The sequence below is a fragment of the Vulpes vulpes genome, chromosome 15 (genome assembly GCF_048418805.1).
Source record: "Vulpes vulpes isolate BD-2025 chromosome 15, VulVul3, whole genome shotgun sequence".
NCBI classification, from domain to species: domain Eukaryota; kingdom Metazoa; phylum Chordata; class Mammalia; order Carnivora; family Canidae; genus Vulpes; species Vulpes vulpes.
The window spans coordinates 89,962,794-90,067,470 of NC_132794.1; the positions used below are offsets into that span (position 1 = coordinate 89,962,794).

At 38.6% G+C, this 104,677-nt stretch overlaps 3 protein-coding genes, 1 long non-coding RNA gene and 1 pseudogene across 10 annotated transcripts; 3 read left to right on the top strand and 2 right to left on the bottom strand.

The window, feature by feature from the left end:
• Nucleotides 1-906: 906 nt before the first annotated feature.
• Nucleotides 907-1,786, bottom strand: LOC140595713 (uncharacterized). The gene is made up of 2 exons (XR_011997533.1): nucleotides 1,648-1,786; nucleotides 907-1,352 (listed from the first exon to the last, which is right to left on the bottom strand). It is a non-coding gene; the product is annotated as an uncharacterized lncRNA (long non-coding RNA).
• ENTPD7 (ectonucleoside triphosphate diphosphohydrolase 7) lies at nucleotides 1,726-42,795 on the top strand. Of its 2 annotated transcripts, XM_025991851.2 has the most exons (13): nucleotides 1,726-2,164; nucleotides 2,413-2,515; nucleotides 3,560-3,742; nucleotides 16,960-17,165; nucleotides 17,417-17,567; nucleotides 21,722-21,825; nucleotides 23,908-23,964; nucleotides 26,531-26,664; nucleotides 29,063-29,229; nucleotides 31,305-31,629; nucleotides 34,291-34,376; nucleotides 35,945-36,106; nucleotides 37,684-42,795. In XM_025991851.2, the coding sequence occupies exons 2-13, from the start codon at nucleotides 2,508-2,510 to the stop codon at nucleotides 37,913-37,915; spliced, it is 1,815 nt and encodes a 604-aa protein (XP_025847636.1). In that variant the 5' UTR covers nucleotides 1,726-2,164; nucleotides 2,413-2,507; the 3' UTR covers nucleotides 37,916-42,795. The 2 variants fall into 2 exon arrangements, with proteins under 2 accessions (XP_025847636.1, XP_072595853.1); XM_072739752.1 differs by lacking the exon at nucleotides 2,413-2,515 and having other exon boundaries at nucleotides 1,984-2,164.
• Nucleotides 42,796-45,186: 2,391 nt separating this feature from the next.
• COX15 (cytochrome c oxidase assembly homolog COX15) lies at nucleotides 45,187-62,233 on the bottom strand. Of its 4 annotated transcripts, none has more exons than XM_025991863.2 (9): nucleotides 62,049-62,233; nucleotides 60,674-60,864; nucleotides 58,901-59,023; nucleotides 58,202-58,388; nucleotides 55,831-55,998; nucleotides 53,377-53,458; nucleotides 51,422-51,576; nucleotides 49,679-49,792; nucleotides 47,348-48,456 (listed from the first exon to the last, which is right to left on the bottom strand). In XM_025991863.2, the coding sequence occupies exons 1-9, from the start codon at nucleotides 62,136-62,138 to the stop codon at nucleotides 48,325-48,327; spliced, it is 1,242 nt and encodes a 413-aa protein (XP_025847648.1). In that variant the 5' UTR covers nucleotides 62,139-62,233; the 3' UTR covers nucleotides 47,348-48,324. The 4 variants fall into 4 exon arrangements, with proteins under 4 accessions (XP_025847666.1, XP_025847648.1, XP_025847655.1 ...); XM_025991870.2 differs by having other exon boundaries at nucleotides 61,909-62,218; XM_025991881.2 differs by lacking the exon at nucleotides 60,674-60,864 and having other exon boundaries at nucleotides 45,187-48,456; nucleotides 61,909-62,231.
• Nucleotides 62,234-62,262: 29 nt separating this feature from the next.
• CUTC (cutC copper transporter) lies at nucleotides 62,263-87,083 on the top strand. 3 transcript variants are annotated; one of them, XM_025991893.2, is made up of 9 exons: nucleotides 62,263-62,501; nucleotides 65,814-65,885; nucleotides 68,610-68,669; nucleotides 72,735-72,944; nucleotides 73,656-73,691; nucleotides 76,250-76,383; nucleotides 84,053-84,080; nucleotides 85,679-85,784; nucleotides 86,580-87,083. In XM_025991893.2, the coding sequence occupies exons 1-9, from the start codon at nucleotides 62,441-62,443 to the stop codon at nucleotides 86,692-86,694; spliced, it is 822 nt and encodes a 273-aa protein (XP_025847678.1). In that variant the 5' UTR covers nucleotides 62,263-62,440; the 3' UTR covers nucleotides 86,695-87,083. The 3 variants fall into 3 exon arrangements, with proteins under 3 accessions (XP_025847678.1, XP_025847692.1, XP_025847687.1); XM_025991902.2 differs by lacking the exon at nucleotides 65,814-65,885 and having other exon boundaries at nucleotides 62,299-62,501; XM_025991907.2 differs by lacking the exons at nucleotides 76,250-76,383; nucleotides 84,053-84,080 and having other exon boundaries at nucleotides 62,298-62,501.
• Nucleotides 86,728-99,668, top strand: LOC112912509 (transmembrane protein 88 pseudogene; annotated as a pseudogene).
• The last annotated feature ends 5,009 nt before the right edge of the window (nucleotides 99,669-104,677 follow it).

Here is a 104,677-nt window from a genome sequence, read left to right on the forward strand (position 1 = left end):
TGGACCACAGGAGTTTGAAATATACATAGGTTAGACAGAACTGCAGAGTTGGCAGGCAACCTCAAGAATTCAAAAATATATGTATTCCAAAACATCTGTTGAGTTTTTCCCATGACTACCTGAACTGGGCTCTGGAATAAAAATACCTGTTATTTGTATAATTTTGTAGTTAATCCTAACTTTATGGAATTATCCTACCCAGTGTGATTTTGGAGGGCCCAAATAAAATATAACACCTGAAGCAGAGTAGGGATTGAAGGACAAAGAACAAAAGAGCACGGAGAATCAAAGAAGAAAGGCAAGTTAGGAAGCCCATCAGGTTGGGAGGAGAATGGAGGGGAAAAAAAAACAATAGTCGGGAGAGCCTGAACATGTAAACTGGATAATGTCATGATGATTAGCACATTAGGTTATGTGGCCCCTAACCTCTACAGCAATCAGCCCAGAGCTCTCACTACTGGTCACTATCAGCTTCCCCAGGACCAACCAGAGAAAGCCAAATATGCTCCCAACAAACAATCACATAAGATGCCCTGCTCCTAGTAAGCCCGCTGCCAGCTTCCCTATGGTAATACTCTCAAATCAGAGCACGAAGCCTCACCCCCTTTGTTTCCCCCACCAAAGTTAAGCTTTCCCACTCCCCTGACAGTCTTTAGGTCTCTGCCAGATGTAAGTGGTTGACTACAGTGGTTGACTGTAGCAGGTGTAACAGAGAGCCTCTTTTGATCTCATTTGGGTGTTCTTCATTTATTTCCACATTCATTCACTTATTTACCATATAGTAGCTGCACTGTATGTGCCAGACAGTGGAGGCAGATAGTCCCTGCCCTCCTGTCGACTGGGACAGACAAACACATAAATTGTAATTCAATATGGTAAGTGAAAGAATAGGCACACATGACGGGGTTGTAGGTCAAATAAGGTTTTTGTTTTTTTAAGATTTATTTATTTATTTATTCATGATAGAGAGACAGAGACACAAGCAGAGGGAGAAGCAGGCTCCATGCCGGGAGCCCGACGCGGGACTCCAGGATCGCGCCCGCCGCCGAGCCACCCAGGGATCCCATCATGTAAGGTTTTTAGGGGAGCTGACCTTTAAGCTAAGTGGTAAGGAATGAGTATGAATGAGTTGGCCTGGTTAAGAGGCCAGGAAGGATATTCAAGGCAGATGGAAGGGTAGAGGAGGCGGGATGAACAAAGCCTAAGAGTACAGAAAACACAGACGTGCGCTGTTGAAGCCTAGCGAGGGAGATCAGGAGCAGCAGAAGATGCTGCAAGGGCGGGTCCTGGACCGCCACGAATACGCCACGTTCGTAAGGATCTGGACTTTATCCTGTCCAAATGGCTCCCTCCTGGCAATGAGAGAAACGGCTGGTGTAAGCAACGAAGAAAATCATTACGGAAACATTACCTTTGTATGTATTACTGTAAGGTCCGGGAGGGCAGGGACACAGCGGCTCAGGGCGGCACACCGTAGGCAAGTCAATCAACGAATGCTGAACGAATAGATAGATACAAGCGCTTCGGCATAAACATACCGTCCCCCATTTATGTTTCTCTAACAGGACAAGGAAGCCGGGGCGTAATAAGTCTGGGAGGCTCCAGGGAAGGTTTGACTCTGGCAATCAGGGCTGCTGGACACAGTACCTCCTCCGACAGGTCGTGGGCAAGAGACGCACTTCTCCGCGGCCACTCCAAGACCCACCCACCGGGGCTTAGTCCTGGAAGCGGCAGAGTAGCTCAGCAGCCGGCGGAGACACCCGCGGAGAGGCCGCGCCGCCATCCGGGCAGCGGGCGCAGGCTCTCTGGCTCCGCTCACCTGAGCGCCCCTGCCGGCCCGTGAGGGCGGAGCTACGGCACGACGCCCTTCCGGATTGGACGCGTTCGCGGTCCCGGGGCGGGCATTAGAGGCCGAGCGCTGTTGGGGATTGGTCGCTCTGGAGAACGGACGTGAGGCCGACGGCGCTAGTTCGCCGGCGGCCCGGGCGGGGCGGAGGGCGGGCCCCTCTCTGCGGGCCTCCTGTCAGTCATTGGCTCCCTGTGGTTTCCTTGGGGACGTGGCGCCGCCGCCCGCCCGGGCCTTTTTCCGGCTAGGCTAGAGGCGGCGGGGAACCGCTCTGGACGCCCAGAACGTTGCGGAGGGAGCCTGCGGGCCGCTGGACCTGTGAGTGCGAGCGCAGGAGGGCCGCGGGACTGGGAAAGGCGGGGAGGGGAAGCGGGAACCCCCACCCCGCCACCTGGGAGCGCCAGTGCCTCGAGGACGCCCGGCTCCCGCCGAGCTGGCTCAGCGTCAGCCGGGCCCTGGGAGCGAGAGCGCTCACTTCTGGAGTGGGTGGGCGCCCTGGCCTTCCCTCGCAGGTCTCCTGGGGGCACTGCTGGAGGGAAGCCTGAAACCCCACGAACTCTTAACAGGCTGCAGACTTAGGAGATGCCTGAGACCAGGAGACCAGTTTCTCAGGGCAAAAAGAAAAGGAGGTGACAGGCACTGAGACCACTGAAGGGATCCCATGGCTAGGTAAGGCTGCACATTTTCTCCTCAGCTAGGGGCTCAGTTGGGGGTGAGGTAGGTGGAGGAGCCCCGGGAGGTTTTGACAAGTGAGGTTTGCCCTGGTGCTGCTTCTGGACTTTGCAGCTTTGTCGAATGGATGCAAAGACAATCTAAGTGACATCCCCCCCCCCGCCCGGAAGGCAGACAGAACTATAGTTTCTGGCTCATAACCCCAGGGTGGTGGAGTGAGTGCCTGCTCAGATTGGAAAAGTGCTAAAATGTAATGTTCTTTTCAGATTTCCATTTGAGTGAAGCTACCTGCTTTTCGAGGAGGTTGAACAAAGATTTTTTTTTTTTAAATGAATTTTGAAAATAGGCTGAGGTGCTTTTGAATTAATATGGAAAGTGAACTTCATAGTTGAATATGTGTATCTATACATTGTGATGGTCTGAAACTTTCAGAAAAGATTAATGTGACTCTACAGGTACCAAATGAACAGTTGTCAAATAGAGTAAGTGGGGAGAGATGCAAAACAGTAGGTACTGTATAAAACCAGAGGAATGGACATAAGCACATGTATGTTGTCATATATGGTATACATTTATGTTTGTGTCAACAGAATATCCCTGGGTAAATATGTAGAAACTGGGTACCAGTGGTTGCCTTTGAATGGGAAATGGTGGGTTAAGGCAAAAGACTCATTGTCTACTATATGTCCTTTTAAACTTTTTTTTTTCTTACCAGGTGCATATAGTACCTACTAAAATATATTTTTTTAATTAGTTGAATAAATACTCTCAATATCCAGTTTTTTGACATCATTCCTGGTGGGAATGTTGTAGTTGCTCTGATTCTTCAATGATATGAGGTTGACTAGGGAGACTGGTGATCTTTTCGTAAACTGAGATTAATTCTTTGAGTTACACCCCAAAGGGCAGACATTGGGAAAAGAGCAGATAAGGCTTTTCTGATTTATTTTCATGAACCATATAGGTTCTTTTCTAAAATTTGGGACTAAAATAACTAATCTGTAGAGATTTTTCTTACTAATAATGTTTGTCTCATTTCAGGATCAGTTTTTCCTACCTCTGCCCAGCCTCCTGGTACTTCACTGTGCCAACAGTAAGCCCATTTCCCCGTCAGCGGGTGGCATTCCTAGGACTCTTCTTCGTATCCTGTCTCCTATTACTTATGTTAATAATGGACTTTCGACATTGGGGTGCTTCATTACCACGAGATAGGCAATATGAAAGGTGAGTAAGCTTTAGATCACTTTGATCAGACTTGGCATTTAAGTCATAAATATTTTGACATTTAACACACTACTACCTTTGACCCTTTTAAGGAATACTGCACTTTTATTAGTAAAATTGCAAGCCACTTATTACATAAAGATCTTAAGCCCTATTTTGGCAATGTTCACTTTTGATTTAGGAATGCTGTTGGTGCATTTTAACCATGAAAGCCATCTTTTTATATTCTTGTTTGGTAGGCTGATTTATTGGATGCATAAATGTTTAGCATTGTTATGTATTCTTGATGAATTAACCATTTTATCATTATTAAATGACACTTTTTATCCTTCATTCTTTGCTCTGAAATCTAGTCTGATATTAATATATTTTCTTCAGCTTTCTTTTGATTAGTGTTATCATTATAGATGTTTTCTTATCCTTATAATTTTAGCCTTTATGTCTTTATTTTTTATATCTATCCAGTCCTTTTATAATTAACTGCTTTTTATCCAGTCTGATGATGTCTGCCTTTAATTTGAAGTGTTCAGGCCATTTACATTTCATGTGATTATTGATTATGCTTGGTTTTAAATCTGTCTTGCTATTTGTTTTTTGCTTGTCACATCTGTTCATTGTTTGCTTTTCCTCTTTCTCTCCCCTCCTTTGAATTGAGTACATTTTTTTTTTTAAACTTTTATTTATTTATGATAGTCACACAGAGAGAGAGAGAGAGAGAGAGAGGCAGAGACAGAAGCAGGCTCCATGCACCGGGAGTCTGACATGGGATTCGATCCCGGGTCTCCAGGATCGTGCCCTGGGCCAAAGGCAGGCGCCAAACTGCTGCGCCACCCAGGGATCCTGAGTTGAGTACATTTTTAATATTCCATTTCATCTCTTTTGTTGGCTTAGTAGATATAACTCTGGGTTTTAAAATTTTTTCTCTTTCTTTTTTTAGTGGTTGCTTTAGGGTTTAAGGTTTATAGTATACATCTTTAACTGATCATAGTCTACCTTTAAGTAATATAATTCCTCTTCCTGTGTGCCTTTTTACCTCTTTCCCTGGGCCTTTGGACTATTGTTATTATATGTTTTCCTTCTACTTATATATAAACTCCACCATATATAGTTGTTATTTTTGCTTTAAACATTTAATTGTCTTTCAAAGAGATTTAAAAAATAAGAAAGTTTGGTATATTTACCATTTCTGGGCCTTTTCATTCCTTTGTACTATAGTTCAGATTTCCAATTGGTATAATGTTCATTTTGCCTAAAGGACTTCCTTTAACATTTCTGGTAGTGTGAGTTTGTGGTTGGTGAATTCTTTCAACTTTAATGACCAAAAACGTCATTTTGCTTTCCTTTGAAAATAATTCATTGCGTATGGAGCTCTAGGTTGATTTTTTTTTTCTTCTAGTACTCTAGAAATGATGCTTCACTGTCTTCTGAATTGCATTTTTGCTGAGGCGAAGTCTGCTGTAATTTTTAAATCTTCTCTATATAGCATGTGTCTTTCCTCTGGCTGCCTTTCACTTTACACTGGTTTTAAGCAATTTGATTATAATGTGCCTTGGTATGGTTTCTTCATGAGTCTTTTGCTTGTGATTTGTTGATTCTTGAATCTATGGATTTATACTTTTTAATCAAATTCAGAAAATTTTTTACCATTATTTCTTCAAATATTTTTATCTTCTTTTACTTCTCCTTCAGTGTCTCCAGTCACATATATATTAAACTCACGTAAAGTTTTCTCACAACTTATTCATTTTTTTCCAGTCTTTTTTTTTCTTTCTGTGTTTCTTTCTGGATATTTTATATTGCTGTGCCTTCCAGTGCATTAGTAATTTCTTCTATAAAGTCTAATCTATTAATTCCATCCAGTGAGAGTTGAATACCTTTTTTTTTTTTTTACAGAAAATATATCTGATTTATTTAATGTAGTTTTAATGCCTTACTAGTTGCATAGACGATCTGTATTCTTTTATTAGAGTGATTCATTTTGCTATTGTTTTTTGAGGTTAATTTCTGATTAGGCTACAGAATAAAATGATGTCATATAGTGACTTTCTCCTTGTTGCTTCTTCAGACAGTATCAGGAGGCTTTGGGCTGCAAGCGATGGTCAAAGTGACTTAAATAATAAAGTTACTGGCTCACATAACCAGAAGTCCAGGTGTAAAGGGACCATTAAGTTCAACATTGGCTATCAGGATGAGAATCTCTGTCTCTGTTTTGTACAGTGTCACCTTACTGAGAGGTTGCAATATAGCAGCCAGTAGCAACTAGGGCTACCTGCATCCACATTAATCTCCTGCAGGAGAGAAAGAGGCCTTTTATGCTCTTGTGTAAGAATGAAGAGGGTCCTTCCTGGAAATCTCCAGTAGCCCTTTTCTTCAGTCTTTTCTGGTCACAATTGGGACACATGACCACTTCCCTTATATTTCTGGGTTGTTCTGCCCCAGATTTTCTCATTTCCACTTCACTTTGATTATTCGTTCATTCATTCAGCAAGCATTTATTGAGCAACCACTATGTGCTGCATATTATTGAGCACCAGGACATGGAAAATTTGATACCTTTTCTCAAGAAGTTTGTATTTCCAACCTTTCCTCTCCTGCAGCACCACTATTCATTTGTATCTATCTATCTATCTATCTTTCTTTCTTTCTTTCTTTCTTTCTTTCTTTCTTTCTTTCTTTCTTTCTTTCTTTCTTTCTTTCTTTTCTTAGGAAGGAACATTTGTTTAGATGAATATAGTTGTCAACAATTGGCCATAAATAAGCAGCCTGTTAGCTTCAGGGAATTAAGTCCATAATTTGAAGGTTTTTGAATGCTTATTGAGATTTTCTTGACACACCTGAGCACAATTTTCCACTGGAAGACAGCATGATCTAATTATGAAATTCTATGTAGGTTAATATGGCTAGAGTAAAGACTGTTAGGGAGTAAGTGGTGAGCTGTGTGGCTGGAAAGGTAAGTCAGGCTGAGCCCATTAAGTCATTTGAGGGGGTGGGGGTAGGTATTATCTTAAGGGCAGAGGAAAGGCTTTGAAGAATGATTATGATTGGAATTGCTTTTTAAAGAAAGCTCACTTTGTTGGCATTGTAGAGAATGAATTGGAGGGGAATAAACATGAAAGGAGGGAGATGGATTGGAATACTCCAATAGAGATATGATGGTCGCCTGAATTTGGGTGGAAGCAATGACAATGGAGAGGACAATGGAGAGAAGTAAATGCATTTGAAGGATATGTGAGAGGTAGAGTGATCTGATAGTTCTTGTCTACTGCTATACCCCAAGTGGTCAGATCAGATAAATACTTAAGTTAGATTAATTGCAACAAGTTGGCTGCAGAGCTAAGTGGCACACTGTGGCTGTGTGGTTACCTTACCAAAGTCTTGACAACTTGTGATGCTCTGGTCCAGCCATCAGCAGCTATATAGCCTAGAGCTCCTATTCTTTAATGAAAGGTTGTGTGCATATTGCCACAAATTACTATATCATTACATTTCACTAATGGCAGCCCCTGTGAGTCATTTCAGAAGCAAACTTTCATTGAGAACTTGCTGTGTGCTTGACACTGTTGTAGATTCTAAAGTACAAAGATGAATAAAACGTGGCTCCTGAACTCATGGAGTTTATAATCTGGTTAGTAAGGCAGATATGAAGGAAGAATTCTTTCCCAATGAGATAAAAACTTATATATAACTATGTAGAATCCAGAACTGTACATAGTCAACAATCAGGAACAAAGTTAAGAGTCAGAAATTAATCAGAAGAGGTCCATGAGTAACTAAGGTTGACATCACTAAGTTCATGAACTAAAAGCTCATGTACTTTACTGATAAGATAGGCTTTTGCATAGAACCTATTTGCTTTTATGTTATACACTATTAATTAGCTTGGTTTTCTCTTAGAACACAGCAGATAAACAGCAAATTAGATGATGGTAGTAAGAAGCCTATGCTGGTCATTAATGTGGGCACACCGATGATAATAGTCAATAAATAATATGCTGGCATCTTGACAGTGAGGCGGGAGAGAGGAAATTTGTTAAAAGTGAACTTAATCACTCAAAATTTCCACAGGCCATTTCTGTAGTATTAAATAGCTCTACACATTTTGTTAAAACTTTTATTGCAAGTCTAATAAGTTTATTAATGATGACCTTAAAATACTGGTTTTCAACTTTTGTGTATCTGAATCATTTGGAGGCCTTTAAAAAAAATGCAAATAATTGAACCTCTTCTAAAGATGATTCTAATATGCAGCCTAAGTTGAGAACATTGCTCTAAGGTTCAGTTATACTTATTTGGGGAGGAGGTATTATGGTATAGGGGTAAAATGATTGATTTTAGAGCTAGACAGCCCATCATTTAATAGTTGGGTGATCTTGGGCAGGTCTTTTATTCTGGAATCTCATTTTCTTTATGTATAAAGTAGAGGTACAAATGCCCGCCTTGTAGTTTTGTCATTTGAATTAAAAGAGAAAAGTATCTAGAACTGCCTAGAGTGACATGGAGGTTATTAGTCTTATTATTTGAAATAATCTTGATTTTTCTGTTCTCTAATTCCATTTTCTGCTCTGTAGCTAACCACTGAAGATAATGGTCAGTATTATCTGCATTTGAATTTTTCCTTCCAGAATTTTTTTTTCCTGGCTGCTGCTATTGCTTAAACACTGGTGAGCACTAGTTGATGATAAGATGATTAAGCAAATAATTAGGAATTGATGGAAACACTTTAGTTAAATAGCTTATAAAAAGGACAAATGCTAATGGTTGTGATTTTTTGTATTATATACATATAATATAGTCATATTATTCCAACTTAAATTGTTCTAGTTTGCATGATGAAATTATATCATATAAATACCATATATTGGAAAAAATATTTGAATTTTTTCAGCCATTAGTGGAACTTAGCATATCTCTTCTGAGGTGACATGATGCAGGATTTTAGAAGCCTGCATGGTGGTAGTAGTTTCAAAACTGAAGAGTTGTTGTATTTGTTTGTTTGTTATGAACATGTACTTACCTTACTTTAGGAAGGAGAAAGCAGGAGGTTTGCATCAGAAATAGAATTTAAGAAATAGATTTAGAGAGTGATGGGGTATCAGTAAGGATAGAATCCAAAGCTGTTTTTAATAGACTTAATTTTTTTCTTTAAGAATGTATTTATTTATTCATGAGAGACACAGAGAGAGAGGCAGAGACACAGGAAGAGGGAGAAGCAGGCTCCCTGCGAGGATCTGGATGCGAGACCCGCAGGACCCCGGGATCAGGACCTGAGCCAAAGGCAGACGCTCAACCACTGAGCCACCCAGGTGTCCCTTTTTTTTTTAGACTTAATTTTTTAGAGTAGCTAAATTGAGCAGAAGTACAGAGGTTTCCCAGATACACTCTACCCCTACATGCATAGCAAAGCTATTTTTAAGAATTTTTCTTAGATGTGTGTTTTAACCAACTATTTTTCTGGCATGTGCCACATAAGTAATGCTCCAATAATTTAATCAGACTTAATACATATTTTACATGTATTTATTCATCATCTATTCACTTATTTCAACAAATACTATTGTCTACATTGTGGTATCTAACAGGGTAGCCACTTGTCACAATGGCTATTTAAATTTAAATTAATTAAAAGAAAATAAATTCAGTTCCTTACTTGTACTGGTCACATTTCAGCAGCCCACTGGCCACATGCCATTGGATAGATGGGAAATATTTCAATTATAACAGAAAGTTCTGTTGGAAAGTTTTAGCCCTGGATGCTAGGTAAATTGTTAAAATTTATTAATTTTTTTTAAAGATTTTATTTATTTATTTATTCATGAGAGACACAGAGAGAGGCAGAGACATAGGCAGAGGGAGGAGAAGCAGACTCCATGCAAGGAGCCCAATGCAAGACTCGATCCCAGGACCTGGGATCATGCCCTGAACTGAAGGCAGATTGCTCAACCACTAAGCCACCCAGGCGTCCCTATAATTTTTAATATAGGGGCACTTTGAGCACACATATATAGTGTAAGACAAATGGTAGACGGTTCTTATTTAAATGCTCTATATATTCAGTCCATTTCTTCTTAACCTTAATGTTTAGGATTACCTTTTTGTAGCCTCACTATGGTCTTCATTAAAGAGGAAATTTTTTTCTGGTTGACAATCGTTCTGAAGAATTTTTTTGGTAGCTATTGAAAGGTAGTGCCGGGGCACCGGGGTGGCTCAGTCATTTAAGCATCTGATTCTTGATTTTGGCTCAGGTCATGATCTCAGGGTTGTGAGATTGAGCCCTGTATCAGGCTCTGCAATGGGTGTGGAGCCTGCTTAAGATTCTCTCTTGGGGTGCCTTGGATTGGCTTGGTTGGTTAAGCAGCTACCTTCAGCTCAGGTCATGATCCCAGGATCCTGGAATTGAGCCCACGTGGGGTTACCTGCTCAGTGGGGAGTCTACTTCTCCCTCTCTCTGTCTCCCCCTCTCCCCTGCTAATGCTCGCTTTCTCACACACTCTCTGTCTCAAATAAATAAATAAATAAATAAATAAAATCTTTAAAAAAAATCCCTCTCCTTCCCTCTGCCAAAAGAAAGGTGGTGCCTTCATGTTTGTTTACCATCTGGGTACAAGTGTGAATGAAAAGTTTTGCATCAGCAGTGGGCTCAGTACTGGGCTTCCTTAGGAGTTTCAGTTCTGTTTAAAGCAAGTGGAAAAGAGACAGTACTTTTGGTTAGGATAAAATGATAAACTTTAAGATATGCAGATGAAATTACAGCTTTTTGTGTATAATAGAACAATTCAGAGATTTTTTTTCCTGGTGAAATTGAAAGCATTTTCTTGCATTTATTGACATTTATTCATTTATTCAGTTACTTATCCTTTAGTGCTATTTATAGTATTTATAAGCAGACCTTTAAATTATAAATGTTCCTGACTGCTTTGATTAATCTTGTTAGGAGTTAAGCAATAACCTTCAAGATGCTTTCCTGGGCATGTATTACCATCATCAGTCATACACAGCTACCTTTCCTATAATGTCATTATATTTGGTTCTGAGCCTTGAATGGAGTTGAGAGTATGATGACATTCAGCAAAAAGCTAGTCGTTCCATACTGTTGGGAGCCACTTTAATGGACTTTTGACATGTGGCTGAGTTCTGTTTGAACTGTAGAAGTGGTATAATTAGTGTTGATTTTGTAAGCTCGGTAATGGTTTGGTCAGTTACTGCCCTAATGCTGTTAATATTTTCAGAATAATGGCAGTGAAAGCTGCTGTCTTCCACTTTTACCTTGGGTGATGTATATGTGAGTAACTTTCTTTTCATTGACCCAGCAGTGATTAGAGGGAAATCAGGTTTCTCAATTAGAAACTGTGTATGTATGTAGGAGGTTAAATATGTGTGATAGTGAATCAGATCTCTCCTGGGAAAATGGATGTAAGGGATACCAAAGCCTTTGGAACTTTTCTCTTGGATTTTAGGTTCTCTTTAGGGATTAATGTAGCATAATGTCAGCAAAGCAGAAGAGTCCAGCAATGCAAGTAATTGATCATGATAGCTAAGGCCAGGACTGCAGATCACAAATGAAAACATCCAAGAGAGGACCATTGATCCACTCATGTCAGAAATTTAGACAGAGGAAGACCTTCAGATGTTTGCAAAGTGTAAGAAGCTTGATTAGATCATAAGAGGTCAAAGTTTCAGAAAGAGGTGATACTGTTATTTCCCAAAGGGAAAAATTGTTCTTCATTTACTCATTTGTATGCATGATGAGAAAAACAGAGACTTCTGCAACCATTGAGCAAAGGCTCAAGTGGGAAGTGTAACATAAATGCTGTCTGGTGCTAGTTTTCTCCCTTGTGTTCAAAGGTCAGTTGACATTTTTTTGTCAATGCACACATGGAGGCCTCTAAGAGAAGAGAAAGCAAAGTTGAGTTGCACCCAAATTAGAGTTGCTTATCTTGACAGGAGCCTGGGAGGATGACAGGATACTTTTTGAAAAGCTCCATTGGAGCTTTCTGAGAAGGAGATCAATTAGTTTTGAGTATGTATAGCTAGATAGCTAACAAACACATAGAGGAGTTAACAAATGCACAGCTCTATATTATGAGCTTTAGGACCAAACCAGTCATTATTGGTTGATACATATCAGAGAAATATGAGGAACACTGTGACGTTAGAAGATAGCAGATAAGGTGTTTGTGCTTGAGAAACGATAGTCTTAAGTGCAGAAGTGGAACAAACAAATATGCAGGAAATCTTAGGGGCTTATACTGGAATATAAACAAACTGCTTAAAGGGAATAATGGCACTCCACATTTTAAAACATAAGGAAGAGGCCTTTCTAAAATCATTGTGAATATAGGGACACCTGAATGACTCAGCAGTTGAGCATCTGTCTTTGGCTCAGGGCATGATCTCGGGGTCCAGGATCAAGTCCCACATTGGGCTCCCTGGTAGGAGTCTGCTTCTCCCTCTGCCTTTGTCTCTGCCTCTCTCTTTGTGTCTGTCTCTCTTGAATGAATAAGTAAAATCTTAAAAAAATCATTGTGAATATCACAAGAGTCAGTATTGTTGAGTGGAGGGTTCTTAAGGACTGGAAGCCATGTCAAAGAAGGGAAGGGGGAGGAATAGGTAGAGAAGCAGACGGATGTTCCAGAAAAAAAGAAGGTCACATTAGAGCAGCAGTTGTCCAAGTGTTTACTGACACTTAGGAGTTCCTGAGGCCCTTTCATGGGGTCTATAGAGTCAAGATGAGGCCAAAACTGTTTTCATAATACTACTAAGATGTTAATCACTCCTTTTTTAATTGCTAAGAATATATATATATATATATATATATATATATATATATATATGTATGTATAAATACATAAAATTTGCCATCTCAACCACTTTTAAGTATACAATTCAGTAGCGTTAACTATATTCACATTGTTATTCGACCAACCTCCAGAACGTTTTCATCTTCCAAATCTGAACTCTATAACCATTGCACAACACTCCCCCCTTTTTTCTCTCCAAGCCAACCCCTGTAACCACTGTCCTATTTTCTGTTTTGATGAATATGGCAGCTTTATATCTCTCATATAAGTGGAACCAGGTAGTACTTGTCTTTTTGTGACTGGCTTATTTAGCATGATATCAAGGTTCACCCATGCTGTAGCAAATAACAAAGTTTTCTTCTCTTTTAAGACTGAATGATATTCCATTTTATGTATACACTACATTTTGTTTATTCATCTTCCTGTGGATATTTAAGTTGCTTCTACTTCTTGGCTATTGTGATGTTTCTTTGCCCTTTACACTGAATTGGCATTTATACTAGTGATGCAAAGCAATGGGTAGGTAAAACTGTAGGTACCTTAGCACAAGTCAAGATGGAGGCACCAAATTATACTATTAGTAGTTGTAGTCATCACTGTCACATAGTTGTAATGTGAAAAAGAATTCCAGTTCCATTTAAGAATATTGTTTTCATTTTCTGTGTGACAAAATTGGAAATATGCACTTCTGTTGCACCCTGAAGTTGTCTTGAGCAAAAGCCCTTAGGCAGTTGTTTGGGTTATGAGCTGCTTTTATCATGGAATATTGTTTTTACTTGAAAGAATGACTGCCAGATGGGATTCCTGGGTGGCTCAGCGGTTTAGCGCCTGCGCCCAGGGCATGATCCTGGAGACCTGGGATCAAGTCCCACCTTGGGCTCTCTGCATGGAGCCTGCTTCTCCCTCTGCTTGTGTCTCTGCCTCTCTTTCTCTCTCTCTCTTTCTCTGTGTGTGTGTGTATCTCTCATGAATAAAAAAATAAAATCTTTAAAAAAAAAAAAAGAATGCCAGAAAAACTATAGTTTTCAGACTTGGGTATTTTGTAGATATATTCTTGAATATGAATGAAGTAAAAGCCTGTTACTCTAAGGAAGACAACTGTCAGTGTTTATTGTCAATGATAAAATGTGAAGTTTCAACTGAAAATAGCAGCTTGGAAAATTTGTATCTTCCACTATGAGTTTGCTAGCTTCTCAATACTTAAAAGACTTTTTTGATAATATTGGTAGTGATACTATGAATGTGTGGGTGGGTCTTTTTTTTAAATATTGTAGAATGAAATGAAATGTGTTCCTGTTAGGAAGATTTGCAAATCTCAGTAAACCAGTATTTTCCAGTATGGGATGTTACAAAATTATGCAGGGATAAAAGCCATTCAAAGTGCAAAATAGACTGATGGTTAACGATACAGAGTATGAAAGGATACTCTTTTAGATAGGATTTTTTTTTAAAGATTTTATTTATTTGTTTGAAAAAACATGAGAGAAAACACAAACACAGGGCAGAGGGAGAGGGAGAAGCAGGCTCCCTGCTCAGCAGTGGAACTTTATCCCAGGAACCTGACTGAGATCATGACCCCAGCCAAAGGCAGACATTTAACCCACTGAGCCACCAAGGTGCCTGGATTTTAGATTTCACATTGCAACTAACCTTTAAAAAAGTTCACTTGTTGAGTTTTAGGGTAGTATGAAAGAAGAATATGCACAGTGATCTAAATGGGCTGTTAAAATATTCCTTTCTTTCTTTTTTTTTAAAATTTTATTTATTCATGAGAGACATAGAGAAGCAGAGACATAGGCAGTGTGTAATGGGTTTATTGTTATATCTAAATTAATAAATAACAATTTTTGTTTTCTAACATTGTAAATATAAATAGATGTAACCCTCATATACAAAAGCTCTTTTGGAATCAATAATTTTTAAGAATGTAAAGGGATACTGAAACCCAAAAGTTTGAGAACTAATGTACTGGAGAAAAGTTATTCATTAAGCAGGAGGGAATGGGATCTGGAATCTAGTGAGAAAAGTAGAGGGGAAGGTCTTTAGAGAGGGAAAGCAGAGAAAGATATGTGAAGTAGAAAGATTGCTATGATGAGAAATGAAGTCATTTTGGGCAAGAGATGGTTTTTCTTGCCTACTTTTTATGTATGGCATCCTATGAGGTCAGTATTTGCAGGAGTTCTGTAACTTGAACCCAGATGTCTTCCTACCTTTCATGTGGTAGCAGTGAGCTTTTATATGAGTTGACTTGTGGATTATAAGACAGTTCAGCCCAGTCATTTGATTAGAATGGGTTAGTATGTGGTGGAACAGTCTTCGGGACTGTGAACTTACTAGAGTGTAACAGATTTTTACCACCTGCTTCATTTCCCATAACTCACTCTCATGTTGGATCCAGAAAAAAGTTCTACGTGACTCTATTCTATGTAATAATTTACAGCATTCGATTGGAGTTCAAATATATGTTCTTCTCTCACTTAGCATTGTGGAATAGGAAAGGTACTTAGCTCTTCTTTTTTATATTTCCAAACTGTTTTTACAGCTCCTCTATTCATCAAGTTTGCTTTTTTCTGTCTAAAGTAGGGAACTTTATGGTCACATACCACTGTGAAATCACCAGTAAACATGGGCTAGATTGTCCTGAGGGGTAGGACATGTGGCTTATTGTCTGATCAGAGGTAGATTTCCTGCAGAGCTAATGATACCTGCACTTCAAGGCCCCAAACATTTGTGGGCCCCTTTCATATTTGTAACATTGAATCTTTCTTCAAAAAAGAAAGATTCAATGGTTAAAGAAATCCACCACCCCCTCTTTCCCTAATGGCATTAGCTTCAGGCTTCACAAAACCTGTTACTGAAGAGTTCTGTGTAATGGTCTAGGGGATCTAGGGATTAGCTCTAAATACAGTGTTGGGTGACTAGGGCTGATATAAGGAAGGGAGTTTAGCTGTGATACTTGAAAAAATTCACAGCATTCCTTTCAGAACATTTATTCAAGTATTAGTTCAACTTACAGTAATACTTAAATTTAAAACAGTTTACAGGACAACATTTTAATCTGTCTGTCATGCAGACATTTTATTAATGTATTCTTAGCACTGAGAAAGAGCTCTTTTTCTAAGTAATAAGCTAAAAGCTTGAGCTCCTCTTCAAGTGAATGAAGCCTTTGAAGAGGAGTCAGCATGTGCTCACTTCAGCATATACTGAAGAGGAGTCAGCAATGTTTATACTTTTCACACCCTCAGGTTCTGAGTGAACTTCAATGTTTATAAAGCCTCATGGCTCAGGAGCATTTTAACAACTCTTAGCTTTCTTTTCTAATCCATAGAGTCTCCTACTATTTGCTCTCCCAGTAATGATCACATAACAGTAAGAGCAGTGGCAGCACAGCACTGTGCTAATTACCTAGCTTCTGTTGTCTCTCTGAGGGTAGAGACTCAAGATTCTTATTTTACAGATGAGGAACAGTCATGGGGGGGGGATGGAATAATTGCCTGGTGGGCATTAAGGAGGGCAGGAGATGTAACAGAGCACTGGGTATTAAAAGCAACTGATAAACTATTGAACACTACATCTATGTATTATAGGTTGGCTAATTGAATTTATTTTTTAAAATAAATTATTTTTATTTTATTTATTTATTCATAAGAGACACAGAGAGAGAGGCAGAGACACAAGCAGAGAGGGAACAGGCTCCCCCTTGGGGAGCCCAATATGGGACTCAGGATTAGGCCCTGAGCCTAAGGCAGGCGCTTAACTGCTGAGCCACCCAGGCGTCCCTTACTGTTATTATTTATACATATTTTATAAACATTCTTTTTATGACCACAAAATAGTTTAAAAGATTATAGAGAAGCATAATTATTGCATTTATGAAATACATTTTTTATTAATGCAAGTCTAGCAATAAAAAGTACAAAGCAAAAAGCCCCATAAATTTTTACCATCTAGAAATACATATAACTGATAATCATTCTAGAGTATTCGTTGTTTATATACAGAAAGGATAGATAGAAGAGAAATCATTAGGATTCATTTAGTTGACTCTTGTGCATAACAAACTGCCTTGTATCTTAGCAGCTTATAACAACAAAAACCAGTTATTTACTCAGGCCTAGAAGCTCTTTAAAGTTGGTAAGAGATTTGGTACTCCAGCCAGTTTCAGAACTGCACCCAAACCTGGAGTAATCTTTTAGTTTTCTGATTTCAGTGGCCTCCAGGCAAGCAAATCAGTTGTTGCTTCATATGTATATACATCAGTAACTATGGTCAGTGTTGTTTCATTCCTTAAAATGTGTGGTTCCATGTGGCTGGCACATGTAGCCAATTAATGAAGACTCATGAACAAATGAACTAAAGCAGTAGTATCTTTTGTGGACCCAGATACTTGATACCAGTTTCTCTTTCTGTCTGACTTAGGTATTTGGCTCGAGTAGGGGAGCTTGAAGCAACTGACACTGAAGACCCAACTCTGAATTATGGACTTGTTGTGGACTGTGGCAGCAGTGGCTCCCGGATTTTTGTTTATTTCTGGCCAAGACATAATGGCAACCCCCATGATTTGCTGGACATCAAACAGATGAGAGACCGCAACAGCCAACCAGTGGTTAAAAAAATCAAGCCAGGTACTAATCAGAATATATTTTGTTGGCAGTCTCTTTTTATCTGATTACAGGCATGAGAGAGGAGAGAAGAAAAGAGGGAGAAAGAAAGCTACTCTTTTTTCCTTGGGATTCTGGATCACAGGAAGGATATCTCATTCATTGCTGCTCCCATTCTCATAAATAACTGTTTAGGACCTTAAGCAGAACTTTATGGAGTATCAGACTTCTGAGTCAGTGTGATCTGTTTTTTAAAGTACTTTTCCTTACTTAAGGAATCTCTGCAATGTCAGACACCCCAGAACATGCCAGTGATTACCTTCGTCCTCTGCTGAGCTTTGCTGCTGCTCATGTGCCTGTGAAGAAGCACAAGGAGACACCCCTTTACATCCTATGCACAGCAGGCATGAGGCTTCTCCCTGAGAGGTGAGATGCAGGGTCTAAAAACACAGGAAAATGGGTGGCACAAGAGTTGCAAGCCTGATTCTATGCATTGTTCTCTGTAGCTCCCTGGTCTGAAGATGGGATGTGGGTATACCACACAGAGTAGGCAGATACACTAAAAGACTTCTTGCTCAAAATAGAGCAGAGCCACCCCTGCATGTAATTACTTCATAATCCTTTGTTCAAAGCTTCATGTCAGTTGCTTCTCTAGGATTGATATCTGTATGAGTGGCTGTAATGATCCTCAGTTTTGATGGAGAAGCAATGGCAATGTTGATAATTTTGGATCACTAGATGGGGAGCATAGTTACAGAAGGGTCGTAGGAGGTTCACCTGACTAGGTACCTGGATGCTAATAGGAAGGGCTCTGACTGCCTGGCTCCCTGGTGATAGTTGGTGCTGCTTGCAAAGCTCAGTCTCCATTGCTCTAGACCAGTTTTTTCAACCCCAGCCAGTCAAATCTTTTCCACCAGACCTTGGTAGTGTAATCCAGTATGTTGCCACCTGATCCCTCTTGCTTCTCTGGAAGAAGAGGAGGAGGAGAAAGGGGTAGTGGCTATACTTAGGTCAGACCCCTTCAATACCTCCCTGACCCTTCCACATTTATTATGGTCATGGGGTGGGAGTAAACTCCCTTAACCTTAGAAATCATCCATCTGCAATGTTCAAATCCCATAAGCATCAGGTATTTTTTATTAGCTTAAATATTTTTTCTTGGTGAATAACAGTTCCCTTTTCCAGAAAGTTTTATTTTGTATTCTTGGCCAGCAACAATAAAAACCTCAGTCATGCATGTAGGGGTTCATGCTGCTTATGCTAGATGTGCCAGATAACATAACATTGGCCCACAGTTCTTTCAGTGGACTTCTTTCCTGCTGTTTAGATATGAGGTTGCTGGTTTACTATCTGGTTTACTGTTGAGAAGGAGATTATTTTGTATAGCCATTTGTGAAAATGAGAGACCTTTTAGCTCCTTATTTTTCCATAAATCTTGGCCTTTAAAAATTTTTGTTTCGTTTTTATTTTTAAAAACAAATTTTAAAATATTATAGCTGCATTAAAGGAAATATTAAAAGTAAAAAACAAAAACAGAAACTTGTATTCCTACTACCCCATCAAAATGTTTCATTTCATCACATTCCCTTCTCTCTGTACATCTATATGTAGTTCTACAAAGTTGTAACCATACTATGCATGCAATTTAGGATTTTTGGTTTTGACATAAGTATTATTCACATAGTTCAAAATTTAGAAATCCTGGCAAGATATGGGTGACACTCAGGTCTGTGAGTGATCTGCAGTGAACACCAAGGAAGGAGGAGGATGGCCAGAGAAAAAGCTGATTCAGAAGTCAAAAAGGCAGAGCTAACAAGGAAGGTGATGGTTTGGCCACATTTTGTGGGTCTGGAGCAAAAGAGGATTGTCTCATCTCCTGATGCCACTCAGCACTGACTCTGTCAAAAAAGTTTCCATCCAGACAAAACCCACTATGTAGCTCTATTCCATTTGTCTAAGATGTTCACTGTCTGCATGGAAGCTCTGAATATTAATATTTATTTATCTTAAGGATTGGTGAAGATCTTGCTTTTTTTTTTTAAAGTTTCTTTTTTTAAATTTTTATTTATTTATGATAGTCACACACAGAGAGAGAGAGAGAGAGGCAGAGACACAGGCAGAGGGAGAAGCAGACTCCATGCACCAGGAGCCCGACGTGGGATTCAATCCCGGGTCTCCAGGATCGCGCCCTGGGCCAAAGGCAGGCGCTAAACCGCTGTGCCACCCAGGGATCCCCCCCCCCCTTTTTTTTTTTTTAAGATTTTATTTATTTATTCATGAGAGACAGAGAGAGAAAGGCAGAAACACAGGCAGAGGGAGAAGCAGGCTCCATGCAGGGAGCCCGACGTGGGCCTTGATCCCAGGTCTCCAGGATCACACCCCGGGCTGCAGGCGGCGCTAAACCGCTGTGCCACCGGGGCTGCCCAAGAGCTTGCCTTTTAACTTGTCTTCTGATAATCTCCTCTAATAATGCCTGGATCTATGAAATCATTGCTACCTCTTGAGGCAGCCGTAGTTGTTGACATAAATGTAACCACCACTGTAAGAACCTGTTTTGTAAAATTAATGCTTTACTAATTTATTAGCATTTGTGAGCAATATTCAGAATGGGTTCAAATCACCTGGACTATATTTTGAAATATGTTAGCACTAGGTTTTCTTTCTTTGCCAAAGCCTGAACTAGCAATTTGTTTTACCCCATTTTCATTTTATAATGGAACTATCCTTAAAAATTACAAAGATAGTAAAGCTGATATTTAAGAGAAAAGAAAAACTTTCGGGATGCCTGGGTGGCTTAGTGGTTGAGTGTCTGCCTTTGGCTCAGGGTGTGATCCCAGAGTTCTGGGATCAAGTTCCACATTGGGCTCCCTGCCAGGGGCCTGCTTTTCCCTCTGCCTATGTCTCTGCCTCTCTCTGTATCTCTCATGAATGAATAAATAAAATCTTTAAAAGAAAAAAAAGAAAAGAAAAGAAAAACTTTTGTTATGGGGAAATTTCAAACCTCAAAAAAAAAAAAATAGAACAGCATAATGAAACCTTATTTTCTTACCACTCAGCTTCAACAATTACCAACATTTTGCCACTGAAGTTTTTTTTTTAAGTTTTTTTTAAATAAACAATAATTGAATTTTAGAGAACAAAAGTTCTATTCTGCGCATACATGAAGAATTTTTTTTATTATTTAATATGAATTGGGATCATATGTGTGTTGTTTAGAACCTTTTAGAACTCAAAATATATCAGACATCTTTTCACGTCAATATGTATGGATATAAATCGACCTCATGTCTTTTAACATCTGTCTAGTATCCCATGGTATGGGTACACCACAGATTATTTAACCAATACCTAATGATATGCATTTAGGTTATTTTCACTTTTTCATTGTTATAAATAATGCTGCAGTGTTCTCTTCTTTTTGTATTCTTATCTGACAATTTCCTTGAAATAAATTTCTAAAAGTGTAATAGCTGGTCAAAGGTTAAAGACATTAAAAATTTGGATACATAGTCCTGGGTTGATCTTAGAAAGTCATACGAGTAATTTATATTCCAAGCAGCAGTGTATGTTGACACCTATTCTCCTGTATCATCACCAATACCAGCAAGCCCTCTTCTTGAAACATACCCATAGGGAGGGCAAAACAGTCCCTCTCATTCCACATGTAAAATTCTTACTGTAAGAATTTAAAACATATAACAGTGATCTTTTTTGGAAACCATATTTGATAGTATATTGGGAAACTATTACTTTAAATATATTCTTCACGTTTAAGTGTTAACATTCTCTACTAAGTTGTGCCAACAACTATGTGAGCCAATGTAATATTTTTGTAATGAATAATTTTAAAAATCCAAGATAATTGCTCTTATTTTTAACCATTTTCTCTAAATTCATATTATTACTTCTAGCTTTGTGACTTTGCTTTTCTTTAACAGCACTGTAACACAAAACTTTAGAGGAGAAAACAACCCTGGATACTAAGACTCAAACTTTGTCCCAAATTGTTACAACCTTTAGATTTTGATCCTGATCTGGGTTTTTCAAAAAATATTTTTATAAAGAAAAAAACCCCAGCCCTCAAAATGTTCATTGTTGACTTGTGTAAAGGATTATTAAAAACTTGTGTACCTAACAGTGCTCGTCATGTGGTAACGTGAGGCCTTGTTTCTGTGTTGAGTAAGAGCTGAGGATGAGATTGTGTTCCTCAGTCGAACAGCTTCTGTTCACAGCAGCTAGGGATCATGTAATTATGAAACCATGCTTCCTGCCACTTAAACATATTCAGCCTGTGAGAGGCACAGAACCATAGTCTCATCCTTTAGCACTATTTGAATGGTAAAATTATATAAAGGAAAATTATTACTAGTACCATATTACCTTTTATGTAGGAGGATGTACCTTGAATGCAATTTAAACCTTTGAAATCAAAAGAGCTACCAAAAGAAGCAGGACTCAACTTGGTGGATGGGCTATGTGAGCAGTGAGTGGTAACAAGTCTGAGTAGAAGGTCAAGTTGAAGCTAATTGTGAGAAGAGTGTTTAATGATTAACTTTTATGGTTTTTGTTTTTTCTTGCAGAAAGCAGTTGGCCATCTTGGCTGATCTAGTGAGAGATTTACCGCTGGAGTTTGACTTCCTCTTTTCCCAATCTCAGGCAGAAGTGATCTCTGGGAAGCAGGAAGGTACTGGGCCTTGAGGGATGTACTCTTTCAGCTCCAGCCAACCGTGGCATAGTCTCTCTGGTGGGGGTTAGGATTACTTTCTATATTTGATTTTTGTTTTTCTTCCAATAATTTTCTTCATTCTGCTGTATAGTTTTTTGTTTTGTTTTGTTTTGATTATTTACATATTCTGCAATGGTATCTGTTTTAGAATGCTGCTTCTAGAGGGAAGGAGGTAGGGGGATGGGGTAACTGGGTGATGGACATTAAGGAGAGCACGTGATGTTATGAGCACTGGGTGTTACATAAGACTGATGGATCACTAAACTCTACCTCTGAAACCAATAATACTCTCTATGTTAATTGAATTTAAATTTAAAAAAATGGAAAAAAGAATGCTGCTTCTAAAAGTCATGTATATATTTGTTTGTAATTTTGTGCTAAGTACTATGTTTATAAGAATGTATTAGTATTTAGTGATTATTCCAAATGGATATTTGGTTAGCTAATTGGAGTTTTGAAAACATACATATTTCTCTGAGTTCTACTGAGTTTGCCAAATTCAAATGTAAAGCAAATTATTAGATAAGGGGGAAACTAGTTTTAGGGGATGATCAGGATGATCATTACTTACTTTTCTTTTGTTACAGCCTCTCCGTTTGTTGCATTTACTGTGCAGGACTGATGCTTACCTAAAAGCTTGTACTACTATTGGGTTTGAAGTTTGGGGGTGGAGTTGAATGTGTTCTCCTGTGGCCCAAATGTGGCCTGTATGACAAATTATGTTTCCATTTCTTGAAAAAGAAAAACCTGTGTATTCTAGTTGCAGTTCACATAAGGGAAAGGATTTACCCTTTTCAATTTCAGTATTGCATTTTTCAGTCCTAAAATTTACATTTGGTTCTTTTTTATATTCTCTTTCTTTGCTGAGACTGCCTATCTTTTAATTCATGCTAAGACTGCTCTTATTTCTTGATTATATAGCTGCTTTAATATCTCTGATAATTCTGACATCTGGTCCTTTCCCTTATGAGTTGAGATTTTCCTAGTTCTTTTTATGCTAAGTAATTTTATATTGTATCCTGGACATTTTGAATGTTACATTATGAGACTCTGGGTCTTTTTTCAAAAATAAGGAGAATATTGATTGATTGTTTTAGCAGGGAGTTGACCTGGTTAGGTTCATGCCTCAAGTTCTGACTTGCCTTCTGTTGGCTATAAAGATTCTATTATAGGCTTCAGTTTTCAAAGTCTTGGCACTGCTATTTGGATTTGCTCCATTTGTGTGTTATCCAGTGACCAATCTAGAACTGGGCATAGCCCATACAAATGGGTTGTCTAGCCAGTAGTTCAGTTCTTAGAACCTTTGGTATATTGTTTAGAGTGAGATCCGTTTATGTGTAGGTTGGCTGTGAGCCCTTCAGAGTTTTAGGTACCTTGTCCAACTTCTACCTCTACCCCTGAAGGATTGCCTGGGGTGGCAGAGAACAAAATAAAGGGGAAATAACCTAAGGGATTTTCCTCCATTCTTTCTGAGCCTTTAGAGCCCCTTTTAATGTTCCTTGGACCAGAAAGCAAGGTCTTGAAGTTCTTTCTCTCTACACCTGTATGTCCTTTTGTGTTTCAAGCTGCTTTTGAGTCTAGGCTAGGCAAAATCTAGGGGGAAAATGGGAAACTCACTACTGGTTTGGTGGTCCTTTAACTTCTGATCTCTGTCTCAGTATGCCCGTTATTATTTCCTTTCAGACATTTCACAGATTTGCTCCATATGGCCCATTCAAAGTTTACACTTCTTTTCAGTGGACAGACAGGATGGAGTGTGCTTATTCTATCTTGCCCAGAACCAGAACTTCAAGATTCATATTTTTTACCATGTGTTTTTACACATTAATCCCTAATCACTTGTAGGAAATTTAGACAATGCAAATCATTTTAAAGGGAAAAGCATCATAAGATACTTTCAATTCATACATTGAGTGTGTGGAATTAAATGCTCTCATCACCTTTTTCTAAGAAAAGGAGGAAAAGAGTGGCCCTGGAAAGAGGTGTAGACATGATTTAGCAATAGAGAATTAAATGAGGACTTTTATGTTTATTACTTAGGAGTTTACGCATGGATTGGAATCAACTTTGTTTTGGGAAGATTCGACCATGAGGATGGTAAGTAATGCATTTTACGACAGTTCTAAGCACTGAAGGTTTATGTTGTAACCCAACAGTAGAACCTAAGTACTACATTTGAGTTGTTTGAGTTGTTTGAGTCATTCTTTCTTCTTTCATTTAAAAAAACTCTATTAAGATATTTCATTTTCTAGTCCTAATTTGCCTTCTTTTATTTCTTTTTAGCTTCTTAATATGGAAAGTTGCAAACGTTTACAGAAGTAAAGAATAAAATGAATCTTCATGAACCCATTACCCAGACTCAACACTGATTAGTGGTTGGCTAGTTTTGTGGCCCCACATTCCATACAACACAGGTTTTTTTCCTGTTGGATTTTTTAAAAAGATTTATTTATTCATTTTTAGAGAGAGAGAGAGAGAGTGAGAGCTAGAGAGTGAAAGTGGGGAGAGGGGCAGAGGGAGAGAATCTCAAGTAGACTTCCTGCTAAGCATGGACCCCAACCCCATGATCTCAGGACCCATGAGATCATGACCTGAGCTGAAACCAAGAGTCAAATGCTTAACCAACTGAACCACCCCTCTTACTGGATTTTTAAAAGAAAATCCAACATATCATTTTATCTTCATGTACTTCATGAAGGAGTTTCTCACCAATGAGGAGTTTCAAAACCAATGATATATCTGCAATGGCATTTTTATTTTTCTATTTTTTTTTTTTAAGATTTTATTTATTTATTCATGAGAGAGAGAGAGAGAGAGTGAGAGAGAGAGGCAGAGACATAGGCAGAGGGAGAAGCAGGCTCCATGCAGGGAGCCTGACATGGAACTCGATCCCAGGTCTCCAGGATCATGCCCTGGGCCCAAGGCAGTGCTAAACTGCTGAGCCACCCGGGTTGCCCTGCAATGGCATTTTTAAACTTAAAGTTAACAATTTCTAATATCATGTAATATCCATCTACCCAGGTAGAGACTTACCTTATATCTCAAGAATATTTATTTGCAGTTGTCTTGTTAAAATTAGAATCCGAATGAGGATCACAAGTTATGTTTGACTGATCAGTTTCTTAATCTAAAACAATTAACTTACCCCCTCCCACCTCTTTTCCTCAAATTGTTCATTAAAAAATAAAAAACTAGGTCACTTGATAGAATAATTTTGACACATTCTTGATTTGGTTGACTGCACTTTTGTGAGGTCTTCAACATGCTTCTCATTCCTCCTTATGTCTTATAAATTGGAGATTAGATATAGAAATTTGATTAGACACAGATTCAATTCTTTTGACAAGAGTAAATCATAAGTAAAGATTGGTGCTAAGTGTTTCTTACTACATTACATCAAAAGTTTTATAATGTCTGGTTGTCCCACTTTTAGTCATGTTAAGACTGGTCAGGTATTCAGGATTCAGGTATTGTTAGCCTGATCTAATCTATTATAAAAATTCCCCAGCCACTTTTCAATTAATGGTTATAGTAGCCAGTTGTGATATTTTCTTAGATCCATTTTCATTAGAGGTTGCAAAATGGTGATTTTTCAAATTCCTTCAGCTCTTCTGCATTTAACAGCTTGGATTTTTATACAGGACCATTATATCACTGTTCTTTTTAGTGCTCAAATTATACCATCAGTGGCCAGTAGGAGCACCCTTAGGTTGACTCCTATACATTTTAACATCCCAATAATCTTTTATATTTCCCTTGCTTTTTGGCACACTAAAGTATTCCATGTTCATCTTGTATGTTTTCTACCTTAGACTTAGCATCAGCCATTTTTTAAGGAGCCCTGATTTCTTTTACTGGAAAATGGCATTTAGAGACTCTGGATGCCAGGGGTGCTCATTGTTCCTGGATTATCCTTGCCTCTAGGCCCTTTCAGTGAATAGAGCTAGAAAATATGTATTTTTAGAAAGAGAAAAATAAATCATATTTCATAGTGATAGTTCCAGTTCATATTTAAAATTATAAGATTGCTTAATATCTTTGATGTTTTACTTACAGATTTTTTCTTTTATGCTATTTCTTTTTTTAAAATTTGTTTATATTGAAGTTTTATTTGCCAACATATAGTATAACACCCAGCGCTTATCCCAGCAAGTACCCTCCTCAGTGCCTGTCACCCAGCTACCCCAACCCCCCGCCCACCTCCCCTTCCACAACCCTTTGTTCGTTTCCCAGAGTTAGGAGTCTCATGATTTGTCTCCCTTTTCCCACTCAGTTCCCCTCCTTTCCCTTATAATCCTTTTCACTATTTCTTATATTTCTAAAGATATTAATATAAACATTTGCTTTGTTTCCTAATATATGCTTAATGGCTTAAAATAATAATACCAATAAAAGTATTTTCAATAAGACTACTACAATGCAGTTTAAGATATCTATTTGCTCTTATTGTCATTAAGATACATTCTATAAGGGATAGAGTAAAAATGCTGTGTTTTTAAGTTACTTGAAAGAATTCTCTATAATATATAGTTGATATAGTTAGATTAATTTATTTCCGTTTGCTCTTCATTTTTAAGGGATTTCTGTTTGATTTTTTTTTTCCTTTTTGATTTAATTTTGTTTTTTAATTAGTAGATCCTTTCTGTTCCCTTATCTATTTCAGAATCAGATGCCGAGGCTCCCCAGGAACTGGCAACAGGGCGCAGAAGAACAGTAGGGATACTGGATATGGGAGGAGCATCTCTTCAAATTGCTTATGAAGTTCCTACCTCAACCTCGGTCCTTCCTCCAAAGCAGGTATTTTACCTTTTAGGGAAATTCGGTTGCTAGAAATGCCAGTATTTGGGAAGGAAGGGCACTGTCTTTGAACTTAGACCAACTTGCCTGGGTCCCAAATATTTGTTCATCTACTTGCTGGCTAATATTATCTTGGGTAGGTTACCTTTCTGAGCCTTAATTTCCTCATATATAATAAGAGAATAATAATAGTATCTATTTCATACAGTTGGGAGGTTGAAATGATACCATGTATGTAAAGCACTTAACAAACTTCCTGGCATGTGATGGATGTTTAATATATTCTAGCAATTATAATTATACTCCCTATCTCCTAGGGCTGCCTGAAGATTAAACATGATAATACATATAAATCCAAGATGTTGTTTCCTTTCCCTGACTTATGATTCCATTCATTCTTGTGGTTCTAATATTCCTTACCTGACTAGAATGTAAGGAATGTATCTTGAAGTTTTATCATAGGAAAGAGAAATGCAGACAGTTTTTAAATACCTATTATGTGCAAAGAATAAGACCTACTGCCCCTCAAAGGTTATAATCTATCAATGAAGACCGCATGTGATAACAAGCAGACGATGACAGTGCTATCATTTGATCTAAACCAGGGTTTCTCATCATTGGCAGTATTGACATCTTGGGCTAAATCAATTTTGTTGTAGAGGGCTGTCCCATGCAAAATAGCTTCATCCCTGGCCTCTACCAGATGTCAGTAATGTCCCAGCCCTGCTCCATGAATGGGAATCATGCTGGCTTGTTACCTGGGTCTTGGATGATAGCAGGCTTTTGCATAATGGAGGTGGAGAAGACCACCTGTGTGGAGGGAACGGTATGCACAAGGACACAAAAGAAACAGCAAAGAGCCCAAAATGTCCAGGGAATGGTGAATAGCCTGTTGTAGTGTAGGATTTTCCAGTGTTGTGTAGCTAAGTCTAGGAAGATAAGATGAAGTTAGATGGTGAGGAGTCTTGGGTGTCATGCTAGGGAATTTCACTTTTATATCTATAGATGGAGGAGAATCAACAAAAGTTTTTGAATAGTGCATGCAGATGGGCCTCAGTTTCATCTGTGAAATAAACTCTGAAGGTCCTTCCCAGCTCTGTATTATGTGGCTGTGATCTAAATGATTTTTTAGGAAAATAATTTTGTCAGTAGGAGAAAGAAATGTAGGTCAGGGAACATTAGGTAAGAAGTAATAAGGGCTAAATGAGGAAATATAAGTGGAAACGGAATGGAGGGGACAGATTTCAGGGATATTTTGAAATAAAAAAAGCCATGTAGTATAGTGCTGTGGGTGGGGCGGAGAGGGATGGCCAGTGATACTGAGGTTCCTCCCTGGGTACTTGGTAGGGTAAGGAGCCCAGTTACTGAGAGAGACCTCATGGTAAAGTATGGATTGATGGTAAGCAAATCAGTATGGTCGAGGTGGTTTGGGTGAGAGTGATTTTCTGGTCTCTAGCCCAAGTCCTGCAACCAGTGGGCTCAGTTTTGAGTATGTTGAATTTGAAATATCTGAGGAACACATGTGTCTAAATACCCAGCAAGATTGTTGGAAATGTGGTTTTGACAATCAGCAGGTGTCTGTGCAAGGTTGGAAATTTGGGGAACTAAGCTGTAAGACATTTTAGTCTATATTTGTTAGTATGTTGTTAGCAAGTAAACTGAAGTCATGGTTCCAGTAAGTGGTACGGATCCTTAAAGTCTTAAACAAATGACTTTTGTGTTTGTGCAGGTTTAGAAAGCAATGCTGGTATAGAAAGTATACTTGCAAGCAACAAATTAGATGTATTCATAGCTATATAATGGTCTTAAAGATGGATCTTAGTGCTTGATAGAGAAGAAAAAGAACAATGAGACATAACACAATAGCACTTTACAAAATATAAGTAATCAGGATGCCTGAGTGGCTCAGCGGTTGAATGTCTCCCTTTGGCTCAGTTCGTGATTCTGGGGTCCAGGGATTGGGTCCCATGTAGGGCTCCCTGCAAAGACCCTGCTTCTCCCTGTTTGTATCTATGTCTCTGCCTCTCTCTCTGTGTCTTTCATGAATAAATAAAATATTTTTTTTTTCTGATGATAAAAATAGTACATTCTCATTTTGGAAAATTGGAAAATCAGGGAAGTATATGCAAGAAAATGACATCATCTGTTATAACAATTCTGCCTTTTTAGAACTATATATAGTGTTGTAGTCCTTAATTTGGTATTTAGTCTCTGTACTGTTTGATGTAGGCTTGTTATTTTGTGTCTTTGTTGAAATAATGCTATGAAAATTAGAACGTTATAAGATACCTTCAAGAGTAGCTCCAGTGCACAGAGACTGGTGTAGTAGTGATGTCATAGCTTTATGTCAATCAGCCAAAACTAAAATTCCCTTTTTTCTCTTTACATTGTATTATAGGAAGAAGAAGCAAAGATCCTGCTGGCTGAATTCAACCTGGGCTGTGATGTGCAACATACTGAACATGTGTATAGGGTTTATGTCACGACCTTCCTAGGTTTTGGGGGCAACTTTGCCCGGCAGCGCTATGAAGACCTTGTGCTGAATGAAACTCTTACCAAAAATAGGTACTTTTTGGCCTGGACATCCATGCCTCTGAAACAGAATGTTGTTGGGATGCAGATACTCATATCCTACTAAGATAGATAGGTCCTTGCTTCTTCCTCCTTCCTAACCACCCCTGTCAATGCAATAGTGTTGCTTAGAGACCCTCTGCTAGTAGGTCCACTTGATCTACATGAGGGTACATTCTCGTCTTTGCAGTTCAGACTCTAAAAAGTACAGCAGCTTGTTGGGACCTCTTATAGTGTCCTGTTTCAGAAATGGTATCATAGGGTAAGTAAGATTAAATTCTTTTTTGTTTTTTTAAGTTTTTGTTTTGTTTTGGTTTTTGTTTTTAATTTATTTGACAGAGAGAGCACAAGCAGGGGGAGTGGCAGCAGAGGGGGAGGGAGAAGCAAGCTCCTCGCTGCTAAGGGAGTTTTTGAGTCTCAACTACGAAAAGGTCACAGTATTTTGGGAGAATCCTGTTATCCCAGATGATTAATGAATGCGTTAAAATCAGTGTGTTTGCATTGGGAAAATACTCTTACATCTGTACTCCTGTTGTTCAGGCTGTGGGCACTGCAGCATCTGAAGAAGTTATGAGAGTTTCACATCAATTTTGTTAGCTGCTGTGCTTCTTTTCCCATTTCCTTCCTTTGTTGTTCTGCTACCCTTTTCTCTTTGTCTGCCATTTTCTGCCTCAGAACTTGCCAGACTGCATCATCATCCTCTCATGTATTGGTATTTTCTTGCCATGTACCCAAATTCCTAATTCAGAAGACTTATTCTTCATCTCATATAGCTGCTAATCTAGAGAAACCTGTGCTTTCTGGGATGTCAAAATGTAATGGGTCCTCCTCCTCCTCCTCCTCTTCTTCCTTCTTCTTCCTTCTTCTTCCTTCTTCTTCCTTCTCCCTCCTTCTTCCTCCTTCCTTCTTCCTCTTCTTCCTCTTCTTCTTCCTTCCCTCTCTCCTTCCTTCCCTCTCTTCTTCTTCCTTTCCTTTCTTCCTCTTCTTCTTCTTCCTCCTTTTTTTTTTTTTTTAAGAGAGAGTGAGCAGGGGTTGGGTAGGAGTAGAGGGAGAGAGAGAATCTCAAGCAGGCTCCATGCTCAGTGCAGAGCCTGTTGCAGGGCTTGATTCTATGACCCTGAGATCATGACCTGAGCTGAAATCAACAGTCAGATGCTCAACCAACTGAGCCATCCAGGTGCCCCTGGTTCTTTCATCTTAATATTTTCTGAGGTGTTCTTTTTTAAATAGTTGATATCACATCCTTAAAATAGGTTCCAGTCATTTCAAAGCATTTTGTGGTGTTGCCACATTTCTACTCCACCCTTCAGTTTTTACCCTCGTGGGGACTTCATCCCAGGAAGTCCTCTTCAACGTATGTGTCTTTAGGAACTGGTGAATAATAACCTGTGGTTGGCAACATTTTTGGTCTTCACTTAATGTCTATTCTTGGCCAGGTCTGTATTTCATCTCTTTAGGAATGGGAATATTGTTGCTGGGCAAGTGCTGACTTGAAACAGCCAGAACCATGTGGTGGCCACAGTGGGGATGAAAATCTGCCCTGTCCCTCCCATCCCCAGGAAGGGGCAGGCATGTCTTCCCTCCTGTTGCGAAAAGTTGTCACTGAACCACTGACATGGTCCCCTCTTCAGGAGCCTCCCCTGGGCCTTCCCTCTTTACCTCCTCCCAGGTGTTTTGTTAAACATTAGAACTGTACTCAGTGTGGTGATATCTTGGTACTTTAAAGAGGCCAGTGGGAATGAAGACTAGATGGAGACAGCAGATTAACATTTCCAGTTTCACTCTACATTGGGAGATATACACGTGGACTAAAAGGTTGAACAAAAGTTGATCATTGCCATATCTCCCCCCCTCCTTTTCTTCTTTCTTTCAACTAAACTGGATTTGCTTAAGGTAAATGTTGATGCGTTATGACTACATGATAAAACTCCAGTCTTGTTTCTAGGGATGCCATGTAAAACAAGGTATCTGTGAAGTGCATTCTTGGGTCAGCTTCTTAAGCTAGGTGTTTCTTAGAAGAGGTTGAGTACATTAGTGATGTGTTTTGTTTGTTTTTGTCATTGTGACAGGTTGCTGGGCCAAAAGACGGGTCTGAGTCCGGACAATCCATTTCTGGATCCCTGCCTGCCTGTGGGCCTCACAGATGTGGTAGAGAGGAACAGCCAGGTGCTACATGTGCGAGGAAAAGGAGACTGGGCATCTTGCGGGGCAATGCTGAGCCCCCTACTGGCTCGCTCCAATACCAGCCAGGCTTCGCTGAATGGCATCTACCAGTCGCCAATTGACTTCAACAACAGCGAGTTCTACGGTTTCTCTGAATTTTTTTACTGTACAGAGGATGTGTTACGCATCGGTGGCCGATATCATGGGCCAACATTTGCCAAAGCTGCTCAGGTAAATTGTTTATAATAAAGATACCTCATGCCAGCAGCCATTTATTGGATGTCTTTGTGCCAGATGCTGTGCAAAGAGCTTTGCATGCCTGATCTCACTGGATTCTTCATGAGCCCTCATTTTATAGATGAAAAAGTGGACTCAGAAGTTAAGGAAACTGCTGTGCCATACTGTCTTTAAATTCATTAAGCTTAGGTTTCCATGCACGTCCTGATCACCCAAATTATCACTCAAGTCCAAAATTGTTGTGTTAGCTAATGGTTTTTCCTCTAGTTTTCCCATAATCATGTTTAATGTTTGTGGCCAAGAGTGTCATCCCTAGATATTTTTCCCCTTACTGAGTATTCTCAATTGTATTGTGCTTTTGGAGATGATGTCTCACAGGTGGGCAAGTGTACTTTCATTTTCTTGGTTTGGGTTATTAGGAGGCCAGAATGGTGTATAGGGTCATTTGGAGTATTAGAAAGATGTTGGGAAAAGCAATGTGAATGGAAGTATTAAGACCAAAATACAGAAGAGATAAAAATTCATTTAGAGCATAAATACAACATTAATAGCTTATGGGCTTAAATCATTAGTTACCTGAACAAGTAAAGTTTAGCTAGCTTTCTATACCTCCTCCTTTAAAAAAAAAAAAAGATTTATTTATTTGTTTTAGAGAGAGAGAGAGAGCAGGTAAGCAGAGGGAGGGGCAGAGAGAAAGGGAGAGTATAGCTCTTTTATTATTTTTTTAAAAGATTTTATTTATTTGAGGAAGAGTGCACATTTGCACATGAGTTGGGGGAGGTGTATAGGGGGAGGAAGAGGGAGAGAATATCAAGCAGACTCCACACTGAGCAGGGTGCCCAACTTGGGGCAGGATCCCACCACTAGAGATTATGACCTGAGCCGAAACCAGGAGTGGGATGCTCAGTGACAGCCACCCAGGCACCCCATCTCCTTCTTTAATATAGATGCATGTCTGAAGTTTTACCTATCTTTCTTTCTTTTCTTTCTTTTTTTCGCCTATCTTTCTGATCTCTTCTTTTAGCAGAGAAACTTATGGGAAGAATCTGTCCTTTCTTAAAATTTTAAATTCTTTATGCTTTGTTGCAGTTCTCTAGGGTTCTCTGGATAGAAGACTTGCAATTTTATAATATCTATGGGGTGCTTGGGTAGCATAGTTAAGTGTCCAACTCTTGGTTTTGGCTCACGTCCTGATCTCAGGGTCATAAGATCAAGCCCTGAGTGGGAATCTGTGCTCAGCACGAGTCATGAGATTCTCTTTCCCTCTCCCTCCATCCCTCCTACTTGTGTGTTCACTCTCTCTCTGAAATAAATAAATAAATCTTAAAAAAAGAATGTATCTGTATTATGTGTACTATTCTGTTCCCTAAAGGCAGTCCCTAAGAAATACTGAGGGGGTGCCTGGGTAGCTCGGTTAAGCGTCTGCACTTAAGCATCTGCTTTGGGCTCAGGGGCTAGGATCCTGGGATTGAGCCCTGCAACAGGCTCCCTGCTTATCAAGAAGTCTGCTTGTCTCTCACCCTCTGACCTTCCCCCAGCCCCATTTGTACTCGCTCTCTCTCTCTCTCTCAAGTAAATAAATAAAATCTAGAAAAAAAAAAAAAGGGAAAAAGAAAAGAAAGAAAAAGAAAGATTTAGGAAAACCTGATTTATATTTGTTCTTTCTTCTCCAGCATCCAGGAATACACTAATATTCCAGCATCTAGGTCTCCCTAACTGTCCACAGCCTACATCTTTCTCTCATTTTAAAGCTTCTTTTCATTCTATTCCCTTGAACATCAATGGGCTCAAGTTATTGCTTCCCCCAAGTTTCTAGTGGCTTAATATGTTCTCTCTCCCAGGTAAAAGATAATTTTGTTCTCTCTCTTTTTTTTTTACTTTGACTCAACTGTTACTTTTCCAGTTATACCTTCATTAGCAACCAAATCCAAAACTGCAGTCCTTCCCAATTTACCTGTTTCCCTCCCCTAATTTAATTTTCCTGTGAGCATTTATGTCATCTAACACACTCTATGTATGTGTATATGTATGTATTTATGTATGTACATGTATGTACACGTGCATGTATATGTATCTGGTTATTGTCTGTCTCACCACGAGAATGTGAGCTTCATGAGGGCAGAAAGTTTGGTCTGTTTTGTTCACTGCTAGATCTCCCTGGCACCTAGAGTGGTACCTGGCACAAAGCAGACATTCAGGAAATGTTAGTTTACTGATCAGACCAAAAGGAATGATTCCTCTAGGGAGAACGACAATATGGAGACTGGCCAGTAGTAGAAGTTTGACCACTCTGTACCATCTGCGTTACCTGCTCATGTTAGTCTTACATAGAGCAGAATGAGGCTCCCTTTGGCTTTGGTGTTGCTATTCCTGGTTCTAACCTTATCTCCGTCTGAAGCCAAAGAGGCTCAGGAGCCATACTAGGCTGGCTTTGTATTGGACTTGAGTTGATGGGAATAAAAAGGAGACCCTTAGCAGCCTGGATTTTGGCACTTGGTTGCAGAGTGTCCAGTGAATGAATATGGCGCTCCCATTTTCCTTTGTCAACTAGTAGCCCCACAAGTTAACTTTAGACAGGGAGCAGCTGTGATAGTAGGGAAGTTACAGAGTTTGGCTTTCATTTTGTGTTGCACCATTTCTGTGCAATTGTTCCAGGATTACTGTGGCATGGCTTGGCCAGTACTAACTCAGAGATTCAAGAATGGCCTCTTTTCATCACATGCAGATGAGCATCGACTCAAGTAAGTGACTTCCTTTTCTCCCCTGGATGTGGCCTGAAAACGTAGATGGCAGATTATAATGAGGGAGAGAGCGCAAGTAAGAGTACAGGTGGGATCTTATATTGAAAGAGAATTTGATTATTTTAGATTTTGGCTTTCTGAGCAATAGGGGCCAAAATAGCAAGCCTAGTTTAACAAAGCCAAGGAAAACCAGAGTTACCAAAAGATATGAGTGGCTTGAAATCAAAAGTGGTGGGCTTTCTTAATTAAAATATAGAACATGCAAAAAAGTAGAAAGAAAAGTAACACAAACCTCACCCAAGCTTCAGCAAATGCCAATATTTTGCCAGTTTGGTTCATTAGTCCTCCCATTTTTGTAAACATTTGTAAAGTATTTTATTTTTTTTAAATGATTTTATTTATTTATTCATGAGAGACACACAGAAAGAGAGAGGCAGAGACACAGGCAGAGGGAGAAGCAGGCTCCATGCAGGGAGCCTGATGTGGGACTTGATCCCAGGACTCCAGGATCACACCCGGGGCCGAAGGCAGGTGCTAAACTGCTGAGCCACCCAGGGATCCCCATTTGTAAAATATTTTAAACATAAAAATAAAACAGTATCGTGAGCTCCCGTGTACCTGTTACTCTGCTTCTCTACCAATGGTTATCAATTTCTGCCCAATCTTGTTGCATTGATTTTCCCACCCTTCTATTCCCCTCCTACTGCAGCTGGGTTATTTTGAAGCAAATCCCAGACATCATGTACATACACTTGTAGGTATCTCAGCAGGGTCCTAGAAGATAAGGACTCAAGAAAAGGAAAAGGGGGCACCTGGTGGCTTAGTTGGTTAAGCAGCTCTTGATTTTGGCTCAGGTCATGATCTCAGGGTTGTGAGATTGAGCCCCACATTGGGCTCTGCGCTGGGCGTGGACCCTGCTTGAGATTCTCTTCCTTTCCATCTGCCTCTACCCCTGCCCTCTTAAAAAAAAAGAAAAAGAAAACATGGTCACAATATCATTACTGCATGAAGGTGTTCTTTTGTGGTAAACATCAAGATAAAGTAGGCTCAGGTTTGGCTCCACCTAGAGGGGAGGAAGGTGAAGTGTAAAGAGAAATGTTGACCTCCAGTGGGAATATAATAGACACGGGAGGGAGGGCACATTGTCTGACCATCTTCCTACTCCCAGTTCACCAGATGAATCAGAAAGTGAAGAACGTGTGAGAATTTAGCAAATTTTGTGTGCTGACACGTTTCATGAAGGACATTCCAGAATTATGAGGCAACTGAGAAGATAGATCCTAATGGTCATCTGGGTCAATACTGCCTTAATGAGAACATTTGTGCATTCTCACAATTGTAAAGTTTCCTTTCCCTCTCCATCTTGGTGACCAATAATACTACTGTAAATTTATGTGGGGTTTTTTTTGCGGTTCACAGGGTATTAATATGTTGAAGTACTATGTAAATTTAAAGAAGTCATAAACTGCATTTATTACATTGGTATATCAAAAAAATAGAAAAAATTAGCATTAGAATTCTCTTTTTTTCCTTCTTCTTCTTTAAAAAAATATTATTTTATCACACAGATATCAGTGTTTTAAATCGGCTTGGATGTACCAAGTCCTGCATGAAGGATTCCACTTTCCCTATGACTACCCACACCTGCAGACAGCCCAGCTGGTATATGACCGAGAGGTTCAGTGGACACTGGGAGCCATTCTGTATAAAACACGATTCTTACCACTCAGGTAAAGTGGACTGAACTGGCATCTTGAGATCAGAGGATGTAGGTTGGTGTCTCAGAATAGGTTTCTTAAGTGACCTCTCTCCCTCAACAAAGCATCCAAACTAAGTCCCTTTATTACTACCTCATGAAATATTATTTCTACCCAGGCATGTTAAAACAGAAAGAAGGCTTGAGAATTTAATCAGGAGTCTGTTCTTTAGCTTTGCAATTTCAGGAATTCAGTTTTATTTGTTCACCCATAATAAATCAGTCTTTACTTAACCAGTTCTAAGATACTGAGTGATAAACTAAAATGTCATTCTTAGGTTACTGTAGAAAGCATCTGACTAGAGAAATGGGATAGGCTGTGTTATAGTCATTCTAGAGATCATATAATTGATTTAGAAGGCTTTTTGGGGGGCAGAATTAGAACAAAGCACATGAGATGCACTTAGGGGGGTATCGTCATCAAGCTGTGATAGCCTGATGTCTTGCTCTATGGACCATAAGATAGTTGGAATAATTTTTAGGTTCTTTCTACCCTGGATTATTTCAGATAAACTAAAATGAATTTTTAATCTTTGCTGCCTGTTTCCATATACTCAGAAGACAGGCAGCTGATAGAAGTGAAAGAAGTGGGGAGCTACAGAGTATGCGCTCCAGATGAAGCTGACTACTGTGAAGAAATGCTGTTCCAGCATCTGCCAGTTCTCATTTGTCAGGACAAGCCAGAAATCCATATTTTATAGGCAGTCTTTCAATTTGGAGATTCACATTTTAAGAAAATACTGCAGGTCAAACAAAACAAAGATGAATCTGGTATCTGGAGCAAAGAGCAGCTTCTGTTCTGAGCAGGCAGTCTACTGCTCTTTGGCTTACAGATCTCATTTTTTTCCAGATTACAATCCTGTTGATCAGGTGACAGCTTTCTCTCCATATATCCTAAATCCTTAGGAAGCACAGTCAATTTTTTAAAAGATTCAGATACAGTCGGATTTCTTGTTTGGATTTAGAGATCACTCTATTCTTGTTAGTACTGTATTTACAAATTGTATGTATGTACTTACAGAAAGGTATGGGGTCACTGTTAAGACTAAGGTTATAGATGATCAGCCTTATCTTACTATTCATTTTTTTGCCTTCTGATTTTGTCCCCAGATTCTGGAGAATGTAGGCCTGTGATGCTCCCTCTGTAGGCCCTGGCAAAGAAAATACAGGATAAATCACATAGCAGTCCTAGGGCTGGAGACATTCTTTAGCTTTGCTTGCCCTGTGAAGATGGTATCCTAGTACATTTGCATGAATAGAATGAATGGTATAACACCACTGGCCTTTTTGTTTTTAATTTTATTCATTTATTATTGAGAGATATAGAGTGAGAGAGAAAGGTACAGACATAGGCAGAGGGAGGAGCACGCTCCATGAAGCTCCATGCAGGGAGCCTGACATGGGACTTGATCCCGGGTCTCCAAGATCACACCCTGGGCTGAAGACAGGCGCTAAACTGCTGAGCCACCTGGGCTGCCCCCACTGGCCTTTTAAATCAGCCTATTTCTCTTTGAAATTAACATTACTTTATACCTTCAAACTCTTCCCTAGGGATCTACGGCAAGAAGGTGTCCGGCAGGCCCATGGTAGCTGGTTCCGTCTCTCCTTTGTCTACAACCACTATCTCTTCTTCGCCTGTATCCTGGTGGTGCTACTGGCCATCATACTGTATCTTCTGCGGCTACGCCGAATTCACCACCGACAAACTCGAACCTCAGCTCCGTTGGACTTGCTATGGATCGAGGAGGTGGTACCCATGATTGGGGTACAGGTGGGGCCTTGAGGCCAGACAAGGACTTGGGAAGTTCCTGTACCCCGCAGTTGCTGCCCATTGAATTCCACCATTTTCTTGTACTGGCCTCAGATGCTGCTTTGCCTGACCTTAGGATATTTGGCCTTGGAATTTCTACCTTAATATCTACTTTAATTCCTTTTCAATATCCAGGTCCTCTTCTCTGAGAGAAGCTGTAATTTAGTCTGTGAAGAACTAAATAATGAGAGTTTGGTGCTAACAAAGAGGACCAACCTTAGTCCAGTTGAAGCATGCTTCTACTCCTTTATCTGAGAGGTCTAGTGTGTTCCTGGCATCTAGACTTTTCTCCCCTTGCTAAAGCATGAAATTTGGCATTGGGTAAACTGGAAGCTTGGTTATAACCAAACTTGGAGCATCTGATACAAAGCTGAAGACATTCCAGCAAGTGCAGCAGCCCCTTCTTTCTCTGTAACAGAGATAATCATTTACATGGAGATCCACACCCTTTAGTAGGGAATCCAAGATATTTGCATTTCAGTGGAACATATAGGAACTTCCAGGCAACCAAAATAACATAGTTTCTTTGCTTACTTGACAAGCCATTATGAGTGTGTGGCCCAAGATCCCTGATGTGTTGCTGATGTTAATTAATTAGTATGTGATTTTAAAAGGTTAGAAACCCTTCTAAATGAATGGTCAAAGACTAATGGTATCTTATGTGATACCTGGTATGCCCAGGATAGAAAATGTTTCTGTGTCTATGCTTCACTGGCTGTTTGGGCATTAATTTTTCTTTTTGAGCCTTAAATGTACTTGTGGGTGGAGAAACTGATGAGATTGGAGATCTGGATTTGTCTGGTTTTAAGTTACTGTCTGTAGGCCTATTTCAATGAGCCTCTTTACAGCAAAATTCAAAAGGAGTTCATTTATTTCACTAAGATCAATATATAGTTCAGAAAGGGGTGTATTTGGATTGTTTTTAAAAGAAGGAAAGAACAGCATCAGGAGAGTGGGCAAAGGCAATAAAATCCAAGCTCTTACTTTTTCTGAGAAATAGAAATTTTCTCAATTTGACCCATGGAATGTTTGAAAAGAAGCAAATTCTAAATTTAGGAATAGATAAATCTGCTAACAAGCCACCTGGCAAATTTCAGAACTTTGATTAAGAGATTGCTCCATCACAGACAGCATTCCCATTAATGAGGAGAGAAGAAAAGCCATATGATTACATTTTCATCCACTACCTTGCAGGAGCTTTGTTCCTCCTCTACATGTAGCCTTTAAATTGCACCTTCCCCCATGGGATCTTTTTCACTTTATCCTGTCCTACATGTAGCCTCCGATGTCCTTCCCAATAATTGCTTCCAGATTTGAAGTAGCTTTCTTTTCTTTTTTGTCACTTTATTTTTAGGGTTAGATGAGTACAGTAAATGATCCCTGACTTTAATGGGGGAGAAAAGTAGAATTCTTAAACCATAAATAACATAGTGTGAGCAGAAAGAAATTAAATGCTTCATAAAACAAAAATAAATCAAGATCCTCCTGGAAATAAACTGAGATGAAAACTCTCTCTTAGTTGGTAGGTGAAAAGATGATGGGTCTAAATTGTTTTCAAAACAGATAAAAATGGATCTAGCAAAGAGTCTTATAGTTTTCTTTGGAACTATTTTTACTTTCATTAGGGCTTTGTGTCACAGCAGTTTCCTTTCATCTTTAAGACTTCTAAATTGCCTTGATTTTGACTTCTTCTCTTTGGGTCCCTATGAGTGAGCCCTCACCTTGAGTGCTGCTTAGAAATAATGTCAGAACATGTTTTGCTAGCCAGTGCCTCCCCAGGTACTCTTTTTCCCTCATCTTGGTTTTCTCATGAGATCTTCTCAGTGATCTGGTCAAAAGCTACCTAATTAGCTAATAGTGATGACATTTGTGTGCTGGAAATGAAGTTGCAGCAGGGAGGTGGTGAGGAGTCCAGTTTGAAAACTCTTTATTAATGAAGTTATTCTTCCTCCTGGTTCTAAAAATAGTAGCTGCCATCTATTAAGCATTTATTGTGTGCCATACACTCTTCAGAATTTTATGTATATTATTTAATCATTATGACAGCCTTTTTCAGATGAATATTACTTTTTGTGTTTTTATAATTGAGAAACCCAGGATATCACACGCTTATCTTTTTTTTCAATGTAAATGTATTATTCTTAATTTATTTTAATTAGCTTTTAACTTTTTGTTTAGTGTATTATATCCTATTTATTATTTTCATATTATAGGACCTAGGCTTGTCTTTGTTACCACGAGTATGACTTTTCAGAGTTCTATGGTATAAACATAAGAAGGACATGTTTTTATCATACCCCTCAGAAAAACTGAGTATTTGCTATTGGTATTGGTTCCTGTGCCTCTTTCATTGTTCTCAATTAATCATTTTAAATGAAATCTCATTAGGTGGAAACAGAAGCCACTTATTCTTTGAAGGCCAATTACTTATATGTATTGCTTTCTCATGATCATCCTGTGAATAGAATTGATCCATCTTGTCTTTTAGCCCTTAGTCTTTAAAGATTTCTTAAGATCTGTGTTTGTATTTCTGCATTTTCAGTGGTTTTCCTGTGAAGATAATTACAGTTTCATTAAAGTCACATCCCAGAAGTTCCTCTGAGTCTTACCAACTAGTCTTCTATGAATAATAAATCTGAGTGGTTTTAGTACTTCTTATCCTTAGTGAGACAAGCTGCAAATGTCAAAATCAGAGTCAGTGGCTGATAGGGGATAATGCTTTATTAGTCTTACGATGGCACAACTCATCACTTTTCTCTGAATTCTTGTTACCAGAACATAATGAAAATATGTATATCCCCATTTATGGCATTACATTGACTTAAGTTGCAGTTAACTCTAGGCCAAATTATACCATCTTTGTTTCTGTACCTTAACTCCTTGGATTGATTTTCGTTGCTTTAGGGAATTTAGTCACTTTCCAACAACCTTATCTTAATCTTTCATGTTATCCAAAGTATTCCACCTCTCCTCCCTCCCCTCAGCCTGACAGCTTTAACTTCATAGGCATTGGGCAATGATTATTAAAATGTGGTTATTGAGTCTGTCATGCACTTGCTCAGCTAATCTTTTCAGATATTACCATTTAGTATCACATGCATATTTGTTGTCATTGTTGAGGTATAGTTGACATATAATATCATATTAGTTTCAGGTGTACAACACAATGACTTGATATTTGTGTACACTGCAAAATGATCACCACAGTGAGTCTAGTTTCCCCGTCACCATATAAAGTTATGTAACATGCAAGGTGGTGTTATTGACTCTAGTCACCATGCTGAACATTACATCCCATGACATGACTTATTTATGACTGGAGTTTATACCTCTTGACCCTTCTTCTGTCTTGCTCAACCACCCTGCTACCCCCATTCTGGCAACCACCTATTTGTTCTCTGCATCTATGAGGTTTTTTTCCTTTTGTTTTAGATTCCACATATAAATGAAACCATATGGTTGTCTTTCTCTAATTCATTTAGCATAATACCCACAGGGTCCGTCCACACCACAAATGGCAAGATTTCATTCTTTTTTTTATGGCTGAGTAGTATTTCTCTATATGTGTTTGTGAGGGGTGTACATCTTTATCCATTCATCCATCAGTGGACACTTTGGTTGTTTTCTTATTTTGGCTATTGTGAATGCTGCAGTGAACATGGCATATATCTTTTTAAATTAATGCTTTCATTTTCTTCAGCTAAATATTTACATGGTAGTTCCATTTTTAGTTTTTTGAGGAACCTTCATACTGTTTTCCATTATGGCTACACCAATTTACATTCCCAATAGTGCACAATAGTTCCCTTTTCTCTATATCCTCATCAACACTTCTTTTTGATAATAGCCATCCTGACAAATGCAAGACGATATATCTCATGGTTTTGAGTTGTATTTCTCTGGTGATTCCTGATGCTCAGCATCTTTTCATGTGCCTGTTGGCCATCTGTATGTCTTCTTTGGAAAAATGTCTGTTCAGGTCCTCTGCTCACTTTATTTTTTTTTTTAATTATTTTATTTTATTTTATTTATGGTAGTCACAGAGAGAGAGAGAGGCAGGCAGAGACACAGGCAGAGGGAGCAGCAGGCTCCATGCACCGGGAGCCGGATGTGGGATTCGATCCCGGTTCTCCAGGATCGTGCCCTGGGTCAAAGGCAGGCGCCAAACCGCTGCGCCACCCAGGGATCCCTCTGCTCACTTTAAAATCAGATTGCTTGTGTTTTGTTATTGAGTTGTAGGAGTTCTTTTTATAATTTGGATGTTAACCCCTTACCAGATTTATGATTTGCAATATATTTTCCCATTCAGTATGTTGCCTTTTTGTTAATGGATTCCTTTGCTATGCAGAAGCTTTTTAGTTTGATATAGTTTCATTGTTTATTTTGGTTTTTATTGCCATTGCCTTTGGAGTCAGATCTAAAAAAATACAGCCAAGAGTGATGTCAAGAAGCTTATTGCATATGTTCTCTTCTAGGAGCTTTATGGTTTCTGGTCTTATATTCAAGTCTTTAATCCATTTTGAGTTAATTTTTGTGTATGGTATAAGATAATGGTCCAGTTTCATTCTTTTCCATGTGGCTGTTCAATTTTTCCAACACCATTTATTGAAGAGACCGTCCTTTCCCCATTGTGTATTCCTGCCTCCTTTGTTGTAAATTGAGTCAATCATATATGCAAGGGTTTATTTCTGGGCTCTCTTCTGTTCTATTGATCTGTGTGTCTGTTTTTATGCCAATACCATACTGTTGATTACTATAGCTTTGTAATATAGTTTGAAATCAGGGAGCATGATGCCTTCACATCCATATTTACATTTTTGAAATAAAATAACTTCTCACTGGTATTATCTAAATAGATGGCTCTTTCTAATCCTTTTCCCATGCTTTTGTTTTGCTTTCTGTCAGGAGTGAGACAAGTGGGTGGTATGATATAGGGGAAAGAACACTGGTGTCACAAACAGCAGACTTGGATTCTCGTCCTGGCTGTGTCATTGACTAGCTCTGGTACTCCAGGCAGGTCACTTGCCCTCTCTGGTGCATTTCTCATTTGCAAAACAAGGTGGCTGGATAAGATGCTCTGACCTAGTTCCAAAGGGAGAACCAATGGCCTGAAGAACTAAAGGTGAGAGAACAATAGGAAAGTGATAGTTTCAGGAAGAGGATTTTGGTTTTTGGTTCAAAAGACCAGGTTGCCCAAAGGAGAGCCGGTGGTCATCTCCTACTTTATTCATTGTCCCTGACATTAAGGTTGATGGGAATGGAGTTTCCAATAGCAATCATTAATACATAAATTTCAGAAGAGATTTTTACAGCTGGGATGTTAGAGGTCTGTCTTCTGTTAACCTCCTTGGTTTCATGGATGATGAAATCGAGGCTGAGAGCAGTGGTAATATGTGCAAAGTCACAGTGAGTGGCCTCTAGGATTCCATTTCCTCTGTTCTCTAAACTATAAATACATACCTTTGACAGCTGCAACAAAATCTCATTGACAGAATCTTCCTGCAAGATTATGTATTTCAATAGAATCTATTCTTCATAATAGAACTGACTACAAGTAACCATGCCCAATTTTTGTAACTGCTTCTGATACTCATTTGTGATTGCTTTGCTCACATTTAGGAATAAACTATAAAAGAAACACTTTGTCAGAAATAGCACCAAGTTGTTAGTACATCTATTCTACCTTCTATATTTCTTTTAATACTTTTAAATTCTAGATGTTTCTTTTAAACAATTTGTTTTGTACGATTTTCTTAACTGCAGCATCTAAGCAATTCATTTGATAGTTATAATTGAAATTATTTAAGGTATAAATACCTATTAGATCTACCTCATTAATGAACTTGGCCATAATTCTCAGGCAGTTCTCAGATACTCCCTTACAGAATAAAATGCTGTTTGTTTTTGCTGTCTTTAAACTTTTCATACTAATTCAGAACTAGTATCTAATTGCCCTGTGTGCTGTTATGTGATGGAACTTCATTTGAGATAAAAAATTAAAGTAGAAGTAGCAAGAGATACTTCAGATTCTCCCATGGCAGCCTTTTAGGTCATGCTTAGTTTCAGAGTCCCGCCACTAGGGTCATACACTCCATCAAACTTGAAAGGATTTGGTTGGTGTGAACAAAAAATACTTGTTAAAAAAAAAAGGACTCTTTTATTATGTACTAATAGACTTCCCTTGTATTATTACATATTTCCCTTTTACTCTAATTCATTATTTCCAGTTTGTTAGTACCATCATTAGAGGGACAGAGGAGGTCAACATCTGTTGACCGTTTTCTCTGGAAGTCTGAGCATTACGAAAATCATTTTATTTGTAAAATTGAGTCATTACTCATACTGTAAGGGCTTTTTACTTTTAAAGTGTATTCAATCATGGCCTGCCATTTCTATAAAAACCAAAGTTGAAACAAATTTCTGAATCACAGGATGTTTATAGCCACGCATGTATGACTTCAGGCAAGCCTGAGGACACGTCTGCTTCTGAGCCTTTCCTTTTTAAGCAGTGCTGCCACTCACAGCCCCACTGGCGGCCTCCCACGCTGCTTCTCCGGTATTAAGGTAGACCTGGTGCTCTCCTCAGGAGCCCCTTCTGCAGAGGACTTGCCCAAGTCTGGCCTTTTCAGACTGCTACTGGGGAAGGCTCTACACCTGATGAGCTTCACGACTCTCTCTGTGAGCAAGGATCCAAGACAAATACCTTTATTTTTGGTAATGCTGTCACTATGTTGTATTTGAAGTTCTCATTCCACAGTTCCCCTTTTGTTGAAGCCCTGAAGTGTATGCCTTGTCTCCTCCATTACTTCTGTCTTTAACAATGAACTCCACAGTGTTGAATGGCATCTTTCTATTAAGACCCACAGCCAGACACTCCCTTCTTGCTTTAAAAAACCAAAGGTTACCTATATTGCATCACTTTTGGGAAATGCTAAGACTGTATGTTTTTTAAAATTAAACTATTTCATTTCACTCAACAGTTCTTAAATTGTTAAATACTGTTAAATCAGTGTTGAAAAAAAGTGTAATGCATATTAGAGAGAGATACATTGTCCCCTAGGCAGGGACATGGGTATATGTGTTACAGCTGCCGATACATAACCCACCAATCATTCCAGAACTGGAAAGTGCTACAAATCAACTGGTTATCCTAATGTTATAATCATCACTTTAGGCAGTAGCTAATCATTACCTCTTCTACCATGGACATCTGTTAATGTAAATTAAAGACAAAAAATTCTGGATTGATAACAAAGCCAGGTGTTTTAATTTCCTTTGATCTAAAAACTGACAGAATTATGGACAGGCTTTTAAAAATATTAAGGAATATTAAGGGAATATTAATATTTAGATATTTTAAAAATATTAAGGGAATTCACTTGATTTTCTAGGTATGATGACTTATTTTGAAGGAAGTGTCTGGGACTCGTCTGTAATTGTCAATTTTCCATTCATTCATGCAATATCTGGTATATGTCTGAAGCTGGGAATAATGCAAACATAAAAATAATTCAGATAACCTCCATTCACCAAGAACTCATAGGGAGGCACAAAGGTTACATAGCTAAATGCAACCAGAATCTGTTTTTCCAAACTTGAATTCATCTGTAATAAAAGAAAAATGAAATAAAACATCTGGAACTTGAACTTATTATTTGCTACTTTGTTGGAGGGAACTGTAAGGCACAAGCATAATGGCTTTTGGGGTTGGGTCAGACTGCCCTCTGCTGGCTCAATTATTAACCAAGACCACCTCAGTTTAGGGATCATGAGATGATCGATAGGAACCTACCCCAGTGACCAGTTTACTTTCTTTAAAGAATTCTATCTAGAAGAGGTGATTACCGTGAACACATAAATTCAGATTAAATGAGATGGGGTTGGCTAGAAATTCAGAGGGGATGGGAATAAGCTGGTCAAAACTTTCTAAGGTGACTAGGCTGTCAGGTCCTAGGCCAGTGGTGCCCAATTGTCTGCACACTGAAATGATATAGGGTACTTAAAATATTACCACTACTGCTTCCAGAGATCATGATTTAATTGGTCTTGGGTGAACCTTGGGGCTTAAGATTTTTTAAAATTCTAAGGTGAAAAAAGTTAGAAACTATTAATAACAATAGCATAAGCCCCAGGGTCGGGATTTTTTTTTTTTTTTTTAAATCAAAGACAAACTATTTCTTTTGTTTTGCTAAGAACCACTTGAGCAAAGTAACTGTAGGTCACAATGAAACTCACAGAATATTGGAGTTGAAAAGGAACAAGATCATCTAACTCAGATTGTAAATGGGCGAACCTTAGGCCATTTATGGCTTCCAGATGTGTTCAGCCTGCATCATGTTCTAAAAAACCTGAAATCTGCCAACCTTTGAGAGCTTTCACATAAAAATCTAGATGTTTTGTTTCTTTAATAAATCCAATCTGAGCAACAGGCCAGAGCTCAGCAATGGTGTAAGCCATTGTAAGCTGGGGCCCCTGCTCTCCATTTTGCCACTGTCTTCACCAGCCATTCTCTAGTAGGCATTTGTTTTGCTCCAACTCTTGCCTTCTACAAAACTAAATACTAGCTTTCTGCATTTCTTTTTACCCATTGCTCCCAACTCTGCAGCATAAGCTCATTCCTTCTGCATGAGAGGGCTTCAACTTCTGAAGGGCAGCAATCTTGCTCTCTCCAAATGTTCTCCCTAGTTCCTTCAAGTACTCCCTGTGGGGTGTGGGGTGAGGACTCCTCCCCATCCTGATATCCCTTCCTCTGGATATGTACTTAGTGCTCAATATCCTCCTTAAATGTGGTACCCATGGTGAAACACAGCACTTACACTGAAGTATTCTGAGTGTGGCTGTGACACTTCTATTGATGAAATCTGAAACACCACTAATTTTTTTATCAGTGTCATCACACTGTTGGTGTGTGTTGAGCCTGTGGCCAACTGAAATCCCTGTCTTTTTAAATATGAAATGGTAATGATGCCAGCTTTCTCCACCTCAAATTTATACAACCTATTTAATTAAAATGAGGATGTTATATATTTTTTTAAGATTTTATTTATTTATTCATGAGAGACACAGAAAGAGGGAGAGGCAGAGGGAGAAGCAGGCTCCATGCAGGAGCCCAATGCGGGACCCAATCCCGGACTCCAGGATCAGGGCCTGGGATGAAGGCGGCGCTAAACCGCTGAGCCACCCAGGCTGCCCAAGGATGTTATATTTAAAATATGTTTAATTTCATCTTGATGGTGCCACTCTGGAACCATTGAGTTGTGACTATCATCTATATTATATTAGCAATGTTGGGTTGTTCTATCCTCAAATCTGATCTTTGTGATGCCTTCATCCAAATCACCAATTTAAAAAATTAAGTTGAATAAGAGCCTTGTGAAATATCCACAGAGACCAAAATTACAACAATTCATTAAACAAAATTTTTTTTAATGTATCTGAATAGATGTCCATGCACTACATATACCATCAAGGCCATACTTTAATTATCCAGGAGGCTTTTAGGAAACCCTTTCAGGAACTGATTCCCTTCCATTCATCTGACCTAGTGATGTAACAGCACTATCAAAAGAAGAACTAGGTCAGTGCCTGATGAATCCAAGTGGGTTACCAGTGATTATCTCCTTTTCTAAGTACTTATAAGACATTGTGCTACAAATAGACATTAAGCTTGTCAAACTCTACCTTTTCCTCATTTTGAAAATTGATACCAGAAGACACTATTTTTCACTGAAAGCTCTCTGGCTACCTCAGGGTGTGCTAGTCCTTCCCTTTGAATCTTCACCTGATGGAAGTGGAGTTGAGATCATAAAGAATTTCTACTTAGGCATAATTCAGGACTCAGGAGGTCAAGGAGACAAGAGATCATGAATGTGGAGTATCAAGAGCTTGCCAACATTAAGAAATCTGAGACAGGGACACCTGGGTTTCTCAGTGGTTAGGCACCTGCCTTTGGCTCAGGTTGTGATCCCGGGATCTGGGATTGAGCCCTGCATCGGGCCCTCTGTGAGGGAGGCTGCTTCTCCCTCTGCCTATGTCTCTGCCTCTCTCTCTCTCTCTGCATGTCTCTCATGAATAAATACATAAATATTAAAAAAAAAAAAAAGAAATCTGAGACAGCCTATTAAGCAAAAGCAGACGTTTCTTTCTCTACATTAAACATGATTTTCAAAAAGAAAACTAAATTTATAAATATTTAGAAAAGGACTCTTTAAACATACTTAATGACACTCTTGATCCAGCGACTTTGTCAAAAACAAAGAATTTTAAATAACTTGACCAATTTGGAAACCCCTTGGTATGCCAAAGTAATCCTATTAGAAAACTTCAAGTTCTTGTGCTCTCTGATGAGCACTTTGGGTCCTAGGAAGCTGATCTTCTGAGAATTATTTTGGGACTCTTCGGAGTTCATTCATGAGCCAAAGGGCAACACTGAGCAGAGCCAGGGAGCCCGACTGGTGAGTGGCAGCCAAAGGAGTCGGAACGTACATCAGCAAAGTGCTAATGCCTAAGCCCACCTGTTAGAAAGGAAAAGAATGCAGTTTAAAAAAAAAAAAAAAAGGAAAAAAAGAAAAAAGAAAAGGTAGGAACCACAAATTCTAAACATAAATGACTGAGCACGAACAATCAGACACATAACCTCCACGCAGTCCTAGCAAAACCCTAAAAAGTATTATTTTAAAATTCCCACAAGTAAACATACTCACAACAGAGGAAATTCAAACAAAATAGATAAACCTGAAATTTTCCTTAATTCTCCTTCCTCCTAGCCCAGCTCCTCTCCCCAAAGATAGTTACCAGTTTCTATACACTTGTACTTTTGTATGTATGTTAGCAGATCATATGTTTGTGTTTTTTAAAAATGGGATTGTTCTGTCACTTGCTTTTTTTCCATTTCATTTATGTCTTGAGATCTTATTATTTCAAACTGCTACACAGTATTACACAGTATGGGTGTACCATAGTTGTTTATTTAGGTTGTTTCCAGTTTTCTTGTTTTACTATCAGGGCAATTCTGCCACAGATTACTTTGTACACAGCTCCTTGTACATTAAACTACTTCTAGGGCAGGCACTAAGAAGTTAACTTGCTGAACCAAAGGATTATATACTTAACATTTTATTTTATTTAGATTTTATTTATTTATCTGACAGAAAGAACACAAGCAGGGGGAGTGGCAGGCAGAGGGAGAAGGAGCAGCAGACTCCCTGCTAAGCAGGGAGCCCGACCTGGGGCTCCATCCCAGGACCCAGGGATCATGACCTGAGTGAAGGCAGATGCTTAACCAACTGAGCCACCCAGGTGCCCCTACATTTAACATTTTAAAAGCTATTGCCAAACTGCCCTCTGAAAAAACTATACCAACTCATGCTCTCACCATTTTCCTATGCCCATGCCAATACCCGCTTATCTTCTAAAAAAAATTCTCCCCCCAATCTGACAGGCACAAAATGACATGCACTGTTTTAATCTGCTTCTCTTTGATAATAAGTGAGGTTAAAGACCTTTTCCTTTCATTGTTCCTCTGGTGAGAACTGTGTATATTGATAGCCTCATTTTATTTTCTGATTATTAATTCATACTAAGAGAAAATCTTAAATAAATCAAATAATAAAATTTATTTATATAAACAGATAATCAATATTATAAATATTGAAAATATTTTCCCCTAGCCTGTCACCTTTCTTTTTTAAACTTAGTTTTGGAGACACCCTCAGACTAAAAAGAAGGGGTTTATACCTGTGTATATGCCAAAGCTAGCAGAGTGGCTGCTGCCACTCTGGTCCTTCGAGGAAGGGGAATTCTCCTGGAGAAGAAGTAGAGTGCTGTCACGGCTGTAACTGAAGTGATTCCCTGCAGGGAGGAAGGCATTTCATCAAGTGCCAGGAAGAAATGTTTCACCCTCCTGGTTTCTGCTCATCTTCACATCTCTCCTCCAGAACCAGTGAGTAACCACTAAGGTTTCTTGTCCCAGGCACAGAGAACCATCTGTGGCTCTTCCTATGATTACTCCTCAATCTCCTCCACAATCTTCTGCTTCCCACTTAAACACTCATGTTCTCCAAGGCTTGACCTGCAGCTTCTGCATCTATCACTCCACACACTCTCACTCTCTCCTCACATGGGTGCCTACCCTTACTTTTTAAAATCACTCTTTGCATCCTAATGCCTAATTTTATCTCCTCTCTAATCCTATATTTTAAAAGCAGGGCTAAGCCCAGCACATGAGGGTTATTTTCCTGGGCTGTGAGTAGAGGATGTAGTGGTGCTGGCCGCTAGTGCTAAAAACAACCTAAAGTCTCATTTTCATTTCTCCCCACTGGCAACAGGATCTCCTCCCTGCTTCCATGATCTCAAGGAGAATCAGTGCTATGTATGACAGCACTTCCTCAGCTTTTAAGGTAACTGGGCCAAGCCCCAGTGCTACCTTTGGGGATCTGAGTCCTCTGGACCTCTCTCTTTGGTCCATCTCACACCCAACACACCTCAATCTGATGGCATCCTCCATCTCCAGCACAATACTCATTGCAAAAGTCCCATTCCTGGGTGTGTGTGTATGTGTGTGTGTGTGTGTGTGTGTGTGTGTTTTCTTAGATTTATTTATTTATTTATTCATGAGAGGGAGAGAGAGAGAGAGAGAGAGAGAGAGAGAGAGAATGAGAGGCAGAGACACAGGCAGAGGGAGAAGCAGGCTCCATGCAGGGAGCCTGATGTGGGACTCTATCCTGGACTCCGGGATCACACACTGAACCAAAGGCAGACGCTTAACCACTAAGCCACCCAGGCGTCCCTCTTGGGTGTGTTTTAAACATGCCACAGAACAAACTTTGGGATCCTCACCTTCATTCCTACAGCCGATCTTCTACTACTTAGAGTATCTCTGTGGTCCACCATTCTCTTCAAGTCTCACTCGCCTATGCAGCCTAGAGCCCTCTCACTATCACCTGCATTACTACAACAACACCTTTGCTTCCTGCTGCCCCCTTGCTGCCAGTCTTTCCCTGATCCAACTTATCATGCCCAGGCTACCAGGCCAATCTTAACATGACCCACAGCAGGCCCTTAATAAATATCAGCTTAGAGAAGATGAGAAATATTTATGATGCTCTTAGCTGCCTGGGGTTTTGCTTCAGCAACCACTGTCTTTGCCCTCCTCTCTACTCAGCCTCATTTCCACTAAAATGACTCTCTTATGTGTGTGCAGGACACAAGGAAGTTATCCTTTGCTACACGATTAAAGGCATATTTGAACTTCAAGAAGATGGCAGTTCCTGAAAGCCAGAATATGGCTGGAATGGGTGTGGGTAATTAGGACAAAACATCACATCAGAGAACTGGTGCTAAATTTCTTTTAAAAAGAAAAGGAAATCTAATGCCCACTCTACTCTACCCTCTCTAGTACTGCCATCAGTGCTTCAGACACCCCAAGGCCTGCGAGAGGCTCCCTGGGCTCAGCAACCAGTAACCACCAGCCAGACTTACCAGAATCCGGTGATCAAACTGCACCATGGTGGGATTCTCAAAAACATTCCTCAGGATGGGGGAGAAGGTAAAAAGATCCTCTGGGATCCAAGATTCTCCCATCTTCGGGAAAGAGTTGTAAACAAGTCCAGCATCCAGCCCTGCCACAAAAGCCCCTATATTCCAAGGTAAATGGCATTTATTAAAGTGAAATAAAGAGATCAAATACTAGTTCTGACATAGAAAAAGTCTAATATCCCAGAGTTAGACAAATGGAATAATCAGAGTTAGACAAATGTAATAGTCTACAGAAGGAGTTCTCAAACAGAGAATATACATCATCATCACCATGGGAACTTAAAAAAAAAAAAAAACAACACAACTGCATCCTCACCTTCTCCCACCCCAAGATCCTGGCATGTCTCTCGTAAAGGAGTGAACTAGAAGCTCTAGAACAAGGCATATTGGATGGAAACACTGCCTTAAGTGACTTTGATACCCTCCCTATCCCACAATGAACTCGATCTATCCTGGAAATGCTCTTACCCCAGATATCTGCATAATTTACTCCTTCATTTCCTCAGGTCTCCACTCAAGGTCACCTTATCAAAGAGATCTCCCCAATGATCCTATGTTAAGACAGCACTTCCTCAAACTCACCTCTATCCCCTTATCCTGCTTTATTTTTTCACAGTACTGAACACCATCTGCCATATGTTTTCATTGTTTATTATCTGTCTTCCCCAAGTGCTCAAAAAAATGTTTGTTGAGTGAACACAAAAGTGAAAAAATGTATAAACTAAATCCTGGATAAACACATAAAGTATCCATGAATTAATGGATGACTAATTCATTATTTATGATCAAAGATGACTCAGAGATATTTAGATCACATTCCTTGTTTTTATAAATAGCATTTATAAAGTCAAAATTCATGTTCTTCCACCAAAAAAGAGGGGATGTGAATCACTGGTTTGATGGTTTTCTTTAGAGCAGTGCCACTCAACAGAAATTTGTGATGGAAATATTCTATATCTGACAGCCAATGCGATAGCTGCTAGTAACATGTGTCTATTGAGCACTTGTGGCTAGTTGTGACTAAGGAATGAAATTTTAAATTTTACCTAGTTTTATTTTTTTTTTTAATTTTTTTTTAAATTTATTTATGATAGTCACACAGAGAGAGAGAGAGAGAGAGAGGCAGAGACACAGGCAGAGGGAGAAGCAGGCTCCATGCACCGGGAGCCCGACGTGGGATTCGATCCTGGGTCTCCAGGATCGCGCCCTGGGCCAAAGGCAGGCGCTAAACCGCTGCACCACCCAGGGATCCCAAATTTTACTTAGTTTTAATTAATTTAAGTTTAATAGTCACATGAGGCTAGGATTAATGTACTGGACAGTGATAGGGTAGAGGTGTGGTTTAAAGAATGAAAAAGTCTCTTTGCCCCAATGAACTAGTCTTAGACCATCTTTGAGAAAAGGATTTTTCTCTGATCCACTTTGATATAATGTAATAACAGTAACAATAATGGTTACAGAATAGTAGCAAACAGGCAATGGTTACAGAATAGTAACAGCTAACACTGGCATCTAGCCTTTGCTACATGCCAGGTACCATTCTAAGCACTTCACATGTATCACTCATACTTTTACCATACTTTTACAAATGAAGTCATTGAGGCCCAGAGAGGTTATATAGCTTGCCCAAGGTCAGAGAGTTCTTAGATGGTAAAGCCAGGATTCGACCTAGGCAGTCTGGATCCAGATAAATCCTCAATGTTTTTGTTCAACTGACTGGAAAGCAGGGTTTTTGGAAGTGAGGAAGGACTAGAAAACAGAGGGTGAAGATAGGGAGTATGAGAGGCAGGTGTGAAAAGGACAAAGCATTCAGCAAGAGCCCCCTCCCCACCCCTAAACCCCCCACCCCCCACGAGGGTGGGACAAAAATAGAGCATGCTGGATGAGAAGAGTCCTACCTGAGAGAGCAGTAAGAAATACCAGGCCTGCTGTTCCATGAGCGCATCGTCTCAACCACAGGAGCTGACGAGTTTCAGGCAACTAAAGAAAAGAAAACCATTCAGATTTTCTGTACTGTAGAAACTAAGGGAGGCAGCCAAGATCTCAAAGGCCAAAGCCAGTGACAATCTCAGGTCCGATCTTCTCTGACTCCTAAATAGGTTAAACACTCCCAGCAGATATTCTGTTCTAACATGCATCATATTGTACTACATTTATACATGTACTATTTGTCTTCCCTGCTATCCCACAAGTTTTGTGAAGGGAGGAACTGCCATCTGCCTTTCATGGTGAAGTAATCCTAGCCCAGTGCTTTGTACGTAACTACTCAAAACATATCTCTTCAATAATGATTTGCATTGTTCAAGGGAAAAATGCTTCACCATGGTTGAAATGATGTGGTTTAAGATATAGGACTAGATTTTCAGTTGTTTGTGATATTTCGTGTTTGGCAAATATAGTCAGAACCAAAACTGTGTAAAATCCCTAAACTAGGGGGTGCCTGGGGGGGGGGGGGATGGTCTATTAAGCATCCAACTCTTGGTTTCAGCCCAGGTCCTGATCTCAGGATCATGAGATCCAGCATGAGCAGGGAGGCTGCTTGAGACTCACTCTCTCCCTCTGCCCCTCCCCACTGTGTGTGTGCCTGCACCACTTGCTCACTCTCTCTCTCGCTCTCTCTCAAATAAGTAAATCTTTAAAAAAATCAAAATTTGGTTTTTACTATAGCAATTTCTGATACTAATCAGTGAATCAACAAACATGTACTAAGAATTTTATAAACAGATTACCATAAGGATACAAAGGAGTTAAGTCAGAGTGCTGCCCTTAAATGGTCTATAGTATATGAAGAGTGAGGCATCATTACTAAGATACCAGTTTATTAGTGCTGTCCAACAGAACTGTCTGTAATGATGTAAATGTTCTATTATCTGCACTGGCCAATGTGTGGCTAATGGGGACCTAAAATGAGGCCACAGCACATGAAATTTAAATAAAATAAAAAGTTACTTTTATTTATTTATTTATTTATTTATTTTAATTTTTATTTATTTATGATAGTCACACACAGAGAGAAGGAGAGAGAGAGGCAGAGACACAGGCAGAGGGAGAAGCAGGCTCCATGCACCGGGAGCCTGACGTGGGATTCGATCCCGGGTCTCCAGGATCGCGCCCTGGGCCAAAGGCAGGCGCCAAACCGCTGCGCCACTCAGGGATCCCAAAAAGTTACTTTTATTTAAACTTTAATAATCACTTTTTAAAGGCAAACTTAATTTTATTTAAACCTAATTAAAATTTAAATAGCCACATGTAGATATTGTGTTGGACAGCATAGTACTATATGTTTGACTATCATCTCAAATCCTTCCTGTAATTAATGGGATATAAATAAATAAAAGGAGGAAAACAGGAAATGGTACCTTTCAGAGTACCATTTCCAACAGAGAGTGCTTAGGAGTGTGTGGCTATATGTGTAGGTATGTGGGTAAATGCATTGATATGCAGGTGGACAGGGGTGCCAGATGACAAGAATAAAAAGAAAGAGTGGGTTTTCAGCAAGTACAGTTATACATGTAGCCAATTCATTTGAGAAGTTTGGCTTTGTGAAGAGAACAAAAATTATTCTGATGTAGATGATCTACTATACCAATGTTTCAACCCCATCTGGCTTCCCTGTGGGGATGACTGCCAAGTCCACAATGCTTTTCCTTATTGGTTCCAAGTACCTACTGGATAATTCTACTTAAAAGTCCTACTGTCATCTCAAACTTCTTTCCATCAACAGGTTATGCAGATCAACCATGACTTCCAAACCTAAAATAACACTCATCTTTAGGAAAATCATTATTTTCCTTTAATTGACATGCAGGAAAATACTTTTAGGCAAGATCATTAGGATCACAAGATCAGACCTGTCAGACCTGATGAATGGTAGGTCCCCATCTAAAGAACAAACAACCCCCATGGCTCTTTTATACCATCAAAGGTCCAGAAACAGCTCTCATTCTGGTCTTCCTCACCTGGCCAGCCACCATCCCCCTGAGGGTCAGAAGTGGCTGGGATAGCTCTTTCTTGTTACAACCCCTCCCCACCTTTTCTACAATTTGTGTTTTCACTTTTCCCAAAAGGCAACACTGACAGAATATTTGGCTCTTGTACTAATTTGCCTTTGAATGAGTTGCTCCAGCTCAAAAGAATAATGGCACATTTTACTTTGCAGTTCCAAAGCTTTCCAGAGTCTCAAAGGTCAATGTTTGTCATCTTCAGCTATATCTAATTTCTGGTAAATTGGTAGATGTTACTAAGGGAATACGTGCATTTTGATTTATAACTTCCCATTAGAAGCAGAATTTCTGTTCTCTGACCCTGTCAGCATCTGTGCAGATACACTAACAATACAGACTAACTTTTACCTTGTGCTGAGGGAGCAGCAGTGAGAGCGCAGTCCACAAGCTGGCACAATAGAGAACAAGGGCTGACCCCAGGTGGGCGGCAAGGCGGTACTGACTGACCCGGGGGATGTCATGGGAGTCTGGTTTTTCTTCTAATCCACTTTTCACCATATACCATCCCAACAGACCCTGGGAGCAAAAACAGAAGAGGCAAAAAAAAAAAAAGGGCTGCATCTGTCCATTCAACTTCACTATGTGAGAAAGTGAGTTGTCAGTTATCAAGAGTACATCAGGAGTACCCCCTGCCTGCCCTCTCCTTTTCCATACTTTCCCATATCCCCAGTATCCCAGGAGTCACACCCTACCCACATTTTCACAGATAGCACAATAAATGCTTAACCACTGCTTAGATTACCATTTTATTGAAGTATATGCCAAACGTAGAAAAGTACACAGAAACTTAAAAATACTTGATATAATTTAACATTATGTAAGCCAGTGAAATTAATAATAAAAGGGAAGTTTTTTCTATGAAAACTAGATTGAGGGGTGCTGGGCGGCTCAGCTGGGTAAGAATCTGCCTTCAGCTCAGGTCGTGATCCCAGGGTCCTGGGATCAAGCCCCACATTGGGAATCCCTGCTGAGTGGGGAGTCTACTTCTCCTTCTCCCTCTGCTGCTCTCCCTGCTTGTGCTCTTTCTATCAAGTAAATAAATAAAATCTCAAAAAAACAAACAAACAAACAAACAACTAGATTGAATGTTTTAGAAGCACTTTGATAAAGATAACTGCTCAAGTTAGTACAAATAGACAATTATAAAAGATTTCAGTGGAGGGGAATCATAAAAATTTTTAAGGCTTTGCTGGCAGATTGCTTTGCAAATGTCTAAGTTTCTACCCTCTTTAAGGAAAATGAAATGAAATGTTTATAGGGATGCAAGAGATGTGAAGTTAAACTCCAATCAGAGAACTCAAAGAACAGGCCTTAGCTCTTCATTAAAAAAAAAAAGAAAAAAAAGAAGTAATAAAAGTACAAGTTTAAGCTTAAAAGTTCAAGGTATGTATTATTCTGATTCCTTGCTTTAATTTTTTTAATTAACCAAACAACTGTCAGTTATACTTCTATCAGGTAAGATACAGCTCTTTCAACCCCACCCTCCCAAGTCAACAGAAGCACGTCCCACCTCTTCTACATACATCTCCTCAGGAAATATTTTGGGGCATGTCTTGCCCCTTTAGTGATTACCCCGATGTTCTAATTATCTTGATTTAATCTGCAAAGGACACTGGAAGACAAAGGAGTATACAGCGTGATTTACCAGCCCCACTTTCTTCTTTCCATAATCCTATTTGCCATCTTCAAGTTGCTACTTCCCTGGGAGTCTGTCTGTAGTGGGTTTTTTTTTCCATTCCAAAATAAACTTTCACTTTGTTTCACCAACCCTCCCCTAGTTATTATTAGATATTTATTAATGTTTCTATTACCTCTCTTTTGTCTCTTCCATTTCCCCCTTTAATTCCTTCTAATTGGTTCTTATTCTTACTACTTCTGAGTTTAATTAACCAATTAGCATCTTCCTGGTCAAATTCCTTTTTTTTTTTTTAATGTTTCCTGATCAAATTCTGACGTTTCTTTGATAGTCTAAGACTCTCTCTGAGAGCCTATAATCATGACCCAAATATTCGCATGTACCTTCTCTCGTATTCCTTTTCTTGACTCTCAGTCTCACACGAACCCTTCAATTTGAGACTCCTCAAATTTGCTTCCTTAACCATTCTAGAACAGGGATCCCATTCCTCATCTAGCAGACAAGTCAGAAAAGGGGAGGAAACAAGAACCCAGGAAGAGAGCCACGAGAGCAAAGAAACTCTTGTGACACAAAAATATATTTACTGGGGATCCCTGGGTGGCTCGGCGGTTTAGCGCCTGCCTTTGGCCCAGGGCACGATCGATCCTGGAGTCCTGGGATCGAGTCCCGCATCGGGCTCCCGGCATGGAGCCTGCTTCTCCCTCTGCCTGTGTCTCTGCCTTTCTCTCTCTCTATGTCTATCATGAATAAATGAAAAAAAAAATTAAAAAAATATATATATATTTACTGAGGACTTACTAATTCCAGGCACTAAAGTACTTTATATGCATGATCTATCTCATCTAATAGTCACACAACCTAACCAGTAGGCCTATTATTATCCCTATTGAAAGGTAAGGAAAGCATACTGTCTATAAGGTAGTCAACTTGCCCTACTAAGTGGGAGGGTTGGGCCAGGCCTGTAACACTAAAATTCACCCTCTTTCCCATTTTGTTATACAGACCCAGATTCCTTCCTTAAAAACAATCCCAACTAGGAAGCTCTTGAAGGCATCTCTGGTTTCCCAAACTTGAATTTCTTACCTGGAAGCAGACTAACCCACAAAGGGCAAGAACACGTCCTTTCATGCCACGACTGAGCCAGCCCTTTCTCCAAAAGTAGACAGCAGGCAGGATATATGCGAGACCCACGAGGCGACCCCACATTCGGTGTGAGTACTCCATGTACCAGATGAACTTGAATTCAGCCAATGTCATATCATGATTTAAGCTGGGTGAAAAAGGAAGTCAAAAAACAAAGGAAACATTCAACTGATTTTTATTTCCAGACAGAATATAGAAGCATTTTCAGTTCTTGAAGCTTGAAATGAAAGATCTGCCTTCTTCCTCATCAATGACATCAGGATCACTTTGGAATTGGAGGTTTAGAGTACGGAGCTCACTAAACATAATTGAAGCAAGCATCAATCAAGAAATACTGGAATCTAATCATTCTGAAATGTTTAAATAAGCAAAAGATTGGAAGGGCCTAGTAGGATGTTTACCTGATTTTTCTATTATACTTACTTTTTTTTTTTTTTTAAGATTTTATTTATTTGAGAGAGTAAGAGAGAAACATCAGTAGGGGTGTGAGGGGGAAGGCAGAGGGAGAGGGAGCAGCAGATTCCCCTGAAGAGCAGGGAGCCCAATATGGGGCTCAATCCCGGGGCTCTAGGCAGGATCATGACCTGAGCTGAAGGCAGACACTTCACTGACTAAGCCACCCAGGCACCCCATACTTACATTTTAAATTCCGGAAATTGTTGATATTTTTGGAATTCTGTTTCCCATTCCTCTTGACTTGTAGGTGGCTTCATCTCCTTTATTAAATGCCAGTCTACCATTGAGAGGCCAGACTCTGTCAACCTTAAGATAGGAAAGATGTGTGTGTGTGCGTGTGCACACACGCATACACACAGTGCTGGATCTTTCATAAATGTTTATAGAAACAAATGGATGTGAACTCAACCCCTCTAAAGGTAAACACATCATTTCATGGTATCCTTTTCTGACACCTTGCTTTCTTCTTACTGCTTAAAATTTCTCCAGAAACAGCTGCCATCACGTACAAATTTCTTTATTGTTCTCTAGATCCTTTCATTGAACTCTTTGCTTCTTTCTTTCACTAGCATTCCTCAACAGGTAAAATCTACCCTTACAGCAAAGAAACGTGCCCTAAATGAATAAGCAACATTATTTACACAAGGAAAAGAAATTTGTTACAGATATAAAATAGTTTAGATTCTTCAGAAAAGTTAAGCTAATAAAACTTACATTTGTTGCAGTTTCCCACAGCAGCCTATATAACATATGGTATTTTGAAATAAGAGCACAAGGAATATGGGGGGAATTTGAGGAACAGATACTGTATTAACACCAGACAGTATTTTCGCCAAAAGGAGTGAGGGTTCCTACAATCAACGGCTGATGGTACCTCAGAGGCAGGAAATGTATAAAATGAACCTGGAACATTTTATCCAACAAGTAAAGAATTAAAGGTTACTAGGATCCTATCAAAATGACCCTGGAGCCAGTGTGAAGAGGCTCCCATTGACTAAAGATAGAACAATCTGAGCAAATCATCAGTGCAATGGACTGAAACATCACATACAGTTAAACCTGTTCATAATACTTAAAAACCCAAACTCCCTACTGATCACCTTTGGAGGACGTTTGGGAACCAATTTATGATTTTCAAAGTTGGTAAAGAAAGAGAAAGATTCAAGTATTTATCCTGCCTTTCTTCTACAAACTATATCTTAGGATAATTAAATTGTTGACGAGGGCCAGTTTCTCTTTAGCCTTGAACTAAAAAAATATGGTTTTGCAACTCTAATGAAATCATGGACCTAAGCAATGATCACCAATGGCTACTGGCATCTCTAATGGACACCAGATATTTATGAATGTTGTAATCACCTGTGAAGTATTTGGCCCCCTGTTACCAACCTGAGTCTGATTAAGCGACAACCAGTTTACAGGAAATACCGGGGATAATGGGACATGTTAGACACCACCACAAGTATGCAGTTAGCAAAATCCAGACTGGTAAACTCCACAGGACAAATCAGTTGGGTTTCCTAAATAGGAAAAAAAAAAAAAAACTACAAAAAATGGGGGAGGGAGGGAGAAAAATCTAAATCTATAAAGTTTCTTTACAGATTTAAAGAGATCTAAGAGGCATACAAGTCAATTGTGATATACTTGTGTGGATTTAATTCAAACAAACAAACTGTACAAACATTTTTGAGACAAACTTGCTAACTGTTTGTAGAGGGAAAATCACGCATAGCAAACAGGACCTAAAAAAGGCTTTATAAAGGGCTCCCAATAATAAAACTTTAAACTTTTGTATGGCAGGCAAGCCACCAGACGTGTCCTTCTTTAAGCCTCAATTTCTACTTATATAAAATGAGGGAGCTAGACTAGATAATTCCTAAGGTCCCTTCCCCCCTGGTCATCCTGTGCTTCTACTGATGACCTGAAGCACTGATTCGCTACGGATGAATTACTCACCTAGTCACTCCACCAAGAATAACTGCTCCAGCCACTGTTCCACTGCAGACCAGGAGCCATCGGCCCACCACCCGCTCAGCAGCTTTTGAGGGAAGGGACACTGTACCCCTTCCAGACTGCAAAGCTACTTCAGAGATGGTGCTGTATTGCCCTGGCCTCAAGGGGCGCCTGATCCCACAGCTGCAACCACACTAAGGATCAAGACAGACAAATTGTAACTGGAGACGCATGGAAAGGCCTCAGTCCACTGTTCTCACATACAATCCCACTCTGCCTAGAGTGGAGTCCCCCGTATGGCCACATCTCCACTGCTTCTGCCCTAGTAGACCATCATCTCCCATCTGGATTACTTCATCCACCCCACAACTGGTTTTCCTATCTCTAGTTTTGCCTCACTCCAATCCATCCCCACGCTACATGAACCTTCTAGTCTCTGCATACTTCCCCAGACTTAATTCTACACCTAGATATGGATTATTTTCTTTCTCTCTGACTGGGATGCTCCTTGCCCCTGATTGAGAATTTCTACTATAGATCTGTTTAGATGTCACCTCCTCTGGGAAATATTTCTAGACTCTCCCGGGTCTGCAACAGGTCACTCCCACAGCACACTGTACCTTCCCCATGTCAGCCCTTCACACATCACAACGTACTTCAGGTTCATTTGTCTCCATCCCTCACAAAGCTATGAGTTGTGGGACAGCAGTGTCTGGTCAGTCTGGCTTTCTCTCTGGCCACTTTCTTTTCTAACACAGTTCCCTTACATAACAACACCTTAATAGAGATTTGACAAATGAATTAACTGTGCCTTCCTCCAGGGCAGGAGCCTTTTGGTACTTATCTTTTTCCTTCCCAGTTCCTAACACACAATAACCACTCAGTAATTATTTGTTGAGCGAATACAAGTTCTCTTCTGGCTCTGTCCCCGAGTCTAAAGATTCGTGCTTTGTTTCCTAACTTTAAACAACTCAAGCCTCAATTTCCTTCTCTGTAGAATCAGGTTATGGTTCCTTACCCGACTACCTGCGGGCTTTTAGCAAAAATCAAATAGGTAGGTAAAAATGACTGAACTTTTATTATGTGCCAGACGCTTGCTGTATATGAGATTTAATCCTCAACACAACTTCTGAAGTAGGTATTGCTATTCCCATTTTACAGATGAAGACTAAGGCACAGAAAGGTTTCTTAACTTGGCTAGCATCACACAGCCAGTATATGGCAGGTTCGGATCCTACCTCAGAGGCTCTGGGCACAAAGAAATCCGTCGTGAATTCTAAGGAACTACTGCAATGTGATGTGGGGTTATCTATTATTTTTCTCCTGACTCTTTCGCCCCATGTCCGATTCCGCGACTAAGTCCACTGCGGTGCAGTACCTGTGCTCTAGGCGCCGCCCTAGGAACCAGGAGCCGGAGACACGGGCTCCCCATGAAGGCTTTCAGGGGCGGAAAGAGCAACCGCTGCATCCTGAAGACGGTGCAGAAAAAAGCCACCTCCACCGCCCCGCTCTCGGCGGCCTCCCTCCTCCACCACCGAACGGAGAAGCACTTCCGGGTTATGCCGCCCGAGCCCCTCCTTCTCAGAGGGCAAGGGCAAGTAGTGACTGCGCCTGCGCCAGCGACTCCGCTTCCGCGGGGGCTGCTGGGTCCGGGTGTCGGGGACGCGCAGGGAAGCGCGCAGCCGTGAGGCCGCGCTTCTTTGCTCGCGTGCGCGGGAACCCGGCATCCTCGTAGAAACCGAAGACGCGCGAGGAAGGAACGCGTGGAGCATGAAGAGGCAGGGGGCCCCCTCGGAGCGGAAACGGGCGCGTATACCGTCCGGGAAGGCCGGTGCGGAAGGGGGCGGGGAGGGGGCGGTCGGCCGACTTGGCCGTCGGGGGCGGGCCTGCGGGGGTTCTGGCCAGCGGTGTGGTGGCGGAGTGCTTCGCCCACCTCCTCACGCCCCGCCCCCCGCGCGCGGGCGCGTTCTGTCGTCCTGACTAAGCGTGTGGAAGCTGAGGGCCTGAGAAGGAGCTTGTAGCGAGAGTGACCCGGAGTGTGGGTTCGAATCCCGGCGCCACCGCGTCTAGTGTGCGACGGCGTTCAAGTTGGTTCACTTCTCCCGGCCTTACGTCCGCACCGCCACGCGAGGCCGCCAGTCCCCGCCCCGTGGCGTCTCTGGAGCAGTTAGATGCCGAGCGCTGAGCACTGTGCCGGCCCCCGGCGACCGCTTGCGAACCTGTAGCTGCTGCGCCGGGGTGAGGGCTGTCCCCAAGCTGCACAGCTGCCCCAGGTCCCAAGGGCTTGCTGCCGTGCCAGGCGGGACGGCGTGGCGGGTGCTACATCCCCCCCCCCCAGCCCCCGCCACCGCCCCGAGAACTCTGGAGTCCTCCAGGCCAGTGGTTCTCAAGCTTTTTGGTCTCAGGGCCCCCTCCCCTTTCCTATCGAGAACCTCAGCTACCGTTTGTTTATATCGGCTACGTCTATTGGTGTTGACCGTATTCGAAGTCAAAACCGAAATTTAAAAATATTTATTAACTAGAAACATATTAACACAAATAACGTGTGTGTGTGTGTGAAAAATAACTATCTTCCTAAACAAATAGAATGCCAGCGTTTTATATTTTTGCAAATCCCTTTAAGATCTGGATTAATAGAATTGTCATACCTGCTTCTGCATTCGATCTGATATGTCAGGTAGCCTCTTGAAAATTCCACTCCACTCGTGAGAGAAGGAGAGTGAACAAGGCAAACGAAGCCTTAGTATTATTATGAAAATACTTTTCACTGCACAGACCCTGGAAAGGTCTTAAAGGCCCCGGGAGCTAACGGAACTACCACACTGAGAACTGCTCCGAACAAATGTCTGGTTCCTACAAATAACCTGGCTTCCCGGACAACTGTCTTGCTCTGCCTTCTGTGATAGCCTTGCGTGCTCTGTGTGTGCACCGCCACCCTCTGCTGGTCCTTTCTCCCGTGAGGCAAAGGGTACCTCTGCAGCACTGTCCAGTTGGATTGACGTGGCAGCTGGTGTGGGCGGCTCTGCAGAAACTCGGAATGAATAGAGTGCTGCTGGCTACGAACATAGAGTGGCCCTTAACTCTTTCACAGTTTGAGACTGAAAATCTTCTTTTAAATAAGTGAGACAGTTGTAATTTGATGTAAGCAAATGATAGGTGTTTGCTTTTCAAATCAAAAATAGCCTTTTTAAAAATGATAAAAGCAATATTGGATAGAGAAAAGCAACTTAGAAAAGTAAAAAGGGGAGGCGTCCCTGGGTGGCTCAGTCCATGAAGCATGGGACCCTTGATCTCAGTGCCCTTATACCTTGGGCTCCACTCTGGGTTCCACGCTGGGGTTTAAGTAGAGCTTTCTTAAAAAAAAAGAGAGAGAGAGAGAGAGAGGAGAGAGGAAGAGAGAGAGAGAGAGAGAGAAAGAAAGAAAGAAAAGAAAGAAAGAAAGAAAGAAAACAAAAGAAAGAAAGAAAGAAAGAAAGAAAAAGAAAGAAAAGAGGAAGGTAAAAGTAATTCCAGATCCTATCACCTAGTAGTTAACTATTATCAGTATGTGGTAATTCTTTCAGGTATTATTGCATGAAGTATACATTTAATATTCTTAATTGTAAAAAAAAAAAAAAGCCCTTATGTGCTTAATTTACAGAAAAGCTCAAAACTTTATTTTCATCATACTTTTAGAGTCAATACATGAATGAAATTTGTGAATTTGTAATTACTCAGCCTTTAGTAAATCTTTGTATGACTATTCTGTACCAAGGTAGACACTGTGCTTGCTATGGGTGATGATAAAGATTTCTCATAGAAAGAGACCTTACTTAGGAACTTTAGGTCAAATAAAAGTCAACAGACATTATTTACATACATAATAAGAAGAAATAGAAAGTAATTAGTGTTTTAAAAAGAAACAATTAGGAAAAAAAAAAAGAAACAATTAGGGACATCTGGGTGGCTCAGCGGTTGAATGGTTGAACATTGAACATCTGCCTTTGGCTCAGGGCTGATCTTGGAATGCCAGGATTAAGTCCTGCATCAGGCTCCCTGTGGGGAGCCTGCTTCTCCCTCTGCCTGTGTTGTGTCTCTGCCTCTTTCTCTGTCTTTCATGAATAAACAGAATCTTAAAAAAAAAAAAAAACTGAACTAAAAACTAAAAAAATACTAAAACTAATGTTTTAAAGAAGAACATATAATTTATGAAAAGTTACATGAATTCAAAAGAAGGAGATTCCTACTTTGGGAGAGAGGAGATATGGAAATATGATTGTGAGCCTTGGAAAATTTTACCGTTCAAAGATGGAGCTGGGGATCCCTGGGTGGCGCAGTGGTTTAGCGCCTGCCTTTGGCCCAGGGCACGATCCTGGAGACCCCGGATCGAATCCCACGTCGGGCTCCCGGTGCATGGAGCCTGCTTCTCCTTCTGCCTATGTCTCTGCCTCTCTCTCTCTCTGTGACTATCATAAATAAATAAAAATTAAAAATTAAAAAAAAAAGATGGAGCTGGCAGGACGTTGTGGGTTGAGGAGATGGCATAAGCAAGAGCAGCGATGGGAACTGAGGGGAAACTGGAGGTATATAGAGAAAATAATATATTTATCAGTAATAACTTTGTATACACTGTAGGTACTCTCCACTTTACATGAGTTACTTAGTCTGAAGTGTAGTGAGGACTAAATAATTCCGAGTAGGTGCTAAAGCCTACTCTGTTTTATAGAAAACGTAGGCTAAGTAACTTGTCTAGGATCACACAAATAAGTGGTGGGGCGAAGATTTGAAGTCCATCCTTGTTCTTAAACATATAATCTTTATAAAGACATGTAACCATATTCTGAAAACATTGACAAACATTGAAAAAAATCTGACTTAGAATGTGATGATGAAGACTGTGTTTTAGGAAGATTAATTTGGCATTCAGCATGTATTTTCCTCAGTATAATTTCTTATACATGTGTCTGTGTACTTATTTCACAGTTCAGAGACATCAATTTAATAATCAGTATGGTATTTTACTGCATTCATAGTCTCTAGTGTACTTACCTACTTGCCTATTATTGGACATTGGATTTGGGCAGCAAAATGTAAAATAGTGGTGGTAGATTGGTTTGGATGGATAGTACCATCATGAAATTGCATTGTTCTCCATGTATTTTAGGAACGGCAAATGGATTTCTCATGGAAGTGTGTGTTGATTCAGTAGAGTCAGCTGTAAATGCAGAAAGAGGAGGTAAGACAAAAGAGAATGAATGACAGTTGGCAGTCCTTTTAAGAGTCTGAAAATGGGGGCACCTGGGTGGCTCAGTCAGTTAAGCATCCAACTCTTGATTTCAGCTCAGGTCATGATCTCAGGGTTGTATGATCAAGCCCCAGGTGGGGGCTCTGTGCTGTGTGTGGAGCCTGCTTGGGATTCTCTCTCTCTCCTTCTCTCCTCATACCCCTCCCCCAACCCTCTCTCTCCCTCTAAAAAAAAAAAAAAGGAGTCTGAAAGGAATCCCATGAACTGATCTTGGGAGCCCTTGTGATCTCTAGGGATCCTAGTGATCTTTTTGAAAGCAGCCAACCAACTGGAAAACATACTGGCAAGTTACCATCTTTATCATCTTCTAATCTTATTCCTCCAGATCACATTTTGAGTCAAGTGTCCACAATAGTAGTGCTTCCCCACCAACTTCATTTTTTTTAAATCGAGCTTAGCAAAGAGTTCATTTTTTTCAAACTTGGTTTAAAGATGATTTAACAATTTTGCTGCCATTTTCATCATCAGGACTTTTATCTTTTTTTTAAAGATTTTATTTGTTTGAGAGGGAGAGCACAAGTGGGTGGAGAAGCAGAGGGAGAGGGAGAAGCAGGCTCCCTGCTGAGGAGCCAGACACAGGGCTCCATCCCAGAACTCTGAGATCATGATTTGAGATGAAAGTAGATGCTTAACCGACTGAGCCACCCACATGCTCCCATTATCTTTTTTTTTTTTTAAACATTATTTTTACCTCAAGATTTGTTTTGCATTTTGAACCTGCTTTAATGGGAAGTATAGAAATTCCCATCATCTCAGGATCAGATATTTTTTAAAACTTTTTATTTTAGAGAATTTCAAATATATACAAAGTAGAGAAAATAGTATAATGAATCCCCATCACTCAGCATCTCCTAGTTTAAGCACGTGGCCAAGTTTTCATCTATATCAGGGAATCAGGACACTTTTTCTAAAGAGCAACATAGTATAGGGACATCTGGGTGGCTCAGTTGGTTAAGTGTCCAACTCTTGATTTCAGGTCAGGTCATAATCTCAGAGTCATCAGGGAGTCTGCTTGAGATTCTTCCCCTTTCCTCCTTTTGCCCCTCCCCCTGCTCACTTCTGTACTCACTTTCTCTAAATAAATAAATAAATCTTTTTTAAAAAAAGAGCAACATAGTATATATTTTCAGCTTTCCTGGTAGCATTTGTTCTTTGTGGAATATTTGTGTTTTTAAAATAATCCTCTAAAAATGTAAAAGCCATTCTTAATTTGGCAATAAAAAGAGTGAAGTGCTAATACATGCTACAACATAGATGAATCCTGAAATTTATTCTAAGTAGAAAAAAACAGTCACAAAATACCACATGCTGTATGATTCCACCTGTATGAAATGTCCACATTAGGCAAATTTTAGAGACAGGAAGTAGATTAGTGGTTGCCTAGGGTTGAGGGTCATGGGAGAAGGGAAGGTGATTGCTAAATGGTATGAGGTTTCTTTTTGGGGTACAAGTCTTTTGACTTGTACACTTTAAATGGATGAGTTGTATGGTATGTGAATTATATATCAATGAAGATTTTTATTTTTTAAAAATAAATTTTTTTGATTTATAGGCCATAACAAAAAACAAACAAACCTGTGGCCTTTGGCCTGCAGTGGATTAAGACATTGTCAGCCTGATCCATCCTTTATAAGGTCTTCTTTCATCTTTTCACCTAATAATTTTAGCAGTGCATATTTTAGTGGGGTTTGAAAAATTGTGCTATACTAGGACTAACATTTACTTTTCACTTATTAGCAGTGTGCTTCTTCTAAAAGAACTTTCCTTCATCAACTGTTTGGTTCTATTGAGGTTCAGTTACTATAAGAAAGGCAGGATAAATATTTCCTCCTTTTCCTCTGTTTGCTGATTTTGGATAATGAATTTATTCTCTATCCCTCAGTGAATCATTTTATCATTATGAACCTGGATTTAGACATATTTGATATGTTTTATTACACTATAGTTATTAAAGCTCAAAGTATCCCATGTTTGGCTGGTACAAGCCTCTTAAGGCTGGATCCTGAGACTCTTGACAGGACCCTGTAATCTGATAGTTAATCTGCTTTCAACATTCTCTTATTCTTGAAATAATAAATTTCAAAATTTATTGACTTAAATTACCTTGTAATTTTATAAAGCTTAGAAAAAGGAAGACTCTTGGAAAAGATTGTTATTATCCATGAAGGGTCAGCTTTCCACTATGGTCAATCCAGACCATACTTATTCTGAGTCATATCCTTCCTTATACATGGAAAGGCAACACTGTTATACAAAGTTTCTTGGAAAAGATTATTATCTGTGAAGGGTCAGTGTTACACTATATGGTCAATCCAGACCATACTTATTCTGAATCACATCCTTCTTTGTGGGGAGGCAACTCTGTAATACAAAATTTCAAGAGACCTAGCTTAACTTGAATTAATTCTTGACTATCAGTAACACAGTGTGGGTTGCAGAATATAGTTGGGATTAAAAATAGAGTTTTACTCTAGTTTTATAATTTGATTTTCTCTCAGTTTGTAAGATTCTGCTCTATTTGGGAAAAAATGTTAAGTTTACTGTTTCATAAGTATTTTGGACAATCATTTTTGATTAATGCTTCTTAAAATTTTTAATTTTTAAACGTTTATTTGTTGAGAAATGCTTTTTTTTTTTTTTTTTTTTTAATCATAGGTGCTGGTCGGATTGAATTATGTTCTGGTTTATTGGAAGGAGGAACCACACCCAGCATGGGTAAGTGTTTTTCCTATTTTCTAATAGGAGTTTATAGAGCCTAGAGACAATGGAAAATATGTTTCACTGAGATCTTTTACTAATGTTACTAATATGTTAACTATTCTGTGGATATTGAATCAGTTAGAAGTGCTTATGGTTACAAACAAACCTGTCTATCAAAGATGAGATCCTTATACATCAAAAAGTTGAGACATAGATAGTTAATGTTGGTTCAGTTGCTCTGCAGTAATATTAACTGGATTAATATTAATATTACTGCAGTAATATTAACAGGATTTTTTCTTTTATATTTTCGTCCCAGCACCCTCAGCATATTGTCTTCATTTCTCCCATCCTGGTCTTTGTGCTGTTGTCATACATTTTACTTCAGTATATGTTAAAAATACATACACTCCACACTACATTATTATTTTTGTTTAAAAAGTCAATTAGGGGCTCCTGGGTGCCTCAGTTGGTTGATTTCAACACTCAAGTCATGATCTCAGGGTCTTGAGATTGAGCCCCACATAGGGCTCTGCACTCAGTGGGGAGTCTGCTTAATACTCTTTCCCTCTTCCTCTGCCCCCCCCCCCCCCCCCGCCACTTGTACTCTCTTAAATAAATCTTAACAGAATCTGTTATTTCTTAATAATAGATTAAGAATAATAAGATAAGAATAGATAATAGATTAGAATAATAAGAAAACAGTCATGTATTTACCTATGTGTAGTAAGTATTTCTGGTGTTCTTCATTTCTTTGTGTGGATCTGTATTTCCATCAGATTTCATTTTCCTTCTGGTCTGAAGTAATTCTTTTAACTTTTTTTTTTTTTTTTTTTTTTTTTTTTGTAGTGCGAGTATGCTGGGGATGAATTCTTTCAGCTTTTGTATGTCTCAAAACATCTTCCCCTATTTATGAAAGCTATTTTTTGCTGGGTTTGGAATTGTAGTTTGACAATTTTTTTCTTCTTTCAGTACTTTAAAGGTGTTTTCTTCATTGTCTTCTTGTTGGTGTTATTTCTCAAATGAAATCTGGTATCATCCATACCTTTGGGGTTTTTTGTTTGTTTGTTTTTTTCTATGTAATGTCTTTTTTCTGTGGTTGCTTTAAAAGTTTTTTCTTTATTCCTGGCTTTGAATGATGTGAAAACCAAATACCTGATTATGATTTTCTTCATGTTTCTTAGACCTGTATAGTTTTATAGATGTATAGTTTTCATCACATTTGGAAAATTTTCAGCATTCAACGTATTACACTCCCTCCTTCAGAGACTTCAGTTATACTTGTTTTAGACTGCTTGAAGTTGTCCTACAATTCACTGCTCCTCCCCTTTTTAAGTGGGTTCCACACCCAGCGTGGAGCCCAATGCAAGGCTTAAACTCAGCATGGTGAGATGAACACTTGAGCTGAGATCAAGAGTCGGATGTTTAACTGACTGAGCCATCTAGGCATCCCCTTTTTATTTTAATCACCTTTTTCTCTGTTTCATTTTGCATGGATCCTATTGATTTGTTTCCAAATGTATTAATCTTTTCTGTACAATGTCTAATCTATTAAACCTGCCTAGTATATTTTTCATCTCGAACGTTGTCATTTTGATCCTTAGAAGTTTAATTTGAGTCTGTTATATCTCATAGTTTCTGAATTCTTGAAGATTTTAAATAAAGTTATAATAGGCATTTTAATAACTTGGCTGTTAATTTTAATATCTATATCAGGTCTAGGTTGGTTTCATTTGATTGATTAATCACCTCATTATGCATCTTATTTTCCTGCCTGATTATTTTACTGGTTGCCAGACATGAATTTTGCTTTGTTGGGTCCTGAATACGTTTGTATCACTATAAATATTTTCGAACAGTTGGGTTATTTGGAAAGTTTGTTCCTTTTGGGTCTTGCCTTTAAAATTTGTTAAGCGGTCCTGGAATAGTGGTCAGTCTAGAGTTAATTATTTTCCACTATTGAAGCAATACCCTTCTGTGTACTCTACCCATAAATCTTCAACTTTTCCTATCTTCCTTTTTGGAATAGGCATTATTTTTGGCCTGACAGGTGTGAATGACAGGCATTATTTCTTTCTAATTCTTTTCAATGGATTTTTCCCTGGTCTTGCATGGTTTCCTTGCATATGTGCAATCAGTACTGAGCTGAATATTGGATGGAGATTCTCTGCAAATCTCCAAAGTTCTCTTCCTCTCCTTCCTGGTACTCTTTTCTGGGAACTCTAGTCACTTGGTCTCCCTGGACTCTCAGCTTTGTCTCTTCAACTCAGAATTCTCTGGCCTTCACCTGGGTTCCCCCTTTCTATGCTGCAACCTAGAAAACCCTCAAGGTAGTAATTTGGGTCAATTATAGAGCTTATTTCATTTGTTTCCCATCTTTCAGGCATCACAGTTCTTTGTTACTTGACACGCAATGTCTTATAAACCATCATTTCATATATTTTATATATTCATATGTGGTTTTTGGTTATTGTAGGTGAGAGGGTAAATCAAATCCCTGTCAAAAGCAGAAGTCCCTGTGTGAATTTTTGACTGTTTTATGTTACTCTGAGGTTGATAATAGCAGTATGTAGTATAAAAGGTTTATATATGCAATAGTGCTTTGGAATCTTCTCATTAAAGGAGGGCATTCCCTGGCCATTCTGTGAAATTTCTAGAACATATCTAAATTTGATTGCAGTCTTTTTTTTGCAACAGCAATCATGATTCATTGCTTGCTTGCTATTGGGCATATTGCAATCCTATGCAAAATTTGAGTTCTTTTAGCAGGGAAAAAGAAGTAAATCCATTGTGCTTGTTACAGAACTTATACATAGTTACTGATATATAATGATTTGGCTTATGATTTTTTGAGTTTAAGATGGTTCAAAAGTAATATGCATCAGTAGAAGTTGTACTTTGAATTTTGAATTCTGATCTTTTCCTAGGCTAAGCCACTTGTAGTATGGTACTCTTGTGATATTGGGCAGCCACAGCTCTCAGTCAGCCATGTGATCACAAGAATAAACACTTGCAAACATTCTGTACCCATATAGCCATTCTGTTTTTCACTTTAAGTATTGTATTCAATAAATTATTTGGGATATTCAACACTGTATTTTTTTTTAAAATATTTTATTATTCATGAGAGAGAGAGAGAGAGGCAGAGACATAGGCGGAGGGAGAAACAGGCTCCATCCAGAAAGCCCGATGTGGGACTCGATCCAGGAACTCCGGGATCACGCCCTGAGCGAAAGGCAGAAGCTCAACCGCTGAGCCACCCAGGTGTCCCTCAACACCATATTATAATATAGGATTCCCTTTGGGTGATTTTGCCCAACTATAGGCTAATGTAAGTGTTCTGAGCGTGTTTATGGAGGCCAGGCTAAGCTGTAATGTTCAATAGGTTGGGTATATTAAAGGCATTTTGGCTTAGGATTTTTTCAGCTTAAGATGGGTTTATTGAGATGTAACCACAGTGTAAATCATGGAAGATCTGTACTATTGAGAGTTTCTGAGCTAGCAATGAATTGTGTCATTTAGGTATTTTTATTCCCAGATCTCTACATAAAATCACAAATAAATATAACTTTGCTCTCTTTTACATAACTTTCAAAAACAGGTTTTGATAAATTTCTTTGTTCATTAAAGAGTCATAAACTTTAGACTTATGTAAACATCTCTATAGTAGTTTCTAACTAGAACTATAATCAATCAGAGGAAAAATCGGATCTTACGGAATACACTGGCAGAATATTGAGCCTGTTAGTTATTACACTTTCAAATGTCATATCCAGTAAAAGGATTTTACTTTAGTCAACTGACAAGTGCTTTTAAAAATGCAGTAAAATCCTTTTGTTTTCTAAATTGCTCTTTTTTTACCCTTGATTCTATTACTTAATTTCTATTACATGCACTTTTTTTTTAATTAATGTTGTCATTCCTTCAGATCCACCTTTCTCTGGTTTCCTCAGTCATTGCTTCCTTTTCTTGTAGGCATAATATACAAGAGCAAATGTAAAAGGCCAATAAATTTTATTAACTTCCTTGAGCTGTTAGTCCACATTTGAATTTCAATTAGTCTGTTCTCTATTCTTTTAGGTGTCCTTCAAGTAGTGAAGCAGTGTGTTCAGATCCCAGTTTTTGTGATGATTCGGCCACGTGGAGGTGACTTTTTATATTCAGATCGCGAAGTTGAGGTGATGAAGGCTGACATTCGTCTTGCCAAGCTTTATGGTGCTGATGGTTTGGTATTTGGAGCATTGACTGAAGATGGGAACATTGACAAAGAGTTGTGCATGTCCCTTGTGGGTAAGAATTTGTACCTGAGACCAAAAAGCCTCTGCGATTATTGCACTTAATACTCCTGATGTTGAAACTAACATAATATTGTGTGTCACCCCAAATTTAAAAAAAAGAAAAACGCAAATTTTTCTGAAAACTGGCTTTTCAGTAACATCTTGCAGGCACTTCTGCTAACCTATTTTAAGCTGTAGTTATCTAGATATTTGGGGCAGAGGGCGTATGTATTCTAGTCCTACTGACTTCTAAGTTGATATAGATCAAGTTCAGCTACTGTTCCTGGAAGGTTTTAAGGGAAGTTTACCTTGATTCCTTTAATCACTACACCAAAAACTTCAAAAGCTATTGCAGTTGGTGAGGATGGGGAGATCTGGAGATGGCAGACACATACTACTTCTATTAGTAGGCCAAAGTATTTTCTTGAAGATTCTTGGAGGGGTAAAAGTAATAGATGTAATGCTGCCTTTATAGTAACCAGATAGCATAATTTTTATTTGGTCTAGCTAAGGAGTGAATGATCTTTTTTTTGGTATGAAAGTCAGAGATTACTGGGTACATAGGAATTCTGAAATTGGAAGGCTACCATTTTATTATTTTAGTTCATTGTCCTTACTTCTTAGGAGAGAAAAGTATGAAAAAGGCTCTTCTAACATGGAAAAATCTATGTGTAGTAGTCAGTGATGATCTCTTCATTTATATTATTTGGCTTTCTTTTTATAGCTATATGCCGTCCTCTACCAGTCACTTTCCACCGAGGTGAGTCATTTCCATTTTAAAAGTTCTATTGAATGGTGTCAGTTTTCTTATTTCACCAAATGCCATAACCTTTTTATGGATCACAATACTAGAGTGTTACAGTGATACCAGTTGGTTTCTTTACATTGACCTCAGGACTGTTATAAATTTGGAGAAGCACAATTTGAAGCTTAGTTGTGAAAAGTAGTTAAAAGTACTGGTGGTGGTAGTGGGATATAATACTATTATATCTAAGAGTGAGAGAATAGGAATTGCCTACATGTGTATATACTTATCACAGCATTCCAAGCAAGAATTCTGAGATTCACTTTTTTCAAAGATTATTTTTAAGTAATCTCTACACCCAATGTGGGGTTTGAACTCACACCTCCAAGATCAAGAGTCACATGCTTTCCAGCAGAACCAGTCAAGCACCCGCTGATATTCATTTTTATTAGATTACCTTAGATCCTGGGTAATCCCCAAAAGAATATACCACTGTGACCAGTGAAATGAAACGTACTGCCTGGCTTAAGCCAGACAAGACCATTTAGGAGCTAGTGGTGCGACCAGCATTCCCAGATGAATATAAAATTCATGAGCAGAGATGGAGGTGGATATCTACATAACAATTGGTTGCTATTGGGAAGGAGGAAAGAAGGAATAGACGGTGGATAGTAAATGAAGAAATATCCACTGTCATACACAAAACTACGTTATTGATAGTTTGTCTACATCAGAATGATTTCTAAAAAGTATCTGATAACTTTATGTAAACAATACCTCTTATCTATAAATTAGGTAGTTATAATTTCTGTACACTTTTGTCAAATCTTAGTAAAATGTAGGAACAAGTGTCAATTTTGCCTGAAGAGGGCACTCTGTTATACATGAAAAGAAAGAAGTCTTAAGTCTTTTTTGTTTTTTTTACTGATGATATATGCTTGAGAGATTGTTGAATGTGTCCTTTTGAATAAGCATTCAAAGATTAGGATAAGAGCGGGCACCAGTATTTGCATCTATTTATAGAAATTAGAGATAAAACATTTGTTATTCTTGTTTCTTTTTGAGACGAATACCACCAGAAAACTGTTTTCTTGGCTCACTGATTAGCAATGCTTCTCATAAACTAGTAATAACTAAAGGATGTTAGAGTGTTTAAAATTCAGCACCTTGAGACTGGCCAAAAATTTTTTTTAATATGAAAAGTGATTTAAATTAGTAAACATTTATCTAAAAAATATATAGTTTAAACTTTGGCATGCTAAATAATTTAAAAAGTAAACATGTCATATAGAATGTATTTTTCTCTGTTCTTAAACTAAGAAAATCATTCAAATTTCTTTTCCTTCAATATATTTAACAAAAATATTTTCATATTTTCCAAATTTTGCATTGTTGTGGGTTCCATATTTTTTTCACTCGTGTATTTAATGAGATAGTATGATAATTTAATCACTGGTGAGGCACTGTTACAAAAAAGGAAAAGCCTCCGTGGTACATTTAGGTCTGCATACACTAAAGGGTAAAGTAAAGGGGTCAAGTGCCTAATCCACCATAGATTAGAACTTCCAAATGATGTAGCAGTGCTGAGAACCAAAGCAGAAGTAGTTTTTTGAGGTTCCTACTGCCACTTTCCTCTCTAAGGGGGAGAAAAGTCTCTTGGAAAATAGAATGGAACTGTAAGTTTAGATAGTCTGTTGTAAACAACTGTCCTTATACTATGAGCCTTAAGTATTTGAAGTAAATGGAATAGCAGAAAGTATTAGTCAATAATAATGTGAGTCAAGGCCATTTTTAAAGATTTAATTTCATTTATTTATTCATTAATTCATTCATGAGAGACACAGAGAGAGACACAAAGACACAGGTAGAGGGAGAAGCAGGCTCCCCTCAGGGAGTCCAATGCGGGACTCAATCCCAGGACCCCAGGATCATGACCTGAGCCAAAGGCTGACACTTAACCACTGAGCCACCCAGTTGCCCCTAGGTTGTTTTTAGAACTGGTGACTATACTGTTTGTCTGAAGTCCAGTTTGTCTAGTTTGTCTGAAACTTTAGAGCAGAGTTTTCCAAAATCGAGTTACTTGGCCTATCATATTTACAGTTTACCATATTGGAGTGCTACCTGTGTAAATTTATTTAATAATTTTCTTTAAATAAAACCTTAAGTGAGTTTATTTTTTTAAGAGAGCTTATTTTAAAGAGAAATTTTTATAAATCATGAAAAATAGAAATGTTTCACTTCTAATCTGTGTTTAAGTAAATCTATTCAAATGAGTACCATCTAAAATGTTTATGCATGTCACTGTGGTATGCTAGTAAACTTGTTCTTGGACTAAAAGAGCTCTGATATATAGTATTTGTTGATTTCTGTGGTTTAACTTCTCCCACCTTGACTGATTTCAAGCTGTCAATGGATTAACAATGATGCTTGCAAAACTCCTGAATATTTAACAGTTGGCTTTGGCTGGCCAGTATGAGCTAGGTCCAGCACACCACTGTGTGTATACTACATTTTGGAAAGCACTGTTTTAGAGAATATCTGATCAAAATTCAAATACATTTTATTCATTTCAGCCTTTGACATGGTTCATGATCCAATGGCAGCTCTAGAGACCCTCTTAACCTTGGGATTTGAACGAGTATTGACCAGTGGCTGTGACAGTTCAGCACTAGAAGGGCTGCCCTTAATAAAGCGACTCATAGATCAGGTATACATAATTTCTTTCCTTTCTTCCTAACTCTGTTGTGGTTGCTCCTGATACTCTGTTGTTCAGCTAGGTTATGAAACTAAATATTACTGATTTAATGTTTACTCTCTACAGAAAAGCAGGTTGTAATATGTATATATATTTCTTTCACATGAATGTTTCTAGTTTTTTAAAGATTTATTTATTTATTTTAGAGAGAGAGCAGGGGAGGGGGGAGAGGGAGAGAGAGTCTTAAGCAGACTCTGCACTCAGCCCAGAGCCCAACATAAGCTTGATCTCAAGACCGAGACAGAACCTGAGCCAAATGTTTAACCTACTGCACCACCTAGGTGCCTCTCTTTCACATGAGTGTTTTTAGTAGTTAAGGCTCTTGAGGTCAAATTATAGACATTGCTTAAGGATTTACTCTAACTTGGATAACCATAGCAAATTTTACCTTTTCTCAGCCATCAGTATTTCATGGTTTTAAGCCATGTCATCTCACTGTCAGCCTGTGTATAGTCAGGGGATCCCATATAAAATTTGAAATAATTATCAGTTGGAAGTGAATTCTAAAACAAAATTATATTTTTCTTCATATCTCCCTATCTATCAAGATAGGAGAAAATATATTTTTTTTCTCTCTCTTTTTTTAAAAGATTTTATTTATTCATGAGAGAGGCAGATACATAGGGAGAGGGAGAAACAGGCTCCATGCAGGAAGCCCAATGTGGGACTCAATCCCGGGACTCCGAAATCATGCCCTGAGCCAAAGGCAGACACCCAGGCATTCCTATAATTTTCTCTTGTATGAATTTCCATGATGAGTTAGCATCATTTGTAGATCAGTCAAAAAATGACTTTGTGGTTTGACTTTTTCTGACACCAGTCCAGAGCCATTCTAAATTAGTGAGTGTGGACCTTAAGACAAGAGAATTCTGCTTTAAGACTCAGACACTTATTTGCTGGGTAGTGTTGAATAGATGACTAAGCTTCTATTTCCTTATATGTGCAATTGAGATAAGTTTAAACTTTCTCTATAGGGTTCTGATAATTGATAGGGATAAGATATGTAAGAGCCTTAGCATCATGTGTGATGTATAATAGATCTTATTACAAGTTAGTTTCTATTATTATTACTACTACTGCTATTACTGATGTTTTTTAGTGTTCCTGTGTTGAAATCTGATTATGTTCACTTTCCTATAGCAGTGAAAATAATTTTCAGAAATTTCATCTAAGGATTGATGTGAGTTTTCTAGTCTAGAACTTACTGATTTTACAAATATTTATTAAGTATATACTAACTGCAGGGCATTTGTACTATGGTAGTGACCACAGTGTGTGTGTGTGTGTGTGTGTGTGTGTGTGTGTGTGTGTGTGTGTGTAGTCACTGCTCTTCCAGTTTGGTGCACAATTGGCACTTTTAATAGAACAGGCATTTCTAACAGAGTGCTATAATAAAAGGAAGATACTAAGTGGCACCTGGCTGGCTCAGATGGTAGAGCATATGACTCTTGATCCCTGGGTTGTGAGTTCAAGTCCCACATTGGGGGATAGAGTTTACTTAATTAAAAAAAAAATTAGGTACTAAAGGGGCACATTTGAGAGGAACTAACCCTAGATGTAAGCACGGGGTTCTAGTTAGCTCCCCAGAAGAAGAGACATCACACGCACTGCAGTGTCTTACTCATTTGAGTGATAATTAAGTAGGTGAATGCTTCATGCAGAAAAAATAGTATACAAAAAGGCCTGGAAACAAAAGTAATCATAACTTGCCAAGATATTGAAGAAACCAGAATGCTGAATGTAAAGAGAAAAATGCTGTCCAAAGCCTTGAAAATTGTTGAAGAGTTTGTATTTTATCCTTGGGGCAGTGGGGAAGTCTGAAGGGTTTTAAAATAGAAGAGTTGATGAATCAGGTTTTCATTTTAAAATTGTTAGTCACTATGGAGGAGAGAATAAGGTAGATATAATTGCCATAGTCATGTCTTAGATTTCATAATCACTGTATTGCTTATGTGATCTGTAGTTTGTTTAATCATTGGTTGGCAGGAAGCACTAGGTTAAATATTCTCATACATTAACTTTACTTCTTTTTTATAAAATAAAAATTGTATTTAGGGTGTACATGGTATTTTGACATTAACATACACAGTGAGATGGTTACAGTGAGGCTAATTAATATATCCATCTCCTCATTTAGTCACTGTTTGGGGAATGTTGGGGGGGGAAGATGAGAGCATCTGAAATATTATTCTCTTAGCAAATTTTCAGTATTCAGTGCAGTATAGTCATGTTGTATTTTAGATCTGTAGTTTTATTCATCTTGCATAATTGCAACTTTGTATCCTTTGACTAATATCTACCCATATACCCCACCTTCTCACCCTTGATACCACCAGTGTTTTATTCTCTGTTTCTATGTATTTGACTTTTTTAGATTCCACATGTGAGATCATGCTAACTTTATTTTTTGAAGTAATTACCTAGCAGTGTAATACACTGGATAAAGCATAGGTTTTGGGATTAGAAAGGTCTGTGTTTAAATCCTGGCTTTGCCATTTATTGACAGTAACTCGGCAAATTACCTAACCATTCTAAACTTCAGTTTCTTCATCTACCAACTTAATGTATTTATAGTGCCTACCTCCTAGAATAGTTATGGATTATTTCAGATAATAGCACAAAATTTGATACTTAGTAAATGCTTTATATTGTTAAATCACTTTGATGGCTTTAGGTAAGCATATAGTTCTCAATAATCTTTTATGGAAACCAGCTTCCTCCCAAAAGTGGTAGAGTTAGTTTAATTTGTCCATATTTTGGAAAGCTCTCACTTGGAAGAAACAGTTAAATGTGACTTTTTTTTCTCCTAAAATCATTTCAGCTTTCTAGATATAATATTTTGTATTATGATTGCTTTACTTTAGCATATTTGAGAATACTAAGTGGCCTTGTTCCACTTAATGCTCTGAACAACTATTAAATTCTATGAGATAGCCCATTTCCCCTTTTACTCTATTTCACTACCTTACTTTATTGATTTTTTTTAAAGGATTTAATTTATTTATTTGAGAGAAATAGAATGAAAGAATGAGCAGGGGAAGCAAGCAAAGGGAGAGGGAGCAACAGACTCCCTGCTGAGCAAGGAGCCTGGCACGGGGCTCCATCCCAGGAACCTGAGATCATGACCTGAGCCAAAGGCAGACACTTACCTGACTGAGACACTCAGGCAGCAGCCTGCTTTATTGTTTTTTCATTATACATAATTGCTACCTGAAATTTTATTATATAAATATTACCTATCTGCTGTCTATCTTCCATAAACATGTAAGCTCCATTGCAGTAGTAATATTCTCATTTATCATGTCAGAGAGGAAAGAATATTTCTCTGCTTTCTTAGGTTTTATGTTTGAGGGCCTGTGAATTAAACTGACAAAACACAGGTTAGTGAGAGGAAAAACAGATTTTAATCATATGAATATGTATTAGAGTTCACAAAGAAATGTGACTCAAAGAGGTGCTTAGGATTTGTAGGATTAAGCTTACATAAACTATCATTTTAATAAATGAAGAGGAAGGAGGAGAAGGGTGCTTAGGAATTTAAAAGAGGAAGGAGACAGAGCATTTGTGGAGTGGGGGAAAGATTTTTTTGAAAAATAAATAAATGGATCCTAATGAGAATAAATTGAAGATAAAATAGTTTTGTGACAATGTCTATTTGGATGTGGTGCTAATGAGTTATTCCCAGAGAGAGGATTTTTGACAATTGAGTTCTTTTTTGAATTTTCGTGGGAGGCTCTGCTTTTAGGGCAGATAAGGAATTTCAGGAACTCAACTGCTTTCAGCTCAAAATAATTTTTATGCCACAGTGGCATATTCTGGGTCCTTTCAACTGCAATACAGAGAATATTGATAACATGGTAGGCACTTAATAAATATTTGTTGGATGAATGGATGGGTGAGTAAAGTGACATTGATAAACACTTTCATGATAGATCAGTTTGATTGGAGTTTTAAAAATTGATCAGAAGGAAATTATCTGAAAAATCTACAAAATGGTAGTCAACAGATTTTTTTTCTCTGGAAAAAGAAACTAACCTTTTTTGGTAACTTTGGAGCTATCTTTCCAAAATGACATATAATTCAGCTGTCATGAAAAAGTGTGTGTTTTTTCAGTGACAGATGTGCCAGAAGAAGTTGGACTTTGAGGTCACTTTTGATTATTTAACTGAGTCCCTTTTACTTAAATACTAGTCTGGGTGTTCTAAGGTCCTCATTATAGAGTACAGGTTTTTGTTGACTCAGATCTGCAAAAGAGGTTTTTTTGTTTTTGTTTTTGTTTTTTTACACCTTATGGTATTGTAATATGCAACTGATTTATCAGTCTCTATTTCCCTTTTTGCATCAGCATATCATTTTTTAACTAAAAAATTGGAATGCTTTTCACAGGACAGCTTTTATAATATATCTAGCTTATTGGAGCTGTTTTAGAGTTTGTTGCTATTACATAAAGAGCTTCAACAATCATAATGACTGCTCATGTTAACTTTACACTGCTAGTTACTTAGAACCCATTAAAGTATTTGTAACTTGTCTTAAAAGTAAGGAGAAAGCTGTTTTTCCCTCTACTCACAACCATCTCTATCATCTTCCTTACTTTTATTATCTTCCTTCTTTATTGTCCTTATGCTGTCACTGCTTTGGAGAGTTTCTGCTTCTCTTTCCTTCTTTGCACTGTTATTCCTGGTGTTAACTAATTTTTACTTTACTCCATTCTTTTGGTTTCTATTCTCTTCTGTCCTCTCTTATCCTCTGTTTCCTTTCCTTTTCTGCACCTCTGCTTACATTGAACATGCTACCTCTCTTTCTCTTTTCCCCATTTTACCCTCCCTACACTAAGCCATTTTTTTTGTTTTATTTGTCCTAACTGGACATGATATAGAACTAAGTATTCTCAACATTAATTGTATTTATTGAATATATTAGTCAATTGTTTCATTTTTTTCTATGGAAAAATAAACTAAGCTATATGCGATTCTTTATTGAATTTTTTCATAGTTCACTAACACCCAATAGAAGAAAGGTTAGATATCCAACCTTGAGAGCTGCACAGTTGAGGCAAATGACTTGAAATTATTTTGAGTGGCAAAATTGGCTGGTCCAAAAATAAAATAGAAAAAATTCTAACTCCATACAACTTAAATCATTTTATTCCAAAAATTATAAGCTTGACATAAGCTTATAATACATATATACATTAATACATTATATATATATATAATACATATATAATACATTACATACCTACATATGTAATTTTTAAAATTTAAATTAAAAATTTTAAGTTTAGATAGTGAACATACAGTGCAATATTGGTTTCTGGAGTAGAAGTCCAAAGTGATTCATCGCTTACATAAAACACCCAGTGCTCATCACAAGTGCCCTCCTTAATGCCCATCACTCATCTAGCCCATTCCTCACCCACCTCCCTCTATCAACTGTTAGTTTGTTCTCTATTGAGAACTCCAAGAGTCTCTTATGGCTTGTTTCCCCTCTCTTCTTTTTTTCTTTTACCCTTTCCCATATGCTCCTCTGCATCCTTTCTTAAATTACACATCTGAGTGAGATCATATGGTTTTGTCTTTCTCTGACTATTTCACTTAGCATAATATACTCTAGCTCCATCCATGTTATTGCAAATGTCAAGATTTCTTTTTTTCTTTTTCTTTCTTTCTTTCTTTTTTTTTTTTTTTTTTTTTTGATGGCTGAGTAACATTCCATTGTATATATAAACCACATCTTCTTCTTTATCCATTCACCATTGATGGCCATTTGGGCTCTCTCCATAGTTTACCTATTGCTAATAATGCTGCTACAAACATTGAGGTGCATGTACCCCCCCTTCAAATCTGTATTTTTGTATCCTTTATGTAAATAGTAGTGCAGTTGCTGGATTGTTGGGTAGTTCTATTTTTAACTTTTGAGGGATCTCCAAACTGTTCTCCAGAGTGGCTGCACCAGTTCACATTACAACCAATAGTGCAAGGTTCCCCTTTCTATGCATCCTTGCCAGCACCTGTTATTTCTTGTGTTGTTAATTTTAGTCATTCTGACAAGTATGAGGTGGTATCTCATCATGGTGTTGATTTGTATTTCCCTGATGATGAATAATGTTGAGCATCGTTTCATGTGTCTGTTAGCCATCTGGATGTTTTCTTTGGAAAAGTGTCTAATCATGTCTTCTCTGCCTGTTTCTTAACTGGGTTGTTTGTTTTTTGGATGTTGAGTTTGCTAAGTTATTGCCAAGTAGATTTTGGATACTAATCCTTCATCAGATAATGTCATTTGCAAATATCTTCTCCCATTCCATAGGCTGCCTTTTAGTTCTGTTGATTGTTTCCTTCGCTGTGCAAAAGCTTTTTATCTTGATGAAGTCCCAGTAGTTCATTTTTGCTTTTGTTTACTTTGCCTCCAGTGATGAGTCTAGTAAGAAGTTGCTACAGCTAACATCAAAGAGGCTTCTGCCTGTGTTCTCTAGGATTTTGATGGTTTCCTGTCTTATATTTAGGTCTTTCATCCATTTTGAGTTTATTTTTGTGTGTGGTGTAAGAAAGTGGTTCAGTTTCATTCTTCATGTTGCTGAACAGTTTTCCCAACATCATTTCTTGAAGAGACTGTCTTTTTTCCACTGGATATAATTTCCTATGTTGCATATTAGTTGACCATAGAGTTTTGGGTCCATTTCTGGGTTTCCTATTCTGTTTCACTGATCTATGTGTTTTTGTGCCAGTACCATACTGTGTTGATGACTACAGCTTTATAATAGAGCTTGAAATCTGGATTTGTGATGCCTCCAGTTTTGTTTTTCTTTTTCAGAATTGCTTTGGCTGTTTGGGGTCTTTTGTGGTTCCATAGACATTTTAGGATTGGTTGTTCTGGCTCTGTGAAAAATGCTAGTGCATAATATGTAATTTTTATTCTGTCATTGCTACCTACCTGCTACCAGTAGTTCCACTAAATTTGCGTTTGGGCAATAATTGACTTTCAGTGATACTCAGTATATCCCCAAAACTTACTTAGGAAATGTAATGAAAACGTGAATACAAGTAAGGAAGTTTCAATACCTATCATCCAGAATTTACAGAAATTAATTCATATAGTCTAATTTTATTACTTAAAATCCAGCTAAGTGGACTTGTAGTTTTGTTTAACTTATAAAATAAGCTAGGGAATTTAGTTGAGTATACAAGATGTGAGTAGGTTGTTTTCTTCCCAGTAATATACTATTATGTTGTGCTCTTTCTTTTCTGCTGAAATCTTATTTAAATTCAACTATTTCCATTCCACTGCATATCAAGAATTCAAAATTAGTGTTATTTTTCAATAATGGCTTTTATTAAGGTGATGTGATTATTCAGTATTTATACTGTAGTCCCCTATTCTTTGTGTTCATCACAGCACAAGTCTTCAAAGCAGTACAATAAAATAACCTTTCTGAATAGAGTTACTATGCTAGACATCTTCTTTACCCAAGATCCCAAAGAAATAGAGATGACTATTGAAAGTTAGAGACTAGTAGTAGTTTTTAAAATTTAATATACTTTCACTCATGCTTCTGTTCTCACTGCCTTATTATCCCATTTGAGAGAACGATATTAAAATTTGTTTTTTTTTCTTTTTCCAGGCAAAAGGGAGGATTGTGGTAATGCCAGGTATTTAAATTATCTATCCATTTGTTAGTATAACACTGAAGTGTAGTAGAGGAAGAACAAAAAAGGCAGGACAACATGAGAGAAAATATTAATACATGGTATTCAGAGAGAAAAATACATAATTTGATTAAAAGTTTAAGATTGGGAGATCTGTGCTGGAATTTAAAACTTCAGATACAGAGAACATTCAAGCAGGAATTAGCTCAGAGAATTAATAAAGAAGTAAATTGATTGGGATTGAGGTTTCTTTCTGTTTGCTCTCCCATAGTATAGAATATTGTGAATATGGATGTTCATCTCTGGTGAGGCACACCAAATTTGATGCTGCTGTACTGAGTTAGGGCCAAATGTCCTCATTGTTAACAGGTGCATGCAAATGTTTAGGCAATATCTGTGGAGAAATATAATACTCTCTTGGTTCTTGAAAATCTCTGGTCACCAAATTCTGTCTTATAGCTAGAACAATTGGAGCATATGCTCCTGATGATAATCAAAAGATCAATTAGGTACATTCTGGCTCATTAGAGATGAACAATTTTTAAAGAATTAATAAGAGAATCTAGAATCAGGGACAAATATAATCTTAATTTTTTCATATTAATTTTCTCAAACATATAAAAAAGTAGAAAATAGCATAATGAATACTCATATATTCATTCCCTAGATTTAACATTTTGCCGCATTTGTTATCTTTTTTTACCCTTAGGTATTTTAAAGTGAAAAGCTTCATGACGTTTTATCTTTACACATGTCTAAAAAAAGAGTGTTTTTTCAGCTTCTTAGGGCTCAGTGATATCACTGAGAAAAGAAAACAAGTTAGTGAGTCCAAAAGAGTATATGTAAAATTACTTCAACTTGAATAGTTTGAAATACCAAGTATGTATTTTATCAGTAATTCAAAAATCTTTATTGACTACATCCTATATATTAAGAAAGAAGGCTATAAAGAGTAATTTTTTATTTTTAATCTGGTATCAGTTCAAAATATAATTTATATACAAATATTTAACTAAAAGATTGTTCAGCGAAACAAATGAGTCATTACAAAGTACTTGTGCATTTACTAGAGTAGAATCAGATTCTTCTGTGAAAAACAGGAAGTTGATACTGTAATGAATAAACTGTGTAACTTCATTTCCAGTGAGGTCAGTGTGTTCTTTGAATCCTGGGTTAAAGAGAGAACTTGTGTCATTCTGACACATCTCTGAGGCTGTGCTTTGTAGCTTCATCCTCAAACATATCCTTACTTTTTGATTTTGCTTAAATTGAGGGGGAGCAGAGAGAGCACTCAGTCATTTTTCCTTGCCCTAGAACAATCTTTTTAAAGTCAGTATCATATGGGATTGCTATTCAAACCAATGGATGTGTAAGATTCCATCATACAGGTTCTATGACCTTATTAGTTGTTCTCCAGAGTCTGTAGCCTATGTCTTCTGTCATTTCTTTCTAATCTCATTCTAGCTTAGTAGGGAGAGAGTAACTCTTGAGCAATGAAAAATTTTGATATGGGAATTTCAGGTAGAGCAAGCAGTCACTATTTTCATTAAATTTTCTACAGAATTCTCTTCTACTTAATGTATTACTTATTCTTCCTACAGGGGGTGGCATAACAGACAGAAATCTACAAAGGATCCTTGAGGGTTCGGGTGCTACAGAATTTCACTGTTCTGCTCGGTCAGCTAGAGATTCAGGAATGAAGTTTCGGTAAAAATGTATTCTTTGATTCATACAAGAAGGGACAGGTTAATCTTTATATCCTGATAAAGGAAAACTTTAGTCGTGATGGTGTGATTAGTGAATGGTATGTTGTGATTAATATGTAAGTATTGCAGTCAGTTTTGAATTTTTTTTTTGTTTTGAATTTTTTCAACTGCAAAATGGTTTTATCTTGCCTCACATAGCAGGCTTTTCTGAACTTAGGTGAACCTTTATATTTTTAAGTTATTGCTGAACTTAGACCAGTTAATAATAAACTATATCTCAGTAGGTAAACTTCAAATGAGTCAGATGTGTATGTATGCCCATTCAACTGTGATTTCCTTTACCTGAGTTAATAACTGTGGTATAAGAATGGAAGAGTCTAGTCATTATTATCCCTCCACCTTTAATACTTCGTCTTCTCTCGTCTTTGCTCTCATTTTTAGTTATTTTGAAATTATACCACCATTAAGAAATTTAAACCATTGAGTTTTTTTATTATACTTTAGAAGACTCCTATAATTTAATAGTTAGTAGTTTATTATTTCTATTTAGAATTGGGAAAAATGACATGTAAAAGAAGAGCCTTAGAGCTACATTTCTAGATATAAAATCAAGTATATTGTCAGGTATATTTGACTACTAGATACTTCAAGTAATTAATAAAAATTATTAAATATGGGAATCCAGGATCCTTGACCTACCTGTGTTCTTGAACCATTAAATAGCCTATAAAATGAAGTGCGAGGAGGAGGGCTAATATAAAACTAACTATCTGATTTTTTATTATTTCTGTTGCAGAAATTCCTCTGTTGCCATGGGAGCCTCTCTTTCTAGCTCAGAATATTCTCTAAAGGTAACAGATGTGGCACAAGTAAGGACTTTGAATGCTATTGCAAAGAATATTCTGGTTTAGCCAGACCTCTCTAAGAAACATGGATATCACAAGATGAAGGTAGAAGAGTAGTCTGTAATTCTCTCTGATATAGCTTTAACCTTCTTCTCTGGCCAGGACAGTCACAGTCTTTAAGTCTCACATGGCCATGGAGAATGTTTCCAAGAAGACAAAGAAGTCGAACAAAGCTACAATCACTTCCTTTGCTTAATCTTGCCAGCCATCTCTGTTATCATGGTTTAATGTGGTCTATGCTTATTTGACAGACAGAGGTTTAGTCTGTTTTGCAGAATTAATTGATGAACTGGGAAAACTGAACTGTAAGGTATGAATTCAGGTGTGACTTCAGCATCAATTTAATAACAGTATTTTGCTTTTCTATTTATAAAATAAAAATTTCCATTCTGTTATGGTAGAGTCTTTTTTTAATTTAAATTAAATTTAATTAACATGTAGTGTATTATTAGTTTCAGAAGTAGAATATAGTGGTTCATCAGTTGCATATAACACCCAGTACTCATTCCATCAAGTACCCTCCTTAATATCCATTACTCAGTTTCCCCATCCCTCCACCCACCTCTCCTCTGGCAATCCTGTTTGTTTCCTATAGTTAAGAGTCTCTATTTTTTTAAAAGATTGATTATTTATTTATTTATTTATTTATTTATTTATTTATTTATTTAACAGAGAGAGAGAGCAAGCACAAGCAGGGGGAGCGGTAAGCAGAGGGAGAGAGAGAAGCAGGGTTCATGCTGAGCAGGGAGCCCAATGTAGGGCTTGATTCTAGGACCCTGGGATCATGACCTGAGCTGAAGGCAGACACTTAACCGACTGAGCCACCCAGGCACCCACCTATAGTTAAGAGTCTCTTATGGTTTGTCTTCTTCTCTGTTCTTGTCTTATTTAATTTTTCCTTCTCTTCCTATATGTTCATCTGTTTTGTTTCTTAAATTCCGCATATGAGTGAAATTATATGATATTTATCTTTCTCTGACTGACTTATTTCATTTAGCATAATATCCTCTAGTTCTATCTATGTCATTGCAAATGGCAAGATTTCATACTTTTTGATGGCTGAGTGATATATATATATCCCACATCTTTATCCATCATCTGTCAATAGACATCTAGGCTCTGCATATTTTGGCTATTGTGGACATTGTTGAATCCCAGTCTGTAGTCAAATATAAAAGGGAAGATTATTTTTTTCTTTCATTTTTTCTTTTTATTATACTCATTAGATGGGCAAGATACTAAGTACAACATAAAAATTTCCACAAGTGGGAAGCAGGATATAAAAGTTTCCAGACTTAAAAAAGCAGAAGTGATCCAATGTTTACCAGGTTACTTCTACCTCTGTTCCCATATAGAGAAATGACTTAGTCATAAGGTTCATCTAACAAATTTATGAAGACCTATAGTAAAAATTGGGGAGATTATAGATGTTAGCAAAAATAGCTGATTCTCTCAACTGAGGCCACACATAGAGAGAATGGATTCTAGGGATAAAAGATTATTTTCCTATGAGCAGTTCCCAAATGGTAAAATTTATCATTAGCTTTATCTGACACTTTCATATTTATAACCTCATTTTATATTAATAGCTTGTATTAGAACTGTTGTTTCTATTTTAAGAGAGCAACTGAAATATAATACAAAGAGCTTGCCCTTGGTCAGAAAGCTAGTTAGTGTAGCTTCTGTGAATAGTGTGCACAGATTTGGGTACTAATGAATGTGTGTAGCAAGAACTTTGCCTTTATTTAAATGAATCCCTTAAAAAAAATTAAATAAATAAAGTAAAATAAAAATAAATGAGTCCCTTACCTCATCTTTAAATTTTAGATTATTTCCCAACTTTTTCAGGTATAATTTCAGTGTAGAATATTTGCTGAATAATTTATGAAAAATGAGAGGCAAACTATTTAAAAACCAACAATAACCTCAGTTGTTTCTTTTCTTACTTGTTCAGACTATTAGTAAAGATAATAAATATTTCAAAAAGTTACTGACTTTAAATATAGATATAGATATGCAAGTATCACATACACACACATATAATCATATTTAGTGTTTTGGCCCAACCCTCCCCCATGCTTAGACTTCACTATATGATCTTCCAAAGACAACAGCAGGCCATGTTATCATCTCTTTTTTTTTTTTTTTTAAAGATTTCATTCACTTGTGCATGAGAGACACAGAGAGAGGCAGAGACACAGGCACAGGGAGAAGCAGGCTCCAAGCTGGGAGCCCGATGTGGGACTCCTTCCCAGGACTCCAGGACCATGCCCCAGACCGAAGGCAGGCTCTAAAGCGCTGAGCCATCCAGGGATCCCCTATCATCTCATTTTCTAAGATACAGATTAACTAGGGATGTAAGAGGTAGTGTGAATTATTCAAACTTTAACAACAGATTATTGTTGTTTATGATACTTGAATGCTAGGCTACTAACCTTCAGGTCTCCTGCTTTCAGGTGCTTCTGGATATGGTATAGAGAGCAATACTCCTAGGCAAATCAGACACACCTGGGATATCCTAGTTCCCAGTTTAAGCTTGAGAAAGTTCACTTTCTTAAACTTTAATTCCCTCATCTGTAAGCCAGGAATAATAACTAAACCATGGTTTCTGGTTAAACAATATATTCAAGCACCAAATACATAGTGAGTACCCATTAAATGTTCTTTTCTTCTAGTTTAGCTTTCTAGTATCAGTCTTTGATAGTTTAAAAGCCCTTCCCAGGAAACTAGGCATCGACAAGTGAAGCTAACACTTTGCCTCCTACTATGTGAATATAAAAGAAGCATAAGGTAATTCCTACCTTGATTTTATTTTTCTGTACTTTATCTTTTTTTTGAATATTTACTGATTATTTCACACATATTAAGTTTCTTGTCAACAATATTATAAGTATTTTGAGGCTATGAGACCATATCTTTATATTTTTATATATTTCTCTTTGCACTCATCAAATTGTATACTCATAGTATTGATTTCCTTGATTGTGAAAAAAGAGTGCTAGATCGGTGATCCTGGCTGTATCACTGTCTTTGGTAACTATGCTGGATATTTTTTGCTTGCTCTTCCAGATCCACTCGTCACTTTGTTCTGTAAACTGAATCCAGCAACATAAAAGTGACTATACACTGACCAAGTAGAATTTATACTAGGAATGCAATGCTGGTTTAACATCCAAAAGTCTATATTGATAGAATAAACTGTAAAATCACACAATCTGCTCAACACAGAAAAAGGATTTGACAAAATCCTACATCCTTTCAGAAACAAAACACTCAACAAATTTGAAGTAGAGGGAATTTCCTCAACCTTACAATGAATATCTACAACAAAACAAAAAACACAACTAACATCATACTTAATACTTAAAATAAGAAATAAGGTGTCCACTTTTACCATTCCTATTCAGCATTGTACTGAAGGTTCTAGTGAGGGCTATTAAGCAAGAAAAAGAAATAAAAAGCATCCAGATTGGACAGGAAGAGGCAAAGTACTTTTTATTTTTAGAGACATGATCTTATATATAGAAAATTCTAAGAAATACAAACACAAAAAGTTAAACGAGTTCAGCAAGTTTGCAGGATATAAAGTCAACATACGGAATCAGTTGTATTTCTATGTAGCAGCAATTAACAATCTTAAAATGCAATTAAAACAGTTTCATTTATAATAGCATCAAAAAAGAAAATGCTTAGGAATACATTTAAAGAAGTGCTAGACAGTACACTAAAAACCTCAAAGCATTGTTGAAAGAAATTTAAATAGACCTAATATAAATAAAAGGCATCCCAGGGCATCTGCGTGGCTCAATCAGTTAAGAGTCCAACTCTTGATTCTGGTTCAGGTTATGATCTCAGGATTGTAAGGTTGAGTCCCAAGACAGTCTCTATGCTGGATGTGGAGCCTGCTTAAGATTCTCTCTCCCCATCTCCCTATCATAAACCAAAACAAAACATAAAGACATCCCATATTTATAAATTGGAAGACAATATTGTTAAGACAGCAATATTCTCCAGTTGATCTACAAATTCAGTGTAATCCCTATCAAAATCACAACTGTGTTTTTTGCAGAATTTAACAAGCTGACCCTAAAATTTATCTGGAAATACAAGAGACCCTGCATAATGAATCTTGTAAAAGAAGAACAAAGTTGGAAGACTTACATTTTAAAATTTACTGCAAAGCTGTAATAATTAAAATAATGTGGTACAGACATAAAGATGAGTCTGTAACTCAATGCAATAGAATTAAGAGTCCAGAAATAAACTCTTAGAGGCAATTGATTCTTGACAAGGGTGCCAAAACAATTCACTGGGGAAAGAATGGTCTTTTAAACAAATGGTGCTAGGACAACTGGAAATCCACATGCAAAAAAATGAAGTTGTACCTTACTTCACATCAAATACCAGAATTAACTCAAATGGAGCATAGACCTAAATTAAAGGACTAAAACATAAAACTCTGAGAAAGAAACTAGAGTAAATCTTTGTGACCTTGGATCAGGCAAAGCTTTAGATATGAACTCAAAAGCACAAATGACATAAGAAAAAACTGGTAAATTGGACTTTCTCAAAGTTGGAAACTTATGCTCAAAGGATAACATCAAGAAAGTGAAAAGACGGGGCACATGGGTGGCTCAGTGGTAGAGCATCGGCCTTTGGCTCAGGTCATGATCCCAGGGTCCTAGGATCGAGTTCTGCATCAGGCTCCCAGCAGGGAGACTGCTTCTCCCTCTGCCAATGTCTCTGCCTCACTCTCTGTGTCTCTCATGAATAAATAAAATCTTAAAAAAAAAAAGTGAAAAGACAACCCACAGAATGGGAGAAAACATTTGTAAATTGATTCTTGACAAGGGTGCTGGAGGGTTTACATCCAGAATATAAAAAGAATACATAAAACTCAACAATAAAAAGACAACCCAACTTTAAAATGGGCAAAGGGTTTGTATAGACATTTGCACAAAGATGGTATACAGTTGAATAACAAGTACATAAAAAGATGCTCAACATCATTAGTCATTAGGGAAATGCACGTCAAAACCCCAGTGAAGTACCACTTTACACCCACTAGAATGATTATAATGGAAGACTGACCATACCAAGTGTCGGCAAATATGTGGAGCAACTAGAACTTTCATATACTGCTGCTGGGAATGTGAAATGGTGAAGTTGCTTTGTAAAATAATCTAGGGGTTTCTCAAAATGTTAAACATAGAGTTTCCATATGTCATAGCAATTCTATGTGTAGGTGTACACCCAAGAGAATTGAAAACATGTTCACACAAAAAGTTGTATCCAAATGTTCATTGGCACCATCAATCATCTTCTAGAATTAGAGATGAACCATTTTGTAACCCTTAATGACAAATCAGTTAAAGACCACCAACACTAAAACCACTAGGTAAAAGGTGGAATGGGAACTAAATATCCTAGAGATTATTTGCTACTCAAAAAAATAGGAACTTAACATTATAATGGAGCTATCTGGTTATCAACTTAATCCAGTGAACAAACAATATTACTAGCAGTGGGAGAGTATACTACTAAGGATTTGAGAGGGGAAGAGGTCATCCAGTGCACAACCTATGTTAGGAATCACAGTTTGGAGGTCTCCAATGTGCCTCATGGAAGAGTAGGACTACCCGGAAAGCTGTAACAAAGTGTGATGGTTAGCCATTGAGCAAGAAAGAGTGAACTACAAACAGCAGCAGCTCATACAGTGGCTTGGGATTTTCCAATTTCAGCATCAAAAAGTCCTATAAAATCAGTCTCATCATTTTAGTTATACCTCATTAAGTGAGCAAAATGTGGTAAACACTTTCCTTAATAATTAAACCTATTTACTCCCAGTTAATACTGAATGACTTGGGTGTTTCAAAATAAATAAATAAATAAAACTTAAATATTTTCTCAGAAAAAAAAAAAAAAAAAGTCCTATAGTCTGGGAAACTCCTCAGTGCCAGGCAAACTGGAAAAGTTCAGTCATCTACAAGCTCAGTAAAGTTACCTTTGCCTCTTTTCTTCAGCCCTCACATCCTCGCCCCAATCCTGGAAATTAGATGGCAAGGAATTGAATAACAAGGGAAAATAGTAAAAGGAATGATACTTCTGTCCTGGCCCATTGCTGAGGTCTCTGAGTTAAGAAAAGAGAGAGGCTTTAAAATGAATGTGAGATTGTATTGTGGGTGATAATAATGTTCCAAAATTAATTGTAGTGATGGTTGCCCAAGTCTGTGAATATGCCAAAAACCATTGAATTGTACACCTTAAGTGAGGAAGTGTATATAATTTGTAACTCAATAAAGCTGTTTTTAAAAAATTTGTGGTTTTTTAAAAAAATATTTATTTATTCATGAAAAACACAGCAGCAGAGACATAAGCAGAGGGAGAAGCAGTCTCCCAATAGGGAGCCTGATGCAGGACTTGATCCCAGAACCTCAGAATCAGACCTGAGTCAAAGGCAGACACTCAATCACTGAGCCACCCAGGTGCCCCAAAATGAGAGTTTTAGATTAGCTTTAACCTTTTAATGCCTGAAGAAGACCACAAAAGCATAGGATCTGCCTGAGATGTGGTCAATGGCAGGCAAGTAGGTTTTATAGCATGGTTGAGGACAATGGTGGAAGCAAAATATTGTTTCTTGTTTGTTTTCTGTTTAGTTTGCATTTTGGTAAACTGGCTACACTAGTTTGAATGGATTCCTGTACCATTCCACCAAAAGTTGTGGCTAAGACACCTGAGGAATACACATTCTGTCTATTCCTGTATAGATACTAAGTTTCATCCTTGTATAAAAGCAGATAAATTGTATATTTGGATTGCATTGCTCTGATCCCTCATAGAATTTTTTTAAAAAATCAAACCATGTTGGCATTATGCCATGGTCTATATTGGAAATATAATAGAAAACAGTTGTATAAAATATTTATACAGGTGTGTTATTGAGGCCCTGTAGGAGACTTTTTCCCCCCTTCAGTGTTAGTCTGAAGAGTAGCCAGGCTTCTAAACAAATGATTTGTTGATATTTTATGTATATGGAGTCATATCACGATCAAGACATTATTTTCAAAAAAAAAAAAAGACATTATTTTCTTTTCTGCCTAACTCTTCCTTTCTGAAGCTGTCCTAGAAAGATGATGCATTCCTGGTGGAATTGTCATTCATATAGTTTTACTTCCCCAGTCCATGGGAGAAGGCACATTGATCCAGGCTAGTCAGTTAGAATGCCTCATGCTTTTGTCCACATGACTGATCCAGAGAGGAGAACACAACACAAATAGGACCATTCAGAATCCTACCTAAGATTTTTTCTGGAGCTCTCAGAAAAGAGATGCTCTCTTTATTTTAAGATTACTGGCCATAACAGTCCTGTAAACCTAGAGCTTTTATAGTCATCTTTGGCAGCAAGTAAAAAGCCCACTTGAGAATGAAACTAACACAGAGGTAAGTTGTGTTTGGTAAGGAATTGATTCAGACGTTGACATGCCAAGAGAACTTTGCTGGTGGCTTCTATTTCTAGGAGACCTAAGAATGAGCCTTTTTTTTTTTTTTTTTTTGCTATATATTATGATATGTGAATGAGCCCTAAAATCATTGCAGCCATCTCACCACCTGTTTGAGAATAAAGGTGATGCCCAAACCAAATGAATGAGAACATGGCCATTGGAATAAGTCAATCTCCCAAGACTCCACCAAAAAGGAGAACTATAGACCAATATCCCCTGATATTGGGATCCCTGAACATGGATGCAAAAATTCTCAACAAGATACTAGCCAATAGAATCCAACAGTACATTAATATTATTCACCAGGACCAAATGGGATTTATCCCCAGGATGCAAGGCTGGTTCAACACTCATAAAACAATCAACATGATAGATCACATCATCAACAAGAGAAAAACCAAGAACCATATGATCCTCTCAATAGATGCAGATAAGCATTTGACAAAATACAGCATCCATTCCTGATCAAAACTTTTCAGAGGGTAGGGATAGAGGGAACATTCCTCAGTATCTTAAAAGCCATCTATGGAAAGCAAAAATCATTCTCAATGGGGAAAACCTGAGAGCCTTTCCCCTAAGATCAGGAACATGACAGGTATATCCATTCTCACCACTGTTATTCAACATAGTACTAGAAGTCCCAGCCTCCGTGATCAGACAACAAAAAGAAATAAAAGGCATTCATATTGGCTAAGAAGTCAAACTCTCCCTCTTTGCAGATGACATGATACTGAACATAGAAAACCCAAAAGACTCCACCCCAAAATTGCTAGAATTTGGAGTAATTCAGCAATGTAGTAGGATACAAAATCAATGCACAGAAATCAGTGGCATTTCTATACCCTAACAATGAGACTGAAGAAAGAGAAATTCAGGAGTCAATCCCATTTACAATTGTACGCAAAAGCATAAGATATCTAGGAATAAACCTAACCAAAGAGGTAAAGGATTTATATCCTAAAAACTACAGAACACTTCTGAAAGAAATTGAGGAACTCACAAAGAGATGGAAAAATATTCCAAGCTCATGGATTGGAAGAATAAATATTGTGAAAATGTCTATGCTATCCAGGGCAATTTACATGTTTAATGCAATCCCTATCAAAATACCATGGACTTTCTTTACAGAGTTGGAACAAATAATCCTAAGATTTGTATGGAATCAGAAAAGACCCCGAATAGCCAGGGGAATATTGAAAAAGAAAACCAAAGCTGGGGGCATCACAATGCTGGGTTTCAAGCTGTACTACAAAGCTGTAATCATCAAGACAGTGTGGTACTGGTACAAAAACAGACACATAGACCATGGAACAGAATAGTGAACCCAGAAATGGGCCCTCAACTCTATGGTCAACTAATATTCAACAAAGCAGGAAAGAATATCCACTGGAAAAAGGACAGTCTCTTCAATAAATGGTGCTGGGAAAATTGGACAGCCACATACAGGAGAATGCAACTAGACCATTCTCTTATACCATACACAAAGATAACCTCAAAATGGATGAAAGATCTAAATGTGAATCCATCAAAATCCTAGAGGAGAATACAGGCAACACCCTTTTGGAACTTGGCCACAGCAACTTCTTGCAAGATACATCTATGAAGAAGGCAAAGGAAACAAAAGCAAAAATGAACTATTGGGACTTAAGATAAAAAAGCTTCCATACAGCAAAAGAAACAGCCAACAAAACTAAAAGACAACCTACAGAATGTGAGAAGATATTTGCAAATGACGTATCAGATAAAGGGCTAGTATCCAAGATCTATAAAGAACTCATTAAACTCAACAGCAAAGAAACAAACAATCCAATCATGAAATGGGCAAAAGACATGAACAGAAACTTCACCAAAGACCTACATATGGCCAACAAGCATGTGAGAAAATGCTCTGCATCACTTGCCATCGGGGAAATACAAATCAAAACTGCAATGAGATACCAATGGTGAAAATTAACAAGACAGGAAACAACAAATGTTGGAGAGGATGTGGAGAAAGGGGAACCCTCTTGCACTGTTGGTGGTAATGTGAACTGGTGCAGCCACTCTGGAAAACAGTGTGGAGTTCCTCCAGAGTGAAAAATAGAGCTACCCTACGACCCAGCAATTGCACTACTGGGTATTTACCCTAAAGACACAGATGCAGTGAAACGCCGGGACACCTGCACCCCAATGTTTATAGCAGCAATGTCCACAATAGCCAAACCATGGAAGGAGCCTCGATGTCCATAGACGAATAGATAAAGAACATGTGGTGTATATATACAATGGAATATTACTCAGCCATCAGAAAGGATGAATAACCACCATTTGCTTTGACATGGATGGAAATGGAGGGTATTATGCTAAGTGAAATAAGTCTATCGGAGAAGGATGATCATCGTATGGTTTCACTCATATGGGGAATATAAGAAATAGTGAAAGGGATTATAAGGGAAAGAAGGGAAAATGAGTGGGAAAAAATAGAGAGGGTGACAAAACATGAGAGACTCCTAACTCTGGGAAACAAAGGGCAGTGGAAGGAGAGGCAGGCGGGGGGATGGGGTGACTGGGTGATGAGCACTGAGGAGGGCACTTGATGGGGTGAGAATTGGGTGTTATACTATATGTTGGCAAATCAAACTTCAATTTAGAAAAAAAAAGGAATAAGTCAATCTCAAGACCACACCATCCTGGGTTTTTGTTTACCTGAACCAATAAATATTTCTATTCAAGCCACTTTTAAGATGGGTATACTTTTATAAGGGCCCTAATATAATTGAAGAATGCATCAATTTCCCTTTCAGCAATTGCTGTGAAGGTTTTATAGCAACCTTCCTTAATAGCGTCAAGAAATTTCCAAATCTCTGTAGGGTATGACAGTTGCAAGAGAAATCCCATCTTTAGAAAAACAGCCTTACTAGTAAATCACTTGTCTTGACTGAGCTCAAAGGTTTCTAAACTTCGTTACAGCTTAATTAAGTCAATCAGAGTTCAACTAACTTCAGACATCAGTCTTAGAAAATGCGCTTGAGAATATCTTGAAGGAGTCGATATATTGTTCTTGTGAAGATAGATCATTTATAAAGTCATCCTATTTGGAAATCTTTTCCACCCACTCACAAGGGTCCACTCACAAGATGCCAAAGAGATGGCCCTTCCTTTTTTATAGATCAAAGACAAACAATTGCCTCTCATGTTTGAGCCACCACCTGGGTGTCTCAGTTGGTTAAGTGTCTGCCTTCGACTAGGGTCCTGATCTCAGGTCCTGATCCCGGGGTCCTGGAATTGAGCCCTGCCTGAGCCGGGCTTCCAGCTCAATGGAGAGTCTGTTTCTCCTTCTCCCTCTGCCCCTCCCCCTGCTTGTGCTCTCTCTTGCTCACTCTCTCCCTCTCTGAAATAAAAATCTTAAAAAAAAAAAGTCATGATTATGAGAATAGCACATTCTATTTACTTAGCCTATATCCATATGCCCAGCACTGTAACTCCTGCTCTATAGATGTAGCCTCCACAGCAAAAGAATTTAAAATTGGAATTATATGATTGAAATTATACATTTTTCCTATAAATGAGCCTCTTCAAAAACCACTTGGTAGCCCCTCTCAAAAATGTCCCCAAGCAGTAAATAAAGCCAAGTGCAAATAAAAGCACTTTCCCAGAATTTCTACATGTATGTATGGATGTATGTAAACACACAGAAAAAAATGCATTTTGCAGTCTTGGCAGTAGGCTTAAATGTGTTTATCCAGAAAATTTTCTTGGGCCCACTAATTTGGTCATCTTCATGCTCTCAATTCACATAACTGGCAATAATAGTCCAACCACAAATTATAAGAATGCATTTGGTATTATGAATTTAAACAACTTCATAGTAAGAAGGCTAGCTTATTTCAAGGCAGTACTTTCTCTTAACAACGATGAGAAAAAATTCAGCTTTGTCTTATCTACAGTTTCTTTTGATCAACAGATTTGTTGGGTGCTATTTTTGGGGAGCCAGTATTCTACAGAATTCAACATCTTCTACGCATTTTCACTTGTTTCCTTCAGTCCTCCAGCTACCCTGAAAGCAACCACTATTAACAATTTCTTGTGTATATTTCCAGAAATTTTTTATAATTTAGTTGTATGTAATTGCTTGGAAAGCTATGTGCCTTTCAGGACACCTGGGTGGTTCAGTGGTTGAGCATCTGCCTTCTCCTCAGATCGTGATCCTGGGGTCCTTGGATGGAGACCCGCATCAGGCTCCCTGCAGGGAGCCTGCTTCTCCCTCTGCCTATGTCTCTGCCTCTCTGTGTCTCGCATGAATAAATAAAATCTTTTTTTTTTTTTAAAGGCTATGTCCTTTTCTATGTGATAACTACTACTTGTATTGCCCCTATGTTATTTTTGTCAGATGCATTTCCTGTTTGGGTACTTTCATATTACTATTTGTTGTAGAAAATTCTCCTAAAAATTAAACAAAAAAGAAGTATTATAAATGTATCTTTGTGTTCTGGTATCACATTCCCCCCCCCCCCCCCCCCAGGACTCAGAAGAGCATTTTTCTCTCCACTGTACATCTTTTTTATGCTAGTCCATTTTCTTCTGTTGTCTTATGACCTATCAAGAATATACGTTATGAGAGGCCGGCCACGGCGGAGGTCCCCGGGGCGCAGCGCCCGGCTCGGCGGCGGCCGGGAGCCCCGGGACCCCCTGGACTGCTGGGCCTGCGCGGAGCTGGTCACGGCCCAGAATCTGCTGGTGGCCGCCTTCAACCTCCTGTTGCTGGCGCTGGTGCTGGGGACCATCCTGCTGCCCGCCGTCACCACGCTAGGCTTCGGCTTCCTCTGCCCCTCCCAGTTCCTGCGCTCCCAGGCGCCCCCCTGCACCGCGCACCTGCGGGACCCGGGCTGCGCGGCCCGGCTGGTCCCGGGATCGCTGCTCCTCGTGCCGCTGCTCGCGCTGGCCCTGCCCAGCTACCGCCGCCTGCGCCTCCGCCTGCGCCTCCGCCTCCGCCTGGCCGACTGCCTCGTGCCCTACAGCCGAGCCCTGTACCGGCGCCCGCGCGCCCCGCAGCCGCGGCAGACCCGGGCCTCGCCGGGGACCCAGGCCGGCCCCGCGTCGGGGAAGGTCTGGGTCTGAGGATCCTCTCGAGTCAAGAGCCACCCCGACGACCGCCGCTCCCCCCGCCCCCCGTCTCCCAGTGGGCCCGAGGACTTGGAGCCCGGGGGTCGCCCGACCTACCCCGCCCCCACCCCAGCCCAGCATCCCCTCGAAGAACCGCTGAGCATCTACCGACCCCAAGCTGGCGGAAATCCGCCACACCCCGGGAAACCCACGTTCCTCCTGCTACCTAGATCCGAATCCTGAACATCTGGGCTGGACCCCGCACACACCCCACCACTGCACCCTCCCCTTCCCCCGCCCCGTGGTTGGGACCGCTCCGCCTGAGTCCTCTTCTGGTGCAGCTCCTCTAGTATTTACGGGCGGGGGGGGCGAGGTTGGAGGGGAAGGAGTGACCACACATCAAATAAAGAGTGAACTGAAAAAAAAAAAAAAAAAAAAAGAATATACCATATGAGATGGTGTGAAATTAAGGCCTATATTAATTATTTCTTTTCTATACCAATATGCCGCTGTCAGAAAAACATTAAACAATTCATCTTATTTCTCTCTAGTTTGTCAGAAGTTAAAAGATCATCTCTTGAGTTTACTAGGAACATTATTCTGTACTGTCAATAGCTTTTACTATTTTTTAAAGTATATACTTTTTTTAAAAACTGTATGAAACTTTTTAGTAGTTGACTCTTTTTTGGAGAGGCTTTAAGTCTAATTCAATGATTTCATTCATTAGTTAAACCTATTCTTTACAATTTGTTTATTCTTCCAGAAGAGTTTCACTATATTTCAGATTTTAATAATTTAAAAAGTATAGGTTTATAATAAATTAGGATATTTTTAAACTTAGTGGGTTCTTTTTAAAAGATTTTATTTATTTATTCATGATAGACACAGAGAGGCAGAGACACAGACAGAGGGAGAAGCAGCTTCTCAACAAAGAGCCCAATGTGGGACTCAATCCAAGGACCCCAGAATCACACCTTGAGCCAAAGGCAGACGCTCAACCACTGAGACACCCACTGAGTCACCAAGGTGTCCCTAAAAGCTGGTGTTAATTTAATCATTTGTACATTCTATTTGGTCTATGGTTATCCTTAAAAGATTTTTTGTTTTAGTAGTACAAAAATGTACAGATTATATTTAATGGGAGAATTGGGGAGTGATTATCTTATTACTTTATAATTACAGTTTTTAGTTTTTGCTATAGGAACAGGAATTGCTAGGCCAAAATTTAAAACATGAAGGCAAAAGCAATCTTTTTACTGTTACCACTTAAATCTCAATGTTTAAAGGTATTGCACAAGAAAGAAAACCTTTTTTTAAGTTTATCTCTAATCATTAACCAGAAGTATATGACTTTGGTTATCTTGAACATTGAACTTTTGCAGATTTTTCAAAGTTATTTAATGCAATCATGTTAATCAACATTTGCTAAATAAAATGACACAGCATATTGTTTTGCCAGGTCATTCTGATCAAACATTATCTCCAACTGAATTATCTCTATGCAATGAATTTAGTGTACACACTTTGAACCATTAAAAAGAGATTTTTGGAGACCATTAGGAAGAGATTTAGGAGAGATCATTTTACATAAGACCAGCAGAGGAAAGGCCAGGACCCAGGTTTCCTGACTGCTTTACATCTTTCTTAGTCTTTAAACATCAATAATACTATGATACATCAATGATAATACTAAAGGAGAGAGCTCACAGAACACCTCATCTGATAGAATAGGAGCATTCCTGCAAACTTGCATGTATTTGACATATTCATATCATATCTTTAGGGCACTAGGGCAACTGGATTTAAAGAAATCCCACAGTGTATCCTCAGGCAAAGGGGATCATCACATTATTTTTGTCTTTTATGGTAAATTGCTTTTACATTAAATCATAAAATCTTGGAAATCTTCTAGGCAGACCTTCTCCCCAGAGCATATATCTTTTGTTCAGTGTTTCCTACCTCATGAAAGGGTAGAAGAACATCTGATAATGTTTCTATTATGCAGATGTGGAACATTATTCTTCATAAATTATGGGATGTAGAACTATTAACCCTTCTGAACCTCAATTTTCTAATTGATGAAATTATAATAAAAGTATCTACCTCATAGCATTATTATAAGGATTAAAGAAGACAAAATTGTTAGTGTCTAACATGGAAATGCATTCATTATTTTAAGAAACCTATGTGACATTGACATATAATAGAGATCCATTAAGTGGGAGTTATCTTAATGTCTGTAAGTCATTGATACAGATGTTTAAGATACTGAAGCAACTGCAGATCCTCTTCGCATGCCAGTAAAGCTCTTCCTTGGGTTACATAATTCTGTTCATCTCTTTGAACTACACCTTTTGTAGTTGTCCCACAGTTTTTAGATATACTGTTGTTTTTCAGTCTAATTTCTCGTTGCTTTCCACCTTTAACATTCTCTCTGAGATCTCCTCAAGCTCAGAGATTCTTTCCTGAGCTATGTCCAGTCTACTAATAATCCCATTAAAGTCAATCTTCCTTTCTGTTACAGTGGTTTTTATCTCCCATATTTCAGTTCTTTCTTAGAATTTCTATCTCTTTGCTTACATTGCCCCCTCTGTTCTTGCATGTTGTCTACTTCATCCATTAGCATATTAATCATAATTGTTTTAAATTCCTACTCTGATCGTTCCAGCCTCCCTGTCACATCTGAATCTGGTTCTGATGCTTGCTTTGTCTCTCCACACTGTTTTTTGCTTTTTAGTATGTCTCATAATCTTTTCTTGACAGATGGACTTGATGTACTGGGTAAAAGGAACTGCTGAAAATAGGCCTTTAGTGATGTGGTGGTAAGGTGTTGGAGAAGAGGAAGTGTTCTATGGTCCTATGATTAGGTCTCCATCTTTTAGCGAGCCTATGCCTCTGGACTGTGAACTTCACAAGTGCTTCTCAGCTCTCTCCCTTAGGTGAACAAGAAGGCTAGAATAGGCTAGATTTGGGTATTTCTCTCCCTGCCCCCAGGTTGGTTAGGCTCTGATGAAACCACAACAGGTTAACTAAGTTCTGATTAAGTAGCTTCTGAGAGCAGGCCTGTTGAAAAGAACAGAATTCTCCGGTATATTTCAAATGGCATTTGTTTTCCCCCTGCCAGAGGCAGATTTTTCTTCAATATTCACTGTGAGAACCTCCCAAAGCTCCTGAAGGTAAAACTCACAAACGTGTTTGTAGAGAGGAGCTCCTCTATAACTGGATTTTTTTAAATCATCTTTCAGACTTGAGTGAGATTTCAGATGGACTTAGGCAGAGACTGAGTCATCCAGTGCAGATTTGTGAACAAAGTCCAGAAGCAAATGAACACCTTCTTGGAGGGATTCACAGAACTGCTTTCTGTTGATTTAAAATATTTTTAAATATTTTATTTGTTTACTTGAGAGAGAGCATGATAGGGAGAGATCACAAGCAGAGGGGAGGGATAGAGAGAGAAGCAGATTCCCCACTGAGCAGGAAGCCCAACGCAGGACTCGATCCCAGGACTCTGGGATCATTACCTGAGCCGAAGGCAGATGCTTAAGTGACTGAGCCACCCAGGTGCCCTTGATTAAAATATTTGATGACAACAAGCTGGAGTTGCTGATGTGCAACCTTGGCAGTGTGCACATGAAAAACTAGGGATAACATTCTATTTACAGGAAAGGTTACTGTCCAAACCATCCTGTCATTCTGTGGTTCTGAAAGGCTGTGCTGGTGATGGTTGCTGAGAAGTGTCTCCGGTTACTACAGATTGTCACAGAGACATCCCAAGTACCTGTCTATGGATTTGCCTAAACTTTTGGTCCCAGTGGTTCTCAGCAGGTTCACAAAAGAGAAATAGTGGAGTTCTGAAAAACTGCCCAGAGTTCACACATGCTTTAATTGCCTTGACTTACCTCCACACTAAACCTTTGAAGATTTATGAAGAACTTCTCATGGTTGTGGAAGATGCACAAGGATTTGCCTCGGGGTGTTTGTTTATAAAGTAAGTCCTATTTGCACTTCTGCACTTGCCTAACAGACTTGGCAGAGACAATGGCAAAATAACAGCTACGTACTGTGGCTCCTGGAGCAGAGTCTTCTCCCATGCACTTGCCCAAGTTCAGATGTGGGAAACCAGTCATAGGTCATATTCCTATATTCTCCAGTACAAATTATCAACTGGATGATGTGTACACTATATTTCAGGAGGACTTTGTCTATTTATGTTGTGCTTTTGTAGGCAAAGCCCTTAATAAATATTTCACATAGTTAAAAAAAAAAAAAAAGACCTCTCAGTGACTACATGATTCTCAGACACTGAGACTCTATCAGTTGGTCAATTACAGTTCAGGATTCCCTATCCCAGCACTGTATCCTGTAGAGGTTTTAGTTTATGCAGTTTTGTTCTAGTAAATTGTGATTCTCTGCATTTGCTTGTCTGTCTTTTCAATTTGGGGGGCAGCAGTTCACTGTGTCACCTCACTTCTCTTATTGAGCTAAGAAGCATTGTTGATTTTTCAGATTGCTCAGAATTTTACTTGTTAGGATGGAATAGTACTGCCAAGCTCTTTACATGCCCAACCCACCCACTTCTTTTTTCATTTAATAATACACTATGTATTTATTCCATCCATGTTTGTATATATCCTATAATCAGCATTTGTTTTATTTATTTTTAAATATTTTATTTATTTATTCATGAGAGACCCAGAGAGAGAGAGGCAGAGACATAGGCAGAGAGAGAAGCAGACTCCTTGCAGGAGCCTGATGTGGAACTCAATCCTGGGACCCTGGGAGCATGACCTGAGCCAAAAGCAGACACTCAACCACTGAGCCACCCAGGTGCCCTTACAGCATTTGTTTTAATGAATATTTAAATCCTCTACCATCCCTTTTTTAAGCAACTCAAAATGTTTTAAGCACAAATGAATATAAATTCTGCTTATTTTAAAATGATTATCATTTCTATCAGTCACTTTTTATTCCTCTTACTTGCAATAGACATCGCAGCGGAGGGGAGGGGGTTACATTTTATCTATAGAAAATAATTCCACTCACACCATATCACTCATTAGGTCCTCTCTTCAGTCTCAATGAACATTTCCAAGCATAGCCAATTTGCTTTCACAACTACTTGCTAGACAAGTGCAGTCAATAGATCCTCTATCTGCTAGAAAGATAGAAGATTGACATCATTGTCAAGGAATAATTCAGACATTTAGTTAGATATTTGTATGCTAGCTTTTTCATACTTAAGGAAGATTGTCATTATGCTATTGTCAACAAACAAAGGGAAAAGCCAGGGCTTATAAAAAAGAGACAGGAAGGGAGGAAAACATAGTGTGAGGAGAGTGAGGGTTTATTCTTGATTAAGCTAATTAGCTGGAGGGCATCAAAGAGGCCAGTATGGGAAGCTGGTG

Excerpts from the sequence above, each read along its gene's own strand:
- ENTPD7 (XM_025991851.2), top strand. Across the intron at positions 23,965-26,530 it reads AAGATTCGACCATGAGGATG|AATCAGATGCCGAGGCTCCC; the intron begins GTAAGTAATGCA and ends TATCTATTTCAG. Across the intron at positions 26,665-29,062 it reads CGGTCCTTCCTCCAAAGCAG|GAAGAAGAAGCAAAGATCCT; the intron begins GTATTTTACCTT and ends ATTGTATTATAG.
- COX15 (XM_025991863.2), bottom strand. The coding sequence starts at position 62,138 with ATGCAGCGGTTGCTCTTTCCGCCCCTGAAAGCCTTCATGGGGAGCCCG. Across the intron at positions 53,459-55,830 it reads TGCTGCTCCCTCAGCACAAG|TTGCCTGAAACTCGTCAGCT; the intron begins GTAAAAGTTAGT and ends TCTTTTCTTTAG. Across the intron at positions 51,577-53,376 it reads ATTTCTTACTGCTCTCTCAG|GGGCTTTTGTGGCAGGGCTG; the intron begins GTAGGACTCTTC and ends CTTGGAATATAG.
- CUTC (XM_025991893.2), top strand. The coding sequence starts at position 62,441 with ATGAAGAGGCAGGGGGCCCCCTCGGAGCGGAAACGGGCGCGTATACCG. Across the intron at positions 68,670-72,734 it reads AGGAACCACACCCAGCATGG|GTGTCCTTCAAGTAGTGAAG; the intron begins GTAAGTGTTTTT and ends CTATTCTTTTAG. Across the intron at positions 84,081-85,678 it reads GAGGATTGTGGTAATGCCAG|GGGGTGGCATAACAGACAGA; the intron begins GTATTTAAATTA and ends TTCTTCCTACAG.